Source organism: Camelus bactrianus, chromosome 11 (genome assembly GCF_048773025.1).
Source record: "Camelus bactrianus isolate YW-2024 breed Bactrian camel chromosome 11, ASM4877302v1, whole genome shotgun sequence".
Lineage (NCBI taxonomy): Eukaryota > Metazoa > Chordata > Mammalia > Artiodactyla > Camelidae > Camelus > Camelus bactrianus.
Window position 1 is genome coordinate 18508231 of NC_133549.1, and position 141788 is coordinate 18650018.

The 141788-nt window shown below is 49.8% G+C and overlaps 2 protein-coding genes and 1 non-coding gene across 21 annotated transcripts in view; all 3 read left to right on the forward strand.

Moving 5' to 3' along the window:
* The first annotated feature begins 7673 nt into the window (after positions 1-7673).
* C11H10orf143 (chromosome 11 C10orf143 homolog) lies at positions 7674-77287 on the forward strand. 6 transcript variants are annotated; one of them, XM_074373369.1, is made up of 6 exons: positions 7674-7834; positions 31680-31853; positions 31961-32023; positions 63336-63417; positions 72960-73107; positions 73911-77264. In XM_074373369.1, exons 1-5 carry the CDS (start codon positions 7766-7768, stop codon positions 73097-73099), a joined length of 528 nt encoding a protein of 175 aa, XP_074229470.1. In that variant the 5' UTR covers positions 7674-7765; the 3' UTR covers positions 73100-73107; positions 73911-77264. The 6 variants fall into 6 exon arrangements, with proteins under 6 accessions (XP_074229470.1, XP_074229471.1, XP_074229469.1 ...); XM_074373370.1 differs by having other exon boundaries at positions 74073-77260; XM_074373368.1 differs by having other exon boundaries at positions 72960-77287.
* Positions 39361-39433, forward strand: TRNAG-ACC (transfer RNA glycine (anticodon ACC)). The gene has a single exon. It is a non-coding gene; the product is annotated as a tRNA-Gly (tRNA).
* Positions 77288-106248: 28961 nt separating the features above from the next.
* Positions 106249-141788, forward strand: part of EBF3 (EBF transcription factor 3) — a 117045-nt gene continuing 81505 nt past the window's right edge. For 2 of the 14 annotated variants that reach the window (XM_074373373.1, XM_074373377.1), the window contains exons 1-6: positions 106257-106943; positions 107043-107199; positions 107580-107643; positions 108347-108402; positions 111476-111549; positions 113172-113240. In XM_074373373.1, coding sequence (XP_074229474.1) covers positions 106810-106943; positions 107043-107199; positions 107580-107643; positions 108347-108402; positions 111476-111549; positions 113172-113240 — 554 coding nt within the window. In that variant the 5' untranslated portion in view covers positions 106257-106809. Of the gene's footprint in view, positions 106944-107042; positions 107200-107579; positions 107644-108346; positions 108403-111475; positions 111550-113171; positions 113241-141788 lie in introns of all 14 variants that reach the window. The other 12 variants (XM_074373375.1, XM_074373379.1, XM_074373378.1 and 9 more) reach the window with 9 other exon arrangements.

The following is a 141788-nucleotide window of genomic DNA, read 5'->3' on the forward strand; positions in this document are numbered from 1 at the left end:
GATGGGGCAGGGATGGGGGTGCTCTCAGCAACCCTCTCAGGCAGCTGGGAGCCCCATGCCCGCGGGTCTGCAGTTGCTCTCAGGGAATCTCGGGGCAATTCCGGGAAGGTGGTGAAATAATAATGTAACCCTGGATGCTGTGAACAGATTTGGATTTGCTTCAAATTCTAAAAGCATTTCCAGTTCTGATGGTCTCCAAATTGGCTCGCCCACCTCGGATTACGATGGCTGGGATGATCTTTCTGACTGCTGACTTTAAATTCCTTCCTCTAGAAGCAAACACACAGGAAAGGAAAAGAGCAAACCACTGATTTTTAAATGGCTCTCTTGCCCTGTAGGATGGATACAAAATGAAGGGTCAGTATTTCATGTTCTCATGATAAAGTAGCTAAAGTTCAAAACTCTGTGGTTGTGTCTTTTCACCAGAGTAAAGCAGGAACTTGGTGACTCCATTAGTAGCCTGTTTAAATTAGTATCTGTTATTCACTCATTTGTATGAAATACGCTTAACTATTTTAATTAGAACAAATATCTCATTTAAAAATGTCGATGCCAGCACTGCCTTTAGAATTGCCAACATGACAATACAGTCTTTTTTCAGTTCATAGCTGTTGAGCTAAGAAATAGGGGGAGGGTACAGCTCAAGTGGTAGAGCGCATGCTTAGCATACACAAGGTCCTGGGTTCAATCCCCAGTGCCTCCTCTGGAAATAAATAAGTAAACCTAATTACCTCCCCCCAAAATAAATAAAGAAAGAAATGAATAACAGGGGGGAAAGTCGGCTCCTTCCCCTGATAAGAGGCAGAAGTGGGGGGCCCTAAAATGAGAACCCCTTTGCAGCCTGGGTCTGAGGCACAAAGCAGCCCGTCTGGCTGACTCCCCACAACCCGAGCGAACAGCTCGGCCAGGTGCCCAGCTGGCCAGAAGTCAGGCCACAGCCGCCCTCAGGGCAAGTCTCCCGGCGTCAGGGAGAGCTTCAGTGGGCTCCCCTCGCATCCCCAGCCCCTGCACGGGGAAGCCCTTCTTGGCCCCATCTTCTAAACTGCAGTGTTTTATTCTTGTTGTCTCAAGCTCTCCGGCCTTCTCCCAGACTGGGGAGGACCAGGAGGATGCTCTGGCCCATCTGGACGCCGCATTGATTTTCCAGTTTCCGCACATACTCCGTCACCGCATCACAGCTAGAAAAGACTGGACGCACTTCCCATGGACTCCTGGCCACCCGCTGTTTCCTCCCCTTGGCTCAGTTTTTATCACATCATTCCTTACCCAGGGCCGAGTTATTGTTGGGCGTAACTGTACTCACCCTACAGAAAGACGTCCTTTTATGATGGGACATAAATATGAAATAACAGCGTTCTGGAATACCTGCTCGCGCAGCAGAGGGAAGCCAAGTCCAAGCAAGCCCCAGGCCTGCTCCTGTCCTTAAATGAAACGTTGCTTTAAGGGGTGGCCATAAAAGTCTTTACCGCTATTTAGCAGTCTCTTTGGAGGGGTTTGTCTCTTATTTACCAGAAAGTGTAGGATGTGGGTTTGTGTGCCTTGCCTTTTGTTTTATAACCTCAAATAGTCAGAAAATAGGGCATCCACTGGCCATCGGTTTCTTTTGATTGACAAAAAGGGGTTAATAGAAACGCCTCAGAAATGAAAAGATGACCAGTAATACATCTTTCATGGTGGCTTCTTTCAAGCTTTTTTACCTCTTCCCGGTAAGTCTTCTCCCCTCATTTTCTCTACCTGCCGAGTCATTTATAATCCTTATTATTTCCAACCCACACACTAACGCAGCATCAGTCGTATTTCCACATGCTGAGGGTTTCTCCTTGCTATGTCGTGAGAACCAAGAGGCAAAATACACTATAATTTACATGAAAATATACTGCCAAAAACAGATGCTCAGACATAGCCAGGGTGACTTCATACACTTGCAAATGAAAAAACTGTAGGATGAAATATAAAACATCATGCTAAAATTCCAACCTATTGTGGAAACAGACATAGCATAGCATGGAAAGTACACTGGTGCCTGGCATTTAGCAATCATTACCACGCGATCAGAAGCAGGGGTGAGGTAAAATGGAATACAATGAATATTTTCTATTCAAATCTCAAGCTACTGATTTTTACAGGGGCGGGGGGGGGTAATTAGGTTTATTTGTTTAATGGAGGTACTGGAGATGGAATCCAGGACCTCCTGCATGTTAGGCATGCACGCTACCACTGAGCTATGCCCTCCCCCTTAAAGATTTTAGAACGCACATTTGTGCTTTATTAAGATTTTAATTTTTCTACAGCACCTATGTAGAAAATGCAAAATGACAGTCTCTAAAGTCCTTGCCTGGGGGGGGGGGTATAGCTTAGTGGTGGAGTGCATGTCCAGCATGCTTGAGGTTCAGGGTTCAATCCCCAGTACCTCCATTAGAATAAATGCATAGATATACCTAATTACCATCCCCCCCAAAAAACAACACAAATAAAATCCTTGACTACTGTATATAGCAAGTGTTTACAGTCACATTGTGGAATGGATGGGGGCACATACATTATACAGTTTCACACAAATCTCTAATTTGCACTGGTCATAAAGTCTTTTAAAGAATCATCTACTTTTAGTCATCCCTGAAGAGCGTGTTTACAATGTCAAGAAATAATTTAGGGAAATGGCTTAGACCACAAAGGTCTCCATGTAGAGATGTTATTTTGAAAGTTGAAAATGATGGGTTATTGTTATTGTTATGATTATTATTTGCCTTAATGAAATATCCCTGGATCATTATAAGAATTGTATTTAGAAAAATCTTATACTGAGTCTTACCTTAAGAAAAAATACCCTGAGCTAAATTGACATTGGATTAAAACCACCACCGTCAGCAAGACAAACATGCGCTGACCTTCCAGAGAGACAGGCATCCCTCAGATTCTCAGCCCCTAGGAACAGAGCACCTGTGCACAGCGAGTGCCCCCCCACCTCGAGTCACCGTGTGCCACAGAGATGAAGACAGAGGTAGAAGATGAGGGTGCGGTCCTGTGGGCAGTCCTGACCAGCCACTCTTGAGTAACATATTTTTTTAATTGAAGTAGAGTCAGTTGACAATGTTGTGTTAGCTTCTGGTGCACAGCATCATGTTTCAGTCATACATACACATACATACGTTCGTTTTCATATTCGCTTTCATTATAGGTGGCTACAAGGTACTGAATATAGTTCCCAGTGCTGTACAGTAGAAACTTGCTGTTTATCTATTTTATATATAGTAGTGTGCATCTGTAATAGTAACACTCCGATTGGAGCTTGGAAACGTAAGATGTAATTACAAAGACAAGAGGTGGACCAGTGAGGGGCTTGTGCTTTCCCACTGTTTCATTTTCCATCACATCCCAGAGATGTTAGACGTCTTTAGCTGACGACAGCCCAGAGGAGGCAGGAGGGCAGGGGCCCCAACTTGGAGGCCTCCCCAGGCCGTGGCTGGAGCGGGTGCCACACACCTAACTTGCTGAACTCGTTCACTCACCACTTTGCGCTGAGTACCCAACCTGGGCACTGGGGCCTGGGAATACAGATTTTTCTTTTTGGCCGCACACTTCCATGCATAACCCACTTCAAATGCAAAGGCGGGTGTTTAGAATAAGGATGACTCCTGCCCAGTACAGCAGAGGCTCACCTTGAGACAGCGGACTGGGGCTTTGCACTCTCCGAGAAACTCGTGCTGTGAGACTCAGGCCCTGGGGGCACCTGGCGGAGCTGGAAGTGTTGTTGTTATTTGTTTGATCAAACTCACCAGGTTTCAGGAGGCCCGGCAGCTCAGCAGGGGGGCCTTCCACCGGAACCAAACGCAGAGGCAGCAGAAGGGCTGGAGATCCGGGCAGCGCCGTGTCCGCGCTCAGGTCTGCCGCTCCAGCCCTGCAGACCCGGGCGCCGGGGAGACCTCTCCCAGCCTGACGTTTGTTTCCCTGTTTATCTGAACACGAAGAGAGCCCCGCAGCGTGGCTGTGAGGATGAAGGGAAATCAGTGGAGAAAAACTGACCCCTGAAGTCTGTTAAGGCCCGGTGGACAGTCATTTCTTGAGTGCTGGCTGCAGGCCTGGCTCTGCCCCGGGGAGAACAGCCCTCCTGGAGGGGATATGGGACATCAGTCTATCAAGAAGAAGGCTGCCGCCAGCCACGAGGGCCCTGGAGGACCGGAACCGGGCAGATGGAGGTAGGCGTCACAAGGCTTCTCTCAGGGAGGAGCTGTGCTCTCAACATCCGAAAAATGAGGAGACAGCCGTTGCTGTTTGGGGAAACGTCTCCAGGCAAAGATGAGGCCCAACGTTCTGATACAATATCTAAAGAAATTGTGCGTTTCAAAAAAAAACATGACCTCTACTAGTGCCCAAGGAAATTCTGGGATTTTTTTTTTTAAACAAAAGGGCAAGAAGGAAAGGAAAGAGCATTTATTAAACACTTACTATGTGCCAGGCTCTGTGCGACAGGTTATGTATGTGTGTGTGTCTACATATTCTCCAACAAGATAAGCAGAGGAAGCAGTTTTTTAAAGAGGCCTTTAAAGATGGACAGGAGGAAAGTTAGGTCAATGGATGAGTAGACGTAATGGCTTTGGAGCAGTTGAATCAAAACTGTTTCTCACCCCCTTCTCGTAACACACACACACACACACACACACAGCCTCCCCGTTGGGAGCCTGAGCTGAGCATGATATTCAAGGCAACCCACAGCTACTCCTTGAAGCTCTGACTTCCCTGGAAGGTTTATTCCTATTTTATAGATGAGGGAACTGAGGCTCAGGAGTGAACACCTACCCCAAGCACACCTCACTAGTTAAGCAAACAAAACCTCCCTAGAAACTTCCTGGAATCCCAATGACCCAGTGCTGGGTGGGGAAAGACTAGAGGTAGCCAGGCCAGCTGCAGTGAGCCTGCTGCGTACCAGGCATCATGCTTGGCACTGTACAGATGGTACCTCACTGAAAACTCAGAGCATCCCACTGATAAATATATATGTTTAAGAATACTGAGAAAATTTTTGCAAATGAAACCGACAAAGGCTTGATCTCCAGAATATATAAGCAGCTCATATGACTTAATAAGAAACAACCAAACAACCCAATCTAAAAATGGGCAAAAGACCTAAAACAAGCAATTCTCCAAGGAAGACATACAAATGATCAATAGGCACATGAAAAAATGCTCAATGTCACTAATTATCAGAGAAATGCAAATCGAAACTACGATGAGGTATCACCTCACACTAGTCAGAATGGCCATCATTCAAAAATCCACAAATGACAAATGCTGGAGAGGCTGTGGAGAAAGGGGATCCCTCCTACACTGCTAGTGGGAATGCAGTTTGGTGCAGCCACTGTGGAAAACAGTATGGAGATTCCTCAAAAGACTAGGAATAGACTTACCATATGACCCAGGAATCCCGCTCCTGGGCATATATCCAGAAGGAACTCTACTTCAGGATGACACCTGCACCCCAATGTTCATAGCAGCACTATTTACAATAGCTAAGACATGGAGACAGCCTAAGTGTTCATCAACGGATGACTGGATAAAGAAGAGGTGGTATATTTATACAATGGAATACTACTCAGCCATAAAAACTGACAACATAACGCCATTTGCAGCAACATGGATGCTCCTGGGGAATGTCATTCTAAGTGAAGTAAGCCAGAAAGAGAAAGAAAAATACCATATGAGATCGCTCATATGTGGAATCTAAAAAAAAAACAAAACAAAAACAAAGAAAGCATAAATACAAAACAGAAACAGACTCATAGACATAGAATACAAACTTGTGGTTGCCAAGGGGGCGGAGGGTGGGAAGGGATAGATGGGATTTCAAAATTGTAGAATAGGTAAACAAGATTATACTGTATAGCACAGGGAAATATACACAAGATCTTGCGGTAGCTCACAGAGAAAAAAATGTGACAATGAATATATATATGTTCATGTATAACTGAAAAATTGTGCTCTACACTGGAATTTGACACAACATTGTAAAATGATTATAAATCAATAAAAAATGTTAAATTAAAAAAATACTAAAAGGTCAAAGCAGCTTGTCTAGGTGCTGGAAGTTAGAGGGTGGAATTGTAACTCAGGTGCCTTCCTCCTGAGAGCCACTTTCCCTGGAGGTGGTGTGCAAGATGACTGGAAATGGTGCATGGAGATACAACTTTTCTTTTAGTAGTTAACACATTTGTTTATTTTTTTTGCGGTTAAATGCACATAACGTAAATTGACCATTTTAACCATTCTTAAAGGTACAGTTCATCAGCATTAAACACATTCCCTTGTTTTGCAACCATCACCACCACCCATGTCCAGAACTCTTTTTTTTCCCTGGTTGTCAAATAACCCTTTATTTTATTTTATTTTGCATTTTTTTTATTGAGTTATAGTCATTTTACAATGTTGTGTTAAATTCTAGTGTAGAGCACAATTTTTCAGTTATACATGAACATATATACATATTCATTGTCACATTTTTTTTCTCTGTGAGCTACCGCAAGATCTTGTATATATTTCATTGTGCTATACAGTATGATCTTGTTTATCTATTCTGCATTTTAAAATCCCAGTCTGTCCTTTCCCACCCCCTACCCTCTTGGAAACCACAAGTTTTTATTCTATGTCTATGAGTCTGTTTCTGTTCTGTATTTATGTTTTTTTCTTCAGAAGCTCATGTTCGGGCCTAGATGCTTTCCTACTTGCCACTAGGTTTCCCGCCAGCTGCCCTCATGGTGATGAGAAGGCTGCAGCAGCTCCAGGAAGCTTACACTGGCAACAACAGCAGGAAAGAACGCAGACCCCAACCACTCTTCTAAACAGTAAGGAATCTCTTCTCCCAGAGCCCTGCCCTCAACAGATCCACTAACCAATCACTGGCAAAGGGCTGACTTACACCAATTTTCATTAACCAGGAAAGAACTCGGGCTCAGCGCTTTGGCGCAGAACGGGGCGGGAGCTTCGCGGTGGGGTGCGGGGGCCGGCCGAACCTGGGCACGCTCCAGCTCGGGCAGTTGGCCGACTCCTGGCCCTTGGCTCCCTGCGATGAGCGCAGTGAGCTCGGCACAGAGTTGGGACGATGCCCGCGGTTTGGGGAAGGCGCACAGCCGGAATCCCATCCCGGATGGCGCAGCCCGAGGGCCCTGGCAGCTCAGGCCTGCAGCCTCAGAAAAGCAGGGCGCTCTCGGGGCTTCCGGACAAGAAGCCACCGTGCACCGGGCAAAACCTGGCTGCAGCACTCCCTGCGTCGCCGCACAGCGGTACCCGCCTGAAGTGAGGCGGCCTACCGGGACTACAACTCCCAGAGACGCCAAGGCCTCTCTCATGCTGATAGGCCCGCGGCACCATCTATCAGCCAATCAGCCGCAGGAAGACGGCCTCACACCGGGCTCAGCGACCAGTCACAAGAGAGAGGAGGCGGGCGCTCCTCCAGCCGGACCGAGGTCTGCAGTCGAATCGTGGCGGGACCCTAAGAGTAGGGTACATGGACCCCCGAGGCCGACTCAGTGATTGGAGAAGTGACAGGCCAGCTCTCTTCCCGAAACGACGACCTGGAGTAGACATCCCTTCGTCTCACCAGGTTCTGGCCTCCACTACTCCTGCCTGCCGCCCCGGCCCGCCGGGTCTCACGAGTTCCCGGCGGCGCCCCGCCCCCAGGCCCTCATTGGCTCCCTCAGGGCACGTGGGCGAGGAGGGCGTGGCCTGCGGCCGGCCGGGATGAGAGGCCGGGCGGGTTCGGGCCTGGGGCCGCATGGACGCCCTGCTGCTGGGCCGGTGGCGACGGCGGAGGCCAGAGGAGCTGCAGATTCCAGGGGACGCGGTGAGCCCCCGGGGCCTAGGTATTAGGAAGGGGAAGCGGCGCCCCTGGGCGTGTCCCCACCGGGCCTCACGTCTCCGGGCGCCCTCCCTGTGAGGAGCCTGGCCTGAGCGGGCCGCGCGCACCTGCTGGGGCGGGGCGTGGTGGGCGGGGCCGCGCCTGCGCAGAGGTGCGGGCCCGGGTGCTCCCGAAGACTGGAGAGTCAGGATTCCTCAAACAAGCACGGGGCTCCCTGCCAGGCCTGGAGGGCTCGGTGTCTAGTGCAGGGGGTCTCCCGCGTTCTGCACGCTGCTGTTCCGCAGCCACCCCTCCATGTGCAGGCGCTGGGCTGGGTGTGGTATGGGTGCCAGGTGAGCAGACAACACCGGTCCTTTGCTGGAGAGAACAGGGTAAGAGGTGATTGGTAATGGGGGGCTTTGATCAAGACCGCGGTGGGTGGGTAATGCGGTCTGTGTGAGGCTTCAAGGGGAGACAGTATAGGAGTTAGGAAAGAGCTTACTTAGGCTTCTAGAAAACTGAAAGGAGATCTGTGCGATTGGAGCACGAAGGCAGAGCCTCTGAGCAGCGCCCTTACCCAACACCTCTGCCTGCGAATTGGCTGGTTCTCACTCCATCTCGTTTACGCCTGGTTCTTTCCTAAGAGCAGCAGCGAGCTGTCACCATACCAGCATCTGAATATTTTCTGTCTGCTGCTCCTAGACCTACAGGCTCCGTAAGCACAGGATGTGTCTTCTGAGTTAATGCAGGCAATGTTTTTCTCAAATGTTTTGCACAGCATATCAAGAGTGAGTAGCTTCTACCCTGCAGCGTCTGTTTCCTCACCACCAAGGCAGTGCCACTTAATGTTCTGTCCCCGTAGCACCCCACTTTCTGGTGCCCTGTTACAGGGTATAGATTAAGCTTCTGTAGAGACTTCAGACTACATTGGCTCAAACCAGATGAAAGTTTGATTCTCCCATACATAACAGTATGGAGGTCAGCTCCACGGTGGTGAAACAGAGTCCCTAAGTATGGGGCTGGTGGTACCCAAATGGAAGACATCCAGGGGAACCCCCCCCAGTTTCCTCTGTCTGATGGCTCCACCTCTCCCTGCTTGTTGTCCTTCAAACAGTGGAAGGTAAATAGTGAAGTGACACGATCATACTGACACTTTAAGAGCTTACTTTCCATAGAGCAGGTTTGTGGAAGATGAAAGGGATGGTGGTTAGAGGGAGGGCAGGGCGGCAAGGAATATACAGATCATGAGAGGTGACAGAGGCTCAGAGTGGAGAGTGAGATACTGATGGTGGACAGACTGGGCTGTGTGTCTGGGAGGAGGAACTGGCAGGTCTTGCCGGGGGAGCGGACCTAGAAGGAAGTGCAAAGGGCAGACCGGCTGAGTCCCAGGGTTGTGACTTGAGCACCTGGGTGGTGTTCTTGAGGGAGGACCCGTGTGTGACTTCAGGGGAAAACGAGGCGCCCCTGCTAGGCCATACTGAGTGTGGTGTCTTTGAGACATTTAGCAGAGACGTGGCAGATGCTGCTAGCCGTTGAGTGGTTACCGCGTAGATTATCTGAATTTCACAACAGCCTGTCATTAAGCCCACATTACCAGTAAGGAAACTGAGGTATAGCGGGCTTTACTCAACTGGCCTAAGGGCACACAGCTGGCAGGTGGTGGCAGCTGGTCTTCAACCTCACTGTCCGCCTCCAGACCCTGTGCTCTTAACCACTAGTCCGCACTGCTTCCCACATGGGGCTGGTGGCACTAAAACATGAGGCTTTGAAATGAAGCCCTCGATTGGTCATAAAATGATGAGAAGTGTGATGCCACAGGCTGTCAGGGACGGGGAGCCAGGGGTCGTTACTGGTCAGAGAAAACAGGAAAGGCTTAACGGAAGAAACCTTGAATGATCTTTCAGGTTGGGATTGATGAAGTTAAGTGCTCAGTTTGAGGCTACCACACTTCCTGTCTGTTCTGAAAGAAGGGTGAGGTGGCATCTTACTGCTGTAGTGTATATTGCCTCCTAATTTGGTAGAGTTCTTGTTTATGTTGTATTCTGTCCTAGTCTTTGATCTAATAATCCAGATTGAGTTCAATGAAGTATCCAAGCTCTTGTCCCAAGTTTTCTGTTCTTTCTGTCTCACAATCCCCCTCTCCCTGCTGAATTTGGTTACTCGGGAGGGGCAGCTCCTTTCCTAGCTCTGTTGACAACCTCATGCCTCTGAACCCTGTGCATTAAAACCACCAGTGGAGTTTCAGGGGCTGCAGCTGCCCGGACCCACCGCTGGAACAGCCTCTCAGGTGGTTCTCATGCCGAGCCAGCGTCGGATGCCTCCCCTGGGGTCTTGTGAGTGTCCTGGTTGTGGTGAGGTTAGCTGATGGCCTAACACATGAGGCAGTTAAACATCAGTGGTGTTTGTCATTTCCCTTGGGTAGCACCTGTTGTATACCAAGCACTATTCTAGGCTCTGGAACAAGAAAGGAGAAATGAAGTCCTTGGTTAGGTTGTCCGTGTGACTCAGGCGGGTCCAGTGTCTGGTTCAGTCCCCCTGCCCATTGCACCACGTGCTTCAGAATAAAATTGCCCAGAACACCTGAAGATTCATGTCTGCTCAGCCTTTTATCCCCGAGAAGACTCTCCTTGCAAAAAATCAAGAGCGAGTTCTCTGGGCAGAGCACACCCGAGCGTCTGGGCTCATGATCCGATGGGTATCTTTTCTGGCTTCATCTGGGTTGATCCAAGATCTCCTTTTCCAGCTTCTGATTCTTAGGGATAAGCGGCCATTTCCTCTGTTGTAATTTCTTTCCATTCTTGGTCACTGTCCTTTAGAAATAAAATAGAAGGCTGCATTAGTTCATTGGCTATTCCAGGTTGTTTTGATTATCATTTTTCTATCTTTACTTTTTAATACCATCATGGGGTGTAACAAACTACATGTATTTGAAGCTTACGGTTTGGCTATTAAAATAATGCTTTTATGCACATTCGTGTTCAAATTTCTGTACAGATATATTTTCATTTCTTTTGGGTATATTGGAATTTCTGGCTCGTATGGTAACTGTCTTTAACCATTTGAGGAATTGTTTTGCTAAGTTGTTTTCCAATTTAGCTGCCTCATTTTATACTCCCCCAGCTATATACAGGGTTTCAGTTTCTCTGCATCCTCTCCAACCCTTCCCTGCTTTATAGAATACAGCCATCCTAAGTGGATGTGAAGTGCTCTCTCTTTGTGGGGCTTTGATTAGCATTTTCCTGATAGCTAATGATGAGCATCTTTTCATGTGCTTCTTGGCCATTTGTGTGTCTTCTTTAGAGAAAGTCTATCAGATCCTTTGTCCATTTTTAATTGGGTTGTTGTCTTTTTATTGTTGAATTGTAGTAGTTCCTTATATAGTCTAAACATCACTCCCATATTGGAGCCGTGATTTGCAAAATTATTCTATTCTGTACCCCAGTTTTCTTCTAAAAGTTATATTTTTAGCTCTTATATTTAGATCTACGTTCGATTTCAAGTTAATTTTTATATATGGTATGGGATAGGGTTCCGCCTTTATTCTCTTGCATGAAGTTTTAAGTTGTCCAAGCACCATTTGTTGAGAAGACTATCCCCGCCCTCATCCCCCATTTAATTGCCTCGGCACCTTTGTTGCAATCCAATCCACTGTAAATGTGAGGGGGTTTGTTTTTTTCCTAGATTTTCAGTTCCATTCCATTGATCTGTATGTCTGTCCTTAACATCAGTACCACCCTGTCTTGATTACTGTAGCTTTACAGTAAGTTTTGAAACCTGTAAGAGAGAGTCCCCTAACTTTGTTCTTTTGGCTATTCTGGGTCCCTTGCATTTCCATATGAATTTTAGTGTCAGCTTGTTCATTTCTGCAAAGAAGTCAGCTGGAATGTTGTTAGGAATTGTGTTGACTCTACAGGTCAATTTGAGGAATGTGGCCAGCTTAATACTAAGTCTTCGATCTACGGACATGTGATGCCTTTCTAAGCTTCACTGATTTTTCTCTGTTGCTTCTCTGTTTACTCTGTTAGTAGTTTTCACTCTGATCTTCATTATTTCCTTTCTTCTTGTGTTGGATTCACTGGTTCTTTTGTTTCCAGTGACTGAAGGGGGATGCTGAGGTCACTGTGTGGAGGCCTTTCACGTTTTCTAGTGTAGGCACTTAGCGTACATCTCCCCTAAGTTCTTCAGCACGGATTCCACCATGTGAATACACCACGTTTTCTCTGTTCTTCTGCCAGTGGACATGTGGCTGGTTTCTACATCTTAGCTGTTGTGAATAGTGCTGCAGTGAACGTGGGCATGCTAAATACCTCTTTGAGATGTTGATTTCGTTTCTTTTGGATAAATACCCAGAAGTAGGATTGCCAGATTGTATGGTAGTTCTATTCTTAATTTTATGAGGAAACTTCATACTGTTTTTCGTATGATATGACTTCTTTTATGACTCAATATAGGAACAGTCTTGGGAAATGTGTATTCTGCTGTTGAGTGAAGTGTTCTGTAAGTGCCACTCAAGTCAAGCTGGGTGATAGCTTGGTTTATGTCTTCTGTGTCCTTAACAATTTTCTTCATGTTCTGTCTTTTTTTTTTTTTTTTTTGTATGTTCTATCAGCTTTTGTAAGAAGGTGTTGCAATCTCAACATAATTGGAGGTTTGTCTTTTCTCCTTGCAGTTCTGTCAGTTTTGCTTTGTGTAATTTGAAGCTCTGTTATGTGCATATGCATTTATGAATTGTATGTCCTCTTAACTGACTCCTTTGTCATTATGAAGTCACTTTTTGTATTCCTGGTAACATTCCTCACTCTGAAATGTACTTTGTCTAGTATTAATATAGCAACCCCAGCTTTCTTTTGATTAGTGCTAGCTTTGTATATCTTTTTTCATCCTTTTACTTTTAATCTAGATGTATCTTTGTATTAAAGTGAGTTTCTTGTAGGCAGCCTATAGATTGAGTCTTGGGTTATTTTTGTTATTTAATCTGACAGTCTCTGCCTGTTTATTAGAGTATTTCGTCTGTTTACATTTAATGTTATTGTTGATAGATTAAAATCTATAATCTTTCTTTTTGTTTTCTGTTTGTCCTATTATTCTTTATTTACTTTTTCTCCTTTTTGGCATAGTGGGATTTTTTTTGTGTGTGGTTTCATGTTATTTCCCTTGTTGATTTATTCACTGTAACTTTGATTTTTGCTTTATGACTTAGAATGTACATCTTCAAATTACACAGTCTGTCATCAGGCGATACTATCCAGTGTACATGTAAGAACCTTACAGTTTACACTTCCATCCCTCTCCTCTCCACTTTTGTGTTGTCCTACATTTTACCTTAACACATGCTGTCAACCCCATACTAGATTGTTACTATTTCTGTTTGAACAGTCATCTTTCAAAGAAGTTTCAGTAACAAGCAAAAACTTATCTTTTACCCACAGAGTTACTATTTCTGGTTTAGTTCATTCTTTTGTGTGGCTTCATATTTCCATCTGGTTTCATTTTTTTGGTTTTTTTTTTTTCCTAAAGGAATTCCTTTAACATTTTGTATAGGACAAACCTGCTGGTGGTACATTTTTTCACCTTTTTAAATGTCTTTATTTCACCCTTATTATTGAAAGATATTTCCACTATATATGGAATTCTAAACTGGCAGTTTTTTCTTTGAGCAATTCAAAGCTCCACTGTTTCTCTGCTGTCTTCACGATTGGATTGTTCCCAGTGAGAATCTGCTGTCACCCTGTCTTTGTTCCTCAGGACGTAATGTGTCTTTGGTCTCTGGCTCCTTTTAGTTTTCTCTTTTCAGTGGCTTTGAGCAATTTGCTCATGATGTGCTTCAGTTTTTTGTGCTTGGGGTTATTGATATTGTTGAATCTATGGATTTATAGTGTTCCTCAAATTTGGGTCCTTTTCAGCCATTATATCTTCAAATATTTTTTCTCTTCCCCTTTTCTCCTCTCCTACTGGGACTCCAAATATGTGTCATTTAAACTTATTTAAGTCATACCACCGATGATCTGTTCATTTAAAAAATTTTTTTCTTTTCTTTCTTTGTTTAATTTCAGATAGTTTCTATTGTTGTGCCTTTAAGTTCACTAATGTTTTCTTCTGCAGTGTCTAATCTGTCAGATACTTCCAGTTTTTATCTCAGACATTATAGATTTCAACTCATAATACTTGATTTGGATCTCTTTGAAACCGTCTTCCATATCTCCGTTTAACATTTTGAATATATGGGATACAGTTATAATAACATTCTAAATGTCCTTCGCTGCTGATTTTTGCGTCTGTGTCAGCTCTGGACTGGTTTTGATAGGTTGTTCTCTTCATTATGGATCACATTTTTCTGCTGCTTTGCTGGCCTAGTAACTTTTGGCAGGATGTCAGATACTGTAAATTTTACCATATGGGGTGTTGAATATTTTTAGATTCCTATAAACATTCCTTGAACTTTGTTCTGGATCACAGAGAAGTTACTTAGGAAAAGTTTGAGCCTTTGGATCTTGCTTTTAAGGTCTGTTAGGTGAGGCTAGAGCAGGGCTTAGTCTAGGGCCAGACTCTTGATCCTTCTTTGTGTGCTGCCTTCTGTGTCACGAGTCTGGGGGCTTTCCGGTTTTGCTGGTAGGGTCCGACAGTGTTCCCAGCCATGTCCAGGCACCAGGCACTGCTCCTTCTAATCCTTTTGAGTGGCTCTTTTCCTGCCCTGGGTACTTTCTTCACACATGGGTGCTGATCACACGTGTGTGGATTGTTGTGTTTCTCTCTGGGCTGCCTGTTCTCTCCAGGGCTCTGGCCTGTGAGCCTCCCACACACTCAGCGAAGTGTTCATGACTCAGGGAGCCCACCTGGCTCTGCCTCGGTTCCCCTCCCTGGGAACTCAAGGCGGGGGGTGGGTGGGAGCGGTGTCAGGCTCAGCCTGCTTGGGACCCCATCGCAGGGGCCACTGTTCTTTGTTACTTGCTGGTCAGTGTCTTTGAGATCTGTTGTTTCATTTCTTCTGTCCATCTTTGGTTTCATTCAGGAGAATGAATCTGGTTGCTGTTGCTCCATCTTGGCCTGAAGAGCTTCTTGGATTATTGATTCAAGGTTTACAAAAGGAAGTTGAAACACACACACCCGCACGCATGTGTATCAACAAAGTTAAGTTTGAGGGGCTCCTTAACCAGTTCAGGAACGTTCATTCTAAATGCTTTCTAGCCTGTTTGGATTTAGAATACTGTAGCATTCGAGTCCGTTGTGCACTGTAGCAGTAACGTCACTACCAACTAAAACCACTATCCACGTGCATGTTTTCTGCACAGAATTTAGTTTGTCAGCCTTGATGTGGCTCTGTTTAGCTGTGCTGTGTGGGTTCTTGTGCAGGTCGGGCAGCGGTCCGGTGCACAGTCCATCAGCAGACATGTTTTTCCTTTCGTTTACACCTGCACACAGGTTGTGCCTTCAGTCTGGGGATGAGCAAGCTTGAGCTTTGCAAGAGAGCAGCTGATTTTGAGTTGCAGTCTGAAATGCTTTTGATGCAGCCACTGAAATTTGGACGTGAGCAAATTGTGAAGTTCCAATCTGCCATTTTCACCAATTCTTGGTGTTATAAATAGCTGCCCTAAACTGGAGGGCTGAGGGGGTTTCATGTCCACTCTTTCTGTGGGTGCCTTTGAGACCTGCCTTTGCTAACGTGTGAAAAACTATCCAGTAGAGCTCGTAGTCCTTGTCAGCAATACCACTTAAACGTATTGATGGCTTTAACTCCGTTCAAGTAGCCCTGTGGAGTCTAACTCACAAAGCGAGAAAATTCAGAGTTAAATTTGCGTGTTTCGGCCGTAGGATGCAGGCTTTATGGCTCATCTGCTGAGCAAGAGCCCCACCGAGAAAGCCTAACGAGCGGTAGCTGGTGCTGCGGGCCCCTGGCCAGACCCTTTTGTTCTGCCTGTCTCCGGTCACCCTTTTCATTCTAAATAATGGTGACCCGCTCCTCAAGAGACAAGTTACTTACTTCTCTCTCCCATTTTTTAGTGTGGAGATTGTCTTCTGAGCTGCTTTGTACTGTCTGGTCCACTCAGTTTAGTTGTATTCAGCCATCCCCCATCTAGAAAAAGGCAATTTATCAGCAAGAAATCGTCTTCGGTTTTGACTCTAGTACAGGTCTTCCTGCTGCCAGCTGCACAAGCCTCGCCATTTCTAGTTTTCTGCAGGTTTCTTTGTATGTGACACAGAAAAGTCAGAATGAGGGTAGGTTAGTCAGGAGGTAGTTTCCATGGTTTGGGGCCCTGTTAGGCGTCCATGTGCTTGGCGGTGACCCAGGAAGGACGGTGACTTGGCAGCTGCTTCTCTAATTACCAGAAGCGAGCGGGGCACGCAGTAGGTGTTCAGCAGATCATTCGTGATTGTTCAACATGTAAGGCTGTGTGTGCGTTTAACTGAAGAGAAACGCAGGGAGGGTGACACTGATGCATAAAGTTGCTGGCATTTTCAAAGTTCATCTATTTGGGGAAGCTCATAATGGGCCTGGCGCCGTGTGCCCCCCCCCCCGCCCACTCGCGAGTGCGCCCGTGCGCCCATTTCTTAGATTTCCCCTTTGCACTTACCATCAGGCCCATGTTGTTAGGGGTTTAAAAATTTTTAAGCGTACCGTGAAACAGTGAAGTGGCTCTTCATAAGTTTACAGTCGCATAACCATCACCACCCAGTCTGAGAGTATTTTCTTCACCTCAGAAAGATCCTTGCGCCCGTTTGCGGCCCAGCCCGTTCCCGCCCCCAGGCAATCTGTAACCTGCTTTCTGTTTCTCTAGATTTGCCTTTTCTGGACGTTTCATATAAACCGAATCGTACAGTGCGTGGTTTTGCAGCTGACTTCTCTTACTTAGCGCAACGTCTTTGAGGTTTCTCAACGATGAAGCACATGTCAGGCTTGTCCCTTTTCATCGCTGAGTGACACTCGATTGTGTAGACACACCACGTTGTTTGTTTATCCGCCACGTGGAGGACGTTGGGCTGTGTTTCCGTTCTGGGTTTTATGCAGAGTGCTGAGCGCTGGGAGGCTCGTGTAGCGGTCGCTGTGTGGACGGGTGTTTTCACGTCCCCTGTGCAGACACCCATGACTAGAATGTCTAGTTCTGATGGTAGCTCTATGTTGAACTTTCTAGAAACTGCCAAACTGTTTCCCAAAGTGGGGGCAGCAGCATTCTGCTCCCTGCCTGCATCTTGTGAAGGTTCTTGTTTGTCCACATCCTCACATGGTCTGTGTGTGGGTTTTTCTGTTTTTCATTTTTTGTCTGTTTTTTCTTCTTAACAGAGGCACTGGGGATTGAACCCAGGACCTAGTGCAGGCCAAGTATGTGCTCTACCACTGAGCTGTACCCCCACCCCCAAATTATCTGTGGTTTTGATGGTAGTCATTCCAGTAGATGTGAAGTTAGGTACTCACAGCAATTTAAATTTGCATTTCCCTAATGACTAATGATGTTGAACATCTTTTATGTGCTTATTAATCATTCATATCTTTTTGGTTGACAGTCTATTCAAATGTTTTGCCCATTTGAAAAAATACCTTTATTTATGTATAATTTTAAATGGGTTCCTGGACCCAGTGGTATCCCACTGAGTTTTTGATTTGCATTTTTCTAATGACTAATTTTGTCGAATATCTTTTTATGTACTTGTTGACCGTATGTGTATGTTTGTTGGAAGAATTACTATTCAAATTCTTTGCGCATTAAAAAGTTGTATTATTTGTTGAATTGAAACACTTTATATATTCTGGAGACAGGTCCTTTAACATAGATATGATGTGTAAACATTTTCTCCGAAGAATTTGGCTTTTTTTTTTTTTTTTTTTTACTTATAGTGTCTCTTGAAGCCTAAAAGTTTTGGATATTGATGAAATCTAGTTTACAATTTGTTTCTTTTATGGGTCTTGCTTTTGGTGTCATATCTAGAAAACCTTTGCCTAACCCCAGGTCACAGAGATTTTCTCCTGTGTTCTCCTCTAAAAATGTAATGCTTTTAGCTCTTACATTTAGCTCTCTGATCCGTTTTGAGTTAATTTTTGTGGATGTCGAATCATGCCAGCACCACTGTTTTTTTAGCTGACGTACGGTCAGTTTACACTGTTGTGTCAGTTTCTGGTGCACAGCGTCATGTTTCAGTCAGTCATACACATGTGTTCCTTTTCACGTCTCTTTTCATTACAGGTTACGACAAGATACTGAATACTTCCCTGTGCTCTGCGGTAGAAGCTTCTTGTTTATCTATTTTACCAGCACCACTTCTTACAAAGATTGTTCTTTCTCCACTGAATTGTCTTGGCACCTTTGTCAAAGGTCAGTTGACCACAAATGTAAGGGTTTTTTCTGGACTCTCAGTTCCGTTCCATTGATCCGTGTGTTCACCCCCTGCCGGTACCACACGGTCTTGACCATTTTAGCTGTATATTAGGTTTACATTGAGTTTTGAAACATTCTTCATACATTAGATGGCTTTTAATGCTTCTCTGGTGTGTGTTTCAGCCTTGTCTCCCCAGTTAGACTGAACGCACACTGAGCCGCAGCTCTCCCATTTCAAATCACCAGACTTCAGGCAAATTAGTTGAGCATTTTGGACGTTTGGGACTTCTTTTTCTTCATCTTCATTTTCTTCATTTTGGACTTTTGGGACAAAATAGAAGTAAAACCTTCTATTTTTGTATGTCACAGGATTTTTGTTTGTTAATGAGATTACAAACTCGGAAACACTCTGAACTATGATTTTTTGTCATTGCAAGGGACGTTTACTAGGTTCCACTTGTGGTAGGTAGATCTTTTATAATTTAGGTTTACAGCATCCTCGGTAAATCATGCAGGCAGTCAACCCTCAGCCTAGAGTGTGCATTTATGGCTTTAATTTTGCCTGGAAGTGAAGGAGTGGTGTTTCTTCTCCGCTGCTCTCCTGCAGGTAACCAGCTCTCATGGTGAAGCTGGTACCCCCACTCCTGCCGCTGGCCTGCCTCGCTCGCCTCCTCCTCCGCTGCCTTCTCTTTGCCAAGCCAGGCTCGGTCATGGGTGTGGATGCAGCCCACGCCCAGCAAGTGAGGAGTCTTCTAAAAACAGCACAGCGCCCAGACGTGGCTGAAGTCCTGGGATACCCTGATAACACGCGAGTTAGGGAGGGGTCCTCGCTTCTGGTCCCTGCACTGTATGTGGAGAGCAGCCCTCCCAAGAGCACAGGGTCACTTCCACGTGGAAACGTCCTGGAGGAGGAGTCTCTGCCTGATGAAGACCATGCTTTCTTTCTCAACAGCAGTGCGGAGGCCTTGTTACTCCAGCTTGGCCAGCACTAGCAGGTCTGTATTCAGGGCTGGTGGACGTCCGTGTCAGCTGCTCCAGCCAAAGCAAGCTTTCTTCATTATAGTAGAAGTAAAACTAAACTGTAAAACCTCACTCAGCAAACTTTCTGGTAACTAGGACTCCAGCATTACACATTTATAATACAAATGATCTTTAGAATAAAGCCCATTAGTCAATAAAAATCCTCGAAATACCTTCAAAATGAAAGGTGACATTAGTGTGTGTGTAGAGAATTACCTGTAATTGCATTACTGATGTCTAACGATTTCCATGGGTATTCTCGCGCCGAGTGTGCCGTGTGCTTGATTTAAGGTAAGTTTTGAGAATGTGCCACTGTCGTGCTGTGCTGATTTTTTTTAAGATTTTTTTTATTGAGTTATAGTCAGTTTGCAATGTTGTGTCAAATTCCAGTGTAGAGCACAATTTTTCAGTTGTACATGAACATGCATATATTCATTGTCACATTTTTTTCGCTGTGAGCTACCACAAGATCTTGTATATATTTCCCTGTGCTATACAGTACAATCTTGTTTATCTATTCTACATACGCCTGTCAGTATCTACAAATTTTGAAATCCCAGTCTGTCCCTTCCCACCCCCCGCCCTCTTGGCAACCACAAGTTTGTATTCTGTGTCTGAGACTGTTTCTGTTTTGTATTTATGTTCCTTTTTTTTTTTTTAGATTCCACATATGAGCCATCTCATATGGTATTTTTCTTTCTCTTTCTGGCTCACTTCACTTAGAATGACATTCTCCAGGGACATCCATGTTGCTGCAAGTGGCGTTATGTAGTCGGTTTTTATGGCTGAGTAGTATTCCATTGTATAAATATACCACCTCTTCTTTATCCAGTCATCTGTCGATGGACATTTGGGCTGTTTCCATGTCTTGGCTGTTGTAAATAGTGCTGCTATGCACATGGGGGTGCAGGTGTCTTTTTGAAGTAGGGTTCCTTCTGGGTATATGCCCAGGAGCGGGATTCCTGGGTCATACGGTAAGTCTATTCCTAGTCTTTTGAGGAATCTCCATACTCTTTTCCACAGTGGCTGCACCAAACTGCATTCCCACCAGCAGTGCAGGAAGGATCCCCTTTGTCCATAGCCTCTGCAGCGTTTGTCATTTGTTGACTTTTGAACGATGGCCTTTCTGGGTGGTGTGAGGTGATAGATACCTCATCGCAGTTTTGATTTGCATTTCTGTGCTGATTAAAGAGAATACACAGTGCTTTTCTGTTAAGGCGTTCAAGGAAGTTGGATTCTTTTTTTTTGTTCTCCACAGTCCTCTCGAGCGTGGAGTGGAGAAATGGGTTTCCAGAGGCGGCCACACGTCTGAGCTCTGTCCAGGGTGGGGCTGGCCCAGGCTGGGCCTGTGCCTGGGGTCACAGCATGTCCCTGGAGCCGCGGGAGAGCGGCCTCAGTCCACTTTCCACGACGGCTCAGTCTCACCAGCGTGGAAGCCGGGGCTTCGAATTTTATTTCTGCCCAATTGTGAAACCTTTACCCCCACCTCCCATTATTCTCCCCACCCCTCGAGCTCGCTGGGGCCCCCTCTTTTCCAACAAAGGCAAACGTCTCTGGCAGCAAAGGCCTGACCCGCGCCTCCAGTGGAGACCTGCCAGCTATGTGTGTCCCGTGGTTGTGGGAACATGAAACGTAGTTTATGTTTTGATTTACGCGTCTTCTCAGTGTCTTCTCTCAACCACGTTCCTGTTTCAGCTGTTCTCTAGTGAGGTTGCTGTTCAATTATTAAGCAGTGGGGTCTTTGCATATACTCAGGATTTTAATTTTGTTTATTCGGTGCAAGAGTTTTTTTTAGTTGGGTGGTAAATCTTCCTCTGCCTTTATGAAGGCTGACAGATCCTCTCCAGAAGGGAGTGAGAGAGCATACTGCGGAACACAAGCATCTTGGAGCTAAATGCCCCCGTGGCCTTCATTTTCCTCTGGTCCAGGCCAACCCCCCATAACTGGACTGTTTGCCGAGGAAGCTTACCGGTCTATGTCATAGGCAGTCAGCTTTCAATAATCCACAGTCACTAGCAGAAAATGTGAATCGTTTAATCCACTCAGCTGGCTGAGGGCCCCCAAGCAGGTAACCCCACACTCCCTGGAGGAGCCCCGCCCTCACCGACCACCTCAGTGGATTATAAGTGTGGCCCCCTTCTGCCTGCCACAGGGTGTGGGGACCTCGGGCCACCTGAGTCACTCAGAGAACATCAGCCTGTCACTGTGGATGATCACAGTCTGCTGACCTTAATGTGCCAAATGGTATTTGACGCCACAGAGGATGGTGTAGAATGTAGTTCCAGAGTGTTTCAGATTTCATCCGGAAGTATGGCTTCCAGCTCATGGTCATCCATCCATGCCCCTTTGCTTCCCTTTTTGGCAAGTGATGTTCCTCAGAAAGGAGCAAAGGAAATATTACTGCTGCTCACCAACTATGATGTTACTGATGGAGGAACGTCGAAAGCTATGGATGAAAAGACATGGAGCTCTATAGCAAAGAGAACGGTCTCCAGTACCTTGTAACAGCCTATAATGAAAAAGACTATGAAGAGGAGTGTATGTGTGTGTATGACTGAGTCACTGTGCTGTCCACCAGGAGTGAACACAGCATCGTAAACCGAGTATACTTCAATTAAAAAGCAAAAAAGCCATGGGATGTATTTCCTATCTCCGCTTTTTCCCTTTGCCAGAGTATTGGAAGTGGGCTGTAAACCCATCTTACATATGGTGCCTCTTTTTGCAGTGCGAAGGTTGAGCGGATCCTGAAAAACCAGAGATCTAGGTCCTTGGTCTTTTCTTCACTACTTTCATCTGACTTAGGTGAGAACACAGGTTACATTATTTGCAAGTCATGAAGATTAATCTGATCACTGCAATGTTTGGCAGTATTTTAATACACTGAGAAACAACACAGACACCAAATTAAACTTAACAAGTGTCCGTAGGAGAGCCTACAGTTAATTCAAAGAAGGACCCTCAGGAGCCTCCAGGGACAGGATGGGGCCTCCTGCGGAGAAGACACGGGCTGTGGAGGGCGCCAGCCTCTCGTGGACCCGGGTGACATGGCTGCTGAAACCCCCCGGCTCGGGGAGGTCTCGTCCGTGCAGGCTCAGTGGTCACGTCGTGGAGCTGGGCATTCTGCTGTCTGGTGGCGACGGCGCGTTGGAAGTATTTCACATGGTTCGTTATTTAAAAATTTTTTTTTTTATTAAAGTACAACCTGTTACAATGTGTCAATTTCTGGTGTCCAGCACAGTGTCCCAGTCGTGCATATACATACCTATATTCATCTTCATATTATTTTTTATTAAAGCTTATTACAAGATATTGAATATAGTTCCCTGTGCTGCATAGAAGAAATTTACTTTTTTTAAACATAAGCTAGCACATAATCAGCTGAATTACCTATGTTTCAATTGCAGGAAAAAAAAATTTTCTTATTTAATTGCTCAAAATGAATCAAAGAAGTTAATACCTTTGCTCTCTTTAAATAACTAAACCCTATAATAATGAATACTATTAGGGAAAACTCTGGAAAAAATCCTCAACTACACTGTGACTTTAATTTTCATTGTTATATAAGTGGTTTTCAATAGAACACCCAACTTCAAATTTGCCTATTTAACACAAAGAGGCATTGCAGTAGTTGTTGTGTATTGAAATTAACACATATTCAAATTAAATTATTAGATTACATTAACACTTGATTTATTAACATTGTTGAAATACATTCAACAAAAGTAAATTTTCCAAAAGAGAAGTTTATTACTTTGATGACTGACTTTTTATTCTAATCATTTCTGAATTTTTTCTGAAAGGTAAAAAGTCTCCACATTTTATTAAATAAAATATTCAACATGATTTAATTAAAAAAGAAGAAATTTGTTTTTTTAAATCTATTTCAATATATAGTGGCTAACATTTGCAAATCTCAAACTCCCCATTTCATCCCTTCCCACCCCCTTTCCCCTGGTTACCGTAAGATTGTTTACTGTGTTTGCGAGTCTGTTTCTGTTTTGTTGATGAGTTCATTAGTGTCCTCTTTTTTCTTTTTCTTTTTTTTTAAGATTCCACATATGAATGATATATGATATTTTTTTTTCTCTTTCTGGCTCACTTCACTTAAAATGACAATTTCTGGGTCCATCCATGTTGCTTGCTGCAAATGGCAATATTTTCTCTTTTTATCGCTGAGCAATATTCTGTTGCATCACATGGTTCGTTGTAAGAGGGATATTGATGTAAGAACTCCAGGGCAGCTTGTGTCGGACAGGAAGATTCTGGGAAGCCTCTCAGATACGGGATAGTGAAAGACAGTGGGAACGTGTGGCTGGAGAGAACAAGCCTCCGAAGTGCCCGAGGGCCGCCTTCAGACATCTCAGAGGATCTTTATCTTATACACACAGGCTGTTTACTTTATGTCGCTTAAGAGGGAAAAATTAGAATCAGTGGGCTGAGACTATGGGAAGGCAGTTTGGCTGAAATCAGTATTTCTAGAAGTGTGGTACACATACCACCAGGGGTACAAGAGACGTTTTTGTCTTCATTTTTAAAAACTTTTTTTTTAATAGTTGTCAGCTTACAGGAAGATTGCAAAAAAACAATATAGAGAATTCGGGTACACCCTTCACCTGAACAGCTCATGTAGTCGAAGTACAATTAGCAAACCCCAAAGTTAACATCAGTGCAGGCCTGTTAACCAGACTACAGGCCTTGCTCCAGTTTCACCAGTTTTCCCACTAATCCAGGACCTGAAACCAGGAGCCCACATTGCACTTAGTCCTTGTATTTTCCTAAACCCTTCTGAACTTCCTCAGTCTTCCCTGACCTTGATGCTTTTAATGAGGAGTGGTAGTTAACTTTGTAGAAGATCCAGCCTGGGTTGTCCAGCATTTTTATGATGAGGTCAAGGCGTGCATGTGGCAGGAGTACCACAGAGGTGACGTTGGGCTTTCTCAGTGCGTCACATCAGGTGTCCATGGTGTCAAGATGTCTCTTAAACTTGTCACTGGAACGTGTTTTCATCCACTGTAAAGTTGCTATTTTTTCTCTTTGTAATTAAAAAAAAAAAACCTTGAGGGAGATTCTTTGAATATTTGTGCCAGTATCCTGTTTCTCCTTAAACTTTGCCTACTGATTTAGTATCTATTGGTAAGTCTTGCCTGAAGTAGTTCTCACTGCGGTGTTTACTTGATGGCGATTTTGTATGTCCCCCACTCCTTTTATGTTTGATTAGCCTTCACCTGTGAGGAAGAACCGCCTCTTCTGTCGCAGCTATTTATTCAGTTGTTTATGTTGCGGGCAGCCTCACGGGTATTTACTCTGCGGGCTACGACCCAGTGCTGTTGTGACTGCCTTCACTGCTTGAGCCGTTGCAGCTTTGGCCATGAGGAACTCCGTCAGCTTGGCACCTAGGTCTTTTTGCCTCGTCTCTAAAAAAAATTTTCTTACTTTGGGTGCCACAAAATGTTTCAGGCTCATCTTACATTTTCCTTGCTCCATCCCTGAATCAGCCACTCCGTGGAGCCCAGATTCCTTTAGTGGGAGAAGGGTGTTCAGAAGCCAGTGTCGACGTGGGCAGTGTAATCTTCCTGCTAGGATGCCGCTGTTGTCAGCAGCACAGCTAGGAAATGTACGTATTATATACATATTTGTAACATATATCACAAAATACAGAATACTTAATGTATTTATGTCTGTATATAAATGTATAGAAGTACATATGTTTGTATTTATATGCCTACACATTTCTGTACCTCTTCCTATGTATTAAAAACTGCTTTCATACTAATGCTTCCAATTCTAATCAGCACCACTGGGTTCATTGTAAACTTCTCCCTTTTATTGTAGCATTTCAACAGTAGAAACCTGGTTCTCATTATTACAGTACATTTGCTTATTTATTCAACCCTAGTATGCCATTAAAGCAGTTTCAAAATTGCTAACCCTGGGAGAAACAGATTTACTCACTAGTGTCAGTATCTGCATGCAGCTCAGAGAGGTGTGGCCCCCTCCTCACCCTGCTGCCGGTCCTCCTCTGTCCAAGCCTTTCCCACACCTCTCTGTAGGAAACCAGTCTCTTCAGCTCCTGACATATCCTCCTGTATTTCTTTTGCACAAACACGCAGAGAGGTGTGCACTCCTTTCTCACGTGAAGGACAGCATGCTACAGATACCCCCTTGCACCTGGCCTCACTGCCAGTGCATGCACACCTTCCTCCTGCCCCTCACTGCTGCGCGGCGCTCCCGGCCATGGATGTGCCCTGTGTACCCAGCCGCTCGCCAGCTCTGGGCATTCGGGTTGTTTCCAGTGCCTTGCAGGTTACCAGCGCTGCAGTGAGTAACCTTGTGCAGTTTTTATTTTTCACAGTATTGTAGATGGACCTGGAGGGGTAGATTCCTTGAGGTCCAATTTCCAGGTTAAAAAGTAGGAAGTAGCTTTGTTAGGCATTGCCAAATTTCCCTGCAGAATTTGCATTCCCATCAGCAACACAGGAGGTGCCTGTTTCCCACAGCCTCACCAACAGAGGCTGCCTCACAATTTAAAATTTTTTGCCAGTTTGATAAATGATGCTGGTATTTTGCAGTGGTAATTTGCAGTTCTATAAATATGTGCGAGTTTGAGCTTTTTCCCCGTGTTTGGAGGCTGTTTTTATAACTTTGTTCATCAGTTGAATGTTCATGTCTTTTTCCTATTTTTCTTTCAGGTTCTTAGTCCTTTGTCCCTCAATTTTTGGGAGAGTTCCGTGTATTAAGGCTGTTAGCCCTTCTCCTGTAGTGTATGCTGCAAGCATTTTCTTCCAACTTGTAGTCATCTCTTTACTGTAAGATATTGTTTTGTTTTGTCCTGCAGACATAATTTTTATGTAGTCAGATTTTCAATTTTTGTTTTGTTGACTTTGGTAATTTTGAGTCATAGTTAGAAGGTCTTTCCCTGCACCACGCTTCAAAAAGCACCCACGCACATTTTCTTCCAAGAATTACAGTTTCATTGTTTTACATCCCTAATCTACGTGAAGTTTATTTTTATATATGGTATGAGATACAGGTCTAATTTTATCTTTTTCCACATGGCCACCCAGTTGTCCCAGCACCATGTATTAAAGAGTTCATCTTTATGCCAGTGTCTTGAGATGCCAGATTTCCATATACGTTTGGGTTTATTTCTGGACTTCTGTCCCATTGGTCTCTTTGTCTGTTTATCTCTAGCACCACTGGGTTTTTTTTTTTTTCAACTGAAGTAGAGTTGATTTACAATATTGTGTTAGTTTTAGGTATATAGCATAGTGAAATTTTTTTTTTCAGATGACACTCCGCTGTAGGTGATTACAAGATTAGGGTATAATTTCCAGTGCTGTTCGGTGAATCCCTGTTGCTTACCATTTCTGTGTGGTAGCTTGTGTCTGCTAATCCTGTACTCCTCATTGGTCCCTCCCCCACTTCCTCTCCCCTTTGATGACTGGAAGTTTGTTTTCTGTGTTTGTGAGACTGTTGTAGTTTGTATACAGATTGGTTTGTTTTATTTTTAGATTCCACATACAGGTGATACCTTATATAGTATTTGTCTCTGTCTGACTTGTTTCACTAAGCATACTATTGTCTCGGTTCATCCATGTTGCTGCAAATGGTAGTATTTCATTCTTTTTTGTGGCTGAACAGTATTCCGTTATGTGTGTATATGTGTGTATACACACCACCCTCCTTGAGGCAGTTGTCTGTTGATGGGCACTTGGGTTGCTTCCCATATTTCAGCTACTGTAAACAGTGCTGCTGTGGACATTGGGGTGCATGTATCTTTTCACATTAGAGTTTTTGTTTTTTTCTGAATATATACTCAGGAATGGGATTGCTGGATCATATAGCAGTTCTATTTTTATCTTTTTAAGGAGTCTTCATACTGATTTCCAGAGTGGCTGCACCAGTGTACATTCCCACCAGCAGTAGACAAGGGTTTCCTTTTCTCCACACCATCTTCTTTTATTATTTGTAGACTTTTTGATGATGGCCATTCTGACTGGTGTGAGGTTTGATTTGCATTTTTCTAATAATTAGCAGTGTTGAGTGGCTTTTCACGTGCCTGTTGGCCATCTGGATATCTTCTTTGGAAAAATACCTGTTTAGGTCTTCTGCCCATTTTTTGATTGGGTTATTTTTTCAGTTGTATGAGCTGTTTGTTCATTTTGGATATTAACCCCCTGTTGGTCACATCATTTGCAAATATTTGCTCCCACTCTGTAGGTTATCTTTTCGTTTTGTTGATGATTTCAAAACAAACAAAAAGTTTTTTCATAACCAAAACTTTTAAGTTTGATTAGGTTCTATTTGTTTACTTTTGTTTACTTTTGCTTTGATTTCTTTTGCCTTGAGACTGATCTGAGAAAATGTTGCTGCAGTTTATGTCAAAGAATGTTTTGCCTACATTCTCTTCTAGTTTTATGGTGTTCTGTCTTACATTTAGGTCTTTAAACCATTTTGAGTTTATTTTTGTGTATGGTGTGAAGGAATGTTCTAATTTCATTATTTTGAATGTAGCTGTCCAGCACCCTGTTTAATTACAGTCTTTATGGTATGTTTTAATGTCCAGCATTTCTCCCCACCCCCAGGTTTTTCTGGCTATTCTTGCATTTTTTTTTCCCATGTGACCTTTAGTATCAAGTTGTGTAAGTCTATACAGTAGTTTATTGCTGTTTGCTGGTATTTCATTGAATTTGTAAATTAAATTAGGGAGAACTGTCATTTTTATAGGGTTGAGTTATCCTATCCAAGAATAGGGGGTGCCTCTCTATTTGTTGATATCTACTTTTATGTTATTCCAGAATGTTTTAAATTTTCCTTGTATGGGTTTTGTCAAATTCTTATTAAAGTTATTCCTAAACATTTAATCTTCTTTGTTGCAATTATTTTAAATGGGGTTTTCTCTAGTTACTCATTGTTTTGTATTTGAAGGCTATTGATTTTTGTATGTTAATTTTGTTTCTTATTCAGTGGATTATTTTATTGAGTTGGTTTCATCATTGATTCTCTGGGGGTTTCCAGGTACACACTATGACATCATCTACAAGTAGAGGTAACTGTACTTCTGTATCCATTCTTATGCTTCTGATGGATGTATCTTTTGTAATTCTATTGGTGACATAATACCTCCAGGACGATGGTGAACAGATGTGGAGACTGGGTATGCCTGCCTGTTCCTGGTCTTAGTGGAAATGCTGCTAGTCCTTCCCCAATAAATAAGATACTGGCTTTTGGATTAAGGTATATGTATTTTATCATGTTAAGACTGTAACACTCAATTCCTATTTTCTTTAGCTTTTATAAGTGCGTTTTTAATTTTGTCAGAGGATTTTTCAGCATCCATGGGGATAATCATATTATTTTCCCTTAGTTTATTACAGTGGTGAATGATATTAATGGATTTGCTAATATTGAACCCAGCTTTCATTTCTTGAAAAAATCCTACTTGGTCATGGTATCTGATTTCTTAACATGGTACTGGATTCTGTTTGTTAATATTTTATTTGATTTTTTGCATTGATATCTATGAGTGATGCTGGCCTGCAGTTTTCTTTCTTTGCTCTCTTTAGCTGGCTTGTCAGTGTTATTCGTGCTTCAGGAAAGGAGCTGGGAAGTTTCCTCCCCTCTTGGCGCTCTGCAGGAGCTTCTGTGTGGTGCACTGGAAAGACCTCATCTGTGAAGGTGTGGTGGAGTTCCCCTGCGGAACCGGCTGGTCCTGCTGCTGCTTGTGGGGTACTTGCTCGTAACCCTTCGTGTTCCTCCTATGGCAGTCAGTCCTTTAAGCTTCCTAACTCTGATGGGGTCAGTTTTCGTCATTTGAATTTTCTTAGAAAGTTACCCATTTCAGCTGCGTTTTTGAATTCATTTGCTAGAAGTCTGCAAAGTAGTCTCTAATGACTTTTTAAATTTCTTCTCTTTTATTGTTTATTTCCCTAGTGTTGTGTTCTGTATTGTGCTCTCTCCCCTTTTTTTCTTGATTAAGTTGGGTGGTGGACTGTCTATTTTGTAAAGCACCACCCCTCTACTCAGTGACCAAACTACCAACCAACCAGCCAGGATTTGGGGCTCTGCTGCTGTCTTACTCCTGCTGCTTTTGAGAAGCCTGGTGCTGCTCCAGTTCCCCCTCACTTTCACAATCTGCGGCCCCGGGGCCCTGAGGGTTTTATCTTTGTCTTTGAAATCTCATAGTTTTGTTAGGGTTTATCTCAGAGTCAATCACCCTGGGTTAATTTTCCCAGGCGCTTTGTGAGCCCTTCTCCTTTAAGATTCAGTCATTTTTCTGTTCCTAGGAAGTTTTCTGAGATTGTAATTTTAGATGCGAGGTTCGCTGCATGACCTTGTCTCCCTTTTTAGATCAGAGCTCTGAGCCACGATCGCTGTTCCTTGGCTTCCACTCCTGCTGCTGTCTTTCTTACCCTTTCAGCTTTTTCTTTATGTCTTTGGGTTGTGCTCCTGTCTTCCTTTGATGCCTTTTATTGGTTTTCATTTGAATTTATTCTCCTTAGCACGCTTTGTAAGTTATTCCTCATCTGAGATAATTGTGTTCCTTCCAGTACTTTCCCGAGTTTATTCGCGTCTTGCTTCATTTCTCTGTTTCTTTCTGTTTTGAATTCACAATTTCTAATTCAAGGTGGTTTTTTATATCCTCAGATGTTTGTTTGAATGTTTAATTGCATTTTTTAGGGTGTTTGAATTACAATTTTCTTTTGATTCAGGAGGAATTTTTATGTTATTAAGTGTTTTTAAAAGATTGTTGGTTTCAGGGCACCTCTTCTATCGGTTTGGCGAGTCCAGGGGCAGCTGCTGTCTGTCTGTTTTGGTGACAGATGGGGAGGCGAAAGTCTCCTGATGCTAGGGTGCACCTTACTTACAGGACCTACACGTCCTCTCTTTCTCCTTTTTATCTTCACCGCCATCATCCAGGGACGTTCTCCCTTCCTCTGTCGCCTGTCTCCTTCCCAGGAGCTGTGGTTGTGGGGAAGGAATTCCTATTTAAACGGCATCTGTCAGGGAAACCCCGAACCCCAGCCCCGAATCCACGCTCTGGCTCCCCCGGCTGTTGTGTCTGTGGTCAGTGGTCCGTGGTCCACAGTGGGCCCTCCGGCCACCGTGTCTGTGGTCCCCGGTCAAGTGCGCCCCCCGGCCGTTCACGTCCCTTGCACCCTCGCAGGTGCCCCGGCTCCATCCAGCTCGCAGCTTCTCCTGCCCGCTGGGCGTGCAGCCGTGTGGGGGGTGAGGGCTGCGAGCACGAGGGGACCCCCACACGGGCTTGGTGGCTTCTCTCTCTCACAGGCCTTGTTTCCAGATTCCAGCATTCTCTGACTTCACTCGTGCCCAGGGTGCACTGTGACGCAGAGGCGACTCTGACCCTCTGTGATTTCCTGTCCTTGGGGAAGGGCTGTCAGGAGGGCAGTTCTGTGCAACCACCCAGGGTCAGCGCTTCACCCCAGGACATTATTCCAGGTGGTGGGTGCAGGGGCTCAGAGTTAAGCATTTTCCCTTTTCATCCTTAAGGATCTGTTTTAAGGCATGTTAGGGGAGAGTAAAACCAGCAATCTAAACCCACGATACAAGGTTTCTTTCTTTAATTAATTAATTAAGTTAAAAAAAAAAAGTCAATTTAGAAATTTAGAAAATAATAAATAAATAATAGGTCATAACGAACAGATTTGGCATAATAAACAAATCATGACGATGGTGTGCCGGTGACGAGGCTGTGGAGCGGCCCGCGCGTATCAGGAGTGTTTGTGACTCGGGCGGGGCTGTCCTCTGGCGGGGCTGTCCTCCAGCGGGGCTGCGGGCTGGCCCTGGGAGCCAGAGACCCATTGCTGGCTGGGCCGAAGGATGGACTCCCTGAGCACCTGCGGACCCTCCTGCCTCTCAGCTGTGTCGGGGAAAACGTCATTACCCGCACAGTACACAAAGTCCCGGGACTCGGAGAGTGAACCGTCTCTTTCCTTCAGCGACAGAGGATTGCTTTTGTAATTCATCCTCTTTAGTTCAAGAGGAAGCAAAAACTAAGGGCTAACTTTCCCAGAGGTTATCCGTTATGGGCTGTGTGTGCAACTTTTGAAATGAAATTAATTTGCTCTTCGGTGTCAGTAAGACAAAGAATTATTCACACATGAATTCATATTATATTTAAAAAGTATGTAACAATACTTGGCAAAACGTATTGAAGCATATAACTAGTTTCTTGAACAAAATTTATAGGTCTTACATTTTCAATATCAATAAACCAGTCACAATACTTTATTACAAGACTTTTGGCCAAAATTGTTTAAAATGACTATTTAAAATCTATAAAGCTAAGCAAGTATCAGACAGTGCTGGAAATAATGAGGTTAAGTGTAACGGATGGTGGTTATTCCTGAAAGATAAAGTTTGAAATCACCTCCTCAAACGTGCTGTAAACTCCCCAGCTCCGCAGAGGCCTGTTCTCACGGCTGAGCTTTTCAGGAAGCAGATTCAGTTAGAGCGCTGGGTGCTTTACGAGGCCGTCTCAAGTGAAATTTTGTTTGTTGCAGAAACGGGCGTGCAGGAGATTAGACGCAGCTGCCCAGGAACGGGGCTGCCCCCCAGGGAAGGCACGCGCCCTGGGGTCCTGGGACAGCGAGGACCCTGAGTCACCAGACCCGCATCCCAGAGGCCACCTCCCTGGACTGAGGCCCGACAGTGGCCAGGGGCGACTAGATGTGGGGGTAGGTTCCTCCTCCTGCCAAACCCGCTGTGCACCCATTTAAGTGTTTAATAGAAAGTGTGAATAACCGCTGTTCTGATTCATCTGTGGCTGTGATTTGTCGAACAGAGTCCTCAGATCGGCAGACGGAGCTCGGCCCAGCCTTGTCCAAGATGCGTTGCAGGGGAATCTGTAAGTACCTTCACCTTCTTGCTGTGACGTGAGAGATAGACTTGTTCGTAAATATTAGATCCATAAAACAAAGTTAATAAAAACGGCAGTTACGTTTCTAAGGAATGAGAGATGTAAATAACAAGGTGCAGGTTGATTTAAGCCTTTCTTAGCGTTCTGCCACATGCGAGCTAATTTGTTTCCAGCTTCAGGTTGGAAATAGAACTCAAAAAATACATTTTAAGTTCTTTAAACAGAGTTCAGACCCATGGATGTGGTTAAAACAGAGATTATTTGCGGACATCTTGGAGGACGGCCCTAATAACCTCAATTACCCAAACAGGAATCAGTGTTGTTTTTAACTTTCCCTCTTTAAGCTTTTCTTTTGTTTGCATCAACTTCACGTAAACCACAGATTTCATAAAGAGCAACACAGTATTGACGCCACTAATTCAAAGGAAAGGGAGGGCTTAACATTGCCAGGGTCAGAGGTCCCGTCTCTGATGCAGTGGTCTCTTGATGCCTTGTGACTAATTTTGAACTTGTTCTGAGAACAGGTTACTATGTCTTTGAAACCTTTGTTATTTTTTTTTTAATTTTAAATTTGCAGTCTTAATAGTGCAATAAAATAAGAGTTGTGTTTAATTTCCACGTAGAAACCAGAAGTGTCTGTGTGTGTGTGTGCGCACACACGCGCGTGCTTGTGCGACTGTGTGAGTGTTTCTAGGATTGCCCCCTGAAGATTTTTAGAGAAGCATTGCTGTTTTTGATAAGCAAAAGATTGAGTCAGTAAATTACAGAGATTCACCTGACACATTGCAGGTGACTGTTTTACAGTGAGAGGCCATGATTTTGTTTTAAACCAAGACCTAGAACTGTTGTCAGTTATCCCTCGTGTGAACCTCTGATCATCTGAAGTCCTTAGACAAATGTGAAAGCAGAGCTTGTTGGCAGACCCACCCCATGAAAATGTGCTTTTCTTTTTGTGCCCAGTCTTCAGGAAGATTTCTACAGGTCACGTTGCCTCCTGCAGCGTGATCCTGAGCACTGGTGAAATCAAGGGTCCCGCAGTGTGAACTTGCTGTATTTCAGTTGATTCGTATAGCTGCCCAGTGTTCCCTGGATCTTGGATAAGTAGTGCTTACCTTGAGAAGCGTGACCCCTTCGTGGGTAAACTATGTCAGTGCTGGTGACTGACTAGGAGCCTGCCTTATCCTCGTCACACTTCTGTGGACCGTGTCTTCAGATCCCCCACCTTCCGGGCAGACACTTGGGATGTAATGTGGGTTCTTAATGTTCTGAGAGGCTGTGCTCTGGCATGAATGGCTTAAAGAAAAAAATTTTGGGCTCAAGCAACTGATTGGATCATTTAAGCTAATATTCTGTTTGAACAACCGCACCTGTTTGATTAGGGTTTTCCTTCCTTTGTAATTCCCCAAGCTTGCCTCTGTATGTTTTGTAGGGAATGAATCTGCCACGCAGGAAACCTATATTGATGTGTAAATACATCATTTTTTTTGTTAATGCATAATGTTCTTTTCATCTAAATTTCAGAAACTGACTTTAAAAAATCAGTTTCCCTTTGTTTGGAGTTATTCTCAATAAAATTTCACCCAGGCTTGGGTGATTTAATATTTACACCCACTATTTCTAAAAGTCTTATGTAAATAAAGATTGAAATGTGAATGTGGAAAGTCACACCTCTTGATATTTGAACAGACTGTAGCTGCATGTATCTTCTAATAATAATACAGCTAGTTTCTCTCTTAAGCTTTTGAAATAATAAGGCACTATTTTTGCATTCTAGAACATCAAAGGGCTCAGGGTTAAATAAAAAGCAAATAGTATTTTTAGAAATGCGCGATCCCAGGGAGAAGTGCTTCACCGTGAGTCACCGATGGGCAGCAAGTCCACATGTCAGAAGACTTTATTAAACACAGCTCCACTCACAGGTGCACCCCATTCACACACGCCTGCCCCGTCCTGGCCCACAGTTCCAGTAGCTGACCCGGGGTGGCGACCTTGGGTCAGAGAGAAGCGAAGGTTTTGCTGGGCAGCTGTGTGGGATTGCTAACAGGAGGCTTGCTGTGCCTCTCAGCTTATTTGGTGCTTTTCCCTGAGAACCTCCTCTGTGTCCCGGGTCTCTGGTGTATTTCTGACCTCAGTGGGGCATCCGCCAATCTGTCTGATCGGTTCTGTTGTGAATTCTCACATGGCGGTCTCAGCTCGCTCTGAGTTGCTGGTGTCTTTCTGCTGCGAAGCTCTTCCTTATTTTTATTGTGAGTCACTGCTCACGTGTGTGAGAGCGTTTTCCTTAGACCTTCCCAAACTCGTTTTCCAGGTCAGCACGCGGGTCTCCTCTCTGTGCTCCCTTCTTGCTGGTTGGATCTGACTGTTGCAGTGATGACTGCTTAGGTGTTTGCTGACAGTTTCTCAGTGATCCCTGTGAAGGCTCAACTCCTAGTACAAGGTGTTATTTAGAAACAGCTTCTCTTAACCCTCAGTCACGTGCTCACATTACTGACAGCTGGAATGAAGCCATCCCCTGTTGGCGTGGTGGGACCGGGTATTCAGGGTGTCCACCCGTAACCCCAGGGCAGCGGCTCTCTGTCCAGTGCTGAAAGTCTGGGATCAGTGCTGATGGTCGCTGTGTCTCCCAGACTCCTTTCCTCCCAGGAGTTGTCCCAAAGCCAGGCCACACCATGCAGCCGGCGGCTTCTCTGGTCAGCTTAGCCCGCGTGGCACAGGGGTCCATGGCAGCCAAGTCATGCTTTTCTTTGCAAATTGTACCCGTTTAATGAAACCTAGCAATCTAGCGAGGCCGTCTCCACAGTAACCACAGAAAGATGCACAAAAGGCAGGTGGGCATGCCCAGGCAGAACAGATTTGCGGGGTTCACGTGTCCTTAGCACCCCGGTTTCCAAGTTCACCTGGCCTCTGATAATCTGTAGCTCCACAGCTGAGGGGCCACCCTCAGATTTTATTGGCTCAGCGCTGCAGTAAGTTGTCTGTTTTCTCTCAGCTCCATTCCCCACCCTTGTCTCCCCTGCTCAGTGTCTTAAAGTCTGGTTTCTGACCGTGGACACTAGAGTGGAGTCAGGAGGCAGGGGGCATGACTCCGCACCCCTCCCCCACCCAAAGCAGCCTCTCAGCACCTCTCTCCAGGGTCCTCGCTCCTGCAGAGTTGTCCGCCTTGGTCCCAACTCCTGCTGGGAGGCACCTGCTCCCGCCCAAGAGAGGGGCCCTCCTGGGGGATGTCTGCCCCCCTCCCCTGTGTAGCGTCTCTTCTCTTGCTCATTTGTGCAGTTGAATCCTGTACTAAGCGGCCTCTGTTTGAAACACCTGGATTGATTTCTCTCTTTTTTTTTTTTTTTTTTTTTTGGGTGGGTGGTGGTTTGGTTTCTCTTTTTGGACTGAATCTACCTGGGCCATTCCTCTAAGGAGTGGACAAAACCACCTGAAAACAGAGATTGCTGTCTGAAACACAGGCACTGGGTCCTTGCAGTCCCGCTGCAGCCGCGGGCTCCTGGCCCAGCGAGCACCGCACCCTGGAGCGTGCAGAGCCGGCCCACCGGGCGGCGCGGTGGAGTTGAGTGCCTGGGCGTGAACTTGAAAAAGACAGTCAGGCCCTGTGTGTTGCCCCTGACCGGTGTTCCTTTGCTTTTGTTCACCTGGTGTTACTGGGGTTTATTACCCAAGCTGGTAGTGAATTGCCACATAAAAGCCAACGTGCAAAGCATTGTTTTGGGTATTGTGGGCTACCCGCCCCCGCCCCCAGCAAGCTGATCTTGCGTAACAGCCTGTCATTAGTGCTGAGGGCAGATACAGAGTGTTAGTAAGTTTCTCTGCTCCTCACTTTCTGGCAGTGAGATGCCCTGCCTGACAGCGTGTGTGGGGGGAGGAGGCGGCAGTGCGGGGCCACAGCTGGGGGCAGTGGGGGGCGTTTGGCCCATCCTGTTGTCTGGGTTTAGTTTTTCCTGTCGGGACAGCAGGAGGAGCCCTGGTGTGATTATTCTGATTCTAAATGGATGCATTTTTCCCCTTGTACTTCTTTTTGTCTCCAAATGGGCGACCTTTAAAACAATTGCTTTATTTTATTTACCTGTCATTAGTAACTGCTTCTTACCCCTGTAGCATCTGTAAGTACTGCCCTGAAACAGGACCGGACCCAGAAGCCGGTGTAAACGAGGTCCTCCTGCTCTCCTGTGCCCGCAGGGACACGGGTGCTGCCTGTGCTGGACGGTGGCCCAGGTGTCAGGCCAGGAGCAAGCAGTCTGACGTGGACTGAGAAGGACCGAGGCACAGTGGTTCGCACTTTGTGTCCCGTCTCAGCGACAGCTACTGCTTGTCAGTCCTTTATTCTTATATCCCAAGAGAGAGAAACGCAGTCATAGGGGATCAGCGTGAATCTCATGGATCATTCTGAAGGAATCACACTGTACTCTGTGCATTTCCCCCCAGGTTTGCCAGGGGTCCCAGTCATTGGTCTTACCCTGTCCGTTTACAGATGAGGGACATAAGGTCCACAACGGTTAGGTGACGGGCCTGCCACATGCCGTGGTGGACAGGGAGGCTGGGCTGCAGAGCTCAGGCCACAGCCCTGTCCTTCCTGCCCTCCAGGCTGGCCTGTGCCACGGCCGGTGTGCCAGCATCCCTCCCCGAACTGCACACAGCAGCCGCTCTTCCAGCCTCTGGGACATGCAGCAGTGAGACCGTGGGTCCTGGACGCAGTGAGGGCTTCTTGCTGAGACACAGGGCTGGATTTTTCAGACCATGGAGGAAGGAGCTGGCCAGGAGAGGAGGTGGCTTTGGCAGCTCAACCAGACGGGAATTCCGAAACATGAGTCCGAATGGGCCTGCTGACAGAATCTTTGGGTATAGCTTCTAACAGCAAATGTTTTTTCTGAACTATGGATACTAGAAAAGTAATTTAAAATTTTTTCAACTGTGTGTTGAGATGATTTCCAGGCTGTGAAGAAACAGAGAGCCTTCAGGTGACCAGAAGAACAAAACTAGAACGTCTTTCTCTAGGGATAAAATGCTATACTGTGAAGAGATGTGAAATGAATTTTCACAGACAAGTTAGCATTTTAAGAAAAATGCTATTTAGATTTTCCGCAAGCATGTTGTCTAAGCAAATGCAAGTGTGCCCCCTCCTGCTACAGATAAGAACACTGAATGATAGTTGATCGTGTCAGTGAAGAAAGCAGCAGACCAGAGGCAGACCCACCACTGTGGCTGTGTCAGGAGGTCTGGCTTGTGTTGGGTTTGGTCCTAGAACGGTTGGGGTTTAGAATTCTGATGTCCAGAGATAGGTGTGCCTTTGGCCAGTGGAGTTGTGGGAGCTAGAATTTGGACCCCTGCATGAAGTTCTCTGCTTTGAAGATCTGCCTGTCCCTTCAAAGGGGATTAGAAATTAAAATACCAGGCCATACTTGGCTGTGGGCTCCATGTTTATTCTGCCTCAATGGTGCAAGAACCAAAAGTTGAGGTATTAACATAAAAATAGGTACAGACATCGGAGGTGGTGCACAGCTCAGTGGTGGAGTGCGTGCCCCCCGTGCTTGAGGTCCTGGGTTCAATCCCCAGCACCTCCATTAAAATAAATACATCAACCTAATTACCTGCCCCCCAAGACAAACGAACAAAAATAGACACAGACTGTTAAAAGTCTGAAGCTGTTGGATAGTGGCAGATGCGGGATCATCCTGGAGGCACGCTTCCCCACCCAGAGCATGCAGGCCCCAGGGACAGACGAGCTGGCACCACAGAGGAGGTCCTGGCAGGAAGATGTACGCTCCGTAAACAGACCCAGCACGGGGGAGCCGGGGCCGGGGTGGGGCATCGGGAACCATAACAAGCAGAACACAAACCTGCAAAAATCGAATTAATAAAAGAGCCTAAAGTGCGCTATAAAGGTAAGTGTTTTTTAAAATTTTAATGATTGAAAAAGGAAGAAAGCCATAATGAAAAAGAATATGAAAAAGGAATTGGGAGGTTAAAAAAAAAACTTTTAAAAGTGAATGAATGATATGGTCATTAAAGTGAGAAAGAGTTGTCAGGTTAGACACCAAGACAGAGTCAGTGAACTAGGGGATTTATCTGGGGAAATCCTTCAGACCACGGCAGGAGGTGGAGAGATGAGAACTGCAAGTCTGGCTAGCAGAGGAAGGAATGAGACGGCCCGTCCGGAAATCCAGAAGGGAGGAATCGAGAGCAGGAGAGGAAATGAAAGTGCAGAGCACGGCGGCTGGGCTTGCCCAGGGCGGAGGGAAGGCTCGTGTCGCCAGACAGCTTTGAGGCAGAAGAGCGAGGTGAGGGGGACCACGTGTCATGGGTCCAGGTGTGTTACAAAGCTGTGCTGGTTACGACAGCGTTGTTGGCCTTGGGACAGACAGGCAGACCAAGGGATAAAGTCGAGGGCTTTCGACATGCGTGTGTGGCAGCTGGACATATTAGAGGATGTGACACAAGTCCGTCGAGAATGACGGGGTGCTCTCTAAGTTGTGCTGGGACAGCCGGCTCTCCGTGTATGAGGAAAAGTAAAATTAGGTCTATCTCACATAAAAGTCAGTTCTGGAAAGTAGGGGAGGGTAAGAGCCTAAATGAGAAAAACAAAGCAACAGCAACAACAAAACTTTAAAACCTTACACTAGAAAGTACAGCAGAATATGTTTGTGACATTGGGAAGACTGATAAAACCAGTAAGCCCAAAGGGTAAGGACTGACACATTCCACCACGTGTAAGACAAGTTGCGTACCAGGATTCCTCCGTCACCGGCTGAGAAGGTAAAGCAGGGACGACACACAGCAACACTCGACACAGCAGCAGGTAAACGGGGGCAGTGTGTGCACTGGCGCTCGGAGAGGAGGCGGCCCGGCAGGTGTCACTGGACGTTCAACCTCACCATTAACCAAGGGCTTGCAAGGGAAAGCATCAAATTAGCAGAAGTAGAACTGTGATGCTGTAAGTGGGGGTGTGGCGCTGACGGATCATCGACCTCATGGGAGGCGTGTAGCTCAGCACGTTGACCTGTAGAGCAGTGGCTAGTACAGGTGATGGTGGGTATCCCTGTGACCTGGACGTTTCGGTCCTAGGTCTGTACCCTCACAGATGCCCAAGGAAACGTGTGCACAGTAATTGTAGCACTGTTTGCTTAGCAGAAAGCCAGAAACAACATGCATGTCCATCAGTAGGAGAGTGGATAAAGGACGCAGTGTATATTTATTCAGCGAAATATACACAGTAGTGAAAATGGAGGAACTTCAAAAAGGAAATTACAGAAAGATATGTATGGAATGATAACATTTAGATATAATTTTCAACATGTGAAAATCAGTACATGTTAACTATGGGGGGATGGTATAGCTCAGTGGTAGGATGCATACCTACCATGCATGAGGTCCTGGGTTCAATCCCCAGTACCTCCATTAAAAAAGTAAATAATAAACCTCCTCCCCCCCCCAAAATAAAAACAATAAAATAAGAAAAAAGTTTAAAAAATACATATTAACTAAAACAACAGAAACATTTCTGAGAGAGACATTAAGTTTATCACAACGAGGTTATTTCTACTTAGGGAGTGAGGGCTCAGGTTACAGCAGGTGTTTCAATTATATCTGTTTTGTTTAATCTCTGAAGCTACGTGATGGCTCACGAGTGTTAGTTACATTGCTGTCTATACTTTTTTGTATTCCTGAAAAGTCACAGTGAGTCTTGACGTGACGTATCTGCGCGTCCATCTTGGTGAAACCACATGACATAAAACAATTCTGGACGACTGCCAGGGGGAAGGACCGGTACCGAGGAAGGAGCAGTGGTCTGACTGACAGCAGACCTCCTTCAGGAACAGTAGATACCACAGACCTTGGCATATCCTGTCTGAAACGCTAAGGGGACCGTCCTGTATGAACATGCAGGCTGGCTGTATGAGGCTTAGAGCTGGGATGGCCAGTGCAGTGGGAATTCCCTTCCCCCATAGGAATTCACGTACCAAAATTGACTTCAGAAGAGAGAACATGGACCAATCACAATGGAAACATTTGGGAAAGTTCTCAAAAGCTACCATTCCACATGGTTTTATAGGTTAAGGGAAATCCTGTGTGAAGGAACACATGAATGACTGGCATTAGAAGAACTACTACATCGTTTGGTCAAAGGAGACGGGAGAAAAAAGATGGTCTTGACAGATACAGAAACAGTGCTCAGTTACTCCAAATCTCATGACAGAAACAGTGCTCAGTTACTCCAAATCCCACTCATGACAAAGAGTCCGCAAACCAGAAGCAGAAGGGTTCATCCCGGCAAGAAGCGTTTCCTTTGATGAAGAGAAAACTTTGCTAACTGTCACCACTTCTGCTTACCAGAGTTCCTAACTCAGATAGTTAAACAAGAAAAAAGAAGCAATGGCTTTAAGAATTGGGAAGGAAAAAAATGAAATTGTTGTTTCCTGATGCTTTAATTATCTGCAAAGAAAATCTACTGATAAACTAGTAGAACTAGTGTTCAGCAAAGTTGTTGAACGTTAAGATGAACATGCAAAAACAGGATGGATGAGCAGATAGAGAAACTGGTACACACACAATGGAATATTACTCAGCCACAAAAAGGAGGAAATCCTACCACTTGCCACAAGATGGATGGACTTTGGGGCATTGTGCTAAGTGAAATCAGTCAGACAGAAAAAGACAAAATTGTATGATCTCGCTTCCATGTGGAATCTTAAAAAACAAAACAACAAGCTCATAGATGGAGAGAACAGATTGGTGGTTGCCAGAGGTGGCGGGTGACAAGACCTCCCACTCATGGTGGCGCAGTGTCTGGCCCTGGGACTCAGGGCGTGGGCATCATGGTGTTCGGAGTCTCTCTCAGTCCCACGCGGCCAGACCTTCAGACGGTCCCTGCCTGTGTGCGCCATGAGCCCTGGCTCATCATCACAGACAATTCTGTTGTTCTGGAACATTCTCACCTGCTGTTCTCACTGCCTGGGATGCCGTCTCCCACCTTGTGAGATTCTGCTGTGCCTTCACGGTCCAGCTGAGAGACCTCTCGTGTGACGCCGTCCCAGGCCCCTCATCAGGTCGACCTGTGGCCACCACAGCATCCTGTTCTGACCGCCCAGATGATCCTTCCGTGTGAAACAGGGAGTCCTGGATCTCCCCTGTTGGGTCCCCATGACTCAGGGCAGCACCCACCTTCCAGGAAGCAGGGATGCCATCGTGGACCAGACCACTTTGTGCCCCCACTTCCTGGCCCACTGCTCCCCTCCTTGCCTCAGCTGGCCCAGGGCGCCTGTCGCCACCCTGGTGGTCTCGGAGAGCAGGGGTGCCCTGCCAGCCTCCGCCTGGCGGGGGCACCGAGCCACGCTGCTCTCTGCCGGGACAGAGGCCAAGTGTGGTCAAGATTTCTGGACGCTGGACAAGACCTCTCACTCGGGGTGGCGCAGTGTCTGGCCCTGGGTCCGCCCCGGCCGCCTGGTTCTCCCAGCCCCTTCTGCAGGTGAGGCTGGGGAGACACGAGGTCTGTGCCCGGAGACAGGGCGGGCGGAGGGCCCTGGGGGGTCCTTCCGAACCTGGGTTTCTTCCAGACCCTGGCCCCCTGCGAGGGCCCCCCCTGCGGTGCTTTTGTGTTACACCCATTCTGTATTTAGATAACATCATTTTAAAAAATTCTGTTTCTGAGTATGCAAGTGATGCTTTTATCCCCTCTCCTCCCCCTCATAGAACTGTGGGAGAGAAGAGAAGTAGCATTTATTGAGAACATTCTATGCACCAGGTGTAGGAAGTGGTTTGAGTATCTTAATTGTAACATTTTATATATATTCTGTAAATACGTGCTTACCTCAGAAATAAGGGTTAGCTCAGTCGTTTTAAATGCTGTGTTTTGTGTTGGTGAACGTACAGCCAAGGTAAATTTATTCCCTGGTGTGCTGTTTATTGCAGGGACATTTTAACCACACCGGGGATCGGTAGAAGATGCGAGGTGAGGAAGGACGATTCCGACGGTGGTCTGGAACCCGTGTGCGCCGGCGAGTGTGACCCTGTCCCGGACGGGGCTGGGTGCCCCCCTGCTCCACAGCAGGTGACTCCCCGTCCTCCGCGCCAGGGCCAGGGGGACCCCACGCTGCAGAGGAGCCTCTCAGCGCCGTCACTTACCGAGCCTCTGCTCATGTGCATGTTACTCGAGGAGATCGGCTGCTTTATTTAGAAGTTAAAAAGAAAATTCAGTGTCAGACTTCCTGTGAGGTTTGAGAACCCCGTGGCTTAGGGGGCCCCATCCAGATGCAGCCCCACTTTAAACTTCTCAGTCATCTTGTGGACGCGGCCAGGGCTGCTTGTGGACTCTTTTTTAATTAAAAATCTTATTTTTATATTGAAAATGTTTTGTAACCTTAAGCTGAATTTACTAAATGCTACTCCCCGTCTGTTCTCTGTGATTCCCCGACGGAAGTTACCAGGCGCGGAACCCCTTTGACATTAAAATGGAGATTTCTCGTTTTCTCTCGGGTTTCCGGTGTATCGTCTGCCTGTGGAGACCGGCGCTGTTTCCCTGGGTCTGCAGGCTCCCTGAGATGCCCCGTCACCTTGGAGGTGGGTCCTGGTGAGACCACTGGGTCTAGACCTGCTCCGGGGTCCTTCCTCCTAGAGCCGGGACGGACGGAGCCCTGTGCTCTCCGTTTCCCTCGTCTTGTCCTCATGGCTGTGTCCTCTGCCAGTGGCCGTCCCACAGCGCCCACGTCCTGAGGAGCCCGTCCATAAGCCATCACGGTGTGTGGTCGTGGAGGGCACGTCGCACTGGGAAGACAGGACAGAAGAAGAGAGGGCGCTGAAGGGGAACTAGTGCCACACCATTTGTGACATGGGCTATCCAGTGTCACAGGACACGCTGCCAGGTGGCGAGGTGGAAAGCTGGCTTTTCTGCCCCCAGCATCTCTGGAGGTCATGAGACATTTAACCCAAAGTAAGATCGCAGAGCTGCGACTTGAGCAAGTGCCAGCTGAGGCCGAGAGAAAGTGTTTGAGATCTGTGGCCTTAAATACAGTTTTTAAAGAGCTTTCGTTTGCTCCTCTCTTTTCAGAATGAGATAGACATCTTATTCTTTATGGAAAACACAAAAATTCTTAGACTGACAACATTTTGTTTTTGTATGTAAGCCCCCTCCCCCAATTCAAGGGGAGAAGATGTCCACATACTTGAGCTGAGGGTTTGGTAGTTGAAGCAGCACAAACCCCGAGCTGCTCAAATGAATCGAAAGCTTTTCTGGGGTGGAAGAGACCCTGGGATCCGCCCTGCCTGGTGGGGAACACGTTACCTCTTGGGTTTGGGCCAGGGGGACATGGGTCGGGCCTCCTCTCCCCATGTCACCAGCGCCTCAGCCTCGTTCCAGCCCGCGAGGGGGTCTGATGACCTGCGGACTGGCTAGCGTGAATCCTGGGATGTGCACGAGGGCCCAGCCGCCGCTCAGGGCCTGTCCCCTGCCCTGTCACTCGGGCCCGCTGCAGCCAGAGCGGGCGTTCTCTGCAAGAGCAGGACACACGTCTAACGTGAACATGCCCGGAGGGGTGCGGTGACGCCGGCCGCACGTGAGAACCGGCCGTTTTATCCAATTTCCTCCAGCCCTTAGATCGTAAGGAGAAAACGCAGCGTGGGACCGCTCGCCCCGGGCCCCCTGGGAGGTGTGGTCTCCGTGTTCTCAGTCAGCTGAGGACAGGCCATCAGTAGGGCGCGCCGAGAGCTAGGCGTCCAGAACCATCTCTACACCCAGAGCCCAGCTCGCCGGCCCTCCGGCCCAGCAGAGACGGTGCAGCAGAGCCTCGGGGCACGTCCTCCAGCCAAGCCCCTCCTGGCCCGCGGCCTCACCTCCTGCTCCAGAATTGTCCCTACCCCCACCCCCAGCCTGCCTCCTTCTGCGCCCTGCAGCCTGAAATATATAGGGAAATGACATTTCAGTAAAACATTTTTGTTTAATTGGCTTTTTTTATGATTATAAAAATATTTGTTCATTGTAGAAGAATGTGGAAAACAGCCACCCCGCACCACCACGCTCGGCCCGCCGGCGGGCTGCCTCCCGGTGTGGGCGTCTCTGATTCCCAACTGAAGGTTCTGTCATGAACGTTCTCCTGCGTCATTGTAGGAAAACATCATTTTAAGAGGTGGCAGGGGTTTCCACCGTGGGAATAGCAGGCCATCGTTTTGACGGCTCTGACACTAACTGGGCCCTTTTGTTGGGAAGGGCCGTCTGTAGAGTGTCTCAGTAAGTGTGGAGCAGCTCTCTGTCTGCCGGGAGGTGATGTGATGTGACAGGCAGGATCCTGCTGGGATCACCTGGGAGAGCCGCCCGGGGACCTCGCTCAGGAACCACCTCCCCCTGCCAGGTTCGTTTGTCGGCACCGCAGGTCCTGAAACAGATTAGCTAATTCGCAAAACCTGCACGGGCTTCGCGAAGCTGGGTGTTGACACACCCGTGAGGAGCATGAAATGTGATTATCCCTTTCCAGCGCTTCATCTTTGCTTTCCTCTCACACCCTGAGGAAACAGGCTGGCATCTGTGTGTGTACACTTCCATGAGATAAACTTTCAGTTTGTTCTTTAATCCTGATCTGTCATTATTTGCTTTTTGTGTAGGGACAAGAATACCAGAATATACCTTTTATCATTTCACAAAGTAAATTTATAATGGCTTCCAAACTTTTGAACAAATTACAAAACTGTTGGAAAATTCAAAAGCATGGTAAACGTAACATATCGAAGAGATACTAACATCACTCAAAATGTTTTGCCTCCTTTTGAAAAACATTTATTTCCACATTTTTTTAACACATTTCAAAATTATAGTTCAAATACATACTAATTAGAGAAAAAAATTTTAATTCTAGATAAGTGAAAATGAAATATAAATGTGAAAGTCATCCATAATCCCGTGGCTCAGATCATTTATGCCAACGTTTCAACGTGTATCCTTATAAAACTTCCTTCTGAGCACACACATCCATAAGCCTGTACTTAAAAAAACTTTTAAAACAGTTATTTTATTTATAGTACAATTTAATTTACTTCATTTATTTATTTTGGGGGTAATTAGGTTTATTTATTTTTAATGGAGGTGCTGGTGGTTGAACCCAGGACCTGGTGCATGCCAAGCATGTGCTCTACCCCTGAGCTGCACCCTCCCTCGTATAAGCCTATGTATACTTTCAATACTTTTAACATCACGCACATCGTCTCCTGCCAGTCACGTGTGTTAGGTTGTTATTTTAAAGGGCTGCAGAGTATTTATTCCATCAAATGGAAACACATGGTGTGGTAGCCCACTCTCCTCCTAAAGTGCATCTAAGTTATTTTCATTGATTGATTCATTCATTTGTTTATTCATCTACTTGCTATTACAAAAATTGCTGGATAAATATTCTTGCACACATTTTTATAAAGTTTTTCAGTTGTATTCATGAGAGAAGATTCTAGAAGTTGCATTGCTGGGTCAGAGGGTGCATCCTGGTTCTCTGCCGTCTGGAAAGGTGGTCCCAGGAGCTTTTGTCCCCTCCATTTCCCCAGCACTGACTAGAACCCACTTTTTTTTTTTTTTCAACTTGTAACGTTTTGAACACACACAAACTAGGCAGAGTGAACAGGACAAGGAGCTCCTTGCCCTCTGACCATTGACCTCTGACCAGCTCCAACAGCGGTCTCACTCACCGCCCACCTCGCCTCCCCTCCCTGTGCACTGGAAGCGGGTCCGACATAATCTTAGTTCATCTCTGATTATTTCAGTCTGTCCTCCCAAAGGGACATGTAAAAAGCATACCCACAATACGACTGTCAGTCCTCAAGGTTTACAATTATTCCTCATATTATGAAGTCTCCAGTCTTTGACCAGATTCCTACTTGCCTCTTAGATTCATAGACGATTGTTTTTATTTTGTTTTGTTTCTTACGACTTGTTTGAGTCGGGATCCAGACAAGTTCCCTGTACCTGACGGGTTGCTGGGTCCGAGTCTCTCCTGACCGCGGGTCTCCCTTCCTCCTCTTCCCCTGTGTGCTGTGTTTTCAGGAAGTCAGTTTGTTCGAGGAGTTCGTGTCGAGATGTTGCTCGCTGCATCTCTGTCATGTTTTACCTGCTCCTCCTTACTCTGTGCCTCCTGTACATCGGTAGTTGATCCAGAAGCTTGATCGGATTCAATTTTGGTTTATTTGGCAAAAGTTCTTGTTTGATCCCTGCCGGTCTGACCTTTGCATCAACTTTGTAGTTTTAACACGCAGGTCCTGCGTTGCGTTTCTGACGTGTGTATCTGCCACCCGCGTGTCCTTGGTGAACGTCCCGTTTTTGCCCGTTTTCCTGTCGGGGTGCATGCCTTTGTTATTTATTTTTGAGAGTTTAAACAGTAAGGCGTTAAGGCTGTTTTTCTCCCACTTGTTACAAATATTTTTCCCCACTTAATATTTTTCACTTTCTTTTCAGTGATGTCTGTGATCTCCTTTGCTAGAAGTGTTTAGCTGTCACACCTGCTAGCCTCTTTTCAGTTTGTTTCTAGTCTTGGAGTCATTGAAAAGGTCTTCCTTTCCCCAAGACTGTGTACATGATATGAACTGACAAGTAAATTATGCGTCTACATTTTTGCATAATTCTGATTTAATTTTTAACGTGTAAAACTTTACTCTAGCTACAAAGTTTGGGGGCACAAAGGGCAGAATGTCTAATTCTGTTTTCCCCCAAATATTAACCAGTTATTCTAACCACATCTTTCTGCACTGATTGTAAATTCCCCTTCTACCATATACAGAATTGCTTCTGTACTTTCTCTTCTGTTCTTTGATCTGTCTTTCTCATCTGGTGGCTGAACACTGTGTGTGTGTGTGTGTGTGTGTGTGTGTGTGTGTGTGTGTGTGTGATGTGTATAACTGCAGGATAAGCAGTACGTTCACTATATTGAGATCTATCACCTAGAGACATGGTACGTGTACATTTTACACTTTTAATGTGTGTATCTAAAAGTTTTCTCTTTTTTCTGATGTTTGTCTTGTTTTGTTAGTATACGTCTTACACTTTAAGCTCAGCCCTAGGCAGTCTTTTTTCCGTAATATTTTCTGATTATAAATGTTATACTGGATCATTTCCTGAAAATTCACTGTTTAAAACTCAGTAGGACATTTTCCCCCAAATGTGAAGCGAAGGAAGCTAGTCTTCAGTGAGTGAGCAACACTGGATCAGACGCTATACTTAATTACCATTTTTAATCCTCAAAAAACCCTTTGAGAGGAGAATTATCCTGCCTGTACTGAGAATGGAGGTTCAGCGAGGCCAAGTCACTTACCCACAGCCAGCCCAGGACGCTTAGACCCAGCACCTGCCCTCCAGACCCAGGCTCCTGGGTCACGGGCAGGAGGGTCTGGTCAACAGGTGGACGCCCTAGGTTGGCAGCAGGGGTGCCGGGACTGTGTGCTTTGAATCAGCTCCTGGGAGATGCCTTTGACCACAATGAGAACTGGGGCGTCCCCGAGTCACTTAGGATCCCGTGACATGGGACCTTAATGGAGGTGCAGGCCCTTCCCTGGTTCCAGGGTGGAAGGCACTCCGTTTTTCTGAAACAACTGAGCCTTTTACTTCCCAGTCCAGGAAGTCCCAGACTCAGCGCCCAGTGCCTGGTGGATGTGGGGTCAGGGCCGAGCTCTCCGGTCAAGTTCTGCTACGAGCCCTCGCCAGCACCTGACGTCCTTCATGTTGGACCGCCTACCCCACAGCTTACATAGAGTATAAATAGCCATCTGTCCCAAGAACTAAGCAGGAATGCCCTCCAGGTGACCATCCAGCAAGGGGCAGAAGCATCTGTCCCCAATCCAGTTTCCTTAGTTCCTTAGTTCCTCAGCTCCCAGTCCGGCTGAGGGTGAGCAGCGTGGAATGGCTCCCGGATGGCAAGGAGGTTTGACCTGAGCTGCGGCTCCGAGCGGCCAGAAGGCCAGGTAGTCGGGGAAAGAGAGGCCACGCGCGTCTCACGCCCGGGGGCCGTCCCTGGTTCCCTCGGTGACCGGTGGGGACAGACTGCAGCGTGTGGGGCTGTGTCTCCCAGCTCTCCCAGACTCAGCCGGTGCTCCCATCTGACCGTCGTTCTCCTCCGCTGTATCTCCTTGTAGACTCATTGTCGCCGTCCTTGGCCTCCTTGGGTGGGTGCCCAGTGTGCCTGTACTACTTGCTCATTGTGGTGCCTGCCACCTGTGACCCTGTGTGTGCTCCCAGGTGCTCTCCTCATCCTGCTGGGGACAGCACACCCACTTCCTGTCCTGTCTCGTGGTTGGGGTCCCGAGCCGTGGAGGCCCGGGGGCAGCCCTTCCTTCTGGAACAAGAGCCCAGGCACTCCCAGGGGCCAGCTCAGGTCAGTAAGGACTAAATGAGCTTTGACTAAAAACACAGGGATTTTTTAGGCACAATTTAGGACAAGATTTCTTTACTGACATCCAAATTTACTTAGTTGAAAATAATTACAGAAATACGAACTTAGATCACATTTAGTTATGATCTTTATTAAGAATCAAATTGTAAGAAAAGAAGTAACTGTCAACCACAAACATACGTAACAGCTGAAGTGATCTTTCCGGTCACTCTTCTGGTGAGACCACCTTATTCATGTTTTCATGTTTTGGGAAAGCCAGCTCAACGATGATCTAAATCTCTTAATGTTTTCAAACATTCTTTTTCTTTAACTGAAGTGTAATCAGTTACAGTGTCAGTTTCTGGTGTACAGCACCATGTCCCAGTCATGCATATATATATATACATACATTTTCATGTTCGTTTTCTTTAAAAGGTTATTACAAGATACTGAATATAGTTCCTTGTGTTTATACAGAAAAAGTTTCTTTTTTAAATCTATTTTTATGTATAGTAGTTAGTATCTGCAAATCTTGAACTCCCAAATTTATCCCTTCACACCCCCTTCCCCCCAGTAACCATAGATTGTCAAACATTCTTGACAAGCCTCTTAATAATTAATTTGAATTAGCAAAAGAAATGTAATCTCGGGGGTCATAAATGCTTTTTCCAGTCCCTAAAAGTTATTGATCATCGAAAATGATCCGTGGCCGTTTTTGTGTCTTCTCTGTCTATGCAAGTCACTCGCCCCTTTAAAAACTGGGGCATTGGTTTTTTGCTGTTGAGTTATGGGAGTTTCTCACATATTTTAGAAATTAACCTCTTATCAGAGCAATGGTTTCCAAATATTTTCTCCAATTCCATAGGTTGCCTTTTAACTTTTTTTAAAAATCACTTTATTTTTTGTTTGCTTTTGGAGGGAGAGGTAATTAGGTTTATTTATTTATTTTTAAATGGAGGCACTGGGGACTGAACCCAGGACCTCATGCATGCTGAGTGCGTGCTCTCCCACTGAGCTACACCCTCCCCTGCCTTTGCTGCCTGTTTCCTTTGCTGTGCAGAAGCGTCTTAGTCTGATGTGGTCCACCTTGTCTGCTTTTGCTTTTGTTGCCTTTGCTTTAGGTGTCATGTCACACGCCCGTCATGTCATTGCCAAGATCAACGCCCTGGAGCCTTTCCTCTATATTTTCCTCTAGAACTTTTACAGTGTCAGAGCTTTAATCCGTTTTGAGTTGATTTCTGTGTATGATATAAGATAAGGGTCCAACTTTATTATTTTGCGTGTGGATATCCAGCTTCCCCAGCACCATTTGAAGAGACTATCCTTCCCCCATTGTGTATTCTTCGCTCCTTTGTCAAAGGTCACTTGACCACATATGCATGGATTTGTTTCTGAGCTCTTCATTCTGTTCCATTGGCCTAGATGTCTTTCATTATACTAGTACCTACTTTTTTTATTTCATAGCTTTGTAATATATTTTGAAACCAGGAAGTGTGATGCCTTCAACAGGAATATGAAGAGATGCTCAACATCACTAATTGTTATGGAGAAACAAATCAAAACCACACTGAGATAGCACCACACTCCTGTCAGGATGGCTATAATCAAAAAAGCAAAAGATGGCAGGTGTTGGTGAAGGTGTGGAGAAACGAAACCTTGGACACTATTGGTAAGAATGCAGAATGATGCAGCTGCTATGGAAAACAGTCTGAAGGTTCCTCAAAGAATTAGAAATGGAACTACCAGAGGATCCAGCAATCCGCCTTCTAGGCATACAGTCAAAGGAACTGAAATCAGGATCATGAAGGGATGTGAGCGCTCCCATGTTCACTGCAGCACTAGTCACAGGAGCCAAGATATGGAGACTGCCTAAATGTCCATTAACTGGGAAATGGATAAAGAAAATGTGGTCTGTGTACACGATGGAATATTATTCAGCCTTAAAAAAGAAGGAAGCCCTGCATTATATGACAACATGGATGAACCTGGAGGACATTATGCCACGTGAGATAAGCCAGTCACAGAAGAATAAATGTTGCATGATTCCACTTAGATGAGGAATCTAAAATAGTCAAACTCAGAAGCAAAGAACAGAATGGTGGTTGCCAGGGCTGGGCGGAGGGGCACATGGGGAGTTGTGGGTCGGTGGGTAGAGTTTCAGGTGTGCTGGGTGGCTACGCTCTGGGCCTCTGCTGCACAGCCGAGCACATGTGTCAACAACACTGTGTGCATTGCACACTTAGAAATCCCAGAGAGGCTAGAGATCATGTTAAGTGTTCTTAACACAGTAAAATTAGAAACACCCATTGCCTGCAGTGGCGCCTGGGAGGAAGGGTTGCACAGGTGTTATCAAGTCCAGACTTGTTCTGCTCCTTGCGCGACAGGCCAGTAAATCAGGAGACGAGGAGTTGGGGCAAGGAAGAGTGACTTTATTCGGAAAGCCGGCATAACGAGAAGATGGCATACTAATGTCCTGGAGGACCATCTTCTCCAAGTCAGAATTCAGGCTCCTTTCATAGTAGAAAGGGAATGGGGGTGTGGCTGGTTACTGCCAACTTCTTGGTGTTGGAATCATTTGTTCTTGCAGCTGTCCACGGGGGTCAGGTCATGGTGTCCCTGCAAAACTCCAACAAGACAAATGTTATTTTCTAGTCTGCAACTTTTTATCTTTATATGAATGGGAAAGTGTTTTACCCTGAAAGGTCAGAGACTTGAGAGCGGGCTCTCCTGTATATTTCAGGCTATCGGCAACATTCTTTTACAAAAGGTGCAGAACAGCATGACTCAGCACAGAAGCAGCACAGGGTTAGCGTTAAAGGAACGGATCTCATGTGGAGTCAGATTTGTTCTTGCCTACTACACTGGCTCTTGTCTTTGCACTTGGGTTGGGATACTGCCACTCCCGCCCAGGAGGGTCCTTGGTTCCCTGGTTGCTGCTGAAGGACCTTCCCTCCCTCTCCTTGTGCTCAGCAGTTTCTCCTCTAATGGAGCAGGAGGAGATTTTCACAAAGACTCTTTGTCCCTCCAGATGGTTCCACTTATGTGGTGGTTTCCCTGGCATCCAGGGTAATTGATAGATGTGCTCGAGACCCATGGTCCACAAGTTCAGGCTCTGGAGGAGCCCACGTTGGCTGCTGTCCCCGCCCAGACTGCGGAGCTCCCGCAGCCGGCCAGCTGCCCCTCCACTGCTCCCTGACACGAGGGGACATCCTCCTGTGTGGTCCCGTGTGCTCTGGGCCCTGGTCTGGAAGACACCACCACGGACACAGAGACCCTAACTGGAAGATCCGACTCTGTCCCCAAAAGCCTCTGAGCGGCAGAAACCCGCCCAGCAGTTCACAGAGCCCCTCGGCAGCTGAATTTCACTTACAGCTCCCACGTTTTGCATCGCTCTTAGAAAGACTGGCTCTTAACACAGCAGAAAACAAGGCACATTGACACAATTCACATAAATGTATAAGAAGGTCCAGTTTGTCCTCAGGGTGGCATTCAGATTTGGTGGCAATGTTCACCATACAAATGATCTCCACCACCGCTGGACTGGCGTTAGCAGACAGGCTTGGAAAACTTTCTTAGAACATGTATTTTTCTCCTCAAAGTTAGTGCAATAATTTTCAAATGCACCAATATTTAACTTAATGTTAATATTTATTTGTCCCCGAGGCTGTTGGGCTCACAGAATAGTGATGGAGATGAGCGGGCCCCTCCTCTGAGCCGCAGGCATCCAGTCTAAGCTCTCACATTAAGCCCATATTCTCACCAGAACTCGCACCATATTGGAACAGACAGTGGTGCCTGAGTAGACTGGCTGAGTGAGACCGTGACAGTGAGGTCAGAGGGCTCCAAAGGCTCGTGTTCTCTCAGGTCTGGTCACCGTGGCCAGGCCAGGCCTGAGAGGCAGGATCCATGCCTCCCGTCCTGGCAGCTTCTTCAGGACCAGTTTCTCCCGAGCGTCTGCCTGTGTCCAGGCACTCTTTGGGTTGCTACGTGTTCCACTAACTGCCCAGAGGGAGCCCCGGATGTCGGGGGGCTGCGTGGCTGGTGGGCGGCCCAGAGCTGATGACTGACGGGTGTGGGGTCCACAGAGCCCCCGCTTCACCTCCAGGTCCTCCGTGCTCCCCATGGGATCAGGCTGGGCTCTCCCCACCCTGTCCTGCCCCCACCCCACCCCACCCCCAGTTTCCTCCTGTGCGTCCCGTCCACTCTCTCACCGACACGGGAGCCCCTGCTCCGGCTCCCGTCCACAGGGCCTGAGCATGTCCTGTAGTGTTGGAAGGGAGGTTGGTGGCCAGGCAAGGCGGGGGTGGACAGAGGGGGACAAGGCACCCGTGATGAAAGCAATTTCAGGGGCCGCCGTCATGCTTTACCAATGAAAAGATCAGAGCCACATGGGACCAAGGGTTCGCAGTTAATTCTGGTGAGAACTGCACGTTGTATTTTCCCTGTTGTGTATTAAAACTTTATAAAGTTAACTTTGAATAAAGAGCAGGTCGGCTCAGAAGTGCACCCTAAGGTCTGTGGTCACAGCTGCCCCTGGCTCCGTCCATGCACGTCCTGAGCGCGTCGCACACAGCAGCTCGAGGAGCCCTGTTGGTCCCCTGGGGCAGGTACGGCCATCTGCTTCCAGGACCGGGAAGTCAGGAGACTGGCCGGGGCCACGCTGCAGCCGCGGTTCAGCCCTGGAGCGGGCTCTGTCCCAGGCCGGGGGCTCCCGAGCGTCTGCCTGTGTCCAGGCACTCTTTGGGTTGCTACGTGTTCCATTTAACACGACATAATCTCTTAGAATAAAATTTTAAACTGAATCTGAGTATGGACTCATGTTTCTTTGCTGATGTGAAATGAATTCACACGTCCCCTGTCTTATTTGAGGTAGAAAATGTCACATAGATTTTCAAGTATCTTTTTAAAGTTTTACTATGATTACTGTATTTGCTCTTCCATCTTGCCTTTATTTGGTGGCTTAAGTGAAGTTTAGAGATGGCAGGTCACTGTGCCATTGTCCCCCATCCAGTCACACTAGCTCGGCTGTCAGCCAAGGGTGCCCCTCCGTCACCGTCTTCCCAGGTCCCCTCCCAGAGCCCTGGGGGGAGGCTGGCTTGAGGGCGGGGCTTCCTTTCGGGCACTGGTAGCTCAGTTACCTCCGTGGCCCCCGGGCAGGTGGGGCCATCGTTTTGGAGATGAGGAAGAGAGAAACTGAAAGGCACCACTGCTCGAGGTTTAATGGGCTCGAGTGGAGGCGAAGACGGCGCTTCGCTCTGCAGTGCCCCAGAGCTGGCCGAGTTCCCTGGCACTCAGGCGGGTTCAGCGAATACTCAACAATCGAGCTGATTTCTCTAAATTGAAGGATAGTCGATTTACAATGTTGTGTTAATTTCTGGTGTACAGCATACTGGTTCATGTATACATATGTAAATACGTATTCCTTCTCATAGTCTTTTCCATTATAGGCCATTACAAGGTATTGGATATAATTCTCTATGCTATATGTTGTTTATCTATTTTATATATAGTAGTTTGTATCTGCTAATCCCAGACTTCTAATTTATCCCTCCACCCACCCCCTTTTCCCCCACCCCCGTAACTGGAAGTTTGTTTTCTATGTCTGTGTGTCTGTCTCTGTTTTGTAAATAAGTTCATTTGTGTGCTGTTTTTTTAGATTCCACATATAAGTGATACGGTGTTTTTTCTTTCTCTTTCTGGCTTATTTCACTTAGCATGATAATCTCCAGGCCCATCCATGTTGCAGCAAATGGCATTATTTTATTATTTTTAATGGCTGAGTAGTATTCTATTCCGTGTGTATATATACACCATAGCTTCTTCATGCAGTCATCTGTCAATAGACATTTAGGTTGCTTCCATGTCTTGGCTATTGTATATAGTGCTGATATTGTAAATAGTGTTGCTATGTATCTTTTCGAAATTTGAGTTCCCTCTGGATATATGCCTAGGATCGGGATTGCTGGACCATGTAGTAGGTCTATTTTTAGTTTTTTGAGGAATCTCCGTACTGTTATCCACAGTGGCTGCACCAAACTGCATTCCCACCAGCAGTGTAGGAGGGCTCCCTTTTCTCCACAGCCTCTCCAGCATTTATCATTTGTGGACTTCTGAATGATGGCCATTCTGACTGGTGTGAGTGGTACTTCATTGTAGTTTTGATTTACATTTTTCCGCTAACTAGCGATACTGAGCATTTTTTCATGTGCCTGTTGGCCCTTTGTATGTCTTCACTGGAGTCATGTTTGCTTGGTCTTCTGCCCATTTTTAGATTGTTTTTTGTCATTGAGTTGTATGAGCTGTTTGTATATTCTGGAAATTAAGCCCTGTCAGTTGCGTTATTTACAAACATTTTCTCCCATTCTCAGGTTTTCATTTTATTTATGGTTTCCTTTGCTGTGTAGAAGCTTATAAGTGTAATTAGATCCCATTTGTTTGTTTTTGCTTCTATTTCTATTGCCTCAGGGGGCTGTCCTAGGGACAGTGGGACACACCTGGGACAGTGCGCTCCAGGGGCCACCTGTGGCCTCACTGCACGTCCCAGGCCTCTGCCTTCAGAATGAAGTCTATTAAGAACGTGTCTCCCCAGCTCTCCCTTGCACTCACAGCTTGCTCTGCAATGTGTGGGCTGTGCGTGGTCTATGAGAAAATGTGGTGAGCTTCTGGGACCCGTGTAACTGCGGGTTAGGGAGTGGCCCTTGGAGCCTGAAGTTGACTGAAGTCCCTGCAGACCTCACCTCCCTTGAGCACCCTCCCCACCACCCCCAGATCTGGAACAGCAGCCAAATCCACTTACCCTGCATCCTGAGTTGGGGGCCCACACCACTGTCCCAGAGTCCCAGCCAGAGCAAACAGAAGAGGCCATGGTGGCCCCAGCACTGGGCACTGGGGACTGAGCCTTGTCCAGCCCAGCCATGGGCCAAGGCAGTGATGAGGTAGCAGGTGCAAGGGGTGCTGGTCCCAGGGAGAGGGGTGCCTGCCCCTGCCTGGCGCCCACAGTCAGGCTCCACCCTCAGCCTTGGCAGGTGGGGCCAAGGAGGCGACACAGCCAGACTCGCCTTCACCTGCTCTGCTGTCCTACAGCTTCTAGAGGGAGCTGGACAGCCCAGCATCAAGCACGTCTGTGATAAGCCACAGAGATGAGGGCAGAAAACAAATTACAGACCAAAGCAGAGGACACCTGGACCAGGAACCAGGCCGCCAGATGTGAGCATGAACTGTTTCTCTGGGCTTCTGAGGTGCAGAGACAGCTGGCCGGCACCCCGATGACCTGTAGACAGAAGGTGTGCCTGTTCTTTAGGAGAAACTGCGTTAGTTCCCTGGAGCTAATTCAGAAGAAATACTTGCAGTGGATCTTTATGTCAGTGACGTTGATGGGCACCTCCCCGACTTGGGGCACCAGAGGGATGTGTTAAATATATGAGTACGAGAAACGGGTCTCCAGGACCGGGTGGATGTGGCCAGGGTGTCACTGATCTCAGCTGGCACAGGGACAGGAGTTAGAGAAAGTGGATGGTGCTCTGTCCCCTATCCCCGCTCCCCCCGTCCTGCCCCTTTCTCTGCCCTCCTCCCAGCTTCATGGGGATCTGCTGGCTTTGCAGTGGGGGAGCCTGGAGTCTGGAATGCAGGTGTCTTGGGTTACTTATGGAAGGGAGATCCAGTACTTGAGAAAGCCGCTGCAGGCTGCAGAGCTGTGGGCACTGTCGGGGCGTTAAGGGAGCCCCTGGGAAGGGCAGGGCTTCTGGAGGCCCCGGGTCTCCTCTGTTATCCGGGCTGTTTCCTCACTGAGCACCCAGCCCTCTCACACCTTGAACAGACCCTCCAGCATCCTGAGTGACACTCAGGATGAGAGAGAACCAGCAGATCACCTTTATCACCCATGCAACAGTGAGACGTCAACGGTATAACGTCAGTGCGCACATCTTTTGTGCAGCCAGGACTCCACCGGCATGTCCCTGGATGGACTTCTGATCCCCACATGATGCCGCGGGCACACCCCAGCGTCGCCCCCACTTTACAGGTGAGAACATCGAGTCCGGAGAAGCCGCAGAACGTACACGTGCATCACCTGAGGTCACACAGGGGGTTGGGTGGCTGCTCTTGGAGGCCCCCTGGACAGCAGCAGGAGGCTGGGCCAACCTCAGGGTGGTGATGTGACAGGCCAGGTGACCCTCGTGGGTGGAAGACACACCGCTTCCACCCAAGCACCTGGATAAGAATGAAAAGTTGTGCTACCTGTTGTTTAGAACACAGATCAAAGGGTTCAGGTGTACACACACACCCACCGGGGACGTGAGTCACGCTGCCCGCCGCCCCACCTTGGAAAGGTAAGGGGGCTTCCTGTGGGAGACCTACCTGGCCTCTCCCAGGGAGATCTGAGGCCCCACGCGGTGTGAAGCCGCACCGATTAAATGAGCCTCTCGTCCTTTGTGTAGAGCTCAGGGCGGGCGGGAGCAGGTGAGGCTGCAGCGGCCTCGCTCCTCCGGAAACGCGCCCAGCCCGCGGCGGGGCGGCTGGCAGCGGGCGCCATCCGTGACTTCTGCGGGGATGGCAGCTTTACATATTTAAAAGGCGTGTGGCCGGCTTCCTATCTGAAGTATGTTTCCCTGGAGAGACCACCACCATTTGATCTATTTTTGATTAAAATATAAAAATTAAAAATTAAATCAAATGGTAGTATAACTCCTTGGGGAAAGCACACTTCGGATGTGAAGTGTTCCCCACAGTAACCTCGAGACTCTTACGGCGGCATCATCTCATCCGTAGGTGGTCTTTTTACGTCACATGTAATTAAAATAAATTGTGGTGGGAACCCCCGAACACCTGCCTTCGGCTGTATTGACTGCAGGCAGGGCCCCTGGGGCGGGTCCTGGGGGAAGGCAGCACCGCCCAGCGAGCATGGGACCCAAGGGTGCCCACTCCGGCCCCTTCCCCACCGGATCCCCCGGGGCACTCTCATCCCACCCCTGTTGGATGAAGGCGCACAACCTTTCCGCCCAAAGAGCCTAAGCCCAATGCATGTAGTGTCAGCAAATGATGGGCACTTCCCGGGCAAACAAAGCAGGCGCAACTGGATTTCCTGGGAAAATGTGTTTTGCAGAATCTACTCGCCAGCCTAGTTGTGGCAGACTGCTGTGTCAGTCTGCCTGGGAGCGTGGGGAAGCACATTCGATAGGCTTAGAGGAGGCCGCCTCGCCTTTGCATCCGTGATCCCCGCCACTGACGGACACGAGCCCTGCCGGTGTCACGGGCTGTGACTTTCCGAGTTGTGACTTCATCTCCACTAGTGTGAGTGTGACTGGACATGCCGTGGCCGCCCAATCACACCTCCTTGTCTGTGCTTATTTTTCTGAAGCCTCTTGCTTCAGATGAAAATTCCACAGAATAAAAACGTTCCTGGAATAAAGGTCTTCACGCTGCTACCCGCAGTGTTGTGTGGTGGTTTGTAAGTGAGTGATGCCGGCCCGAGGGGCTGCAGAAATGCGGAGTCTGGTGTCGGAGGACATGAGGGCTGTCGCGCTCCCTGTCGTCGGCGCGCGCAGGTGGGGCCCATGCCGTTTGAATTACCTGCTGGTTGGACAGGCTGACATTGACACGTACAGTTTCCCTTCTGCTCTCAGATGCACTGGCAGTGCCGCCTGGCTCCGTGGAGGCCAGTCACGATCTCAGTGGTTTGGGAGCCCATCAGTCACCTGATGCGCACCAGGGCGGAAGCTGTGAGGGCCACTTCACGGCCAGATGCCTCCCCCAAAGCCCGTCCCACTGGGAGATGCCGTGGGAGCCCCCACAAGCCAGGTGGCCTGGGCGGACGGAGCTGGCCCCAGCCCTCCTGAACAACCAGACCTTCTGGGTGGGGGTCCGAAACTTCCTCCAGGGATGGGTCTTGTTCACCTGGACAGGCAGTGCCCCCTCACCCACGGCCTAGTGACCCCCGGAGTCCAGTGGGAAGAGGCGCAGGAGAGACAAAGGCTGATGTGTGGGGGCGGGGGGGACCGCAGGCCTGGCCAGCCCCCTGCAGGACAGGCACTAGGACTCAGCACGTCCACGCCGTGGGCCGGTGACAGGATCACGATACTCATCCATCTACGGGCTCTTCTAAGAATAAAAACTCAATCCGATTAGCAGATTTTGCGTTTTCTAATTTATTTCCTCGATCAGTTAACTTAGCTCCATCCAAACTGCCCTATGGGTTAACACTTGCAGGAGGACCTTCCCATCTACCCGGGGACACCGCGCACTCTGTGAGTCCAGCCCTAAGAGCCGGGAAGCCACAGCCACCCTCACGCTGGGCCGGCTCCGTCTGCTGTCTTCCTGCCTGATGCCCACGGATGCGTCCGCCTGGGAGGGGTGTGTGAGTGTGCATGTGTGCACACGTGAGCGCAGGTGCAGGTTTTGGGGGGGGGTGCCTGCGTACGGAGCCCATTACAGCCATACACAAAATTCCTACAACTTCCATTTTCCTTTTTTAAAAAATTTTTATTGAAGTGTGGTTGATTTACAATGTTAGTTTCAGGTGATTAGCAAAGCAATTCACTTACACATATACATGCATATGTATATTTTCTTTTCAGATTATTTGCTATTATATGTTATTACAAGACATTGAATGTAGTTCCCTGTGTTCTACAGTAGGTCTTGTTGTTTATCTGCTTTATATGTGGTAGTGTGTATCTGTGAATATCCAATCCCTAATTTATTTTTATATTTATTTACTTATTTTATATACTTATATTTTATACACATGTATTTATATTACATATTTATTTACATTATTACAGACAATAGTTACATGTTTATATGCATTATTTATTTTAACTTTCCATTTCGCCTAACACCGCGTCTTGGAGGTCTTTCCCGTGAACACAGCTCATCAACACGGGTCTGGCCCGTTGTTTTGAGAGCCATGGGTGATTACACTGACTACATGAGCCATAATTCACAGAGCTGGTACCCTGGTGATAGACACTTGGGTTGCTTTTGAGTTTTTGCTGCAGCAAAAAATGCTAAAACCCGTAGGTTTAAAAATGCAAATCAAATCTTACTATCAAGTTGGTAAGAATTTTTTAAAAACCTAACGGTGCTGGTGAAGATGTTGGAAGGTAGGCACTTTGTCCCTGTTGGTAGCAGTGAACAGTGTTACGGTCACTTTGGAAGACAGTTTGGCAAAATCTGTTTGTAAAATGTTCCTGCTCTTCGCTGCATTTGTAACCCTCCTAAGAATCAACTCTGTGCACAGATTTCTGCCCAAAGCTGCCTTCTGAGCCTACCAAAAGGGACCACTGTCTTCGTTCCCTTCTGGGGTTGGACGTCCTGTGTGGGGACGGTGACACTTGTCAGCAGCCCTCAGATTCAGGCTCGTGGAAGCCACCTGTGTTTGGGATGACCTGTGTTGAACTCAGTGCCTCCCTGGCAAGATGCCAGCCCCGGAGTCTTGTCTCCTTCGAAGTGGAACCGACTTCCCAGACGCTGCCCTTGGGTGGTGATGGCATATTGGACAGTGAAGCATCCCCACCCACCAGGAGGCCTCCCAGAGGTCTGGGAGTGGCGGTGGGTCCTGACCAGGGCCCAGGCTTCCCTTTGCATGTTGGCTTGCGCCCAGGAACGGTGCCCTGGACGAGGAGGCTGGCGCGGTTTCCCAAAGCACCCCCTCCCCACCATGGCCCTTGGGGCCCCCTCTCGCTGGGCCTCCAGCTCCACTCCCGTGGTCTCTTCTCCTGTCCTTTTGATTAAGGCGCTCTTCCATCGGAGGCAGGCAGGGTGGGGGCGGGCCGGGGAGGACCACCAAAGACCGTCATTGCCGTCTTATTTCAGTAAGGGGAAAGAGGTGGATGCCGATACAGAATTTGATATCCGTGAACCAAATGACCCGCTTTCTGAGATGTTTTGCAAAAGGAGCCTTGACATGACCTTCACCTCAGAGGGACCCATGTACCCCCCTGTGCCTTGCACAGCAGCACAGCGGGGACCAGCAGATGTCACGGCACAGTCACGGTAGCTCTTTGTGGACAGCCTGGCAGCAGGCACGGGGTGACTTTAGCTCACAAGGGACTGGAGGCTGGCAGGTGCAGGGACCCAGGCCTGCTGGTGCTACTGGCAGCTGAGTTTCCCAGCATTCCCTTAGAGAGGTGGCACCCAGGCTCAGGCTGCTCCATCACCAGCTCCTCGTGTCCCCACTGATGTGTCTGCTCTCATGCTCATCCCATGAAAAGGGAGAGAGGCAGAGGACAGGGGTCCCAGCCCGGAGCACCCTTACCATCTAAGTTGCCAAAAGATTGGAGCTTCCAGGCCTCCTACTGCTGACTTTGGAGCCAGCCTCCCCAGGCAAGCCAGTTTCTTACCCCAAACTCTGCATCATCGATGCAGCGCAGTTTGCCCCATCTCTGAATGGATCATGCCCATTGGCTCTCTGGGGACAGCAGACTGATGGTAACCACTGTCTTCCTTAAAAACATCCAAGATGCCTTGGGGAAGGCCATGGACCCAAACCAAAGTGTGTATGAGAAGCCATGAGGTTTCCTAGAGGTAAAGGCACCCTTCTTGTCGTCCATGGTGTGTAGGTGAGGAAACAGGCACAGATTGTGAGCTGACTTTCAGCGTCACACAGGGGCGACAGAGCAGCACTGCGCTGGGCCTCTGGCTGCCACGGTGACCAGCTGTCCTGGTTTGTCTGCAACTGAGGGTGTCCTGGCGTCTGTGACTTTCAGTGCTCACAGGAACAACGTTCCAGGCAAACCGGCCCCAGCTCGTCATTCTGTGCAGTGTCTCTCAAGCTCCTCCCTGGGTGCTCCCTGCCATCCGGGGCTCTGTCCCCGGGTCCTGCCTCCCTGCCCTGAGCTCAGAGGCCCCAGTTCATCACTTCTCTCTGGGCTGCCCTCTTTGCTTCCTGCCTTTGTCAAGGCCTGACATGGAAGAGCGTACACAGTCGGTGTTCAGTGGTTGCGCTGTGAGCCACACTGGACAGATGTAGGTCGGCAGCCCAGGCCCAAGTTCATGAGCTGGGTGGTCCAAGGCCAAGGCAGGCCCCTGACCGAATTCTGCTGGGCAGGGGATAGAGAGGGGTCTGGGCAGAGGTTGGGTGCCCTCCAGGAGGCTGCCCGCACCTCCCCACTCCCCGTGCCCTGCCAGGCCTCAGGGCCCCATCATTTAAACTGAGCAAACGCTAATTAACAAAATAATCCCCCCAGATCGTTTGTTTCCCTCCCTGGCTTCCTGCCCGCGTCCAGAGGCGCAGTCCGGAGGGCATGCTTCCACAGACAGACCTTAGCTGCGGCTGGGGGGACCACCCGGCTTGGGGCGGGCACCTGGGCGGGCGCCGGGCCAGCAGACAGCCACTCCAGGGGGACAGAAGGTGCGAGTGAGCGGCTGTGGCCGGGACCGGGAGCCAGCCGGCTTCTCGGGACGTGCCATTCTCTAATGGTGAACACCCTGTGCTGCAGATTTATTCCACGTAAACCAAGGAGAAGTTTTGAACCAGCAACTGCAGTCTGTGGCTGGACACCCCCTCTGGGCCCTCCTGTCCCCGCTGGCCTGGACGCCTCAGGACCCGGGCCCTGTCTCTACGCCCGCACCTGCCTGGGAGCCCGCACCCCGTGTTTCTTCCTGTCACCAAAGCATTAAAGACAACATCTTGGGCAGGAAGCAATTGTGGAAGGTGGAAGTTTCTGGCCAGGCAAATAAATTGGATTTAAGTATATTACAGTCCTAATCTTTTTCTGCCTCTCTCCAGACGGTCTCTGTACGTGGAAAAATGAGAATGCATTCGCAGACAAAGCGCGACCTGAGGGGGAAGGCTGCCGGAATCCGGGCTTTCAATAACATAAGGCAACAAAGCTCAGGCCTCTGACCTGCTGCAGTGCGGCCACAGTATAAAGAGCTTAGCTGCTAATAAAGGGAAGGGGCTGCCCTCGCATCTGCGGGCCCGGGCCCCCCAGAAGGACGCCTCGTAAAGATCGTAACGGGTTAGCCGGGATCACGCAGACACGGGCCCCTTGTTGACCGACTGTCTGGCAGCTGTCACCTGTGGGTCTGGTATTAATAAGTCCCGTGTTGATTTCCTTGGGGTGTTTTTGTCCCTTCAATCGCACATCTCCCTGTCGTGACCCCACACTGGGCGACATGTCAGGCTGCAGTTACCTGGCGGCATGATGCCCGTGCAGGTGCGTGTGCCTCCCCCCGTGGGGGATGGCTGGACAGTGGGGAGGGCAGGCTCTCAGGCGGAGGGCAGAGCCAGCCGCCTCTTTGTGGGAGGTCAAGCGGTGTGACCCCTTTTGCGAGGGACCCTTCTCTGAATTTGTTTGTTTATCAAATACTTTACCAGGGGATTAGTGGGTTGCCACGCTGTTCCCTAGACGGTGTAATTGCAGCAGATTGCATGAATGTACTGCATCAATACCACTGCATGAATCAAGCTGGAAGGAAGTAGCAGTGCTCCGTTAAAAACGTTCTTGGTCGTTAAAATGAGCCAGCAATATGGCTGTGGAGCACTCCACAGCCAGCAGCCTTTCTACCTGTCCCCCAACTCTCCCAGGCTTTCTGGCAGCCCCGGCGGGTCCATGCCTCAGTTCCCTGTGCCATGCTCTTCAGTATCACTGTACTTTAAAATGACCTTGAAGCCAGGTTTTCCCAAACGTTCCAATTCTGTTCATTTTAAGTGTCGCTTCATCTCGTAGCTGCACCTCGGAAGAGCCAACAGAACGCCACGCAGGGCGTGTCCCTAGAAGTTTTCATTTCCATGGCAATCCTTGGTGGGAAGAGACATGTATGGGAAGCTGGATGCTCCAGGAAGAACTGTAGACTCTGCTTGGCACCACCGTTCTCTGGGAGCCCTACCCGGTCCGCTTGGAGAGAACGGCACAGAGCAGGGTGCCCTGATGTGGGCTGCACACCTGCCTGGCAGCCATGCCATACTCTGGGGACTCAGACACCCTACGGTGATTCATACCCACGCGGAGCCATGTCTGCTTCTCCGGCAGGTTGTCAAATGCACACCGCTGCAACGTGGGATGCTCGCAGCACCGCACAGCCATGGCGATGAGGGAGGAGCCCTCCTCTCAGGTGAGGCACCAGGTAGGGCTTTTAGGAATGCCCAGGCCCTGGTGTTGAGGGCCTGGGGAGAGAGCTGCCTGCCTCTGGGTCTTGCTACTGGGGCTGCCAGGAGGCAGTGCTGAGCTGCAGACAGGGCCCACAGAACTACCCCCTCCATCCAACATGGGGTCTGCCCCAATCAGTACTTCTGTCCTATGATGGGAGGTCCTGAGGTCTGTGCCCATGACCTACTGGGCTTGGAGTACCAGAGCCCAAAACCCAAAATGGGCACCTGGTCAGACAAGCTGACATGGGAAGTGGGTACCAGATGTGCCACTCAATAGGTCCATGACTGCATCTTCCAGAGCCTCAGTTTTCTCATCAGAATATGGGAATAACATGGGCATCATTGGGTGGATCAACTGAACTCATTACAGTCTTTTAAGAGAGGGCAGACCTCAGCCTTTGAAGGGCAGTGCTATGCGATGAATTGTCCCCCTGCCCCCCGCCAAATTCACATGTTGAGGTCCTAACTGCCAGTAACTCAGAATGTGACTGTATTTGGAGATAGACACTTTAAAGGTGTTCAGGGTTAAATGAGGTCATTAGGGTGGGTCCCCATCCAATACGGCTATTTTCCTTGTAAGGAGAGGTTAGGACACAGACACACACAGAGGAAAACAGTGTGAAGACACAGGAAGAGGACCACCATCTACGTGCCAGAGAGAGAGGCCTCAGGACAGACCAACCCCGCTGACACCTTGCTTTTGGACTTCCAGCCTCTAGAACTGTGAGAAAATAAATTTCTGTTGTTTAAGCCACGTGGAGGTGGCAGCTTGAGCAAACTAATACAGGCAGGGTTTCTCAGAGCTGCCTCTGTCCTCAGCCTAGAGAGAGTTGGCCTTTTATTCCTTAATCTCTTCTGAAGGCACTTCTACCTGTCACCAAGTCACCTGCTCAGAGTCCTCCCAGCTTTGGGATAGAAGAACAAAGCACCTGTGCATTAAAAGTAAGTATATGGGTACAGCGAAGTAAACTTCTACTGGACCTAGTCCTCTTGCAAATAAAAATGAAAAACTCTGCACAAAAAGAAAAACCTCTACCCAAATCTCTGCCTGATCCCTGAACTACACATGCTTATAGGCAGACCCAAAGCAATTTAGCTAAAATAAAAGATCTGCACTGTGATTTGAGCTGATACTGAAGACACAGAGTTTGCAGTTTAAGTCCAGTCATGTTAATTGCCTACCAAAACAGGAAGTCAACACTCTCTGGAGGATTAGAACAGACTCCAGAATCTCTGCAATATGCCATTCCCGACACATGATACTCAGGGAACAACAAAAATTGCATGACATTAAAAAAAAAAAATCTAGGAAAATGTGACCCAGTCTCAAGAGAAAAGTCCATCGGCTGAGAGCAATCCTGAGATGACCCCAAGATGCTGGAATTAAAAGACAAGGATTTCAAAGAAGATACTGTAACTATACTCCATTAAGTAAAGGAAAATATGCTGGCAGTGAAAAAAGAGCTAAGAAATAAAAATTATAAAAATCAGAACCAAATAGAAATTCTAGAACTAAAAAAATACAATACTTGAAAATAAAAATTCGGGGAATTGGCTTATTACCAGACTGGAGAAAGTAGACGAAAGAGTCCATGAATTTCAATAAAGATGAGTATCAGTGACGCAGCCTGAAGAAGAGAGAGAAAACAGACTGAAAATAATGAAGAGGGCCCTGGCAGCCTGTGGGACAATCTCAAAAGGTCTAACCCATGCTCGGTTTGAGTCCCAAGAGGAGAGGAAACAGAGAATGTAGAAGGGAAAGTATTCAAAGTTATAGTAGCCAAGAAATTTCCTAAGTTCGGTAAGACACATACATTTCAGTTTCAAAAAGCTCAGTGAACCCCAAACAGGATAAATGTAAATGAAACCATGTCTAAGCATCATAATCAAGCTGCTGAAAATCAAAAGAAGGGAAACGCGTGGAGCAAAGGAAACACCACACACATCGTACACGAAGAGCAGGATCTGAGCGACGGCAGACTTCTCATCAGAAACTATGGAGGCCAGAAGGCAGTGGAACAGTGTGTTTGGTGCTCCTGTCACCCTCGGAGTCTATAGTCAGGGACACTGCACTTCAAAAAAGGGAAATATTTTCAGATTAAATAACACCTAGAGAAGTTGTTGCTATTTATGAGAAATGCTGAAAGCAATTATTTGAAGGGAAATGATGCCAGTAGGAAATTCAGATTTTAAAGAAGTAATGAAGCGTATCAGAACTGGGAAATACGTGGGTAAATAGAAACGAACTTTAAAATCTTATTTTCTTTAAAATACAAAAGATGGTTGTAAGCCAAAAATTGTAACATTGTCTTCTGGGGTTTATTATGAATGTGGATATAATGCCCAGGACAACTATAGATGAAAGGCCTGGAGGGGGACACATGGACTTACACAGTAATAAGGTTCCTACATCTTACACATGGTGGTGCAATGCTAACTCTAACGAGACTGAGAAGTGAAGGACGTGTAGTGTGCGTATTGTAAGCCCTAAGCAACCGCTGATAGTGTAATGCAAAGGATAGCTAAGACACAATATAATAATTAAGATGGATTTAAAAAAATATTCAAATAATCCAGAAGAAGGCAGAAGAAGAGGAACAGAGGAGCCCCAAAGAGAGGGGACAAGCCGGAAACAATACACCAGCGCACCTAAAGCTCACCACATCGACATCACACTGAACGTTACTGACCCGAGCACGCCAACTACAAGGCAGAGTTGGTCAGAGCGGATTTTAAAAAGCGAGGACCCCCCCCCCATACCCATCGGGATGCTCCAGTCAAAAAATGTGAAGATAACACGTTGCAAGGATGTGGAAACATTGGAATTCTTGTCTACCATTGCTGGGACTGTAACATGGTGCAGCTGCCGTATTAAAAAGTATGGTAATTACTCAGAAATTAAAAATAGATTCCATGTGACCCAGCAACTCCACTTCTGGGGAAATACCGAAAAGAATGGAGAGCAGGGGCGTGAAGGGCATTTGTGCACTGTGTTTGTAGCGGCATCATGCACGGAGCCGAAAGGTGGCAGCCACCCACATGTCCATCAATGGATGAACGGAAACACAAAACGTGGTGGATACATATGATGATGAAATACCATTCAGCTTTAAAAAGAAAGGAAACTCTGACACAAGCTACCACACAGATGAGCCTTGAAGACATTATGCCAGGGTGATTCCATCACAGCTCTAGTGCTGAGGGAGGCGCCGTCCACACACCCTCCACCCCGCTCAGAGCCCTGGAGCACTGAGCCCTGACGACAGACAACTGTGCTTTCATGATAACAGCCCTGCCCCCGCAGTCCAGGCTTCTTGGGATGTTGTCCACTCCTCACATGTCGTCATCTGCCGTGACTACAGACGGGAAGGAAAACCCTAGACCGAGGGCTGAGACTCCCCTCCTCCTCCTTGCTGCCTCCCAGGGCACAGTTCCCGGGAACTCCTTTCCTTGGGCAAGCCTGGGGCTGCTGCCCAGCCCCTTGGGTCTCCTGGGCATCGCAGTCCAGGATGCTGTCTGTGAGCATGGGCAGCGGGCCTGAGTGGGCAGGCTGGTGGCGGGCCCGGGGGCAGGGCCAGGTCTCACAGCATGGACCTCCGTCCCTCCTGGAGGCACTGCCTGGCCAGAGCGAGAGTGACTTGGGCGATTCTGTCCTCGTCTGAGACTGTCCCCCTGGAGTGGCTGCACACAGCCACCACTCTGCCTGCCCTGGGGGCGCGGGGACGGGAGAAAAGAGGCAGCAGGGCCACTACCTGCGGACCGGTGACTGGTGTGTGGGCTCCGATGAGGAGCCCAGAGTCCAGAGTTCCTGACGAATGACTTTTCAGTCCTCGTGAAATGTTCCTCCTTCTCTCCTTCAGGGCTGCCTTGAGTTCTGTTCTGTCCGATATTAATGTAGCCACTGCAGCTTTCCTACGCTTACTGGTTTCTGTACTTTCCCATCTCTTTATGCTCAGCCTATCTGAGTTTTCATACTTAAGGTAACTTAATTTAAAAAAAAGTGGGGGGGAGGTAATTTGGTTTATTTATTTACTTATTTAAGTGGAGGGACCGGGGATTGAACCCAGAACCTTGTGTGTGGTGAGCATGTGCTGTACCACTGGGCTATACCCTCTCCCCGCTAGGGTAGCTATTTTAAAGTAACTTATTTAAAATAGCTGTTACAGCTGGGCCTTGCTCTTTTTAAATTTATTTTTCATTGTGGTAAAATACATAAAATAAAATTCAGTATCTTAAGTGTAATTTAGGGTTTTTAAGTGCTTTTAATTTACCCGTTTCAGTGGTGCTAAGTATATTCATGTTGTTGTGCAACCAACCTCCGGAACCATTCATCTTACAGAACTGGAACTCTATAGCCATGAACAAACTCCCCAGTTTTTCCTCACCCTGCAGCCCCAGGGGACCACCATTCTACTTTTTTTTAAATTGAAGTATAGTTGATTTACAATGTTGTATTAGTTTCTGGTGTACAACATAGTGGTTCAGTTATACATATACATATATATATATGTTCTTTTTCAGGTTCTTTTCCATTATAGGTTATTACAAGTTATTGAATACAGTTCCCTGTGCTGCACCATAGGAGCTAATTTATCTGTTTTATATATAGTACTTTGTATCTGCAAATCCCAAACTCCAAATTTATCCCTCCCCCTCTTTCCCCTTTGGTAACCGTAAGTTTGTTTTTTATGTCTGCGAGTTTCTTTCTGATTTGTAGATAAATTCATTTGTATCATTTTTTAGATTCTTCATATAAGTGATATCATACGATATTTGTCTTTCATTTCACTTAGTATCATCTCTAGGTTCATCCATGTTGCTGCAATGTCATTATTTCATTCTTCTTTGTGGCTGAGTAGTATTCCATTGTATAAATCTATCACATCTTTATCCAGTCACCTGTCGATGGACATTTAGGTTGCTTCCATGTCTTGGCTGTTATAAATAGTGATGCTGTGAACATTGGGCTGCATGTGACTTTTCGTATTAGTTTTCTCCCAACACGTGCCCAGGAGTGGGACACCATTCTACTTTGATCTCATAATTCTCAAGGCTGTAAGCTTGGTGGGTATGTAGACATCCCCTCACTCAATACCCCTCAGTCCTGTGAGCCATTAGGACACTGGGTGTCACCGATCTCCTGCTGTTCTGAGGCACAAGCTATGTGGTCGGCCAATGTCCACCACAACCAGCCCCCTGCCTCCCTCTGTCCAGTTGGCTGAGCCCTGGACCACTAGGGCTGGAGTCCTGGTCATGAACACTGTTCATCCTCAGTGGTCTGGGGCTTTGTAGGACCTCCTCTATGGCCAGTGAACGTCAGATGTGGTTCCCCCAACCCAGGAGCATGGCTGGAGGAGGAGAGAAGCCCAGTGGACCTCAGGCGCCCAGTCCTGGCTCCATGTGGTCACCTGCTGTGCATGTCACTGCCTGGCCTCCTCCGTGCATCCGTGGGGTGGACAGGCCTGTTTCTCACTGGAGCCCCGCAAAGAGGTGGTTTCAGCTGCTGACTGCCGAGTCCCTGCTCCTTTTGTATATCTCAGTGTGCACGGAGAGGTTTTCATCACCTTAACGGAAAGCCTAAATCACCCGCTCTTCCTCCCACCGCACCAGTTGGCGCTGGAGCTCTGATCCAAACCTGAACACTGGGAACGTTTGCATGAATTCTTGGGAGCTAGAGGGGAAAATATTTCAAATTAGGGAGAACCTTCCAGTAACTGGGAGCCTTTGGAACCCCCAGCCTCAGCAACACAACCGTTTCTAAATGCATTTCAAAAGAGCGAGGAAAATCTCCATGAACTTTCCTTGAAACTGCCGGACAGAGGGAGATACTCTGCAGGGGCACGTAGCGAGGGGACGTGCACTTGGAAGGGACAGCATTCAGCCTGTCCAGGAAGTTTGCTGTAAAGAGCAGCGCCCTTGGCCCCAGCTTGGAGTGACTTTATCATTCACCCCCCAGTTCAGCCTGGTGACACCCCAAAGAAGCATGTGATATTAACAAAATCACATGTGTTTTCTGAAGAAAGGGCTCGGGAGGGGATTTCTCTGCACGTTAATGGTCTCAGGGGGCAGAGGTCCAGCTGGCCCAGCCCTCCGACTCCCAGACACCCCGCTGCTTCTGTGAGTCAGCAAGCCACCTGCTGCCTGCAGCTGGCCATCTTCCTTGGATGCCCGGAGGAGAGCAGGCAGAACAGGCCGCCCCGGAGATGGAAGACAAGCAGGTGCCTCTCCTCTGGGTGAGGAAGGCACAGCTAAACCAAGCCCAGGACCACAGGACCATGGGTGCAAAGGGAGGCTCAGTGCTTCTGGCCTCAGCCAGGCTGCAGCCCCGGGACTGGCCCTGGCCCCTCCCCGCCTCACTGCTTTCACTGGGACCTCCCACCACTCGAGCTAGAGCGCATCGACTTGATAGGGCTTCGTAGGACTCATTTATTTGCAAGTGGGCGGAACAAAGGGGAGCTGGAAGCAGCAGGGGGCTTATTGAAAGGCTCTGGAGACGCCTCTAAGAGCCACCAGCCACTAGAAAGGCAAGAGCGAGCCAGGCCTGGACGAGGGGTCCCGGGGCAACCCTCCGGCTGCCTCCCCACGCACTTCACTTGGCGACTCGGCTGTTGGCGTCCTCCGCCCTCACTGCAGACTGGCCTCCTCCACGTGCTGCCAACAGCCCCCAAGTGGGTCTGCCTCAGCCAACAGAGCTGCAGGTCCAAAAACCTCGGGGCAGCGACTCATTGGCCAGGTCTCCCTTCCCTCCCATCATTGGGGGCCAGCTGGGCGCAAGGAATTGCCCATGGAAAGGTGAAGGATAAACCCAGCAAACCCGGGGAGGTCTGCTCCCCACCACCATGACACGGGGGTCACTTGGCTCCAAGGTGGCATTCGGAAGCCACCAGGCTAGTGTTTGTCATTTGGAATCATTTTCTGTGCAGGGCTGGGCAGGACCTAGTCTGGAGCTAAAAATCAGACGTTGGAGCCATTTGGCTAAGGCTGAGCTGGTAGAGACGCTGCTGTGCTGGGTCCACCAGCTCCTCCAGGGCCTCCAGGAGGCAGTGACCAGGGACGGAGGGGACGCTTTTCTGTAGACTCTGAAAAACCCTGCACTGGGGGGACCTTCCCCGCCTGTCTGGCCAGCTTGCCCTGAACCTGCCCGGCAGTTTTCCCTAATCCCTGGCTGGGGGTTCCAAGTCCATAAGAGACAATGCCGGCTTTCGTGGAAGTCAGCTTCACATGCCCGCATGCTTTACAAATGCAGGAGAACCCAGCCAACACCTCTGTGAGAAGAGGCAGGGAGAGGGGAGAGGGTGGGAGGGAGGAGGGGTGGATGCCGAGCTGTCAGGAGGAACAGTGGACGGTGAGGGTGGTGGGCAGCACGGCGGGGATATGAACAAGACAGCTGGGAGACTGGCCCAGGGGACCTCTGAAGGCTGCCCAGTGGCCCTCAGCAGGGCCAGAGCTTGAGGTGGTAGATCTTAATCAGGACTTTCTGATGACCGTTGCAGCAAATGGTAAAAGAGGCTTGTCCTGGAGAGTCTGGAGACATTGCTGGCTTCAGGCGTGCAATGACCCGCATCAGGGTTTGGCAGACTCTGGCCCTCTAGTGAAATCTGTTCTGCTGAGTGTTCTTTTTTGGGGGCGGGGGTGGGGTGTATGTGTAATTAGGTTTATTTATTTATTTGTCTTTTAATGGAGGTACTGGGGATTGAACCCAGGACCTTTTGCATGCTAAGCACGCGCTCTACCACTGAGCTATATATACCCTCCCCCCCACCCCCATGCTGCCTGTTCTTGTAAATGAGTAGCTATTGGAACACAACCACAGATGCTTAAGTGTCACCTCTGTCTGCTTTCACACAATGGCAGAGGTGAGTGGCTGTGCCAAAGACCATCGGCTGGCTTAGCCTAAAATATTTATTACCTGGCCCTTTGCACCAAAGGCTTGCCGACCCCAGCTCTGGAGCTGTGCGGTCCAGCATGGCGACACCTGAAACGTGTCTAGTGCAAATTAGGATGAGCTGTGAGTGCAAATTACCCACCGGCTTTCAGAGACTTAGCATGAAGAAAAGGGTGTAAAACAGCTCATGAAGAGTTTGTGCATATTGTTTGCATGTTAAGGTGATGTTTTTTAATATGCTGAGTTAAATGACCTGTAGTATCAGAATTAATTCCACCTGCTTCTTTTCGCACGTTTCGTGTGGCTACTGGAAAATGTACAACTGTGCCTGTGGCCCCCGTTGCGTTCTTATCAGACGGTGCTGGTTTAGCCTCCACGCCTCTCTCCCACCTCTTGGGTGGGCTTCCTGCATGCGGCAGGGGGAGTGGCTGCCAGCAGCATCTTTGCAAATTACGGATCGCAGCTCGTTAACGGGCCAGGAAATCAGTTTAGCAGGTCACAGCCAGAATTTTTGAAAAATTAAGTAGAATAAGATAGAAAACACTCACAGTGAATTTCACACTAAAATGAGTGTGGGTTTGCTAAACCTTTTAAAGTTACGCATTTTTTACTTCATCCATCTGAGTGCTAGAAGTTGTACAATGTACAGGTGTCCCTGGGTGTCTGCTGGGGAGTGGTTCCAGGAGACCCGTGAGCACCAAGATTCAAGGATGCTCATGGCCCTCATATAAAATGGAGGATTCCATTTGCTGATGGTCAAATCCATGGATGTGAAACCCTTGGCTTCGAAGGGCCCACTGTACTATGATTTTATGAACAACTAAGAGAGAAAACACACAACCCATTAAATCACAATAAAAGGCATTGAATGACAGGCATTTGAAACGCCAGGATCAGTCCTAGCAGCTTCCTGGTGCTTTGAGTTCCTCCTTCCAAGCCACTGGCCATTTCCTCTCCTGGGGCTGCGCTGCCAGATGTGGAATCATTAGGCCCTTCGCACGTGTCTTGGGCACCAGACACAACCCAACCTCATCTACTTGTGGGCATTGTCCCTCCTTAAGGTTCACAAAGCACTTGGAAGTTGTTTTGCAAAGACCAGGTGGCCTCCCAGTCACTCTCCTCATGGTGAGTGTTTGCTTCCCTCACGTTGAATTCTGTGCTCAGCATCTACTTGGAATCGGCCGCCCTGCTTTGGTACCTCTTTGCATACTCAGTCCTTTCATTTCAGTGCTGAATATAGTGACACTCTTTGAAGACATTTTAACCAAAATGAAATTCAACCCACGTGGTACCGAAAAGATGGACAACTCAAGTGAGCTGAGGCGGGTGCAGGCAGTGCTGCCTGCAAGGGGGTGCCTTTGGTTGTAAGACTGAGTGCATTTCAGAGATGCTACAAGGTGAACAAGTGCATCTTAGAACAGACAACCCGTGAGGACAAATCCTCATAAAGATGTGAATATTGGTCCAGCATAAAATGTGCTTCCTATTGTGGGTTGTGGTGGCAGGGTGACAAGCAGGGCTGTTGGTGGTTAACGCTGGAGGTGGGAGGGGGCCTTGCGGGGCGCAAGCTTGGGAATTATCCCACAGGCCACACATTCTGTTCATTTGTTCTTTCAACAGTTCAGGAACCCTCGTGGAGCCTCTCCCATGCGCAGGGCACGGGCTGGCAGCGGACAGGGACAGGAGGAAACCCAAAGTGCAGTGGCAGGTTCTGGAGCCTTCTGCCAGGCCCGGGAGTGAGTGCCGCATCGCTGGACTGAAGGCACCGGTGAGGATGAGGTCGTTTCCAGAGAGACGCCCAGGCGGAAGCAGCGCTGTGCAGAGGGAGGGGAGAACACCTAATGGGCTAGTTAACTAAACAACTAGGTAACTAACGATCTGGTCAGGTGTCTTGCGTGCCCAGCTCCCACCGGCGCACCCTGGGGTTAGCGGAGGTCCCATGGAGTTGGTTCTGAGTGTCTGTGCTGCAGAACGGACGGCTCCGAGACTGGCCAGCCCCTGTGTCCTCTTTGCTTTGGTTGTCCCCTGGAGCTCGTCTCCCGCTGCCCCAGGATAGTGGGGGGCCCTGCTACCTGCCAGTCTCTGCACAGGGCTAGTGGACCCTGCAGGGCACTGGCCCCATGGGCAGTGGTACGCGCTGCCCCGCCCCGGACCATGGGAGCCATCGTGGTCTCAGGCATGGACCCGTGTGGGTTTACTTTGGTGACAAAACCCGAGAGTTCTTTGAACTGAGTCAGTAGTTTCGCTGCGGGGGGTGGGGTGGGGCGAGGATGCATACAACAGGCAAGGCTTCGTCCGCGGGTCTCCCCACGACGGCGGCGGCCTCCCACCCCATCCCCGGCATCCTTCTCTAGTGCCCACCGCCTGGGTGCTGCGGCTTCCGGAAGAGGCCGCTGAGCTCAGACACAACTTTGGTGGCGAGTGGTGAGCACACAGCTTTATAATGAGGTTGGAAAGCTGGGGCTACGGATTTCATGAATTTTGTATTAAGATATAACACAGCTGCTGTCATCTGCATTTCATAGTGCTATTTAGAACAGATGTTTAATACTTAATGAATTGAATATTTAGATATGGCGATGCATATGACACCCACCGTTAGAGCAAAGAGCTTCCAACACAGTGATGTCCTCCTGAAGCAGTGGGTTCGGGGTTTAGGCAGTGACCTCTCCAGACGGGCCAGAGAAGGACGAAGATCTAGAAGGGGCTCTCTCTGTACCTTCTCCTGTGCAGAACGGCCACCTCTGCCCCAGCTGACCACCCAGGAGCCTCCCGCCAAACACCCCACCTCGTTCAGAGCAAGCCTTGGGTGAGTCTTCCTCTTTAACAGAGATTGTTCCAGAAAGGCATCCCGTCCCTGGCAGACTGATTCAGGAAGTTAAAACAAAGTTATGAATACCCGACAGCTTTCTGTATATCACCGTGTACTGTGCTCGCGGAACGCGGCAGTGTGCTTGTTATGGTTTATTTCATAAGTAGATGCACCTTAAGAACAATTTATTCCGGTATTAATACCTCTTAAGGGAGACATCATCGGCCTGACTAGAACACATTATTATGGTGAAGTCCTGGGGAAAACCTCGCAAAGCGAGGCAGCAAAATCAATAAAGAAATAATCCAACACGTGGCACACGTGATGAAGGACACCAAGGACTGCCGGGAGCTGCGGCTGAGACTGCCCGGGGGCCGCACAGACCGGCCCTCCCCGCCCGGCCCCCGGCTGTGGCCCACGGAGGCCAAAGCCGGCGCAGGGCGCAGGGCCCAGCCACACGGCAGGACAGGCCCCGCCTCCCGGGGGACAGCCGCCGGCCCCGGAGGGCTCTGTGTGCGGCGCGACGGAGCCTCCCCGGCCCGGCAGCGTGACCTGCCCCGTGCGCGGGCGGGGGGGCGGGAGGGGCTGGTAGACAACCCTCCGACGGGAAAGGGTCCAGTCTGCGTCTCATCACTGGAGGCTGGGCCCGGGGACCCGCTTCCCGGCTGCGTGGCCCTGGGAGAATATCGGGAGCCCTCCAGGCCTCAGTTTCCTCGTCTGTAAACCTCGGAGAACCCACAACGACCTGCTGTGAGGATCAAGGGGGTTAATCACGGAGAAGCACTCGGAACAGCGCCTGCGCAGAGCAAGCCTCGTGTGCGCACGTGCGGCCGCTGCGGGCCTGGTCACGGGAAAAGCAGCTGCGGGGCTGCGGCCCGGGCATTTCTTCTCCGGGCTGCTGCGTCCTCATCTGCAAAATAGTTAACACCGGCCTTGTCATCAGACAATTAAACACGGTGACGGGTTGCAAGGCATGAGCCCGGTCTAGACGCTGCTTGGGAGGGGGGCCCAGCCCCGCCTCAGCTTCCGTGAAGGAGCCACGTCCCACACTCAGGACCCCACCCTGGTTGCTGCCTGAGCCTTCGGACTCACCTGCCCCGAGAGAGGCAGGCCAGCTGCAGCCTCGGTGGAAAGGCTCATTTGGAAAATGGAAATGCGTATCCTAACCCCATCTGTCATGTTATCAGCGCTCATGGCAGCCGTGTGGCACGATCCAAAGGAAAGATTTAGACCTAATGGGGGAAAATCAGTTAAAATTGACGTATCCATTAGAAAATTTTAGAACTGAAAACATGTTCTTCGCAGAGTGGTAAGATGACTTCTTAGGTGATGCTAAATCAGTATCTCATACTTGGGATGAATTCATTATTTTGTTTTATGAGAACCGTCTGGTTCCTAAATTCTCTCCTGCTCTGCATTTTCAAAACTGCCGCAGGAAAGCCACCAATGAATCTTGTAGACACCAGCCATGATTCCAACCCAAAACCCCTTCGAAAAGGTAACAGATGAGGGGGAAGGGACAGGCGATTTCAAATGGATCCCACCTCTCCAAAGGTGGCTGACTTCTCCCAAAGCCCTGTCCTGGGCAGGGTGCCACCCCGGGACCCAGTGCCTGGCTCCAGGCCCATGACTGCCCCGGAGCCTCCATCCATTACAGGCTACGGTCTCCTGCGTGTTTGGTCCCTGTGCTGCTCTGGTTGTCGGTAAGTGTGAGAGACTTAAACTGAACGCTGGAGTGGAGACCATCACTCCTACAGAGAGGAGATGGGCCACTGATTGTTCTGTAGGGTGGGAGCTGAGAGTGTAGCTTCGGGGTCAAATCCTCTCTTCAAGTTGGCACCGGGGTGTGTTCCAGCTGTGTGCCAGGGCGGGTGGGCGGCTCAGACTCCATGTGCCTTTGTCTCCCACCTCTGAGACACGGACAGGGTCCCCCTACCTCTGAGACGCGGACAGGGTCCACCCCAACCTCTGAGACACGGACAGGGTTCCCCCGACCTCTGAAACGCCGACAGGTCCCCCCCCACCTCTGAAACACGGACAGGGCCCCCCCCCACCTCTGAGACAGGGACAGGGTCCCCCACCTCGGAGGTGCCTCGGAGCACTTGGCAGGCCTGGCTCCAGGTCAGCCGTCATGAGCAGGTCAGAGGTCATGAGCAGGTCAGAGGTCATAAGCATCTGCTGCTGTTATTTCTACTGCTGTTTTCCAGCCACATGGCTGGTCAGTGGCTGGAGGTGTGTGGCCTCTGGCTGCCGGGGTGTCCCCTCCCATCCCGCGGTTCCCACCTGCCGGCCAAGGCCCAGCTCGGGAGCCGGGTGCTGCCTGGTTACTCGTGGATGCACGGCCCTCCCTTTGCAAGTGATGAACCTGACTGAAATCGCATCTCAGACGGAGGGGCCTTTCAAGCCCTGAGTTTCTGGGGTTCTGTCAAGCCCTGCAGACGTGCCTGAGTGAAATCTTGAGAAGAGAATGAAAACGTCAGGTCAACACTTAGCCGTAACGCCAAGGCTGCACCTCCCATCTTGCCCCCAAGCTGTGCAGTGTCCCTGGAGTTTAAGGGACGACAGGGGGCAGACAGAGCAGGAGAAACCCCCTCACGTGGTGGCCTGGCAGTGACGCTTGGGCCAAAAAGCCAAGAAAGGCCTGCGTGTGAGTCCAGGGCTGCGGGCCCCACTCTGTGACCTCAGCAAGGGGCCGTGCGCCCGTGGACTGGGACCCCTCGCCACTGCATCCACCTGTCCGCTTCCTGTGGCCATGCAATGAGCCACCACGAGCTTATTTTACTTAAATAAACAAATTTATTTATTTATTTATTTAAACACCTTTATCGTGGTCTGACTCCTGTACAGTAAACTACACTAATTTCAGGTGTACAATTTGATGAATTCTGATAGACGCGTACCCACCCATGAAACCACCACCACTGCCAAGATAGCTAACATTTCCATCACTCCCCAAGGGGGGAAGTTTTCAAATTCCCAATTTATCCCTTCCCACCCCCTTTACTCCCTGGTAACCTTAAGTTTGTTCTCTATGTCTGTGAGTCTGTTTCTGTTTTGTAGATTAGTTCATTTGTGTCCCTTTTTTTTAGATTCCACATAAAAGCACTATCATATGGTATTTTTCTTTCTCTTTCTGGGTTACTTCACTTAGAAAGATAATCTCCAGGTCCAGCCATGTTGCTGCAGATGGCATCATTTTATTTTATTTTTTTATGGCTGAATAGTGTTCCATTGTATAGCTGTACCATGTCTTCTTTATCCAGTCCTCTGTTGATGGACATGTAGGCTGTTTCCATGTCTTGGCTCTTGTAAATGGTGCCGCTGTGAACATTGGGGCATGTGTATATTTTTGAATTATACTTTTCTCCAGATACATGCCCAGGAGTGGGATTGCTGGATCATATGGTAAGTCTATTTTTAGTTTTTAAAGGAACCTCCATACTGTTTTCCACAGTGGCTGCACCAATTTACATTCCCACCAGCAGTGTAGGAGGGCTCCCTTTTCTCCACACCCTCTCCAGCATTTATTGTTTGTGGATGTTTTAATGATGGCCATTCTGGCTGGTGTGAGGTGATAGCTCATTGTAGTTCAGATTTGCGTTTCTCTAACAATAAACGATGTTTAGCATCTTTTCAGGTGCTTGTCGGCCATCTGAATATCTTCTTTGGAGAGATGTCTATTTAGGTCTTCTGTCCATTTTTTTTTTTGATTGGGTTGTTTGTTTTTTTGATATTAAGGTGTATGAGATGTTTGTATACTTTGAAAATCAGCCCCTTGTTGGTTGCGGCATCTCCAAATATTTCCTCCCATTCTGTAGGTTGTCTTTTCATTTTGTTGGTGGTTTCCTTAGCTGTACAAAAGCTTTTAAGTTTAATTAGATCCCGTTTGTTTATCTTTGCTTTTATTTCCATTACTCCAGGAGCTGGTTCAAAAAAAATACTGCTGAAATTTATGTCAAAGAGTGTTCTGCCTGTTTTCCTCTAGGAGTTCTGTAGTATCTGATCTTCCATTTAGGTCTTTAATCCATTTTGAGTCTATGTTTGTATGTGGTGTTAGAGCATGTTTTCATGTCCTTCTGTTACAGGCAGCTGTCCCGCGTCCCCAGCACCACTTGTCGAAGAGACTGTCTTCTCCCTCCTTGCCTCCTTTTTTGTAGATTAATTGATCATAAGAGCGTGGGTTTCTTTCTGGACTTTCTATCCTGTTCCATTGATCTATGTGTCTGTTTTATGCCAGTCCCATAAATTAATTTTAAATCCACAGAAACGTATTCTCTCAGAGTCCAGGAGGCCAGAAATTCAAAATCAAGGTGTCGGCAGGGACAGGCTCCCTCTGGAGGCCCCAGGAGGGGACCCTCCCTGCCTCTTTCTGGTTTCCGATGGTTCTAGGTGTTCCCTGGCCTTCCTTGCATCACGCCAGTCTCTGCATCTGTTCTCACACGATCCTCTCCCTCTGCCTGTGTCCCGGTGTCTCTGACACCTGTCACTGGGTTGAAGTACATCTTTGCACACTTAGCCAATTATTTCCTTAGCCTCAATTCCTAGAAGTAAAACTGCTGGACTTTTGACCACGTTCTCTAATTGGCCCATGGAAAATGGTGCCTCCGACCACAGAACCCGGGGAGCCAGGCTCCACACGCCTCCCATCCCCATCAATATTGGCTGTTCTCCGCGTCCTCCTCCCCCTCCTCATGCCCCACCTCCCCCCACCTCCTCTTCCTCCCCTCCCCTCTTGGTCCCCCTCCTCCTCGTTCTTCAGTTTTGCCAGGCGGAGAGGTAAAAAAGTTCATTTGCTGCTTTACTGGACTATTTTTCATTTCTTCTTCGGTGAGGTGCTTTATATCTTTATTCTTTTTTTTTCTGTTGAGATATTTAGGAACTTTTCTTGTTAATCTGAGAAAATTTCTCTTTATTAGAATGTCGCCCTCTTTGTCCTTCGTATCTGCTGTGGATATTTCTTCCTGGTTGAGACAGACCTTTTTCAGGTGAGAAATTCTAGGAGAGGTTTGTGGCATGAATCCTCGTATAGGGACATTAGGTGACATAATGGACATGAATGTCTTTTATTGCAGTTTTCAAACACTACAGACATGCTCTTCAGATGGCCATTTTTTCATATTGACCCTCTATAAAGTCCAGGGCCATAAGATTCAGTCATAAACAAGTGAAGACATTTTTACAGGAAACGAGGACATTGAAGTCAGTGTACATGACTTTTTCCCCACATTTTTTAAAATTATAAAAGTAACACACACAAAAGTAAAAATATGAGAGCAGCAGAGACCGATACTGAATGAAAAAGGAAAGGTTCCCGCTCTCAGGAGAGAAGCATTTTAACAGCTGATGTTTTCAGATCCTGCTACCACCATCGTTCTAAATAAAGGGCTTCCACTTCTGTCTCTGCGTTTGTCAATTTTAAACAATTTCTGTTTGACTTCTGAGTATGAAAGAGAAGTTGAAGTCATTTCTCCTTCCCACATTCCCCGCTTCTTAATTTTGTTATATTATTTTTAGCCCTTCCATTTTTTTCACGACTAGCTTGGACTCCAGTGCACGGGCCTCCGCTTCTGTGACCCGCCTGGGACACAGCCTTATGTCTCCCTTCTGTGCCAGGAGAAGAAGTGAGGGGTCCTTTCTCCGCGCCGCCCCTGCCCCCCACGCCAGCTGTCTCAGTGATGCCCTGACATTTACGTAGTTCAGCTGTCCTTTCTCCACAAAAAGTAGTGAGCACCTGCTAAAGACTGGCCCCCCCGCCGGCAGCAGACTCTACAGACAAAAGCTCCTGGTCTCGCGGAGCTGACTTCCTGGTCTGGGGAGGTGGACATTGAACAAAATCGGTCAGTGACATCTCAAGGCATCAGGTGGCCATACGAACTACGGAGGAAACTAAAGCAGGGAAAGAGGACGAGGGGTGAGGGGCTGCAGTTTAATAAATGGATGGGGGGAATTTATAGCCCTTCCTCTCCATTCTGACTCTGTTGTCTATGTCTCCCCTGTAATTGCCAACACGGTGAGCCTATAATTGTAATGCTAGTAAACACACGTTCTGATTTTATAAACATTACTCCTTTCCTGCACCACCATGAAGCCGGGCTACTGGAAGAGCACGGCCCAGGCCCCACGCTGAGATGGACATACGATTTTTGCACTCTGTCGATTGCCCCCCGTCAGGATGCTTCATCTGAGCGCGTGACACTCGTCTGTAACTTTATCCTGCATTGCTAACTGCCTTTATTTTTCCACGTCGATGGAACAAGCCTGCTCTTCCCGCCACGTCAGGGCGGCCACCCGGCTTCTCTCTGGAAGGGCTAGTTTGTGGGGGCTGTTTTAGGCTCTCAGAGTAGAATTTATTTTCACGTTGCTCTCTTGGGTTAATGCAGCTGGTTTTTTGGACTCTGCTCCTTCCTCTTCCTTGAATCCCTTTGTTGGAGTGCATCCTCAAGCAAATTTTTCTCAGGAAGAGTATGAAAGGAGAGTTAACAGAGTATGTCCCCCAAGTCTGCATATCCAGAGATCCTGTCCCCAGACGTGACTGGCGGCTTGGCTGAGGACGGATTCTGAGTTCAAAGTGCTCTTCTAATGACTCCCATGGTTGGCCCCGCTGCTCTCTGGGCTCATCCTGACCGAGAGAAGCCTGGTGCTAACTGGGTCCTCATTCTTCTGCAGTTAGCCTCTCTTTTCTCTAAGTCCTTCAGGGATCTGTTCTTGATCCCTGATATCTTTGAAATCCACAGGGCCGGGACTGAGTCTGGGTCTCCTTTTGGGCAGAGGAACCAGAATCTCCCAGGACCAGCAGAGCTGGGTGGGCCTGAAGTATGTGTGCAGGCTGCTAAGCTGCCAGGCTGTGAGAGGGCCTGCACAGGATCAACAGGTTCATACTAAGGTGTGAGTGGCTGATAGGCTGGCTGCTCCCAGAAGTGAGGAGGAGGCACTGTTTGTAAAGTCCAAGGAAACTGATTTTTGCCTTTGTGCAGAGATCTCCTGTGGCAGGGGGCCCCTCCTTTCATCACAGCACCCACACACTCTGCTCACTTGCCTGTCGCTGGCACACTCACACACAGGACAAGTCACAGGCTGGAGGATGGCAGCCGGGCCAGGCCTGTTCCCCAGGAGAAGCTCAGACAGTGAGGTCAAGCCGATGACACCTCACGTGTGCACCTATGAAGTCAAGGGCATTTCTGCCAGGGGAGGCGCTGTCTGGCCGCAGCATCAGAACTGGGGTCAGAGGCTCAGGCCGGGCAGCCAGCTCTTCCTGCTCTGGGCTGAGTTAGGAAGAAGCTGCTACTGATTTGAACCAAAAGCTCTTCAGGCCAGTAATTGCCTTCCTAGAAGGCTCGCTCGCCCAGGGAAATGCGCAGAGACACAGCCAGCGGCTCAAGGCAAGGGGCTCCTTGAAGCTTTGTGTGTGGTGTGGAAAAGTCTGTGTGTCCGTCCCTGGGGGCCAGGGCATGTCTGTGCAGCGCAAAACTGGCTGGACATCAAAATGTTAAGATATGTTAATTATTAAAATGCCCACAAAGTGTTACATGAAAAAGCCAGTCAGTGGATATTATTAAGTGCCTACTGCATGCAGTGCAATGTATTAGACTGGGGACAGCTGTGGTGGCCCACAGAGTCACCTGCTTCCCTGTCGTGGGACATATTCCAGCAGAGAAGACAGACAGGCTCTACACAGAGAGAAGGACCTAGAGGGCTGTCGTTTATAAGAGGCTGCTTTTTGGTGCTTTAAAGTAACAGAAGAAGCCAGCCTGTGACAGGGATGGGAGCGTCAGACCTGGGGAAGCCAGGTGACAAGTAACATTCAGGAGAAAAGTCCTCTGGTCCGCTTAGAGTTTGGCCCGGGCCTGAGGTGACCACTGGGTCATGAGTCGTGTCTCGGGGGACAGGAGAGTGCTTTGGAGGTGGGTATGAATGGAATTGCCTGGACAGAAGCTGGTAGGGGGATGTTGGGGGAGGCGGCGTGGGGACCACTGGCTTTTCAGAGTGGAGAAGGGACCTGCAGTCAAGGAGCCCTGGCAGGAGGCTGAGGGGGCACACAGCCCACAGGGGCACCGGGCAGTTGTTGGTCAACGAGCCATGACCCCGACTGACCTCACGCCCCACAGGTGCACCGGGGTCTCTGGGCCAAGATGGATGGGCCTGGGGGCCAAGTCAGTGTGAAGGTCGAGGAGGAAGAGGTGAGGGTGAAGACAGTGCCTGATTTCTGGCCTGTACAACGGAATAGATGGTTCAGCCGTGGTTAAAATTTTCATGGTGGTTCAAGTTTAGGATGGGAGTGGTGAGTTCAGATTAAGATGACAGGAGGAGATGGGGAGTCTGGCCGGAGCTGTGGATGGGGGAGCGTGCTGGGCTGACTGCTGCTGCCCCAGAGAGGTCAAGTCCTCACCCCTGGAATCTGTCGTCTTGCCTTGAAAGGAACATGGGTGTCTGCACACGCGGTTAAAGATCTGGAAACGGGGAGATGTCCTGGACCGTCGAGGTGAGCCCTAAACGTGGCCGCGCCTCTCTGCAGGTGGAGGCAGTAGGTTTTTGCAGACAGATGAGGAGAAAGCCGCCTGAGCTCGGAGGCAGAGATCAGAGGATGAGGCCCAAGAAGCTGGCAGCCTCCAGAAGCCAGGAGAAGCAAGGGGTTTCCTGAGGGGGCCTGGCCCTGCTGACCCCGACCTCAGCCCGGTGCTACCGATTTCAGACTTCTGGCCTCCAGACTGTGCGGGAACAAATCCCTGTTGTTCTAAGCCTCCCAGCTTGTGGTCATTCGTTACAGCAGCCGCAGGAAGCTTGCATGAAACAGCCACCTTCCGGGCCTGGGGGTGGCCCTGGACGTGAATTAGGCTCCTGGGGGCCCATCCAGGGGCGTCCCCGCCAGTGGACCAGCACAGCAGGCTTACCGGGGACACGCCGCAGGGCAGTGGGCAAGCGAGGTGGGAACGGCAGGGCCTCAGCACGGGAGGCCCGAGCGCGTGGTCCCCCCGGGCCTCGGAGCTCATGCCCGGGCAGGACACTGGGTGTCTGCCTGCTGACTCCCAGGAGTCGGTCCTGTGGCCTGTCCCACAAGTGGCCTGTCCCACGTGCAGGCGGAGGCGGTGCCTGTGGCCAGAGTCATGCCGGGGAGGGGGACTTGCCCCGGGCAAGTGCTGAGGGACGTGGCTGGGGGAGGAACGGCTCTGCCCGGGTGAGAGGAGGGCGCAGGTCACTGAGTGCAGTGGATGCTGCCGTTTCAGACAAAGCTGGAGTGAGATCCGTGGACGGCCCAGGGCCAGGGCCAGGGAGGGAGGGTTCGGCCCTCGTGGGGCCCAGACTGAAGGCTGGGTGCAGGCTGTGTGAGGCCAGGCTGCAGAGGTTGGGGGTGTGTGTTGGGGGGACCTAAGGGTCGGACCGGCTTCCTGTGCCAGAACCCCAGCTTCCACACCACTAGCCGGTGCCCCTGGGGAGCTGCCTGTCCTCGCTAAGCCTCACTGTCCTCATCTAAAACGAGATGACAATAACATACACCCTGCAGGGCTCTGGTGGGACCTGGAAGGCGCCACAGCAGGTGCTCAGGAAACATTACTGAACCTTATAGCTTTTTAACTCGCTTTTTAATGTTGAGATCAGTGCAGGTGCACATGCAGTTATAAAGAATAATCCAGAGAGACCCCACGTCCGCTCTACCTGGTTCCCCCAGCGACGACGTCTTGCACAGCGGTGGTGCAGCGCCACGGCCAGGAGACCCAGGGCGACGGAGGCCGGGCACAGAGCATTTCCACCAGCACGGGGAGCCCTCCTGGTGCCTCTCACAGCCATGCTTCTCCCCTGCCCGCACCCCAGGGGACCACTGACGCGTCATCTAGTTCTGTAACTGTCATGTCGAGAATGCCGTGTACGTGGAATCGTCCTGTGTGTGAGCTTTGGGGTTTTCTCACTCAGCAGAATGCTCTGGCCATCGATCCATCCAGGCTGGCACGTGCATCGGCACGTCTCTCCTTCCCTTCGTCTGTATGGCGTGCAGAGCTGAAGTGCTCCCTGGCTGAAGGTCATCTGAGCTGTTCCAGGTTTTGGCTACAGTGAACAGAGATGCTCCCACATTCGTGTACCCATATTTGTGTGGATGTCAGCTTCCCTTTCTCCAGGATGACGCCCGGGGTGCAACTGCCACCTGCAGAGCGCGTGCATGTTGGGTTTCTAAAGAAACCGCCCAACTGTCTCCTGCAGCGGCCGCGTGCTGCTGTGCCGCGTGCTGCTGTGCCGCCTTCCCGCCGGCGCGTGTGAGCGACGCGGTTTTCCCGCGTGCGCGCCAGCGCTCGGTGCGCCACTGGTTGTCACGCTGGCCATTCTGATAGGAGGTTATGGTATCTCCCTGAGGCTTTAATGTGCATTTCTCTAATGACTATGAGGTCGCAATCTTTTCATGGGACCATTTGCTGTCTGTAGACCCTCTTTGGTGAAACGTTTCTTCACAGCTTTAGTTTATCTTCTCATTAGATGGTGTGCACTTTTACTGTTGAGTTTTGAGGGTTCTGTGTATGGTCTAGAAACTAGTCCTTTGTCAGATTTTCAGTCTGCAAATATTTCCTCCTAGTCTGTCACTTATCCTTTCCTTTTCTTACCAGGATCTTTTGCAGAGCAGAAACTCATGCTCACACAGAACCCTGCACATGGATGTTGGTAGCAGCGTCACTCATAATAGCCAAAACCAGGAAACAGTGCAGATGTTTCAATAGATGAGTGCTTAAACCAAGTTTTAAAACATTTTGTCCAGCAAGTGGCACCGCCACCAGGAGGAGAAGTCTGAGCACCTCTGCCCAGTGCATCCTGATCTCAGAGGCACCAAGGACGACACAGCACAGATGAGCCCTGCACGGAACAGCGTTTTTCTGACACAGAGAAGAGACTCAGCCAGATCTGCTTTAGGAGCAGGTGTCAGTCCCACGCCAGCAGGCTCCTCCCGGCAGCAGATGCAGGGCCACTGGCTGCACGCGGCCCTCTTGTGCTGCATCGGAAGGGCCCTGTCCCCTCCCTGCAGGGGACAGTACCATAGTGGGGCTGGCCAGGTAACTAAGCAGAACACAGGAGCACACACTGAGTCCGAAACACAGGGTGGCAAGTCTGGCAAGGTTGTGCAGGCCCTTTGTCTCTTGATGAGGAAGTGTTCCAGGTCCAAGGCCCATTTAAAAAAAAATTGAAGTATAATCAGTTTACACCGTTGTGTCCGTTTCTGGTGTTCTGCATAATGCTTCAGTCGTACATGAACATATATATATTCGTTTTCATATTCTTTTTCATTAAGGTTACTACAATAGATTGCATATAGTTCCGTGCTATAAAGAAGAAACTTGTTTATCTATTTTATATGTAGTAGTTAGTATCTGCAAATCTCAAACTCCCAATTTATCTTTTCCCACGCCCTTTCACCCTTGGTAACCATGAGTTTGTTTTCTATGTCTGTGAGTCTGTTTCTGTTTTGTAAATAAGTTCTTTTTTGTCTTTTTTTTTAGATTCCACATATAAGCGATATCATATGGTATTTTTCTTTCTCTTTCTGGCTTACTTCACTTAGAATGATCATCTGCAGGTCCATCCATGTTGCTGCAAATGGCATTATTTTATTCCTGTTATGGCTGAGTAGTGTATGTATATGTATGTATGTATGTGTGTGTGTGTGTGTGTGTGTGTGTGTGTGTGTGTGTGTGTGTGTGTGTGTGTGTACACACCACATCTGTATTATCCAGTCATCTGTTGATGGGCATTTGGGTTGTTTCCATGTCTTGGCTGTTGTAAACAGTGCTGATATGAACTCTGGGGTGTGTGTATCTTTTTGAATTAGAGTTCCCTCTGGGTACATGCCCAGGAGTGGGACTGCTGCATCATATGGTAGGTCTATTTTTAGTTTTTTGAAGAATCTCCATTCTGTTTTCCATAACGGCTGCACCGAAATACATTCCCACCAGCTGTGTAGAATGGTTCCCTTTTCTCCACTTCCGCTCCAGCATTTATTATTTGTAGACTTTTTGATGATGGCCATTCTGCCTGGTGTGAGGTGATACTTTATTGTAGTTTTGATTTGCATTTCTCTGATAATTAGCAATACCAAGCATTTTTTCATGTGCCTGTTGCCGAGGCCCATTCTTATGTGGCCAAGTGGGCCGGGGAGTTGAAAGACTACAAGTAAGAGACTACCTTTCCCAACATATATAAAAAATCCAGTTTACCTATTTTTTTCTACTTATGGGTTGTGCTTTTGTGACAAGTCTAAGAATGTTTTTACTACCCTAGATCTCCAAGATTTTCTCCATGTTTATTTCTAAAAGTTTTGTAGGTTTCCATCTTACTCTAAGTCCAGGATCCATTTTGAATTCACTTTTGTATGAGATGTGAGACCTCCATTCGCGGTTGCCTGTGAATATTCGCTTGGTCCAGCATCTTTTCTAATGTGTGTATTTAATGCGATGCATTTTTTTCCCCAGCAATGCTTTAGCTGTGTTCCACACATTTTAATACATAATTTTTTTTCATTTTCATTTAGGTCAATGCATTACTTTTAAAATTTCACTGAAAACATTATTTGGCTCATGAGATTATTTAGAAGTGCATTGTTTCGTTTCCAAGTGTAGGAAGATTATTTTCTTACTGAATATTAGTTTCATTCATTTGTGGTCAGGCAAAACACCGTAGGTTTTTGATTCCTTTAAATTTGTTGAGCTCTGTCTTATGTTCCAGAATATAGGGTCTCTATTGGTATATGTTTCATGGATACTTGGAAAGAATGTGTATAATGCCATTGTTGAATGGAATGTTCTATAAATGTCAATTAGATCCTAACTGGATTGAATTGTTGATTGATGGTGTAGTTGAGTTCTTCCACGTCCAAAATCACCTTTGCTCATTTTCTGTTGAAGTGCCCTATTAATCATTGAGAAACTCTCCAAGTGCAATTATAGATTTGCCTATTTCTCCTTTCAGTTTTTATCAGTCTTTGCTTTACATGTTATGCAGATGTTTCTTTGGTGCAGACACATCCATCATTACTGTGTCTTCTTTCATCAGTTGCTGTGTCTTCTTTTATCGCTATATAATGTCCCTGTCTATCTCTGGTGATTTTCTTTGCTCTGAAATATACTTTATCTGATATTAATATAGGCAGTCCTGCTTTCTTTTTGATTAATTTTCACACAATCCATCTTTTTCCCATCCTTCTACTTTCAACCTACCTGTATCATTGTATTTGAAGTGAGTTTCCTGTAGACAGCATATTGTTGAGTCATGTTTTTTAACGTGCCAATCTCTGCCTTTTTACTGGTGTACTTAGACCATTTACATTTAATGTCATTTTTGATATAGCAGGGCTTAAGTTTGCCATTTTAATTTTGTTTTCAGTTTATTCCCTCTGCTTTTTATTTTTTCTATCTTCCTATGGGTTACTTAAACACTTTTAATTAATAGGTTAGTTAATTTTAATTTTTTATATTTTATTGAAATACAGTTGATGTACAATATTATGTTAGTTTTAGATTTACTACATAGTGATTTGACACTTGCATACATTATGAAATGATGACCACAATAAGTCTAGTAACCTTCTGTCCTCATACAAATTTACTAAAATATTATTGACTATATTTACTTATGCTGTTTATTATATCCCTGTGGCTTATTTATTTTATTGCTGGAAGTTTGCACCTTTTAACACCTTTCACCTGTTTTGCGCTCCCCACTTCCCTCCCCTCTGGCAGTCGCCTGTTTGTTCTCTATCTACGATTCTGCTTTCCTTTTGTTTTTTAGATTCCATGTGTAAATGAGATCATATGGTATTTGTCTTTCTCTGTCTGACTTATTTCACTTAGGACAATATCCTCTAGATCCATCCATATTGTTACAAATGGCAAGATTTCACTTTTTTATGAATGAGCAATATTCCTAATATTCCATTGTGTATATATCCATCTTCTTTGTCCATTTGTCTTTCAGTGGACACTTATGTTACTTCCATATCTTGGCTGTAATAAATAATGCTGCAGTGAACACTGGGGTGCACATATCTTTTCAAAGTAATGTTTTCATTTTCTTCTGATAAATATCCAGAAGTGAAATTGTGGATCATATGGTAGTCCTATTTTTGTTTTTTTGAGGAATCCCCATACTGCTTTCCATAATGGTTGCACCAGTTTACATCCCCACCAACAATGCAGAAGGGTTCCCTTTTCTCCACATCCTCACCAAAACTTGCCATTTGCTTTCTTTTTAACAACAGCCATTCTGACAGGTGGGAGGTGGTATCTCAAGGTGGTTTTGATTCACATTTCTTTGATAATTAGTGATGTTGAATATCTTTTCATGTGTTGATTGGCCGTCTCTATGTCTTTGGGAAAATGTCTATTCAGATACTTTGCCCATGTTTTAGTCAGGTTGTGTTTTTTGATGTTTAATTGTATGAGTTCTTTGTAATTTTGGATATTAACCCCTTATTGCATATATCATTTGCAAATATTTCTGTCATTCAGTAGGCTGCCATTTTGTTTTGTTGTTTCCTTCACTGTGAAAGAGCTTTTTACTTTAGTTCCATTTGTTTATTTTTGCATTTGTTTCCCTTGCCTGAAGAGAAAGATCCCAAAAAGTATTGCTAAGACCCATGTCAAAGAGCATACTGTCTGTGTTTTCTTCTAGGATTTTTATGGTTTCGGGTCTTACATTTAAGTCTTTAATCTATTTTGAATTTATTTTTGTATATGATATAAGAATACAGTCCAGTTTGAGTCTTTTGTATGTAGCTGTCCAGGTTTTCCAACACCATTTATTGAAGATGCTGTCTTTTCTCCATTGTGTATTCTTGCCCCCTTTGTCTTAGGTTACTTGACCATAATTGTGTGGGTTTATTTCTGGGCTCTCTATTCTGTATCATTGGTCTATGTGTATTTGTGTCAGTCATACTGTTTTGACTACTGTAGTTTTGCAATATAGTTTGAAATCAGGAAGGTAGTATGAGACCTCCAGCTTTGTTCTTTTTTCTCAAGATTGCTTTGACTATACAGGGTCTATTATGTTTTCACATAAATTTTAGAATTATTTGTTCTACTTCTGTGAAAAATGCCATTTTGATAGAGATTGCATTGAATTTGTAGATTGCCTTTGGTAGCATGGTCATTTTAACAACATTAATTCTTCCAGTCCATGGGCATGGTATATCTTCCCATTTGTTTGTGTCATCTTCATCTTTTTTTCATCAATGTCTTATAGTTTTCAGAGTCTTTTACCTCTTTAGTTAGATTTATTCCTAGGTATTTTATTCTTTTTGATGCAAGTGTAAATGGGATTGTTTCTTAATTTCTCTTTCTGATGGTTTGTTATTAGCGTGTGAAAATGCAACAGATTTCTGTGTCTTAATTTTGTATCCTGCAACTTTGCTGAATTCATTTATTAATTCTATATATTTTTTGGTAGTGGCTTTAGGATTTTCAATATATACTGTCATGTCATCTGCAAACAGGGACAGTTTTGCTTCTTTCCTCAAATTTGTATTTCTTTTTTTCCCTTACCTGATTGCTATGGCTAGGATTTCCAATACTGTGTTTAAAAAAAGGGGGTAAGAGTGGGCATACTTGTCTTTTTCTTGAACTTTGAGGAAGTGCTTTCAGCTTTTCCTGTTGAGTATGATTTTGGCTGTAGGTTTGTCATCTATGGCCTTTTTTATGTTGAGGTATGTTCCCTCTATGCCCACTTTTTATCCTAAGTGAATGTTGAACTGTGTCAAAAGCTTTTTCTGCATCCATTGAGATAACTAATGATTTTCATTCTTCAACTTGTTAACGTGGTGTGTCACATTGATTGCTTTTTGGATATTGAACCTTCTTTGTATCCTGGGACAAATCCTACTTGATTACGGTATGTGATCCTTTCAATGTGTAGTTGAATTCAGTTTGCTACCTCTATTTTGTTGAGGCTTTTTGCATCTATGTTAATCAGTGATAATGGCCTATAATTTTTTCTTTTTTTGTGTGGTATCTTTGGTTTTGGTATCAGAGTGATGCTGGCCTTGTAGAATGAGTTCAGAAGCATTCCTTCCTCTTCAATTTTTTGGGACAGTTTGAGAAGGATAGGTGTTAACTCTTCTTTAAGTGTTTTGTAGGATTCACTTGTGAAGCTGTCTGGATTTGGACTTTTGTTTTTTGGGACTTGAACACTTTTTAGAATTCCATTTTGAGTGAACTATTGTGTTTTTATGTTTATCTCTTTGTATGTTCCAAAGTTCCTTCTCTTACTGTTTCTTTCTCATTTAGAGAACTTCCTTTAATCATTTTTGGGGGTAGGTATAAGGCAAGACATTCTTTTTAGTGTCTTTCATCTGAGAATGTCTTGATCTCCCTTTTATTCCTGAAGGATATTTTTTTCTGAATATAGGATTCTGGATTGACAGTTCTTTTCTTTCAACACTTAAGATAATTTTTTTGCCATTACATTCTGGCTTGTATAGTTTCTGGTGAGAAATCCATTGTCATTAAAATTTACTTTTCCCCTGTGGGTAAGGTGTCTTTCTCTCACTGCTTTCAGTGTGCTTCTCTTTGTTTGAGCTTTCAGAGGTTTGACGGTCATGTGTCTTGGTGTGTATTTCCTTGGGTCTATCCTGTTTGGGATTCACTCATTTTGTTGAATCTGTAAGTTTATGTCTTTTGCCAAGTGCTTTTCCAACTCTGTCCTCATTCTCTTCATCTTGGGGACTCCAGTAACACAAACGTTAGACCTTTAGTTATAATTCCACATGTTCCCGAGGCTCTGTTTATTTCTTAAAATCTGTTTCCTTTGTTGCTTTGATTTAGCTTACTGAGTCTTTCATCTGGCTCCTCAGTTATGCTATCGAGCCCATCAATTGAGGTTTAAATTTCAGTTACCAAATTTTCATTTCAATAAGTTTCATTTGGTTCTTTGTATCTTCAGTTTCTTTTCTAAAACCTTTGATTTCTTTTCTGATACTTTCCATTTTTTCATTTGTTTTGAGCATATTTGTAATTGCTTATTGAAGCACTCTTATGATGGCTACTGTACATCTCTGTCAGATAATTATAGCATCTCATCTCAGTGTTGGCAACTATTGATTGTCTCTTTTCAATCAGCTTGAGATATTCCTGGTTCTTAGTATGACAAGTGATTTTCGATTGAAACCTGGACATTTGGTTGTTATGTCATAAGACTCTGAATCTTTTTTAAACTTTCTGTTTTGGTCGGCTTCCTCATATACTGCTCTGGCAACGGAAGAGGAAGGTATCACACCTCATTACTGCCAGGTGGGGGCTGGATGTCCAGGTTTACCTCTCAGCCGCCACTGGCACTCATTACTTCCAGGTGGAGGTAGGAGTTCTGGCTGCCCATGAAGTCCCCACTGATACTTCCTAGCTCAGAGGGTTAGAAGTGCCTCATACTGCTCTCCACATGGCCTCCACATTGGGATGGGCCCTGTTCCTACTGGGAACCTCTTCTGACACCATTCCATTGAGGTGTCTTCTTACAGCTTCTTGAGGGTGAGAGTTTAGGCTCCCCACTTGGCCCTTGCTGGTGTGGGTGAGATGGGGCACAGCTTTCCATGGTATTTGGTTGGAATAGAGCAGTGATTGTCCAAAAGTTCTCTGCCTTACTAGGCTGCCCCTTTCCCAGTCCTTTAGTTAGAGGGATCAGCATCTTAAAAAGTCCACACCATTGGTATTTATGGACCACCAATAACTTCAGCTCCAAGTCTGAGATATATGAGGCAAAAAAAAAAATTGAAGAAAATCACCACTATGTGGCTCCGTGGGTCTCAAGATCTCCAGATGGTCTTTCTTCTCCTTGCACCTTTTACAGTCTTTTCATATTTGTTTTACATGTAAGATCCCAAGTTTTGGGCTGTACTTAGCAGGAACAATAGAGAAGAGTACAGTTGACCTTTGAGCACCACAGGGGTTAGGGGTGCTGATCCTCCATGCAGCAGAAAATCCAAGTGCAACCTTATATTCAGCCCTGTGTCTGTGGTTTGCTTCTTCCTTCCCATGGTTTGTGTCACCACCTCCCCGTCACCTGTGGCATCCCAGTGGGGACGATGTGCATCTCCCCACACTCTGTGGCTGGGAGGCTGGGTTAGCCTTCTTCCCTGGCGCTGGTGATGCCCACCTGGCCTCCACCCCTCAGAACAGATCTACACTAGCCTGTGGCCACAGAGAACAGGGAGCCCACAGAGAACAAGGCAGCCCATCCCCAGAGTTGCTGGGAGAGTCCACTGCTCCTGCCCCATGTGGTGAAGCCACACCTGGCCAGAACCAACCAGCTGGGCTGACATCAGCAGAGCTGCCCCAGCTGACCTACAGGGACATGTGAGGAGCATGGCTATTGTTTAAGATGCTGAGTTGGGGAAGGTTTGTTAGCAGCATTACCATGGCAACCACTGATACACTGTGTGAGGAGCATCCACCTTCAAAGGTGGGTGTATTCATTGTTGTTGCTGTAACAAATCACAACAAATCTGGACAACCCCACTTACTGTCTCACAGTTCTGCAGGTCAGATGCCTGGGTGGGCTCGACTGGGTCCTCTGCTGGGATCTCATAAGGCTAAATAAATGAAGCTGTCAGCCTGGCTGTGTTCTCATCTGGAACCTGGGGTCCTCATCCAAGATAATTCTGATTTGGGGCTAAATTCAGTTCCTGGGGTTGTAGGACTGAAGTCCTGTTTCCTTGCTGGCTGTCAGCTGGGGTCAGCTTTGCTCAGAAGCTGCCTGCGCCCGCTTCCTGCTTTCCATGTGGCCCTTCCAACAATAGCAGACCCAGTTCGTTCATGCTTTGACTCTCTCTGGCCTCTCTTCTGCCCCGTCTCTCCTCTGGCTCCCTTCCTGCTGCGTCCCGCTGGCTTGCTTCCTTCCCCATCTGCTCTTAAGGGCTCATGTGATTACACCCTGAGAGTCCAGGATAATCTCCCAAAGTCAGCTGTTTAGGAATCTTAATTCCGTCTGCAAAGTCTCTTCCCAGCAGTACCTGGATTACCACAGCACTGAAACCTCCGGGACCTCTCTAGACTTCTGCCCCCACACCAGGGCTGTGCCATTACCAACCCGGTGAGGAACTGACTTCCATAGTATCCCATGCCTGTCAGTCTTGTCAGAGATGAGAACACAGGACTGGAAAGAATTCGTTAGAAAGTTCTTCTGATAGTTTAAAAATTAAATACAAGTAGTACGTGATTTACATTTTTTAATGGCTTATTTTCTTTTTAGTAGAATTCATGGTATGAAAAGACATTGCGGAGATACACTTGGTAAACAAGCAAAATGGATTCAATGTCCGCAGAGAAAATATTCTTTAGCAGGTTTACATCTGCTGTGATCACATTCAGGAGTCTCCTTGTTCTTATGCTGCTCCTTGGCTGTGGCCCTGTTCTAGAACACGTGCAGTGGGGACCCTGAGTTTTATTGAGAGGAGACTCTTCTCATGGTCCCCCTAATTACCACCCCACCCTGATCCTCCGCCCCCACCAAGGCCAGCCCAGCTGCTCCGCCAGCCCCAAGCTAACTCTCAAGGGTTCCCACGCTTGCTTGCCACTCCTTTGTTCCATGACAAGGCAAATGGGGACCGTTTTCTGTCCGCTTGATGGGATCCTGCCACTGGTCTGTGATTCAGATTTGCTCAGTCCCTGGGAGGCCAGCTGTCACATTCTTCCTCCTACATTCCAGCACCTGAGTGGGACCCCTCACCCCACAGCTGCATCTCCAGTGGCCCCAGAGCTGGGGGAGTCGGGACAGTTAGTGAGGGACCGCTCTGCTGTCCCCACACCTTTCATTGGAAACTTCACCTCCCACCCTGGGAATTCCCCCATGAATCACAATTAGACAGAATCATGTTATGTTCCCTTAAACCCCAGCAGTGGAGCTGGGGGAGCAGAGATGTCTTGGCAAGGGGTGTATTGCCTCCCTTTACACTTTGAAAACAGTCTCCACAGTTGACTTCAGTCTCCTGGGGAGGTCTGCCCCAAGAGCCCAAGGTGCATCTCCCCAATTTGGAGAAGCGGGTCTCATCCCAAAACCAACATCCCAGAAGGAAGTGCACTGGAAAGCAGTTCCTGTCATCCCTGGCTGGCTTACTGTCCTGCGGGCAGCTAGCTGCTCACCGCTGCCCAGGCAGGACTCAGCCCTGAGGGTCCTCACTCCCCCCACCCCAATGCCCACAAGGGGTCCTTTTCCTGGTGGTCCTATACAGACAGTGGGTTGTCTTCTTTGTCACCCTCGCCCAGGTCACTCCAGTGAGAGGCAAGGGCAAAGATGTCCCAAAGCATCACAGCATCTTTGACCAAGGCAGCTGCCTTTTTAATTAACGTATTTTCCCCTGTAAGAAAGGAAGAGGAGTGGACAATGTTCTGAGAGTAGTTTCTATCTTCCCGTTCTATCAAGATACGTGTGCGTTTGAATCTTTCCACAATATGAAGGCTCTACAATGGAATCACATCAGTATTAATTGAGGAAGGATTTACTGAGTCCCCATGTCTCCCCAGCTCCATGCTACGAACTAATAAACCAGATGATGGAACAGGTGGGCCCTGGCTTCAGGAGTTTCTCTCGGGGGAAATCCGCGTGAAGACACGTGTCACACCTGCAAATGAAACAAACAATCCCTGAAACGAGTGGTGCTCCGAGAACAGCCAGGATCAAGTTCTGACTTCTGGGTTGGGTGGCCGAGTTTCACCTCTGCAAAGTTTTGGGGACAGAGCCCCTGCACCCCCCATACCCTTGGACTAGCTTGTACTATCTGGGTACATTTAAGTCTCCGCCTTGTCCCCCACTTGCCATGCCGGCTGGTTAGCAGTGGCCATAAGGCACATTGCTTGTTATGGGTGAAGAGACTAAAGTAAATATTGGAACGGGTTTGAATATTGACGTTTGTGAATTTGCGTTTCTAGGTACAGGGGCCAGTGACAAAACACACATACGTGGACCAGGACAGATGAAATGGACATTGATTTTTATGTGCCTGGGAGAATTGGGTTTAACTGTCAGATCTATGGAAGGCTATGCCGATGCAAACATCACCAAGCTGTTTCCTGTCACACTCTCACTTGTCTAATTGTCACACTGAACCTCCAGCTGCATGTGGGCAGGGCCTTGCTCACCACCGCACACACAGCCTCGCCCAGCCCAAAGAATATTTGAGGGAGAAGGGAGGGCAGTGAAGGGGGCAGCAATGACTGTATACAGGTAAGTCAGGTGCAGAGAAAGTAGTTGATCGTTTCTACTTAAGGAGACCTCTGTGCTGTTACTTGTACGTGAAAACGAGGCTGTGGGTTAATGAGGCCTGTCAATGGCTGAGCTCTCTGAGTTTCTCTTGCCCATAAAAATGATGGGCTTCCTCCAACCATCCCATCAGATCAGGTCTTTACCCCCAGGCACCCACCTAACCAACGCCATTCCTCTCCCAGGCCCCTGACGCCAGAATCATTACCTCCGTGGCCAAATGCTCTTCATCTGTCTCTCATTCCTGAACTGTCTATCTGTATCTCCCCTGCGGGACCACCAAGGGGAGGTCCAGGCTCCATTCTGTAGCAGCAGCTCAGGAAGAGAGAGGTGCAGCAGGTACTTCGGGGCAGCGGAGGCTCATGGGCACATTTGGAGACAGGAGCCCAGCGATGGCAGCCTTCGGGGGTGCAGGGAACAGGCAAGACTGTAGAGCAGTGGCGTGGGAACTCGGTGTGAAACAGTGTGGAGGAGAGTTGGACAATGAAGGATCTCCTAGCCATCATTGGAGGATGGGATTTATCCCCTCAGCCTCTTCCATGTCATTCCACAGCCCATCTGGCCATGCTGATTGAGCAAAGGCCATTTCAATGCTCCACATTTGCAAAGTGAGTTCAAGATACTGGAATCCAGCCCCCTTTGCCTCTGAAGCTACACGTGGTGGCACCTTGTGAAGACCAGAGCTCTGGAGTCTGGCACTAGGGCTGGAGTTGCAGTGTGACCAGGACATATCCTCCAACTTTTCTGTGTGTGTGCCTATCTGTCTTGGGTCCTGGCACATAACATCTAACACACATGAGCTGCAACGAAAAACATGGGTAATTTTATATCTTAAAATACTGCATATTTGCTTAAATGGTTTCATGCTGGCTCACACTGAAAATGATTCCCAAGTGAAGATGACAAGGGGGAAATATTAGTTATTTAGTTCTTTTCTTACATTAAGCTATCACAATAAAGCACGTTTCTGGGTTGCGTTCTCTAGAGTGCTTTTTACTAAATAAATGGCCCAAAATAACTTTTTCCTTCCAGTAAGATTTCATGATTCAGCACATTCAACTTTCACTATAAAAGGTTGAAATAAAGAGTACAAAACAAATCTAGGAGCAAGGAACAAGCGAGAAAAAGCAATAAATGATGGAGGGTGAGGGTCACATTCCAGCGCACTGGTGCTTGGAGACAGCCTCGGCGCTGTGAAAGTTGTGTTTATTTAGGTATCTGCATTGCACTTCACTTCTGTTTTGAGGAAGCAGGTAGATAAGAATTAGTAGGAGACAGGTCCCGGTTTTTGGCCAAGGGGCATATTATAGAAACAAGCAGCCATGTGGGAGGGGAGGGAAGGACTGGAGTTTTCCTTACAGGTCAGCTCCTTCCAACCCCAGAGCCAGCCAAAGGGTCTGGGATGCGAGCACGCCCGCCTGACCCCATTTCTTGCCTACAGAGCAGCTCCAGATGTCCATGGCAAAGGGGCCATGTCAGGTCATTTGCCAGGTGATGCCAAAGGCAGAAGTAGCATGGTCAGGGCTGCCTGGCCTCATTCTCCAAGAGGTGCAGAAGCACGTCAGCTGAAGATGCCCTGAGCTCAGAGCTCACTTGGAGAGGGCCAGGCATTTTCTTTGACGGTGGAGAATCTTGGCCCCTCTCCCCCTTTGTGGAATATCTCTTGCCTCCTCCAGTTCATTGTGACCACCAGGCAGAAGAATGCTTCTCACCAGATTTTTAGTAGCATCTAGCCTCCAAGGAAGTTGTCCCCTCTCCAATATTATCAGAAAGGCCCGAGGGACCCCGCGCCATCCTCCACTTGGAAGGGTGCACGCGTCCACACCGACGGTTTTAGGTCTCCCAGGGCCTGGGACTCGCTTCAGGACAGGTGTCCCGGCCCTGGCGCGCTTTTGGCCAAAGCAGGTTAGAGACGCAGGTTACGAGCGGGGCTCCGGTCCGGCCAAAGGGTCTCCCCACGGAGGGTTCCCGCGTCCGGCCAGGGGGCGCCCCGGGGGTCCCTGCCCCCGGCGGCGAGCGCGGGGCACAGCTGCGGCCCCGGGGCCGCCTGCGGGCACCTCCTCGCGCCCCCGCCCGGCCCCTGCCGCGCCGCCGCCTCCCGCGGTGGAAGGCAGCGCGGCGCGTGCGCACTGGCGCGCTCGCGGCCGGGCCCGTGGGCTCTCCCGGGAGGGCGGGAGGTGGGAACGTGGGAAGGCGCCGCGCCGCACGCCCTCCCGGCCCGCCGCCCTGCGCCGCCGACACCTCGCGGCCAGGGCGCCCCGCGACGCCCGTCGAATGAGTGGCGGAGGTAAGCGCGTGGGGGCTGCTCGGGGTCCCGTCGGGGGCTCCTCGCCCCAGCCCGTCCCCATCGGAGGCCAAGGGCCAGGAAAGTTGAACTTCGCGCTTCGCGGGCCGCCGGGCGGTGGGTGCAGGGGGCTCGTGCGCGCATTGCGGGATCCCCGAGCCGGGGTGCGTTCCCCTTGCCTTGCGGGAGCGCGGGCCGGGGCTGCGGCGGAGGCGCGCGGCGGAGCTGGGGGACCCGGGAGCCCGGGACCGTGGGCGGCACTCCGGGACTGGCCTCGCAGTGAACTTTTGCGCCGCGCCCTGGCCAGCGTCTTGGCGGCCGGCGAGCACTGCCTGGGCGGCCTCGCGGGCTCCGGGTGGCCTCTCCTCGAGGCCTTCCTGGCTGGGCTGAGGGGAGGTGAGCGCGTGCTGGGGGCCCTCGGCGCGAAGGAGGCGCGCACGGGCGCGGGCAGAGATTGGGGGTTCTGGGATTTACTGGAAGGACCCCGGATTTTTCAAAACCCGCCCCTCCCCCCAATACAAAGTGAGACCCTTGGAGGGAAGGAGGGAGGGGTCGAAACGCCGAGGTGCCTGGAAGAGAACGCAGGAAGCAATTAAAACTCCTCCTTTCGGATTAACAACCAAAAATTGATCGATGTGTCAGGAATACCGCTGATTTATGAAAGGTGCTTATTTCTCTGGTATGGAGAATTTTATGTTCTCCAGGTGAAACCGAGTTCACCCAGCTCCAGCGTAGATTGATGTTTTAATAAAAATAAAGGGGAAAAGCTTGCCTGGTCTTTGGGGACATCAAGTCTCAAATCGGAGTTAGACTAACAAATCAAATTGCATTATCTTTACATTTCATGTCTTTTAATCGGGTGCCTAAAAATCGCAAGCAGAAGAGCGCCTTCATTTCAAAGTTTTAATATAGTGCTTAAAAGTTCGAATATCTAACAATCAATGTTTCATAAGCAAAATGGCACGGGGAGCGCCGGGTAATTGTGATAAGTGGCAGGCGTCGCGGTGCGGACGCAGGGCGAGCGCGGGCGGCGGCGGCGGGAGGAGGAGCGGGCTCTGGAACGGGAGAGGGAGGAGGCGGCGGCGCCCGGAGCCGCGCGGCGCCCGTAGATGGCGCCCTGGCCCCACGCTAGGCTCGGGAGCCGCGCTCCGCCGGGCCGCGCGCGGGCGGGGGAGCGGGCGGGGGCGCGGGGCGGGCGTGGAGCGCAAGGCTCCTCACTAGCAGTGGACTTGGATCGGGGCCGCACGGCTCAATGGCAAAAATTTTAAGCTTATTGTTGGCATTGTAAATTTAAGGCCTGGGCAGTATTTGGGGGAAGATGGGGGTCCGTGAATCCGGGATGTCCCGGGAGCCTAGGGGTTCCCCTCGAGAGACCCCAGTCTGGCTTCGGCCCTGACCTGGTGGCGACGGCGCAGCCCCAGTTCTGGCTCTCCAGGAGCGCGGCCCAGGCATGGCACCGGGGTGCAGATACGCGTGAGGGTCGGCCGTTTGTCAGCAAGGACTCAAGTTCAAAGCTGCCCACCGATCACTCCCGAGGGCGGCCGGGACGGCCCAGAGGCCGCTCGCGCCCCGCGCGAGATGCACCGCCCAAGCCCAAGCCCGCTCTGCCGCCACGGTTGCCGGTGCACTGTGCTTTGCAATGTAAATTTCAGCGGGACAAATTGCTTATTAATAGTCTAGAAGAGAAGCGGGTTTCTTTCTTTCTTCTTTTCTTTATCTGTTTTTATTTCTGCATGGCCCCCAGCTATGCCCTGGGCAGCCTCGCCGCCCAGGAGTTTTCTCTTCATTTCAATATCCTAAAGAAAATGCAAATTTCCACAGTGTGGCCTTTTTAAAAAGTTAAATTAATTAACAGCTTTAAGTGACTCCATTAGTATGGAAAACATAAACGTTTAATGTGAGAATAGCATCCTTTTAACGGGGCTCATTCTTTACTGTAAATTTATCAGACCCTCCCATTGGTAAAGAATCAAGTCTCGGCCAAATGTGTCGCCAAAGGCTCACCCCCTGCGTAGCCTGCGCCGGGCTTCCCGGGAGGGGCAGTCCTGCCGCCACACGCCTCCCGACCCGGTCCGTCGGCTCGGATCCCTTAGAAGTCTCGAGAATGTGGGCGAAATGGTTTGTGCAAGCAGGAGGGGAGGAGGGCTTGACACATTTCTGTCCAAGGGCAGTGTGCTCTCTCTTCCCTCCCAGCTTCGACATCCCAGACCCCGCAGCTGAGATAATTCCCCAAGCGGACTGACCAGGCCTGGCCTCTGCCACCCACCTCCCCACTTTTGCGCGGGGGAAGGGATGTGTACAAGCTGCGTTAAGGTGTGACCAAGGAGTGGGCAAGAGTCGCGGCAGAGAAGGATGTCAATCCCTTGCCATCCCGTTTGCCTCCGCCCCTTGGCTCTCTACCACCCCAACTCCTTTGCCCGTATTAGCAAACCCATGTTTAAAACCAGAATTTCATTGGCAAACTTTTGCGCTCCGTTAGCTTCCGGATGAGGATGTTCAGTTCCATTGTGGGGTCTGGCTGTCCCCCTCCTTTACCTTTAAGCCAGTGACAGGGCACTCCATCTCCGTCCAGGAAAGAGTTAAGATTTATGGTGTGCTGGAGAGGTCTTGTTAGGATGTAATCTGCATTTTTAAACTACTGCGTAATAAAAAGTGAGAAGTTTTGAGACACCTTTCTTGATTATACCTTTGGCGATACTTTAGGTTTTACATTTAATTTGCATTTTGTTCTTAGTGAATATTGAAGTCTTGAGTGGAGGATTGAATTTTATTAGGACATCTGGACTGACAATATCAAATCAGACACCAGTGTCCCAAAGCATGCTAAAATTTCAGAGTTAATTAGAACGCAGTGTGTTTAATTAAAGCCAATTATAATATTTGAAATTATCTGATCGATCCGTGTTTCTACAGTTTGGGTGTGTTTAGGTGTTGATTGGCGCACTCCGTGCGCCGTTCCATGTAGAAACAACTCCGGGGAAAGTTTGCTCTGTAAACCGGCGGGGGCGGGCGGGCGCGGAATCCGCGTCCCGGGCGCCGGCTCTGGCTCATCCTGCCGGATTGCCTTGGGGCGCCGCTGAACGCAGCTCGTTAAACCACTGTGCGTTTTCGTATCCGAGGGACCCCGCCACGCATCAGCCTTCTTTCCCAGCTCGGGTAGCCTTCCCAGCTTTTGGCGGAGAGGCAGCCTTTAAGGTTGCAAGGTGCGTTGGGAGAAGCCCGGCTCGGAGAAAGCAAGTGTTTGATTCTGGAGTCTCGCTCTGGCTGAGGAGCCCCCAGGGCTGACTCAGGACGTGGGGTTAGCCAAAGTGACTGAAAGGACCAGAGAAAAGTTAGGACAAGGAGACAATAATCAACCACTTCCTTTCTACTTTCGCTGGCTGCACGCCGAGGTGCGCCCGGCATTTTCGGCCCCGCGTGGAGCTAGGTTTTCCAGGGAGACGATCGAGCGAGTTCCGGGTGGCGCCCGCTGCCCCCCGCGGGGCCCGGCACTTGGAGCGGGCGTTTCTCTCCAGCAAGGGTGTGGGCGCGGTGCTCGCCGCCTGGGCCTTGTTCCCAGTGCCCGGCTGGGCCTGACTCTCGCAGACACACGTGAGCGACAATTAGGACCAGGCGGCCGGTGGACGTTTCCGCGCGCCCCTGGGGTCACGAGGTCAGCGAGGCCTAGGTGCGCCCGACGCGCAGGAGCCGCGGCCCAGCTGTTGAAGCCGGGCGGGGAGCCACGGCCGCCACCTGCCCGGGGGTAGGTGGGAGCCTCGGCGGCTCGGCTCTCGGCTGCGCTGCGGCACTCTGCTCTCCTCACCCCAGGAGGCGCTGTTTGTCAAACTTGGCCGCCTCGGCAGGAGGCGCCTGCACGTTTTCACTTGGAGAACTGAGCCTTTTTCGGCACTCGGGGAGTCGGGCTTCAGGAACCTTAGCCTTAAGGAATGACCGGCGTTGGGGTGGGGGGAAGGTGCTGAGAAAGGAGTCTGAGACCCTTCAGTGTTCGCTTCTTCGCTGTGAATCCAGCCAGGCCCCCCACCTTCCAGCGCAGGGGAGAGGAGCCCATAGGAGCGCCTCGTGTGTCCGGGGCGAGATGCCCAGTTACTTGCCTCTGAGGGCAGGCGGGACGCGAGTCCTGGCTTGGGTTCAGCCGCCACACGCCTCCTGAGGGCCCCGCGGCTTCCGTCTCTGTACACAGAGGGCGAAGGAGTCTTCTCTGGGCCTGGAAAACTCAGTAGACTCTGGCCTGGCTCCCTTTGTGCATAGTTTAACAGTTTGGGGCAGCCTGAGTGCGGAGCCCTGCCTTTCTTGGTGTCCCCAGGCCCACAGGCGAGCGTGTACCGGCGGCGCAAGGCAAAGCCCGGGCGCACTCAGGGACCACAGCACTGACCCGCGGTGAGCAGGCTTTGCGAGCGCATTGCTGTTCCACCCCATCCGGCAGTTTGCTGTACTTTCTGGGTGTGCCCTCCCGGGATTACCCTATTCTCTGGCTCTCCCAGCCCCTACGGCCTCTTCCTCGCCGGGGCCCAAGGTCAGTCTGGTCTCTTCTTTGGGGTTCTCTTCCCGGGCTCTGCTTGCATGCGGCGCCAGACCTGGACCTCGGGCCGGAGCGGGGCTGGAGGCCAGGTCACCAGCGCGGTCTGAGCGTGACCCCCGGGCGCGGAGGACGTGGGGGCGGGCCGCGCCTGCAACTCAGCACTGGCGGCGGGAACGCGGACCGCCGGCCTTCGGCGCGCAGGCTTCCACCCCTTCCCGAGGACTCAGAGTGGCATGGCCGCGCAGCCTGGGCCTCAGGACACTGGGCCTTCGAGGGAGCCGCCCCTGGCCGCGCCCGCGCGCCCCGGATCCCTCATGGTGATCGGCTTCCAGGAACCCCCGGCTCGGGCTTCTCAACGCCGGAAATGAATGCAGTTTATTACTCTTTGGAAGGCTGGTAGAGAGGGCGGCTGGCTCCCCGGGCTCGGCCGCGAGCAAGAAGGGGCATTCACAGAGTGCCCTGGCCGTTGGGCCAGCGCTGACTCTGCGGCTGGCCTTACGCCCTGGGACCCCAACTTGGCCGAAGTTTCTGGATGGCTCGGAGGCCGGCACCAGCCCGGCTCCCACTCTCCAGGCCTTGCACCACGCAGCAGTGGAGGACCCGGGACTGGGGAGTTGCTGGGGAAAGTTCACGCCTGGAGCGCGCGGAACAGCTCTCCCCACCCTTCCCGCGGGTGGGTAGTGGGCGCGGGCGGAGGGCTGGACGCGCGCGGTGGCCGGGGCACTGAGCGGCCGGCAGGGAGGCCAGGCTGGGCCAGGCCTGGGTGCGGGCGCTGTGCGCCTGTGCCTCCTGGCCCAACCTCGGATGGTGCCGCGGGTCAGCGGCCAAGCGCGGCCGTGGTCCTGCGCCCTGCACGCCGCTCCCCTAGGGGGGCTCCAGGGGCTGCGGGCGCTGTCTCTTTAAGGTCACTGCCTGCTCCGGCACGACGTGGGGAGGACAGCTGGGCACTGGCCATCTGACTGACTCCAGCGTGACATCTGGGAGCCCACTGGTGTGTGGCACGCGAAGCGCTTGATGCCGCTATTTAAATGCAAATGTGAGGGGGCTCATTGAAGCCTCTCCCCGTAAATCCGCACAAAAGGAATACTTCCCACCCTCCGAGGAGGAGGCGGCGGCGGCGGCGGCGGCGGCGCGAGGGCCACCCGTGCAAATCGCGTTGAGCGCGGGGCCCTGAGCGGTCGTCGCCGCCGTCGCGGCCCGCGGGGTTTCCAGCGAAGGTCAGGCCCCGCCCGGCCCGGCCCCCTGGGCGTCTGTCTGGCCCCTGGGAGCGCTCTGTGCGCGGAGGCTGGACCGGCGGTCGCAGCTGGCCTGCGCAACTTCCCAAGTGTCAGCCTGTCCCCATCTCGGCTTCCCCAGTCTGGGTCCTGGGCACCCCTAGCTCCCCAGAATGGGAGTGGGGCGGGGGCAGGACTCCCGCAGGAGGCGGCGGCGCTGGGACGCGCCCCCAGCATCTCTGAGCACGCCCAGGCATTGACCTACAGCCCCCTCTTCCCCTCCCCGGCCTGGGTGCTCGGCCCCTCGTTCCTCGCTGCTGCTGCTCCCGCCCCGTCAAGGCTAAAATCTGGGGTGGGGTGAGGTGGGGGCTGCGGGGGCTGCCCTCCCAGGCCGCTCCGCAGCAGGCCCGTGTGGCGACCCTGCCCGGCCACGATTCCTTGTGCCCGCAGCTCGGAGCCAGGAGTGGAGTGACAAAAAAGATAAAGTTGGTGAATGATAAAGACCGTATTTTCCACGCTTTGGGTGCGGGACCAGATGATCTAGAAAATGAGCTGAAATGGATTCAGCCTCCGAGCCTGTTGTGAGAGCAGCTGATTCCCCCATTTCGGGCCAGATGGCTGCTGAACACAGATTTGCATTCATTTTCGCTTAATATCGTCCAAAATAGTGGGGCAGCTGCATTTGTTGTCAAAAAGGTTTAAAACCCCTTTTCTTTCTGGGGCGGGATCGTTACCTTATGTGATGGGCTTACAGAACTTTCCTTCCCTCTTTAGTCAACAGTATCAGATTTAGAAGGATTTGTTTTTAAACCTTCTAATTTGGTAATCAGATTTAAATCGCCTTGGCGCGTGTAATCTGAATTAAAGATACTGTAAATGATTTTAAGCATGATATTTTCGTTAGAGCAAGGAAGGGGGCACCTCCAGCGTGGGCTGGGCATTTTAGGAAGTGTGCTACAAAGGAAGCATTGTTTCCTCTTTCCAACTTCATCTTTTCCGAAAAGGCACTTTGCATAATCTGACAATAACGCTTGCCTGGCCGCTCGCCCTGCGTGAGCCCCCCGAAGCAGCTAAATATGCAGAGACAAAGCGATATCTCAACCCCACCCTTCACCGTTGGCCAACTTTATTTTGCGTTGTCCCTCCACGAAGAAAGTGTCCCCTCTTACGCTCGGTCAGCTGTAGGTGGAAAGTGCTGGGCTTATTAGGAACATAGAAATTTTCTTTTAATTTATCGTGAATAGTTTCCATACACTTTGATTTAAGGTTATTAACATTCTATAGACAGTGGCATCTTTAATATGTGGCGATCGCTTCTAAAGACTAATCTCATTACCCTCAAATAGTCATAAAATATGATTTTATTATACTTACGTATTTAATTAGACGGCCGGCACCGGAATGGATTTTGAGATGGGACTGGCGCAACAGCTGTGATAATTCACTTATCTTTGGCAATAGTCATTAACCCCCAACACCAGCAAAATAGATTGCTTTCCAGCACTGCTTTTTCCTCACCCCTTCCAAGAGGCTTGGGGGTCCCCAGATAACGTAAATCGGACTTCGATTTTCCCGATTAATTAAAATATTAACGTACGCACACTGCCAATTCATGAAAAAAAAAGAGTGCTACCCCAGACTGGGTGGAAAGAGGCTGTCCTGCGACACACTTGCACCCTGAAACCTGTTTTTTTGTTTTTCATTTGTTTGTTTTAATCAAAGGGCCTGATTTCTCTCGGCAGGGAAGTGCCGGACAGCTCCCGGTCGTCCCCTGGGTCTCCGCCCCCTGTCGCACAGACGTCCTTTGAGCGGGCAGTGCGCCTCGGCGCCGAGTCTGGGCTGCAGGAGCCCGGCCGCCGGGCCCTCGCGCTGCCCGCGCCCCGCTGTCCTCCCGATTCCTCGAAACCAGGTCTGGAAGCCGCGCGCTGCGCGCTCACCCGGGCCCGGCGGCACCGAGGACACGACTCGGGCGCCGGCAGCGTCCGCTCGGCTTTTAGAGTGGCTGGCGCCGGGGAGGTCTGGCCACCGCGCAAGGCGCGCAGCCCGACACACGGCTCCGGGTCGCCGTAGAGGCCGGGCGCGCTTCCTGTCCGCCTAGAGAGCCCGAAGACTTCTTTGTCACTCGCCGCGCCTAAGGACAGGCCGGGGGACGGGGTCTCCCGTGGCCACCGTGAAAGAGCATCTAGTGGAGCCCGCCTCCGACGTGGGTCCTCTGCCTGACACTCGGTGGCCTCCGCCGGGGCAGAAAACATGGGCGCCCGGTGAGGCCCAGACGGGGGCAGACCGGCCCCCAAGCAGCCTTAGGTCTGCTTGGAAACCAGCCTCCCCCCGCCTCGGTCCCCAGCCCCCAGTTCGTTGCTTGCCCCTCCAGCTCCCTTCCTGCGGCTTGCCTGCCTCTGCCCACTTTTCCCTTTGGGCCGTCCCAGGGCGATCTGCGGCCCCTTGCATTTATTGCGAGCATTCGGGCAACGGGGGGCGCCCCGGCATTTTACCCCCTCCTCCCCACCGTGTTTTGACTGTGTGGCTGATTTCAGGAGGAGGTATTAAGGGGCCAAGCTGCAATTGTGCACTGCTTGTTTGTTTCATTTCAAGATTTATTTGGGCGAGTAGTAACTTCCTTGGCTGCGGGTGGGCGCGAGGAGCCGCGGCGCGTGGCTGGGGGCGGCAGCGGCGCTCGGTGGCGCTCGGCGGCCCTCGGCGGCGCTCGGCGGCGGCGGGGCTCGCGGGGCTCGCAGGGCTCGGGCCGGCTCGCGGCGCCGTCAGGCAGTCAGTCGGCGAGCGCGGCGGCGGCTGCGGCGGCGAGGGGCGCGGCGAGGGGCGGCCGCTCCCATATATGGCGCAGGCACCGCCCCCCGACGTCACCCTCTGACAGCGCCGCTCCCGGGGGCTTCGAGTTTTGGCTCCCGGGAAAGGGTCCATTCCTCGGGGAGAGAGGGCTGAGTTTTGTGCGCCTCCGTCCGCTGCGCGCGCCGCTCCAGGCCCCGCCGCGCCCCGCCTGCGCCCGGGACTGCGCCGCGGCACTCACTGCCCCGTTTATTTGTCTTTGGAGCAGGCGGGCCGCGCCAGAAGCGGGCGATCCCGCAGTGTCCTGCAGCCGCGGACGCCGCCTGGCTAGGATGACACCACGTTGAGCGCGCCTGCAAACAACAACAACAACAACCGCCGCCGCGGCCACCGCGTCCTGCTCCTCCGAAGCGCCGCCGCCGCCGCCGCCGGTGTAGCCGCCTCCGCGCCCCCGGCCGTCCGGAGCGCCCAGCCGCTGGTGTATGTCGCGCCTGCCCGGGACGGGCTGAAGCCGGCGGCGGGCCGGACCGCAGGCGCCGAGCAGGGCGAGCGCGGCCAGGGCAGCCGCCTGCCGCCGAGCCCCGAGCGCCGCTGCTCGCGGAAGCGCTTTCGGCCGGGAGCTGCGGCCGCCGTCACCAGTTTTCATGTTTGGGATTCAGGAGAATATTCCGCGCGGGGGGACGACCATGAAGGAGGAGCCGCTGGGCAGCGGCATGAACCCGGTGCGCTCGTGGATGCACACGGCGGGGGTGGTGGACGCCAACACGGCCGCCCAGAGGTACGTACCGGCCGCCCCCGCGCGCCCCGGCCCCACCGGGTCCCCGCAGCCGGCCGGCGCCGCGCTCCTCACCGGGCCGCTGTCTCTTTCCTCCCGCAGCGGCGTGGGGCTGGCGCGGGCGCACTTCGAGAAGCAGCCGCCTTCCAACCTCCGGAAATCCAATTTCTTCCACTTCGTGCTGGCGCTCTACGACAGGCAGGGGCAGCCGGTGGAGATTGAAAGGACCGCTTTTGTGGACTTTGTGGAGAAAGAGAAAGTAAGTGCAAACACACAATCACACCCTCCATCTTTCTAGAAGTGGGAGGCAGGCGGTGTCCAAGCGCGGTGGCCCGGAGAGCCCCCCTCGGCGGCGGGGACAGCTCCGCGAGGCGCCCCCGCCGCCGCCGCCGCCGCCGCCGCCACGTGCGGCCTCCCGGGCCCGCCGAGGGCTGGGCAACTTCTCTGCGCCCCCGGACTTACACTCCGGGCGAGGAGAACGCTGGGCTTCCAGCAGGAAAGTGACATCACCGGGCTGCTCCGAGCTAGGAATACTGCCATGTGTGAGGCCAAGGGGCCTCGGTCGTGGAGGGGGACCGAGTGCGGTGGCCGCACCGGACACCGATCGCGCTAAACGCAATTGTTTATCGTTACTTTCAGGAGCCCAACAACGAGAAAACCAACAACGGCATCCACTACAAACTCCAGTTGCTCTACAGCAACGGTAAGTGGCCGCTGCTGCTGCCGCCTTCCCGCCCCGCCGGGCTGGCTCTCCTTTCCCGAGATGTTAAAGGACGTAAAGATTCTGAGATTAAAATGACATGGATGTAAACACGAAGTCTTCTCATGGCATAGAAGGAAAACAAAACATAAACGATCAATAAGTCGATGGCACTTCACATGATTAACCGGCCGGGCTTGAAGTAGAAAGTAAAAAGGGGATCGATATGGGCGCCAGCAGAACGTCACTTTTAAGTGACTTTTTTCAATTTTGCAAATTAATGTTAATCATTGAGATGGGGGAAGCTCTGTAAACCGGGCATAACTTACTTCCCGTGCCCGAGTTTTTAAAAAATCCTCGAGAGACATTAGAAAGAGTTCAGACTCTCACTTAGTTTCCATTTCGTGCTTTCTGTTTTCTAAAAATAAATGAGCACATGGGCCCACCGGTGCAGCAATCAGGCCTGCTCTCAGCCGCGCAAATTTCTAGCACCTTCAAATGCAAACGCTGAGAGCCTCAAGGTTCCTTATTAAGAAAAGAAAAAACAATTAAATGAGAAGTGATTGGGGTTCTCTTTCCTGCCTTTTAAAGGGCATGCCTAAGTTTTGCTGCATCACGGGCGGCAGCAGTCCTGAGTTACTGACTTCCTGTGCCCCTGTGTGCCCTTGCTAAAATCCTGATGAGAAATTGTCCCTGTTTCTTGCAGGAGTCAGAACGGAGCAGGATTTGTATGTCCGACTCATAGATTCCATGACCAAACAGGTGAGAAAGTTTAAGCCTCTACTAGTTTTCACTGCTCAGCTGGAGTTGTCCTGGGGTCCAGAGACTAGGGGGCTGACAAATGGAACTGGTGTATTTGTTTTTCATTTGGTTTCCTTGACATGCTAATGAGAATTCCATATTTATTGGAATAAATGAAGCGATTGGTAAAATAGTTTATGCTGTCAATAGAACAGGACATATATGCCTTATGAAATGGCTTGTGATTGGAATCAAAATCTGTCTTAATTAATTATGGTAATTAATGTTGGACAGAAAATTTTCAAGATCTTCCCTCTTCTATATTTTTAAACGTTTCTCTTTCTGCCTGCAATCATTTCATTGATTTTTTTCCCTGTGACAAAGGCAACTAACTCCTTTCCAAAGCCCATTGAGTTGGACTTGATTGGTTCATTTTTTTCTCCTTTCTAGTGTGATGGTCTAGTAACACGAGACGTTTATTTGGATTTAAAAGTTAAATGTGTCGGGGTGAAAAGTCACCTTGTTCTCCCCTAGTCCATCTTCACCTCACAGCCCCCTCGTCTCCATAATTCAAACTCTGAGCTCCAGGGGTCACCCAAACCCGTCCATTGCTCTGGGGGTAGCTTCTCGTCCTCTCCACCCTCTGTCATACCTTGTAAATAACATAATTACAGGCAGTTCCTTATTAAATTATTTAACCTGTCTTGGTCAACTTTCCCGATGATAACTGTTGGCTATCAGTCGCGTGATTAAGTGCAGGAAAGCGCTGGCTTGCTTTCTGATGTTGTGCAGTCTCTGGCTGGTTTTGTGTAGGGTGTTATGTTGTTGTTTAGTTGTTTTAGAGATCCTCCCCCACATTTTCTTAAACTAGTGTGTTGGGGGAGGGGGCAAATCCAATGCCTAAATTACATCCACTCTGCACAGATTGATTTAAAATACACTTCCAAGCTCGGCTTCGCGCTTAGAAATGAAAGTAGTGTCTTCAGTTTTGATGCTAACTTTAAGAATTGTGAGCCAAGTCAAAAAGAACTCTTTCGGGCTCCTTGCAGCCCAGCACGCATGCTTCCCACTCTACACAGCAATTCATTTTAGGATTTTACTTGCCCTTTAAAAAGTTTGTCCTTACCTAGGCAACAAGCGTGTTAGATTTTAATGTCTGCAGTGGTAAAACAGCGTGGTTTTCTCTTAGAGTAAAACAGATCTGACAGGTAAACTGTGGTCTTTCTGACAAAGACGGAGGCGGGTGCCCTCCTGTAATCATTTCATTCGGATTCAGAGAAGCCTCTGGAACTCGGCCTGCGAGTGGACAGGGTGCTTTTATTTCCTTTGTATATAAGAGCTAAATGTTTTCGGAAATCGCTGTAGTCTAATAAAGAGGTTGATGTGGGCAGCACCGAGCTTCTGCATAGAGAAGGAGGAGGCTTCATTTTAAGTGCACTTTTATTGTTCATTTATCCATGTACCTTTGCAGTCTAAACAAGGCTGAAAATAAAGGCATTTAATCTCCTCTCACTGACGGGGATTGGGAAGGGAAAAAAAAAAAAAAAAGAAAGAAATAGCCCAGTAACTGATCAAAGAGTCAATGGCGCTGAACCGACAGTTTATGGATTTCTGTTTGTGCTACAAAATAAAAAATAAATCAAATACAAATACGGGGATCCATCCGAGGACAAGCCGCGTTGTCAGAAGTGCTGGTGCCCGCCGCGGCCGCGCGCCCTGAGCCCCAGGCGGCCCGTTGGCCTGCGGTGACACCCATCACTTCTGTGGTTGCCAGCGGATCCAGAGGGAGGCTGTGGGAGAGGGGCTCGCGGGGACCCTTCCCTCTTCCCAGAGGGCAGCCCCAGGCTTTCCCGAGAAAAAGCTTTATCCGCCTGGAAGTGGAGGAAAGTGTCAGAACTGCTGGAGGAGGTTGGAAGTAATTTCCAGATAATTTTCGGGGTGGGGGCGGGAAATGGAGAGGGAACTCCCCTCCCCCTTCCGTGGAATTTTCTGCGGGGAACTTGCGGCTCCCGGCCCCCGCCCCTTTCCCCTCCCCCAGTTGTCTTTTCCCCTTTCTTTCTCCTTCCCTTTTTCTGCGATGCCGGCGGTGGGGCAGGCGCGGGCGGCGGCGCGGACGGCCCGGCCCGGTTCCCGGCGGCGGAGCCGGGCTGAGCGCGGTCGTGAGCGCACCTAGGGCTTCGCACCATCTGGCGGAGCCTCTGCTCAAAACTCACCAGAGCGTGTGCGCAGACACTGCCTTTTTACCCGAGAAAAATCATTGTTAGCAGTTTCAAAACAAACACCAGATTGGCCATTAGCACTTTCTTTCCAAATATCATCCGGCGAGGAGCACGTGGCCGCGCGGGCCCGGGCGCCCCGGGGCCCCCCAGCACTCCTGCGGGGCGCCCACCAGGCCCGGCCCGGCGCGGCCACGTGCGGCTGCTGCACCCCGGCCCCGGGGCCGCCCGCGGCGTGCGGAGCCCGGCCTTGGCCCGGCGCTCGCAGCAGCGGCGGCGGCGGCGGCGGCGGCGGCGGCGGGGCCTGGGCGGGCGGCCCATGCAGGCGCCGGGGCTTGGACCGCGGGGAGCCGCGGGGCGCCTTACTTGCCCGAGCCTTGGGAGCGCGCAGGGCAGGGCGGACGCGGCCCTCGACACCAGGCAAGGCTGCCCGGCGGCTCTTCTCTGCTTCTCTAGTCGTAGCGCGTTCTGATCGGCCCCTTTCAACACGCTGATTGAACTCAGTGTAGACAATGGCCCGAAGACGCGGCCCCGCGGCGGCGGCGGCGCGGGCAGCCAAGGGGGCCGGGAGCCGAGTCGCCGGGGTCGGTGCCAGCGGGCCCTCGCTCCCTGATCGCATGCCTCGGCCTCCCTCTCCAGGCCCGAGCGCGGCCGGCGCCCTCCCAAGCAGAAGGCCCCGCGCAGGCCCGGCGGGCGCCCAGGAGAGGAGGCCGCCTCGGCCTAGCCAGGCTGCGGGTGACCCTGCCGGGAGGGTGGCCTGGGACGCCTGCCCTTGCCCGCCGTGCACCTGCCGCCCGCGAGGCCCGCCACGCCCGGGGCGATTGGGCGCGAAAGCCACGGGCGCTGCGTAACCCCGCCTCTGGTTGTCCCCCGCGCAGGCCATCGTCTACGAGGGCCAGGACAAGAACCCGGAGATGTGCCGCGTGCTGCTGACCCACGAGATCATGTGCAGGTGAGCGGCGGGCGCGGGCGGTGGGGGCGCGGGTGGCCTCGGCGCCAGCTGCGTCTACAAAGGACGCCGCGTCCAGGCGCCGCCACCCCGCCCAACTTCGGGAAGGGCATCGATTGAAACGTAATCGGCCCGCGGCCGCACGCCGGCCACCGAGGAACCCGGTCCCATTTCCCCCCCCCAGTGATGACGATCAGCGCGACCGGCTGCTCAGCAGAGCGGATTAATATGTTGGCCGTGTCTCTGCTGGGTAGTCAAAACCGAAAACAGGTCCTGGGCGACGCGTCTGTCCGCGATGCCGGAGAAGTCAGAGATCACTGGAAATCATTTCACTACTTCCCTCTCAGGCGCTGCCATCCTGAGATATACAGTTGTGTGTTACTGATAAAAAGGAAACTCTTTTGTACTTCTTATGGAGCCCGTGTATGTGAGAATTGGATTGTGATTCTGTCAGTTAACCTCTTCCCCAGAGCAGCGATGCATCGTTCATGTTGTTGTTGGATATCATGCACGTTACTTCAGATCTCTGTCAGAAGAGCAATTTCCCACCTGTTTTTTTCTAACTACCACAAGAGTTTCACCCCTACATGGCAAATAAAAATGCATCATTGACTTTGTATGTGCGGCATGTGAAATATAGTCGCTCCGCGTAATAAGGACCTGCTTTGCAGGCTTGGGGCTACAGTAGCAGGCCGCGGACTCTGAGGGGCATACTCCGCCTGGCTACGGTGCCTCTTGCCTGAATGCCATTTCTGAGCAGACATATTGTTACAGCCCTAATATACAAAAGCTGACTTTTTCTCATATCAGGTAATAAATATAAATTACAACCAATAAAGTGGAATTTCTTTATTATCCACTTCTGCATGTACTGCAATTAACATAGAAAGCGCACAGATGTGATTTAAGCTCTAAGTGGAAGACTGTAGACTTTCTTTAATCACTTTAGCTGTCAGCTTTAAAAGGCTTTATATACTTTGCCTACCATATGGTGTTAATTTAGCTAATTTAGACATGTAACCATTATACAAGTATGCTTTTTTAAAATGCAAGAAGCATAACATTTTTGTTTCATTTCTGCTTTAATTAAAGTTTCAATAACGGAGTTAAGGTAGGCTTAAAGAAGGAACAATAGAAGTTTCTGATAGATTGATACATGCTTTTGTGGTTATAATTAATAAATGCCCCAAAGAAATATTGGTTGAAGGTGGCATCTTGCATCTTTTCCAGAAATAACAGCTTGACAATTAGAGGTAAACAAAAGCTGAAGCTGTGAAAAGTTATTCCCAAGCCTCCTGCCTCCCCTTCTCAGTTCAGTGCAAAGACAAACACCGACAACGTTTTCCATATTTTAGCATCACAATTTGTATAGTAGCTCCTGACCCTCACAGTATTAACAGAAGCGCTCAACTTTGCTCCTTCCGGTAGAAAGTTACATCACAAGTTGAGCCGCAGAGCACGTGAACTCCCTGGGTTTAAATGTGCCAAACCGCCTTGGTAGGATAACTTATTTTCTTGACTCCAACTGCTTTACTGTCAGGCTTCAAAAAAAAAAAAAAAAATACAAGTCGGGCATGAAAGGATGAAATGTGTATTAAAAACCACTGTTTACGATTACTCCACAGCCGGTGCTGTGACAAGAAAAGCTGTGGCAATAGAAACGAAACACCCTCAGACCCTGTAATCATTGACAGGTAAGGATGACTTCTTTATTTTTCAAAACAAAACCGCAGCAGCAACACAGCCCGTTGCCTGGCTTGGGTTCCGGTGGCTCCATGTTTTTGAGTCTGGTGTGGAGCTCATCTCGGGCGTCGCACCATTTGTTGTCCGCGTGTGTTATCACGCACAGGTGGGTTGACTTGGAAACCTGGTGGCTCGCTCTGTGGGGATTCAGTAATTGCTTGCGAGTTGTCAAGGGAAGCAGTTTCATCTGCCACTGCTCTCACTGTGAGGAGCACTTTATGCCTAGAGAGTTTCTGGCTTTAAACCCAGAGATATGTCAGAAAATGCTTTTTGCTAATTTGTTAACAAGTATTTCGTTTTTGCATTATTTTTATCTCCGCTGATAGCTGAAGTTGAGACTTGGGTGGTGTTGCTGTTGTAATTGTTGCCCAGTGTTAGAATGAATTGAATCTGCTCTCAATTAGTTGCAAAATGTCTCCTAATTTTTTTCCAATTGTGGCTGTCGTTTTATGTCAAGTCGCAAATATGTAACTAACAAACCAAAGTTGTTATAATTGAAACTAATTACACATGCTGGTTACATTTCCCAACATTAATTTCCATGACTAGATGAGCCGTATGCATTCTTTACATTTGCTGCTTTTCATCTTGCTGTTTAGCACACTCCTTGGGCAACGTGGCATCCCTTTCAGATACTAATCATTAGTGTTAATCGTGCTAACGTGTATTTGGCATTGCTTTAGTGCCAACAACAAAAACACCACCACCCTCCTCTCCCAACCTCCACCCAAATCGCTGGGCTTTCGGTGACCTGGGGGAGAGGAAGATTTCGTTCTCCCCAACAATGGGGAACAGCAAAAGACCCAGTGTGTGATTGACTGCAGATTTTGAAATTGGTACCCAAGTCGAATAAATGTGAGATGTGTACATACGACACCAGTTTTGTGAGGCAGAGGTTCAGACTGTTTTGAAGAGGGGTTGAGTTTCAGCAGCTTTCATTACAAAGTTATCTTTTGATCATGAACTTTGCTGTCCACTGTCTGAAAAATTAAACCTGGAAAACTCTATGAGTTAAGCCTAAAGAAATATGCACCACCAGTGGAGAGCAATGCTAATGTTTAACTAGCTGGAATAGCTGTTTGCTTAGTGGAGAATGTTCGGTATCTGACAGAAGGGACAGCTCTCTTATTAGTAATCAAATAGGGTTGACCAGTTGTGGCCGTCACTCAGGCAATTGAGAACAAGTTCAACACTTTATAGGACTTGAACTACAGAAATCAATATAATTATATTTGTCTTTAGTGTTGTGGCTATGGAAATTACATGGCCTGGGATTGTCTCGTAACTGAATTTATTTCATTTTTTTTTTTTGATTAGCTAAAAGTGTCTGAACAGCTATCGGAATCTAGTCTGTGTTAGACGCTTGAAAAGACAGTGCACGTGTGCTCGTAAAGCAGGATTGTGAAGTGTTTCATCTTTTGAGTTGTCTTTGATTTGTGCTATTTGTAAATTTCGAAAGATGACTGGTTTTTAAATCTTGAGGTGTTTGGCATGCCACGATAATGAAGTAGCTGGGTTGATTCAACTAAGGTTTTGGACACTGTGTGTTCCCTTCCACTTTTGGTTTGTGTAACATTCAGTCATTTATTGACTGTTGATACTGAATAACTTTGAATACTATTTTCCATCACACAGTGGGGAACATCTTCCCTAGGTCTGCAGAAATGTACTTGTTAGTTCTCGTCTGAGTGAGTGCTGTCTTGTATTTGGTTAATTAAAATATGTGCTAAACTTCCTGATACCTCTCTAACCTAAGAGGAGTATGTGACCGCTCGATATTCTAGAAGCATGAGAGGAGGTGAAAAATGTAAAAACATTTGGTTAATGGGTTTACCAAGTTTATTTGAATGAGGAGGATTGCTGCTCCGTTTACGCCAGGCATAAATGCTTTGGAGGTCTTAATTATTGATGAAAAAATCTGCTGTGCTTCTAAATTCAAAGATATGACGATTTTATAGGAATTTTAATCACCTTCTGTGTTAGGGATTTTAAGGTAAGGATAGTTTTATGTCATGACAAATAGAATGTACATTTTTAGCATTCTTAAGAGAGCTGCCACTTCCCATGGCAAACACTGTTTGCATTTTGTCGTGTGATGTAAATCTTTGTGAGATGATTGTGGTGTGGGCACGTCTCCAGTTTAAGGCATAATGCTGGGGGGAAAAATGAAGAGTTCAGTGTTCACTGGGGCAAGTAGTGTTAATCAGAGAAAGAAAAATGCCAATAGGAGAGGAGCATCTTCAGTCATGCCGTCTTTCGCAACTGAGGTGTGTTTCAATTTCATAATGATAATCATTTCTGTGGCGTGTGTGTTGCCTCCTAAAATTAGTTGCTTATGTTGAGTTTCCAGCCCGTGTTTCCTCTTGAGTATTGCAGAATAAAATATCCCATCAGGTTGGTGAGTCAGTCTACAGGTCCCCATCAGCAATGTCATCACTTGGTTAGTTGGCTTAAAAAAGAATTATATACAGTGCGCTTTGCTGGCTCCTTGTGGCCTTTGGATACATTTAGCGGGTTCTGACCAGATAAGGCATATTTTTCCTGAGGATATAAACCAATAATTCCAACCTGAATTGAGATCAATGGGCCCACATTTGTTCTAACCCACCCTGAGCCTCTTCCCGCACGCAGATACTGCTCTTCTGCGTTATGAGAACAGAGAACTCTCCTCTCTGGCAAGGAAATCACATCCTATGGACTCTGATGCCTTAAATCAATTAATTACACGATTTAGTGTAGTTCTCGTTCAGAAGCATTAAATACACACAAGCAGCGTGGAAGGCCCCTCAGTAAAAAAAAAAAAAAAAGGGGGGGGAGTGAAGATAGTTTGTATTACAAAACCCTTTTAATTTATGGTGAAGGTTTCACTTATGTTAACTGTTTTCTTCCTCATAAAACAGTGCTAGAGAAGGCATTTTTTTTATAGCTTTGCAAATATAATTATGCTATGGTGTCTTTAAAATAATATAACAACTTGTAGGGTAAAGGAGAACACATAACATTGTAAAGTAAAAATTGTGGCCAGTAAACAGATGCAATAGGAGAAGACATCTCTGGTGGACGGTGGTGACCTGCGGAGAGCCAGATGCTAGGAGGCAAAAGGCACGTGTGTGCGTGTGTGCTCACCCCCCAACGCACACACCCACATACATGTGCATGCGCGTGCAGTCGTACACAGCCTCACACACATGTTCGCATGTCTGTATACACATCCGTGTGCACACCCACGCTTGTGCATATACATGAATCTGTATACGTGCAGACGTATATACACACGCGGTTTTTCGAGTACTGCTGGAAAGGATGAGAGTATGATTTTCCTCGTGGAATGATGTTTTCTGGGAAAACACAAAAGCAGATGGTCTTCATTAGGAACACCCATTGTCCACATATCCCAGCTATGAACAGATAAATCTCTCCTGTTTCACCCGTGCATTCCAAGGGCTGTAAATGATTACAGGATGTTGGTGTAGCTGCTAAACCAAAACCACACTCTTGCCTCTCGCCCCCTCCCGTGCCAGCCCGGGGTCTCCTGGGCCCCCTGCGAGGGCCCGGGGAGCTGCAGGCTCTCACCTCCCCTTGCTCGCCGGGCCTCAGTGGACCCGAGGTGCAGGGTCCAACTGTTGCAGATGGGAGAGGCCGACGGCAGAGGTGGCAGGAGCCGGGGGACGCAGCCGTCCAAGGGGCCGGGTCGCGCACTGAGTGCCCGGGCCGAGCAGGGTGTGCTCGGCGGGGCGGCTCCAGATGGCCCCGGCGCAGGCGCCCACTTGCTGGCATCTCTGCAGCAGGCAGGGCCCCCTCCCCAGTCAGCCTGGCATTGGTCTGTAGGGTTTGAGAGACTTATCATTCCAAGTCTGTCCTACTTTCCTGTCTGGAAGCCAGACATCTGTTTATCCCATTTTCTTTCATACAGAGTTTGGAATAGCTTTAGTTTGGGGAGGGGGGTGGGGAGTTTTGTCATATTTAACAGCTGTTACAAAATTTCAACCCTGTGGGCTCTGAAAATACTTCTCAGCTGACCTCAGATTTTTTATACATAACTGACATTGGGTTGTAGAAAAATCTTATTTACTTAACCTTTCATTGTCTACGATTTCACATTGTCTTTGGTCGGACACGCTAACCGTCCCCAGTTTCAGCTCTGCACCCTCCTCCATCCTCCAGGCCCCCAGAGCCTCACTCTGATTCATTTACGAGTTTTAAGTTTACACCTTTAAAGTGATTGCAGAACAGTAGCCGAAGACCGATTGGAGATTTTCTTTCTTTCTCTCTCTTTCTTTCTTTCTTTTTTTTTTAGTCAACAGTGTTTCCTTTCACTTCCTGTCACAAAGGTCAAAGAGAGCCGACCTTTGCTGGCAGTCCTCCTCACTGAATTATTCATGGCATTGACTTTTTGTCAGCACACACAGTTGTGCTCTGGGACATTTTATTCATTTACCTCATTTAAAGCGCCTTTCTGCACCTGTTCAAGTATTAATATCATGTAATTTGGGCCTAATGCCGATTTTGCTGAACACTCATTATATTTTTTATTAGCTATATTTCCAAACGATTATGTATGATTATTACCAAGCCTTACAAACAGCACCGGGTTATTCCCTAGCCCCTTACATCTTCTTGTCAGGTTGTTTTCAGAAGCGGGGAGGATAAACATTTGACCAGTCCCAATGTTTTTATTCCTACTCCATCTCCAAGCAGAGAACTTAAGGCTTCCTCCCTCATGGCTTTGCACGAGCGTGATTAAATCCAACTCCGAGGGAGCTGTACAAATGCCAGCATTTATAAGGTCAACGCTTTTGTTAAAAATGCTATGTAAATGAGGATCTGCAAAAAGGGACATTAAATAAAATTAAATTCATTGTCTTCTTTAATGTCATTTACATTTTGGCTAAGCCCCGGCCTGTCAAGGAGGATTTTAAAAATAATTTTAATTACACATCATTTAGGGATCCAGGGTTTTCTATTCAGTAGCATTTGGATAACCTGCAAAACAGAGACTGTTTATTAACTTCTTAAACGACAACTTGTCATTTCATCTGCATAAGGCAATGAAAACAGTATAGTTCGGTGTTAATTTCTCCTTCTCGGTTTCCTTAAAGATGTGAATATAATTATCAGCCAACAGGCCTGGGGTCCTGGAGTCCTCCTCTGGGTGTGGGCTGGCTGTTTGAGACGCTCTTTGGTTCAGGATCTGTTTTAATACATTGGGGCTTCAGTGCAGGGAAAATGTTGGCGAGAAATTTGGCAATACGAAAGCACACTTTGGATGAATGGATGTGGCTACAAAGAATCTGATTTTGTCTGGCACCCGCCCCACTTGGCTTCTCCGTGCTCAGGTGTGAATGGCTGTCTTATTCCCTGGCACGCCAGTGGAGAGAGGCAAAAAGTTCAGCGTGCTCATTCATCCTTTAAAAAATTTTTTTTCCATAAACTTCTGAAAATAAACAGAAAAGGAAGAGCTGTAGTATTGAGTCACAATGCCATGCTTTCATTTAAATGGGGAGACACCAGAAACAGTTGCCACTTTGTATGTTTCCTTCTCCCTGGGAGCCCCGGGATTAGAGAGTTGACATCATACATGCTAAGTCTGAGCGCCGCCCGCCACTCCATGCCAGCGTGCAGCCGCCGGCCACGCTGCTGCAGAGCCGTCACCAGGCCCAGTGCCTGCATCTCTGGTCTAGGCCCAGGAGGCCTGCAGAGATTTATGGCTGCCTGGCCTGGGTGAGGACTCCACGGCCAGGCCAGTCGAAGGCCGGGTTTTAAAACAAGCCACACACCCATAATGACTTCCGCAACACTCTGAAACAGCTCTGATTCTTGTCCGCTTGTGCAAGGGAGAAGCCTCTCCGGAGCTGCCGAGCACGGGAGCCCGGGAGCTGAGCGCTGCCGCCGGGTAGGAAGACGCGGGGGCGAGGGGAGGGGCTGGCGGCAGGGCTGTCAGAAGCTATACTCCAGGAGGTATGTTGACGCAAGCCATCCCGCCCCTCTGCGGCAGCCTTATCAGGTGAAAAGCAAAGATATTGCCAGTGCCTGTAATTGTGTTAGGATGGCTTGGATGAATTGGATTACCTTATGGAAAGCCGTCCAAACTCCGGGTTCTGTTACGCATGCTTACAGGAAGCAAATAATTACTCTCTGTGCACCAGGAGATAATTGGGGCTGGCCGGAGGCCTTCTCGCGCCGCCGAAGAAAGCGGGAGAAGCTGGCCTCGGCAGAGCATTTAGGAGACAGACCGGGAGGACGGGGACCCTCGCTGCCTATGGGTGGCTCACGCTGATGCTGTAATTTTCGGTTACTTTTCAAGGATGGTGAATAATTTATCAGAATTCAAACTAACTGTGGCAACGGGCGGCACGTTGGAGGAGATAAAAAATTCCGAGCTCTAATGATGGAAATTGTCGTTGCAGACAGGAAGTGATTGACAAGTAAGGGTACAGGAAGTGAAAACTCAAGGAGCTTAACCTGTGCTTGGCAAAGCTGCGAGAGCTTGCACTCGGAGAAAATGAAAACCATTCAGGCTGCCAGCTCGCCAGAACACAGCTCCTCGTTTGTTTATCTTCCGAGCAAATCTCCCAAAAATGTTTGTGGTCAAAACTCTATATAATGAGACATTATGCCGGTATTATTAATGCTTTAAAATAAAAATCTGGCTATAATTTAGAAAAATAAGCGGAGGAATTTTACGTGTTATGGGTTTTCTTGGTTGTGTTTTATAAGCTTCTTAGATTTTGGGGTAACGAGCGTCCATTACATTGTAGAAGCTGGAGGGAACTGTTTTCAGGACTGTTTATTCAGAAAGCAGTCAGTAATATCTGTCAACGTAATAAATGCTATGAATTTGCAAACAATTAGATGAAGAGCGCTGTCGGGGGTGGGGGCCGCCATGGTGGTACTGGAAAGCTCTCATTCTGGTTGTTTCTGAATCACTCATTTCCCCTTCCCTTTAAAAACAAAACAAATGAAAAATATCCCTCTGCAATTCCTGCGCTGGAAGTTGCTCAGCTAGAAAATACTGAAAACGCACGCCGGCCGCGGTGCCGAAAGTGGACGGAGTGCATCGTCTGAGAGCAGTGGAGGGGGGAGCGCCTTGCTTTCCCAATAATTCACTAGGAAATGAGTTTAACATGTGCGGAAAGGAAGGGGCTCCAGCGGTGTTGTTGTAGGACCCGGAGCCCAGGCCCCACCGGCGGAAGGAGTCGGCTCCAGAGAGTCTCTGCTGGACGGGGAGCCAGTGGCTGCACATCTGGGGAGGAGGCCAAGCCCAGACAGGCAGCTCCAGCCGCGCCCCTGCCTCCGCCCCTCCCCTCCCCCTCCCCTCGCTCTCAGCAGAAGGCAGCTGGGGGCTGGGTGCCATGTTAAAACAACAGGACAAAACTTGGGCAGTGTTTAAGGCCCAGAAAATATTTGCTGTTGTGATGACAAATTTCCAAAGGGGGTAGACCAGCCTTGACCCTCGAGGCCCGCCCTCTGAGAGGAGGGTTTCAAGGAGGGTGTCCTGCAAACCCGCACAACCTCACCCTTGCTGTGCGTTTTCGTGGAAATAGAAGGCTTTCACTGCAATGGCCAGTCTGGGTGTTACAGGGTCGCGGAGCACAGGTCTGGAGCCCACGCCCAGTCTGGGGCCATCGGAGGATGCCATATGTGTGCAGCAAGGCGTGGAATTTGACTGTGTGCACCCCCAGTGTGTATGGGGGAGGGGCAGCCAGGCCACCCCAACTCTGGGCAGGGTTGGGGCCTACAGAGAAGGCCCAAAGCAGGAGGGTCCCCCTTTTATTTTAAATAACACCGCACAAAGCCACTAGGCATTGGGGAGGGGGAGGGGTGCTCCCCTCCAGCCCTGTTGAGGAGGGTGTCCTCCTTGTGGGCCCCCTGACTTTTCTAAGACCTTCAGCATCAGGGAATGTGGGTCAGCAGGCACCTGCATGCTGTTCTGACAGGTACATGCCGGTGTCCTTTCCAAGCTGTCGTGGCTTGGGGCCACTTGTCCAGCTCTGTAGAATGACATCCCACGGCCAGGAGGAAAGCCAGGGAGGCACGAGAAGTGCTGGGGAGCTGGTGGCCATTGGGCAGGGACACTGAGGCCACACCTGCACCGGTGACACCCATCTCAACCTGGCATTTCTTCCTCTGCGTTTGATGTAGATGCCAAAGTGTTCTGATGACATTTTTGGAAAAATTAATAGACTCTATCTTTTGGAGCAGTTTTAGGTTTACAGAAACATGAGCAGAAAGTAAGGTCCCTGTATTAATACCTGCTCCTCCCAGCCACCCCATTTCATCTTGGTACCATCTTGCAACAGCGAGGTTCATTGCTACAGTCAATGAGCCAGCGTTGATACCTAACGTTGATACATCGCGATGAACTCAAGTCCACAGTTTACACTAGGGTTTGCTCTGGGTGTTGTAGATCCAATGGGTTTTGACAGATGCCTGGTGACACGCATTGTCCTACAGAGTCGCTCCCCCCACCCCAGTCCTGACGTCCTCTGCGCTCCGCCTCTTCACCCTCCCTTCCCCTAAGCCCTGACACTGATCTTTTCACTGTGTCCATAGTTTTACCTTGTCCAGAAAGTCATAGAGTTGGAGTCATGTAGCATGTGGCCTTTTTGGACTGTTTTTTTTTTCATGTACAAATATACATTTAAGTTTCTTCCTTGTGTCTTTGTGGCTTCAGAGCACTGTGATAGTTTTTGAATTTCAGGTTTGTTTTTTTTTTTTTCTCTTCTTACAGGTTTCTGGACAATGTTGTTCCTTTCATTTAATGTCTTGGCGCTTTTGTGATAAACTCCTTCACCCCTGAGCTTATTGAAGTCCGTGGTGTTTTGATGTTTGGTTGTTGTCTGTGGGGTTCTTGTGATTTTGGAAGTTTACATGTCCTACCCCATTTTTGGGAAAAAAAAAGCGACTGAATCCTTTGCAAAGAAATAAAAACATTTAAACTTTTTTTTTAACCAAGAATTTATTTAAATGGCATGACTCTGTTTTGCTTATTACCAGGTTTTTTTCACCCTAAATAATACTTTTTTAGAATATTTAAATAGCGTAGGCCATAAAAGGAGAATGATTAAATTATTGGGAAGGTGAACATGCTACCCTATGGCAGAAAAACTGAATGCATTCAACACCGAGTGTAGCTGTTGGCTTTTTTGGTTTAATAAATTAAACTACAAATTTTCCTAATTGCCAAACAAAATGTTAGGCCAGCTTTAGCCATTGCTGACAGTAAAACACAACATAAAACCTGCTGAGAGTTATATGTGGTATTTAATACGAGACAGAGTAATGCAAGGGTTTTTATGGTTAAGTATGAATTCACACCCACAGCATTTGTTTCACATTAGGAAAGGTTTGTAAATCAGATCAGTGTGCGGGGATGGGGTGGTCCCGGCAGCCCCTCGGTGTCTCTCCATCCTGATATTTGGTTGTTGGAAATGCTGCCAAAGGGGAACTCCCCGTCCATTTCCATTTTCTCAATGAAGCGATTTGTCCTCTGACATCAGGAAGATTGGGTCAGGAAGTAAGTGGGGGATTGGATCAGACGTGATGCTCATCCCTGCCGTCCGAGGTCATCGGCCGGATCCGGCCATCGGGCAGCAGCCATCAGTTATGAGACGTGGGCTGCCCATCGGTCCTTGGCCAGCGGGGGCCCCAGGGAGAGGTGGGGGAGGATCTGGGAAAGTGCTTTCAGGGGGAAAAAATGGCAATAACTATCATTTATTAAATTTGACAAGCGAGTTCTAAATATAACAGCCCTTTCCCCAAAGATCATTACTTTGAACAAATAAATGAGTTATGCAAGTTAATAAACGGCTAGGTTTCCCATCCAGAGGTGTGCCTTTGTGTGGCTCAAAAAATAGACCTGGCTCTCTGTCTCCCACCCCCCCAGCAAGTGACTGACTCTCTCCCACTTGGGCTGGTCACCCAAGTGTTTGTGGCGGCCTCACTGCTCCGATGGCGTCTGTAGGCGGGCCAACGGCCATGGAAGAAAAGCTGTGCGGTGAAAATAAACTCGCCTTGGTTCTGAATAATCTAACACACAGATTCGCTACATACTTTTAAAGAGGCTTTCCCATGTGATCGTAAATAAAGTGAGGTCTCTAAGTACAGTTTAACTTTAAGAAAAGAAAAAATGTGGCTGTTCTAAGTCCTGTGGTCAGAAGCAGGTTTGCGGGGCCAGCGGTGTTTGTCATGACAAGTGACTGCAGCCTGTGTTTCCTGAGACCCCATTATAATTATTCCCAGCAATTATAGCATCCAGAACCCCATTCCAGCCCCAAACACATTTGTTCCCATTTATTAGACTGTGAGCAGTAACTAATTTACATTGTTTCAGAGTTGTGTGTTATGGTAATTTATTGCGTGTGCTGGAGGTCAAACAGAGTTGACCAGTCGGCCGGGCAGACCCGCACAAGGCGGGGACCAAGGGTCTAGAAACGGGGAGGCAGTGGGGCCGGGGGCACGTGATGTGAAAACTGCTACGGTCTTTTTAATCATGTTTTGATTTATTCTCTGTTACATTACTGGCTTTATCCTCTTGCTCCCTTTCTGTTTTTCAACAAATCAGAGCCGGGAACAGGATTTTTTTTTTTTTTTGAAGGAAATGGAAGCGATATCTTCTAACGAGTGGAAACTTTTACTAATGCCCTGAATAAAATATTTGTCAGCGGCCTCCACTAAACGTAAAAGCACTCCACAGAGGGAACAATGCCTTAACTGTTCCCTCCTCATCAGAGCGGGTTTCGTTATCAAGTTGAGGAAAAAGGCTTGTTTAGGCGAAAATAATGATCATAAATAGAGCTGTATAGCGGGGCTGGGAGGAAGTGGTGACAGTGCGTGCTATCAAGACCTGCAATTCCAAGGAAATATGAGTGTTCTGATCCAGGGAAGCAGTAATTATCTTTTTGTGAGGAATGTACAATGGTGTCGGATGATGAATTGATCGCAGATTGGGAGCGTGGTTTAACTGTCATGTACAGAGATAAGAGGGAGCCGCGGGATTGCTCATTGCTTGTGCTAGTTCACAGCCAGCCAGTTTATTAGCACAAATCCCAAATGTTTAGTAAACTCATTAGGTCCCATCTAATGCTAATTTATCATCATAGATGGAACCCTAGCAGTGGAGGGAGGCCGAGGACTGTACCGAATCCGCGTGATTTACGGAGCTTTCTGATCAATCACATTCTTTGCACTGGCCGTTTTTCTTCAAATGCTTTAAACGGGCCTGAATGATCATAGGATTAGGCCCTGGCAATCGGTTAGGGTTCTCCCACCTTATCTTCCCCGTGATGGTTATCTGAAAGGTTACGAAATCCTATACAGTCTGACGTGGGGGGTGGGGGTCGGGGTGGGGGGCTCTGGTTTTGAATTGCTTTGCCACCTCCCCCTCCCTTCCTCGCCTCTTCCCCCACCCCTGACAGCGCCCCCCTAGCCCTCCCCACCTTCCCCCTTCCTTTTGCAATCCAGCCACAGAGTCGAATTCAAAGAATTTTCCTTGCAGAATCAGTTTACCGAGAAATGCATCATGGTACATAAATGTCAAGCACAGTTTATTCTAAACTTCAGACAGTGTTTTTCTTTTAAAAAATCAAGCTTTAAATGCCCAGTTCTCCTGACATTTTCGTACATATTCTATAGTGTTTTCGAAGAGGATAATAACCTTTGCTTGATCCTAGGCAACAGCTGCAAAGATAATGAAATTCTTATGATATTTCACCAGGTAAAATGTGAATTGCAGAAGAAAAGCTATTGAATTTTTATGGATCTTAATCGCATAAAATGAGATTCATGGGGCATACGTGTAACTATACTCGGCGGACCGGCCGCCTGCAGTTGCAGGAGGAATCGCCATGCAGCTCGAGGGGCGCTCCAGCTCCTGTGCGCGGCGTGCCCCCCAAATGCTGCCTGCAGCTTGCCCTGAGAGTGATAATGAAATATGACAGAAATTTCCTTGTGCTGGATCAGTGGCAAGAGAGGTCCCGCACGGCCGCTATTAATTCATCTGACTTACGTTCCAGGTCTTGATTTACCTTATGATTAAAAACTTCTGCAGGTTTGCTCCCCAATTGAAATCGGATCTCATCTGCAGCCAGTGGTATTGATCTCTATTTAACATCAAGGCTCAGAATTGATTGGCATTGATTAACAATAAAAATGCTCTCCTCCTCGCCCCGCTGCCGGCCAACGTTCGGGAAGAGGTGCACTGTGGTCCTCTCCTCATTGACCAATCTCAGAGGGGACGCGGCCCCGCCCACATATAAACAATGTATTTTAATGTTATTGTAACTGGATGCTGGAGCGGCCTCGCAAATTGATTTTCTTCTTGTTGTATAAGATAAATATCTTTCATAAAATTCTCCTGTTGTTTAGGGTTTTACAGGAAGAACTGGATTCCTAGAACAGGGCTGTTTTGCTTTTCCCACGGTGTCCAAAAGTGGGTGAAAACATAAAGGCTGTGATGACCCAGCACTAGAGAGGAAACGTTAATCAACGCAGAAACCATGTGCAGGGCGGGCACGTCCCGTCGGGGTGGGGGGGTGGGAGGGTCCTTCCCCGCGGAGATGCCGGCTGCCCCTCTCGTGCCGCCGGTTTTACCGAGCATTTTACAGTTTGGGCTGCGTCTGCGAGCCCAGGCCTGTCACGTGCAGGAGGCCAGCTTCCCTCCATAATGTCGCGTGAACATATGGTCCCAAAGAGCTCGGCTCGGAAAAACCACTCAACAGGCTCCGACCCAAAAGCCTGAAAGAGGCTGTGTGTTTGTTTCCATTTTGTTCTCCCTCGCTGGCGTAGAGGCAGGCTGTCCAAAGAATTTCTCACAAGCCCTTTAGGTGAGAGCAGAGAGGGGAGAAGACGCATTTAGGAGAGTAAGTGAGAAGAGACCCCGCGCGCTGGAACTCTGGACACGCGTGCTGCGCACTCGTCTGGTTCCCAAGCCCGCCTGGTGACGCTGGCCAGCACGCTGGCGCTCGTCCTGGACGTCCAGGGGCGCTGGAGGCCAGGTCCAGCTGAAAGGAATTATCCAATCTCTAACATCCAGAAGTTTACAGTTATATAATGATGGAGAAAACCGCAAATCCCAAGGGATGTCAAATTTTAGAGATACTTTTAAAATGAAATTATCCAGCCAAGCTTATAAGACAGCCTTCTTGTACTTAAGACAAAAATGACAATCTGGAATTAATTTTTTTTTTTTGTGATAGGGCAAATCCAATTTGCTTCTTTAACTGTTGATTAAGGAATCAGTTCTACAAGGCTGTCCCCTGTAAGTATTTGCTGTTTATTTGTCTGTGGAGAGCCGCTGGAATCCCCTCCAACTGGGAACGCCGGGTCAGGCACGGCTGTAATGAAGAACTGCCTGGCAGTGTGCAGACACCCTGACTGGCCTTGTTTGTGTGGAAGAAATAGTTGGCTTTTCTAAGCAGCCAGGGGAGGTTCCCTCTGCCCATCACGCAGGCAGAGTGGCTGAGTATGGAGGACAGAGATCTGTCTTATCTGCAGCCTTTCTTTTAGAATCTGGAGGAGAGGATCCATTAGAAAGCAGTAAATAAGTAAATACCCTAAATTAGAATGTATCTTGCTCTAAGGTCCACTGAATTCCTGTCCGTGTGTGGTCAGCGTCAGAGGAACACGGAGGTTAACTGACTTCCAAGAGGACGCCTGTTACCTGAGCTTTCTGCACAAAAAATGGCTTCCCCTCACGCCTCTGTAAATTTGTGCTAGAGGAATGTCTTTTTCAGTCTTTTAAAATCCCTTATAAATATTTAATATAATTTTCCATTGATTTCATTTAAAAATAAGATCTCATCGAGGATAGATGCAAACTCAGTCACCAGGTTTGCAAACGGAAAGTGTTATGCAGAGGAAGTAAATGTTATCGGTTCACGCTTTAAAAAGCGGAGATCCCGCCTTTGGAATGCTCCCTGGATGAGGCAGACCCCCGTTTACCCCGATCCCCCCGGGGCCGGAATGACCTGCTTTGCAGGTGATTTCACAGGGCGATTCCCGAGCTCCTGGGTTTTCTGCTGCTGTCCCATGGCAGGTGTGTGCCATGTCCTTTCAGGCACGTGGTGGCTGGGAGCCCTGGGAAAGTGGACGTGGTGAGAACTTAGATCTGTTTTCTTTTGTTTGGAGTCTCCCTAAGGAAAAGCCATCCTCCTTACCCCCAGTGTCAGTGTAAAATGCCTTTTCTGGTTTTGTGATTTTGAGGTGGGAGTTATTTTTGTCAGTGCATCTTAGATTGGTGTCCTGGGACGGGGGCCTACTGGAGTAATGAAGAGCCCTGGACCACCCAGCTGGTGTTTCCCCGTCGGGGACGTGTTCTAAAATCACTCAACGTCTGCAAAGGCACATGTGCCCCCAAAACAACCAGTTTGTCTGCCTGAAGTTGTTGTGAATGAGAAGCAGCTGATGTGCAGGGACCTATTGTTAGCAGTCGGAGGCCAGTGGAGGCCTGTGTGCCTTGAGGTGGGGCCTAGGCCCCCCTAATGATGGAGGTGCTTCCTCACAGCTGGAGAGATGTGAGGGCTGGGGCCTGGGACCGCCATCAGTAGCCTCCCTCCCTGTGCGGCTGCCAGGTCCTTGTGTGCTCGTCCCGATGAGCCCCTTCTGCTCCCCCTGCGTGTGGGTTGGGGCCCCCCTGCCCCCAGCCATGGATGACCCAGCCAGTGTCTGCTCTCTTTCTGTGGGAGCTGTTTTCTGTAGAGCCTCTAACTGGTGGCTTCCCCCGGGACTGGTCCCCTTCCAGGAATCCTTCCAGAGGGCAGCCTGACTCTGTCACCGCCCCCCCAGGTCAGTTCCTCCGGGGGTGGCCGTGCTCACTTTGCTCCTCCCTCCTGGCATCGCCTCTCCCACCTCTTTCCTCATCCTCTGCCCCCGCACGCACCGCCACCACCATCAGGACGGCCCAAGCCTTTGGGCGAGGAAAGCCCTTCCCGCCACCTGCTTCCTGAAACCTGCCGCCCAGGGGCCCCTAGGCTGTGGACCCGAGCCCTCTCTCCTGTAGCTCTGAGGCCCCAGTGCAAGTCGGGGTGCCATTCCTGGGTGGTGGGGTTCCTAGAAGCGGGGGCCCAGCCCGCAGACCCCCCCCACAGGCTCTAGGAAGGGCAGCCCGGCGGCCTCAGTGCTGGCTGAGTTAGGACAGCAGTGTGTGCTGTCCCATCCACGTGTCCCGGGGCTTCCGCGCCTCTGCTCCCGACGAGGCCCCCGGGCCCCGACCTGCCCGCCTGACGTCACTGTCTGCCCTGTAAGCTGATCGCCCTGCTAAGTCTCGCTAAGCCACCACAGGGCGTTCTCATGCCTGCAGCTTGCAGCCTGCCAGCTGGCCCAGCGCGGGGTTACTATCTCATCCTAACCTACCTAGCAAGGTGGGATGTTTCCCTTTCCCAGTTTAAGATACACACGTGTTTCCATGCTTTGTCACCCAGTTTCTGAGAGAGTGCAGGAGCAGGAGGCTCCTTCCCGGCCGTGTGGGTAGGGGGTACCTCCCGCTGGGGCGGCCCCCGGACAAGGGCCCCGGGCCCTCCTAGGGACCCCGTCCAGGGGTTGCTGTGGCCTGTCTCTGGCACCCCTGGCCGGGAGGAACCAGGGTTGGCATCCAGGGCAGCCCTGGCGATGGTCTCTGGGGTGGGCGTGCAGCGTGGCCTGACTCCGCGGCTCTTCCTGAGGCTTGAGGACTGTCGGGGTGCCAGCAGGCGGGGGACCCTCCGGTTCCTCTGCGGGTGGGTGAAGGAGCCCCGTTGTGACAGATCACGGCGGTATCGCGACAAAGCTGCTAGCGACTCACGTTTACTAACGGCATGCTAGGCGATGGGCTCTTCGCAAGCTGTGCCTCCAGCAGCCCTGATCCTGCCCTGATGCTATAATGTGTTCAGATGTGAGGACATTAAGAAGCTTGTCTCAGGTCACTCAGCTGGGAAGGGGGGTGCAGCAGGGATCTGAACCCAGGCCGTGGGGGCCTCTTCATGCATCCGCCCCTCCCTGCACAGCCCCAGGACGCCTGGGGGACTCGGACTGGAGCTTCTGGAGTGAACTGGCTGAGCCCTTTCTCTCTGGGCCACCTTGAAAGGTGAGGGTTTTTGTGATGATGGATCACAGGGTGGGGTCTGATAGAGACAAGGAGAGGGTGAGGGCTGCGTGTGACGTGTGGCTGCAGTGTACACACACGGGGGCGGGAAGGGCCCCGCTGTCCCCCGCGGGCAGGTGGAGTGGCTTGTGGCCAGGCTGCGGCCTGCGCCGTGGGGATTGAGGCTGGTGAGTGGGTGCGAAGTGCCCGTGCTCCTGTCGTGGGTGGGGGCGGTGTGTTTGCAGCACTTGTGCTTGGAAATGAGTCTGATTGAGAACATCTCTGCACGGGCGGAGCTGCCAGGAATGATACTCTCTGGAGGAGGTTGCGGGCCAGAGGGACAGGAGGACCCTCTAATCTAGGACCAGCGGTACCCACAGGGTGTGGTGTAATTGCTCTCGTGCTATCAGAATGCCGTATTTAGAAACATTACTTCTAAGAGCCGTTATAAAGTGGGTACCATTTTCTCGGCCTATAAAAAATTTAGACACAGTCTAGCATCAGTGTGTGTGTGACAGAAGTTTGCCATTGACACTGAATTTCCAGTTCCACATGGGAGTTCTAATTCCATTTATCAATGAGACGTGGTGAAAGGGTTTCGGTCTGATTAGGCCCTATGACTGGAGAAACCCAGAGGTGCAAAATTTTAATAGTATGGACGTCTTTAGTAGAAAATGCAAATATCACAGCAGAGTTGGCTGGCTCTGATCTGGATTTCCCCGAACCATTTCCTCATCAGATCTGGCAAAATCAACAAATACAAAACACAGCAACAAAAAGCATGTCCTTAAATGAAACCTTAAGAACCTTAATGGACAGCAAAGTTCACGTACATCACCCAACAGCGGTGGTGAAATCTTGGAATGTCATCATTGGTGATTTTTTTTTTTTTGATGAAGTCTTGAGCTGTTTATGTAGGTTTAAATCATAATACGGTTTTCAGACCTTAGGGATCCTCTGCATGTTGTCTGTCACTTGTGAAGGGACAGGAAGACCACCGACTAGGGGGAGGGAGCCTGACGGGCGGGGGCGGTGGTGCAGGAGACGAGGCTGCCAGTCAGACCCCGTCTGCTTTACCCGGGAAGCCAGCTTAACGTCGCTTTGTTTCTTCTCTCTGGCTCTTGCAAAGAATGGCAAGTCCTAGGACACAGTCTGTCCCTTACCCCGTGGAGGGACCGCCTTCTAGTTGAGTGGGACGATCTGCTTCAGAAATGCAGTGAACTTGAGGTTCCCGAGTAATTTTGTGCAGTGGGGGGCTTTGCGTCCATACGAAGCAGAGACACAAAAGAGGCCTTGTTGTTTGGGACAGGTCAGAGGTTCAGGACGCTTTGAAAGGATCCAGTTGGAATAATTGAGTTATCAGATGCCAACTGGTCGCTTCTGTGAGCCCACGTCTTCACCCCCTGTCAGTCTGATGGGATCCAGAAGGCTGGCCAGTGGGTTTGTCCTGGTTCTGGCCCCAAAGTTCTCCGCCTCCCCAGGTTGGTTTTATGAGCGTCTGGACTCCCGGTCCCCACCACACACACACACACACACACACACACACACACACACACACACACACACACACACACACTCACTCACTCACTCACTCACTCACTCTCTCACTCTCTCACTCTCTCACTCTCTTACACTCACTCAGTGGTCTCTAAGTGCTTGAGCAAAGGCCAGAGCCCAGGATGCGAGGGGGCGCCCTGACCCTCCAGCTGTAGTCCATCCTTCCTCCCGGGTGACGGGTGGTGAAGACAGCCACTCGCCTGCGCACCAAAGGCTGAGCCCCTACCTGCTTGGGCTGTTCGTCCAAAAACGTCGAATCATTTCCCTCCTTCCCCCACCAATGTTAAAACAAAACAAAAAAGCGTTAACTTTCATTCTAGAGCAAAACATTGTCTGTTTACTGGAAGGGTTCCCGGGAAAGCATCCTCTCAAAGCCGCCCTGAGCAGAAAACACACCAGACAGTGGAAGGGAGGTTCTGGCTGGGCTTTCCCGAAGGACGTTTATGTTTTGATCTCTTTACAGTTTGTGTGATTATGGGGCGCAGTTGTGGATGTGAGGCCAGTGAACATACCAGGAAATAGTTTGTGCTACTTTAAGTATTTTGACTCATATATTTTATAAAAATTGGCCTCCAAGCCCATTTAAGAGAAAATAACATTATTTAGGAAAAGGGCGAATTTTTTATCATGCTTCACCTTTTAGGGTGATGAAATGTTACAAGATGAAGTGTGTCCCCTGGAAGTCCCTCAGGAATTGTCAGGTCTGGGCAGGGACTGGTGAAAGCTGGGCTTGGGAAGGGACGCTGGCCTTCCTCAGAGCAGCTCCCATTGGCCGTGGTGTGACAGCCCGGGACGGCTGGCCCAGAGGTGGGCAGTGGTGGGGAGGGAGAAGCCCCTACTAGACCCCAGCTGGGACCCAGACCCCGTGCAGGGACAGACACGGCCCGGGGCCGTCCCCTGGGCCAGGGGTGGGTGACCTTCCTCCTCCCAAGAAGTCCCAGTTGTGGTCCTGTACCAGGCCCATCGGGGTCCCCTCTGGCCCACCTGTACTGCTTTATAAGCACGTGTGGACCGACAGATGGACCCTATAGCCCCCTGGGCGGGGCAGGGGAGTGGGAGGACGACAGGGCTGATGTGTTGCGAGTGCTGGGAAGTGGGACACAGTCTTGCTCGTTTTTCTGACCATCGCCCATTGGCCTCTTCTACTGTGTGTCCCCGGGGGCCTCTTTGTTCTCAGGGTCCCCCTTCCTAGAGTCCCTGGGGGAAGCCTTTGGGGACCTCTGGATGCCTGTCCCTCCATCCTGCAGCTGGACACTGCCCTGGAAGCCATCCACCCTCTGCTCAAACTGGAGACCCCTCTGCAGCCGTAGAACCCGAGCCCTCTCCCTTCCTGAGTCATCTGATCCCAAGTGCAGGTTCAAGGTTCCACGGCTGGGAGGCGCCCACGTGTGCTGCCCGCGCCCGGAGGCCCTCCAACTCCAAGAGATTCCGTTTGCTCCTTCTTGCAGTCAGCTGGCCTTCGAGCCTCCTGTCCAGGGCCTGAGGTGGGGCGGGTGGACTGTGGCTGAGAGCTCTTATACAATGAATCACGTGGAGTTCAGCACCAAGCAGGCAGAGGGCGAGACCTCTTACAAAGCTGGAAATTCCAGTGTGTGTGTGAGGTGTCCCTGTACCTCCCACCCCCAGAACCCTGTTACTCAGCCCTTCCCTGCCCAAGCCCCTCTCCTGGCCAGGCCCTGAGAAGCCTTTTCTCTTCCTGCTCTGAACTCTGGGCTGTCGACTTGGTCACCCCTGGGCCCTCCTTACCCCTGGGGTCAGCACCTGAGGTGTACCTGATGGGAGGGGCCCACCTGGTGGAAGCCGGAGACCTGGGCCATGTCCTGGCCTCCTCACCTCCCAGGCTGGTGTGTGGTGTCAGTGGAGAGAAGGGACTTGGTAAACTGTCTAGAGGGTGCGGGAGCTAGTCTGCGATGTCTGTTGAATTCCACAGCGGGAGTCTGTGGTTCTGGAGCACCGGAAGCTGCTGTGAGTGGCTGTGCGCTGTCCCAGCGACTCTGCGCCTGCTGCCCTGCCCTTGTCCAGCCAGCCCTGGGCCCTGGCTGCTTGGGAGGGGCGGGCACTTCAGGAAGCCCCTCTCCGTCGGGTGATGACAGAGGGTCTCTGGTGCTCTTGGGGTTCTTGGGATCCACCCTGCATGGGGATGGTTTGGCCTCCCTTGGGCCTCTCCTGTCATCTGCCTGAGGTCACCTGCTACGGCCGGATCTGGTGTGGCTGGTGTGGCAGGGGCTGGGCTCGGGGCTGGATCTGAGCCTCCCACTGGTGGTGGCGACCCTTGGTGAGTGTGGGTCAGGCCTCTGGGCTCGCCTACACTAATGGACGACACACCAGCTCAGTGGGGCCGGGGTAGGACTGGTGCCCCAGAACTACCTGTGCAGGGCACTGCGGGCAAGCCACGTGTGGCTCCGGGCGGTAGGTGTCTCCACCTGCTGCGCGCCAGCCTTGTGGGGTTGCGGTGGCTGCCTTCCCCGGTGGGTTCCGAGCCTCATGCTTAGTTGTAAGGCAGCTCTTGGGGGTGGAGCCCCGCGGGCATGCACACCTGTTGTGCCCTCATGGAGGTCCCTGTTGGCAGGAGTTTGCAAGATAGACAGACGTGCTCACCTGTGTCCGGGATGCGGCACTGGGCCCTCCCTCCCACCTCAGACAGTGGGGTGGGACCCATTGTCCCCTCTGACAGCTGAGGAGGTCTCAGGCAGCCCATCCCAGGGGCCCCGACTCCACTCTGGGTGCTGGGGGCTGAGGCAGGTGACAGGAGGACCCTCCAGAGTCCCTCTGTGTGAAGCAGCCCAGGGCGTTGTCCTGTTCCCGCCCCCGGCGGGGCTCCCCACAAGGACTGGCCCCACATCCAGGTTACACCACCCAGACACACAGCAGGCAGTTATCAGAGGATCCATCCTGATCCAGACCTGGGGCGCTGGGCTCCAGAGGCTCCAGGAGGTTCCAGAGGCCCAGCTTTGCAGAGGGAGTGAACTTGGGCTTCCGTGAGGGCCACGCCCGGGGCTCCATAGTGCCGGTGGTGTGTCCTGCTGACCTCAGGTCTGACCACAGGCGGGGCAGCTGAGAGCTGAGTGTGCAGCCGTGTGCTGGCTTATCGGGTGCCTGTGGAGTTGCTCGCCTTGTTCTCAGCCTCCAGGATTTCCCTCCTCCACGTAGGAGCAGGACGCGTGTGTAAGGAAACTGGCGGAAGTCGGAGGAAAAGGAGGAGGTGTGGACTTGGACCCTCCAGCCCCAGCTCGGAGCCTGCCGCCTAATAGGATACAGACAAGCTAGTCATCAGCCTGTCACCAGGAGGGGAGCAGGGAGGACCTCACCGGGAGGAGGTGGCCCCAGAACCTCAGTTAGAGTCACTGGTGTTCATTGAGCACCTACTGTGTACAAGGGGCAGCTGTGAACTCGTAAAACGATGCTTGGCCCCAGGGAGCTGAGGGTGACTGAGACAGAGGCCTCGCAGTTCAGGCTGCACCTGCAGCAGGCGCCCGACGGGCTTGCTCCGAGCCCCTGCGGCCAGCCCAGGGGAAGGGGTGTCATTGCCTGGAAGGCGGGAGGCCGCGCAGCTCTTGGGGGTGATGTGACGATGACTGTGCCACGTGGACAGAAGGAGGTGGCTTTGGTTACTGGGGTGGACAGTGGGGAGGGGCATGCTCAGCCAGGGCCGAGGTTGTCCCACAAAGCACAGGGCTCCAGTTCAGTCTGGATTTCAAGTAAGCAGTGACTCATGTTTTAGGGTAAGTATATCCCAACCCTTCAGTATCTGGGACATACTCGTCCTAAAACACGAGTCGTTGCTTGCCTACAATTCAGGTGGGCGTCCTGTAGTTTCGTTTGCAGATCTGGTAACTGCAGCCTGGGCAGGGTGTGGGAGCAGAGGGCTGTGTCTTCATCTGTGGGATGGTTCTCCCCAGATCCCTGAAACCGTGAGGCGGGGGAGGGGAGGGAGAGGGGCAGGTTGGAGAGGCAGGTGCTGGCCCGCTGGGCAGAGCCTGTCCAGAGGGCACCAGTGCCCAGGCGGCCCTGGCTGAGGCCCAGTGGCTAGCGCTGGCAGGGCAGGGGTGGGGTGGGGGTGCCCAGCTGCCCCGCAGGGCTGTCCTTGCCCGCTCCCTCGCCCTCTCCCAGTGGGGCCTCAGCAGGGTCTGGATGAGGAAGAGCACAGAAATCCAAGTGAGGCATTGGACTCTTTAAATATGCCTCCCCACATGCCTCCAGATCTCCTGGAATTGATTTGGCCGGCAGAGGTCCAGGGGGTTGGGAACAGGGTCCCCTCCCACCCACTTATGGGTCCACCCGACCCTCTGTGGCTTCCAAGGGTTTTAAGATCCTTTTCCTTCTCTCGTGTGTGGAGGAATCGCTTTGACTAAGCGAATGCCATCGGTAATGCTGAGCAGGCTGCCTTCAGCCCTGGAAATATTTCTCAGCCCTCACTGTCAGTCTGAGTCTTCAGTGATCCTGTTCGGAGTCGCCTCTCCCTGTGTCCCTCAGGGCGCCCGGAGCAGCTCCCTGCACCCCCTTCTTCCTGGCCTGTTCCTGCCCACCCCCCGATTCTGGGCTGTGGGTCCCCATGGTGCCCGTGTGCCCAGGGGTGCCTCACAGAGAGGCAGATACTGATCACCGCGGCGGAATCTGGACCGACCCGCCTCCGCCTCTGTGAATCAGGCTGATTCCAAGCGAATGAGATTTTAATCACCTGTCACTACCGCCCGCACTTTCTCTATATTTATGATAATTTGGGGGGGGGTCTTTTTTATTGAAATCAGTGTTGACTGAATCACGTAATCCTGATTAGCAATCTTACTGTACCCAGTCAAGAGTGAAATGCATGCCAGCCCTGTTGGTACACCGAGCATTCTGAAATTGGAAAGAAAAAAAGCGAAAAAACCGTCACAGGCGAAGTTTGTTTGTCTTGGTAACGGTGCCGGCTGGGGTGTCTGAGGATGGCAGCTGCTTTTAATTGTTCCTGTGAACCCGAACCTGCCTGCATGGTGACATCCTGGCTGGGTGGGCTGGCTCTCCAGCTCCTGTAACTTCACGGTGCTGGACATGTGGAGGCTGACCTGATTTTGGTTCGTCTCCGTGGTTTGAGATGTGAAATTTGCAAGAAGAAAAAATGCTCAGCGAGGAAGGTCTTCTGGGGAGCACTGCAGGGGTGTCTGGCCGTGCTGTCTCCTCACAGCCCTGCTCAGCACGTCACCCTTGGCAATGGTGACGTATCGATCGTCCAGGCAATGGGAGTAACTGTGAAGGTGACAAGTAAATACCAGCTTTGAAAGCACGCCGTTAGTTTCTCGGAGAGGCAACAATCGATCATGAGGTGGCACATCAGATCAGTAGCAGCGCAGAGACGTGAGGGCAGGCTCCTCCTGCCACGACGGCGCGTGGCCTTCAGTGGGGCCCAGGGAGGGCGGGGCCGAGGCCAGGGGAGGAGGACCGGCTGCTGGGGGACCCCTCCCAGACAGCGGGTGTTGTTTCCTCGAGGCTCTTCTTTCCTCTTGTTCAGCAGTGAATAACCCACGGTGAGACGCGGGTTATCCACGCAGGCCGCGGTCTCGGCGTTCTGGCCGTTTTAGTTACGAAAGTGGCAGCAGTGCCCCTAGCCTCCGAGGTTGCTTAGAAAGTCAGATGAGTTCCCAGGTTCCGCCGGAGCGCTCCTGCCCGGCATGTGTGCGCGCTTGGCGGGGCCGCCAGCGTCGGTCCACGCTGCCCTTGCCTCCGCCCCCTGGGCCCAGTGCAGACCAGCCCCGCATCCTTCTGGGGCCAGGAGAGGCGGGGGACGCCGCCCCTGGGCCCTGGACAGCCTGTCGGCTGCAGAGGACGGCCGGGTCTCGGCCTGGTCTCCTCTGAGGACAGCTGCGTTTCTTGGGAGCAGGCCTTGGAGAGGCATAGCCTGGTGCCGGGATCCTGGTGGGCCCCAGACACCCAGTGAGGCTCTGCGGGAGAGCTTGCAGGGGTGCAGCTCAGAGGAGGAGGGTTCCTTCGTGCCTGGCCTGGTGGGCTGGGGAGGAGCGGGCCACAGAGCGGGTCGGGTAGCTTGCGGCCAGTAGGCCTTACTTTGTGAAAGCGGCAGAATGAATTGAGCTTGCCTTGTCTCGGTGGCTGAAATAATCAATGGCCCCAAATCGTCTCTGTCACCAAGCCTGGCAGAGTAAGAGTCAGAAAATGCATCCTGAAAATCTCCCATTTTTTACAGTTCTGTTTCTGATTTTGGGCTCTGATCAGGCATCAGAGTAGCCATCAGGAATGAGAGACTATGGCCCTGCCCTCGGGCAACTCACGGTCTGAGGCCGGTCAACAGTTGGGGCTATTTGATGTGTGCTGTTTAGGGGCCCAGTTCTCAAAGGGGTGACTGGCAAAGTCATCACGTCCAGGGCACATCGGTGTGAGTGCTGAGTGGGGTCCACTCTGGCCGTCGGGATCTGCAGTGTGCACCAAGATCCTCACCGCCATGCTCAGACCCTCACCTCGCTTTCCAAGAGGGGTGGGTCCCAGGAGAGCACTAGGGGCCCACAAGTGACCTGACGTCAAAACATGACCTTTTCTTCCTTAAATGCCATCCTGTCCCAGGCCAAGAAAACACAGACCCATTGTTGTATGGGCCCTAAGTTGTGTGATGCCTTAGTAACTTTCTGAGTGGGGTAAAACCCTCTTCTTACGGCAAAAAGAAATGGCTCTAGGTGCGTGCGCGTGTTTTCAGGGAGCCACATGGATCCGTGTCACTGTGGGGTAAACCGTGGTGCCGAGTGTCCAGCTTGCCTTCTTGGAATGGGTCAGGGGTCCACCCCCCAGATATGGTACTGATTTGATTGTCTTTGCTTTAAATTCAGTTTCCATCTTACGTCTGTTAACAGCTCCTCACCCAGTCTTCACGATGCATCGTTAAGGAGGTCGCTCTCCTCCGGACGCTTACATGGCGCTGATTGTGTCCATGTTAGTTCCAGCCCTCCCCCAGCTGAGCTTATGCTAAAGAGAATCCTTTTGAGGAATGAAACCGTCATGTCTCTGCAGTGGCCGGGCACTGCCCGGGGACCCTGTTCAGGGCTCCCGAGGGGCTCAACCTGCAGGGGCTCCTCAGATCCCTTTTCATGATCTTCACCGTGACTATGACCAAATCTAACTGTGAATGGATTAAAAAAATGAAAAAAGACATGGGAAAGTCTACAGAAGAGACTGGAATGGCCTGTCAACCTTTGTTTACTCAGTGACGAATCAGACTTGCCTGTTAAAACCATGAATGTCTACACATGAAGAGGGGCGCTGTGTCCATGTCCCAGGAAGAAGCGGGGAGCACTGTGCCTGCAGCAGGGAGCGGAGGGGGGGGTTACAGGAGCCCCAGGTCAGGGACTGCTAGACAGCCGTTTAAAAGGTAGATTGGTGAATAAATCAGAAACGTTCTTACTACACACGATGGAGTGGAAAGGACCTAAAAATGTATGTACTATCTGACCTCAATTTTTTTAAATGTGGGAAAAGGACTATAAGGAAATAGAGTAGTAATAGTGGTTTTCTCTGGATGGTGAGTTTATGGGTAAGTTTTGTATTCTTTTTATACTTTTAGGTATTTTAAAAAATGGGTAGAATGAGCATCAGTTATTTGTGTGATCGTTACATAGTGACTCGGATGTGTTACGCATCAGCTAGGTTTCTGAGTAAGTCTCTGACCTTGACCTGAGGTTGGATGCTGCGTGTTCCTAAGGACGGGGGTATGTGGCTCTGAGTGGTGACAGTTCCTATTGGAGCCTTTTGCCCGCTCCTCTCTGCATTTCTGGTCACAGAGAGTGGGCACCAGCAGAAGCAGACACGAGGCAGTGCTGGGCTGGGGATGTCAGGGTCTCTAAAAAGCACATGACAATGTGTCAGTGACTGAGTGGAAGCCAGTTCCCAGTGTCAGCTCTGTTCACTCCATTTCCTTGTCCTTGGGGAGCGCAGTGCACAGAGCAGAGGACAGAGAGCAGGGGTGCTGGGCATGAGAGGAGGGCGGGCCAGTGGTCCTCCCACCCAGACCCTCCGTGTCTGACGACTCAGCCTCCAGGGCCCTGACTGTCTTCCGACGTCTGGATGTGGAGGTGGGGTGAGGGCCAAAGGTAGGAGGAGAAGGTGAAGAAAGGTAGGCTCCCCGGGTGCTCCTCGCCGTCCGAGCCGCAGCCCAGGCTGCAGGACTGGCCGGAGGGCTGGTGAGCTCACCGCAGTGTGGCCACCTGGAGGCGCTGCTGGGGTGACTCCTGGTGGGGCCACTGGATGGAAGCAGGTGGGACCTCACCTCCGTGGCCTCAAGGTCTCAGGAGCTCCTTTCTCCAGTAAGACAGATGATGGTTTGATTGATAATAATTGCATGGAGAACATTCTAGATCTGGTTGCTCTAAATCTCAGTGTATTTATGGGAAAACCAAGAACTTTCATTCACTTAATTGAGTTTAGAACCATGTTAAGTCCATTTGCCACCGGAAAGTCTATGCGGCCAGAACAGGCACCACGTGGGCTGGTGGAGATTGAGGCTGAAGTCGACCCCCTGGGCTGTGTGCGGTTTGTACAGCCGGGAACAGGGCGATGTTTGAAATGTAGGTGTTTTAATTCATCCCACCACCTGTGGAGCCTGGTTGGTTAAACCAATCAAGCAACAAGTACCTGAATTCATTGTCATTGGTTGTTCAGCTTTTCAGGCTTCATTAAAAATAAGGTAAGACGAAAATAAGACGTGTTTTCCTCTTGTCTGTAACAGCATCCTCAGTGCTCTGAAGGGCAGTGGGCCCAGGGCTCCTCTGTGGCAGGTTCAGGGTGGGGTGTGGCTCCTCTGGGGGGACTGTCACACACATGCCTCCTGGCAGCTCCAAAAAGGCCTACTTTGGGCAGGTCCTTTCACTTTGGACTATGCCCTCCTTGGAGTTGGCTCTGGAGCCACTTTCCAGGGGATTCTGGCCTCTGCATGGCAGGTTTGGGCAGTGCACACTGTGGGCAGCTGTCCCAGTCCCTCCTGGTGCATTCAAGGTCTTGCCTGCCTCCTCCAGTGAGGTACCCTCTCCTCTACTCAGTGGCCTCACTGTTTCTTGGGGGTCCCCATTTCCAGTCCTCCCTGTGTTTGTTCACACACTCTCCCTGGGGGAATGTGCCCTATTTCTTCTGTTTTATCCTGGGATTTTTGGTTCCATGAGTAAGGCTGTCCCAGTGGGCCCAGCTCCCCCTCAGGCTCCCGTCATCCCTCGAGCCCTGGGCATGTCCTGGGGGAGCCCTGGTGTGACCTGAGGCCGAGCCCGACTTGGAGGGGCTGTCTGCAGTCTTTCAGCTCGGCCGCTGGGATGCTGCGCACCCCACCGCCCTGCCCCCGCTCAGACTCGTGACTCGTGGGATCCAGCCCTGGTCACAGGCTCCACGCCTCTGAGCTGTGTGAGCTCTTCTCTGCCCACAAAGGCCCTCCGTCCTCAGTTTGACTTCTGAATTGCCCTGCCTGTGAGGCCCCCTCCCCTGCCCCTGGTGCCCTCGCCCCTCGGTTCCCTCTGGACAGACCTGTGCGCCGCTCCCAGCCTCGCACAGCTCCCCTCCTGGCGTCCGCTTGCTCGGCCGCCCCTTTGCCGGCAGACGGCTGGTGTCCGGCACGGACCTGGCCTTATGACTAAATGGCTGGCACCTGGCTCTTCAGGAAGCAGCGAGGTGCCTTCGAGGAGCTGAAATCCCTCCCAGTTAAGTACAGCGCACTCGGTCCAGGTGTATCACCTGTTCCTGATTCTGCCCCCGTGTCCCAGTGTTACAAACATCACCTGCGCTGTTTTATCAATCAGAATGTTTTAAATGCACTGGGGATGTCAGCACACAGATTCTGGGTCCGTCTTAAAATATTCACAGGTGTCTAATGCCAGGGAGGCAGAGGCCACTCTCTTCATCCCCAGTTCTTGAAGGTGGACTTTCTGGAATTCCAGCACGTGAGGTCAGGTGAAGGGGCTGCACGACGCATGGGACTTTGTGTCAGGTTTTTACTCCTGGAAACGTCTGTACAAGAGCGATGTGGGATGGAAGTCCTGATGTGCACTAATTTGATTTGCAGGAAGGCAGTTACAGCTTTCCTGTTGGAAAACGAGTCTGCTGTTGAATAGTCCTTTTATGCACCTGCCGCGAGAGAGCGGGGATGGTCGCATCTCGTGGGCTGTGGGCTGGGCCCCCTGACCAGCTGCATCCACCTGCTGGATGGCTGACCGCCCTGCACCTGGACGGGGCCAGGTGTGCTGTGTCCCGGGCAAGGGTCTCGAGTCCCCTGGCCCCGGGTGTGAATGCCGCCCCTTCATTTACTAGCTGTGTGATTTGGGGAAGTTCAATTCTCTGAGCCTCTGAGTTTTGTCCTCTGAGGAGCAGATAACAAGACAGACTGTGTAGTTTACACTGAAGCGAGAGGGAGCTCCCTGGGTGACGGGGTGGCACATGGCCACGGCCCAGAGTGGTCAGCGGTCGGGGCATTGGCTGTTGCTGCTGCTGAGACTAAAATCACAGTGATAACAGCGCTGATTGTGCGTTGCTGCTGCCGCTGCCAGCGGGGTGCTCCCGTGCCCTCACCCTAACTTGGCCCTGCTGGTTTGGCTCAAGAGTCAGGCATCTCTTGAAGCCCATCTTTTGAGAGAGGAACTGAGACCCAGGGAGGGGAGGGGCACGGCAGAGCCCAGGGCCCCAGGAAAGTGTGGGAGGAAGGTCTGCGTGCCAACCGGCCTCGCCCTGAGCTGACCCGGGACCCTCCTGCCACGCGCCCCTGCTGCTGGGTGAGCCCGGCCTTCCACGCGGGCCTTGGCCTCTGTCTGTAGGATGTGGGCAGTTCCTGCTGGGCTTCAGGGGTCCCTGGTGTCACAGCACAAGCTCGAGACACACACCTCAGAGCTCACGGACACGAGGCGCCCAGAGGAGGGCCACTGCCCCCAGGCCT

What these genes read in the sequence shown, in the direction of transcription:
- C11H10orf143 (XM_074373368.1), top strand. Translation starts at nt 7,766, where the DNA reads ATGGACGCCCTGCTGCTGGGCCGGTGGCGACGGCGGAGGCCAGAGGAG. An exon ending in TGCAGATTCCAGGGGACGCG is followed by an intron (nt 7,835 to 31,679) that starts GTGAGCCCCCGG and finishes TGTTTGTTGCAG; the next exon opens with AAACGGGCGTGCAGGAGATT. An exon ending in GATGCGTTGCAGGGGAATCT is followed by an intron (nt 32,024 to 63,335) that starts GTAAGTACCTTC and finishes CTTCTCCGGCAG; the next exon opens with GTTGTCAAATGCACACCGCT.